A 144,179-nucleotide genomic window follows, 5' to 3' on the forward strand; every position below is an offset into this window, starting at 1 on the left:
AGTGCAGATAAAACTATATATAAAACAAACTTGAATGTAATTAAATCATAATTATCTAATATACACATCTGCCATGTGTGAGCGTGTAAGTGCGTATTCGACGCCATGGGAGAGAATCCCTCTCCTTAAAAGATTCAATGATTATTGAATAATGCTTATCTTAAAAGAAAGCCAGGAGCGAAGATAAGCACACACATATAATTGAATTATTTTTCTCACGAAATCCTCAAACCGGAAGCAGGTGCGAGCTCAGATATGTCTTTAAGAGAGCGAGCCTGTCAGAGAATCTTTATATTTGAACCTGTCTGTTTGGTATTGAAGGAACAAATACAAGAGAATTTAAGCAATAGCTAAATGAACCTGCATGTTGCCGATACAGAAGATGGTTTAAACAAGAGACAGAAGAGAAAAAGAACACTAAGCGTTGCTGTCTAATTGGTCAGATAAAGCCGAGTGTCTAGACATTGTGAGAGTGAAATCATAAAAAGAAAAAAGAAGGGAGAGATTGCTGTTAAAATATCTCCCAAATTAAGGCTATGGTACTGAAAACTAAATATGCCATCTTCTATTTTATAGTATTTCATTTAATATAAACCCTCATGTAGAGTAGTTGTGGTGATTAGTTCATATGTATTTTGAGACGGACCAACGCCGGAAAGATATTAACTTAAATATATATTTCTTTGTTCATTTGCCTTAAACTTTGTTTTCCATTTAATACTTTCTGTGTCGTGTGGAAAGAGGGTGCAAAAAATCGATGGCTGTGTGTTACGACTGCTCTTAGTTCGAAACAATAATAATGAAAAAATATTTCGCATAAAGGTACGAATTCTACATTTTTAACCAATGAAAATTATTCCCGTTTGATCGAAACGATTTTTTGGCAAGCCAATGTAATTCTTTTGCAATCCGGTGTAATTTTTTGAAAGCCGGTGTAATTTTTTTTTTAGCAGGCCAGCCGGTGTAAAGTACCATTTCTAATGAAACCAACTCAGAGAAGAGAAAAGAGTAAAACAGAGACAAAAACAAGACAGAAATTGCTAAATGGTGAACCATTCCAATCATTCATAACATGTATTTTTGCCGAACCTTTATTGTTGCCAGCATGGGTTTTGGTACATCTACAAAGACCCGACTATACACATGCTAGGATCCATGTTACATTGTCATAATTATGACTTTCGTTATACTTAAAGTTGAAACTACGTCAGTTCGGCTGGATTATGCTGTAAGACCGTCTTAGAAGATATCAATAATAATGTTGACTTTGTTAAAATTTCTATTTATGAGAAGTTGTCCCACGAATATTTGAGTAATATTTGAACAAGTTCAGAAAGCGTGTAAAGGCAGCTATTGAGTAAAACTGAATTAACATAAGATAAAAAACAAACATTTTCTATCATTATTCTATTATTAGGTACATTTTCTTGGGATAAACAGCGTCACATGCCTTACAATAAACTTAATAGGTCACACATTGTCTCTGTTCCAAAATATTGTACATTTGGCTTCCTCACGCTATATATATATCTCTTCTCTTCTCTATTCTATCTTTTCTTTCTATCTATTCTTCTTCTTCTTCTATTCTTTCTATATAAATAAAATGAACTCATTTTTTCCAGTCTGATTTTGATATTAATAGGATTAAAAATCAAGATATTTCATGCAAATATAATATGCACAAACGGCAGAACAATATCTGAGGTGTGTTATAGGCTTATTATTTCTCAAATTCCTCGATAATCTTAGATTTCTATATTTTTTCTGCTGAGAAGTCACGGCCAAAATCGGTTAAGATCATTGGAAGTGGTAAAATATTTTCTCTCTAATAAATCCCCCCCCCTGCCACCACTTAACACCGTTTGGGGATCGTTCACAAGGAACAGTTGAGAAGAGAACACTGGTTTGGCTTCGTAGTTCTTTCATGTGAAGTTATTTAAAATCACTAAACTAAGCTGCAGTGCTCTGTGGCGTAGTGGTAAGTGTGCTGGACAATTCGCATTATATTTTCACGTTCGCGCCGACCTACCGTAGTCGTTTTTTTTTTTTTTTCCTAAACAACTGGAATGGACTTTTCTTGGTGGCCGAACTGTTAACGTTGCAGATGTTTTTTTTTGTTTTTTTTTCACACTTTATTTTCCTACTTTTACTCATGACTCCGGGTTTGATCCTTCCATAACATTTTTTAAAACTCCCCCCCGTCCCGGAAACAAACACTCGGGCAACGCCGGGTACCCCCGCTAGTATATATATATATATATGATTTTCAGAATGTGAGAGATTATATATAATAAATTCGACAGCCAAACAACGTCGCAGCCCACAAGAGCATGACAGTTAACGAACCGGAAGTCTAAGACTCGAGTTTCGTTCTCATTTGAGCTCATCAGTTAGACATAAGAACTCAAGATTCGAAACCCAGGATGCATGTTTTTTTTTTCACTTAGAACGAAGATAACAATATTAGACTTAAAATATACAAAATTCTATTAAAAACTCAGCCGATAAATGTTCCTGTGGTATTTATTGTGTGGTTTCTAACAGTATTTTCGTATAATTTTTAACAATTATTAAATCATTATCGAGACTACAAATATATAAGAGATAACACGCAGTTTGTAACGCTCGACACTACTTGTTTTTCATTCAGAATAAACACTTTACATTGAATAAAACCACTAAAACATCTAGCTAAGTAGAGGAGTAACTTATTTTGCCCAACATTTATTTCTTATATGTTAGTTTTTAACCATTTTTTTGAAAATCTATGTAGATTGTAAAGCAAACCCAATTTTTATAATGTTTTAATACGTAATGTTCAAATATTTCTGCACTAGTAACTTTGCTTGTTTTTCTATATTAAAATTAATTGTTTGAATTCAATTTTTTTTGTTAACTTATTGTCAGTTTTTTCAGATAAACTATCGTTGGTTTTTGTTTTAAAAATTATTTATCATTGATTTAAATTAAAAAATATCACTCGTTTTAATTTTGAAAAAAATATTGTTGATTGTTTTGATTAAAAATATTGTTCGCCTTGATTTTTAGAAAGTATTGCTCGGTTGGAATTTAAACTATTATTTTTTATTTTCATTTTAAAAACTATTTATTGCTGTTCGTTTTAATAAAAATATTCTTTAATTTTAACTTGAGTGTTTAATACTTGTTTATTGCCTCAATTCATATTTCATGTTTTGCAACATGTGATTGTTTTCTGCTTCAAACATACATAATTTTACATACAATTTTTTTATATATTAAATAAAGTCCAGTTTTACCATAAATCAAATCGTTCTCTTTTTTATTTTTTTTAATGTAATTTATTAGTAAATAATGAACGTATCTAATTTTTTAATTACTTTTTTTAGCATAAACACACCACTTTTCCGTTTTGAATTCTTTTTTTAAATATTGAATAAATTTTAGTACAAACCACGGTGTTACTTATGTTTATCTTTTTAAATGCAATTTTAAAGTTTTCTAATTTGTAAAAATGTTTGATTCATTATCGACAGATCTTGCTTACTTGTACATCAGCAATGACGCAATTCTTCAGCTCATGACATTTATTACGAAGGTCATGATTTAATCACCTGTGAGTATTTGCCAGGCTATTGCATGGAATCGATATTGCTTTGTGTTTTATACATTATCGTGGTACTGGGTTTGCTAGTCAACCATTAAGATTCTTTGTTATAATTTACTTTGGGATATATCGGTATATATCTCAGTAAACTCCAGGGCAGTGTTGAAAAATTGAATATCGACGGATAGAAATCCACGATGTCAAATTGTAAAAAGGGGCTTTGTTTTCGATACTTTTAAACCAAACGAGTTCTTCGGCAATATTCTTTTCTTACTTACTTGTGAATTCTATATGAAATTGTTTTATTAATTCTATCTATTTTGAATTTGGTTGGATTAATTGAGTGCTAGGTTTGTTGTTAAATCATGAGCCCTGATATTTAAATAAAATGTAAGTTTCCCTGGGTTTTAGTTTACTCATTTTGTCGCTAATTTTTTTTTGTTTACTTTCGGTATTTATAATATCCATGTTGTTGCCTTTATATGTATATAGTTTTATATAGATTTTTGTGATGTTTTCTGTGGTATTTTCTGTTATTAGTTTGCTAAATTTTGTTTATCTCTTTTAAAAAAATTCTTGCTTTATCCGCTTTTATAAAGGTTTTGTCAGAGTTGTCTATGTTTTTAACGATGCTGTGTAAATATCTGATAAACGCGCGCCCATTGGCTACTTTAAATGTATGTGTCAAGAACAAAGAATCTGATTGGATGACTAGTAACTTAGTACAACAGGAATATATAAAAACACGAAACAACAGCGATTCCATGCAATTCCATGCAATAGCCTGACAAACATACTCACGAGGATTAAGCGCGAGGAATTCTGAAATATTTTCCTAACTTTCTGCACAGTATGGTGCGCAAAAGTACAATCCGACGTGTGTGGTTTCAGAAGGATGGAGCGACAGCACATACCGCCAGGAAGGGATCGTTTTGAAATTGCAGAAATAGACAGAGACCTTCTGTAGAGAGTGGATGCAAACTTTCATAAACGCAGTCATACCTGCACCATCGAAAATGGACATCACATAAAATGTATCATATTCCACGCTTAATTTTAGAAAATGTCAAACCTTTAAATAAATCGACGAAAAAATGATCTCATTTCAACGAAATCTTACATTCCATGATTTCTTTTTAAACTGTTGTTATGCCGCTCTCTCTCTCCTTCTGTCTGTCTGTCTGTCTGTTTCTCTCTCTCTCTCTCTCTCTATATATATATATATATATGATGAAAATAATGGAAATAGTATTCCGACAAAATAGAGAAATAAAAAGGAACAAACCGTATTATGTGTTCATCAACGTTTCGTCTTTATTTCGAGACTTCCTCTGTCTGAATGAGACTAAGAAACAAAAAATATTTGTTTCTTAATCTCATTCATCCAGAGGAAATCTCGAAATAAAGACGAAACGTTGATGAACACATAATACGGTTTGTTCCTTTTTATTTCTCCCTCTCTCTCTCTCTCTCTTTCTCTCTCTCTCTCTCTCTCTCTCTATATATATATATATATATATATTAGTGGCCTGGCAAGGACACAGGCGAGATAACCAAGCAAAAAATCCGAAGCAACATTCACCCCAAAGCAGCAAAACTAAAGCTAGCTTGCTAGGACACTATGTAAATAAATGTATACTAATTTGGCCATATTTTATTGGTTTGGAAATATATGTTTTTTTTTTACCAATTGTTATAAAATGTTAACCATAGAACAGTATTATAATGTTCTAAGAGTTAACAAATTTTCATGTAGTTTCGCTCAATAGAACCAAAGATATGAGCATTTGAATATTCAATTTGACGACGAGGATAGATATATCCATACATGGATATATCACGTTTTTGGGCAATTTTATAAGTTCGAAATCTCGGCAACTACTGATCAGAAATTAACAAATGAAGGCTCGTTAGAAAGCTAATTTCCTGTATGGTGTAGTAGGCTATGTGACATTTGTCATTAAGGTTGCACATTTCAAAAAGTGGAGAATCACTTTTTTTATATTAATTTGACGTAAAATGAGCACTTACTTTATGGCCACCTTGACTTTAACGTAGATGCTTATTTTACAAAAAACTGATATAGAAAAGTGATAGAAAAGTGAATTTCGTCAGATTACGGAAACTTATTTCCTGCGATTTTTACTGTTGTTTTCGTTTTCAGCACCCCCAAACCCTACAATAGTGGTAATTTTAAATCGCACCAGAATTCATACGATACTTTCATTAATTTAGAAGATTACCCATAAAACACAGGCACATATACATACACACATACTTTACTTAATATCTAGAGATATACCATCGTAAGTCGTAACAAATTGATTGTAAGTACTATTTATTCAAGTTTCATAAGCTTTAATATATATCTTCTTGCATAACTAAAATAAGTAACGTTACCTTACATTATCTTTATATTACATACTAGCATTTCAGTTCGGCGTTGCCCGGGTGTTTGGAGGTGTAAGTTGTGCAAAAAATTTTTTTTTAAAACTTTCACCCCTATTATGACCCATTAAAATTTATTGGTTTGGGCTCAAATGAAGGCACCTAAAAAAGTCTGTAGAGTTATTGCGTAGGGAAATGCACACACACACACACACACACACACACACACACACACACACACACACACACACACACACACACACACACACACACGTTCACATTTATAGATATACTAGCATGGGTATGGGTGCCTGGCGTTGCCTGGGTGTTTGGAGGTGTATGCTAAGCCCTCCCCCCCAAAAAAAAGCACACAAAAGCGGTCAATTTTTTAAAAACTTTGACCCCTATTATGACCCCTTAAAATTTATGGTTTTGGGCCCAAACTAAGTTATTAAGTTAAATCCATGTTCAAGGCACCTATATCTAAAATTTCAAGTGTTTAGACCCAAAATTGTCGAAGGAGTTTGATAGAGTTTTCAAAGGCCAAATCGTTGAACTTTGACCACTTAGCAGCCACATTTCTGGCCCATAACCAATCACATATATTTTCCCAAATCTCAGTACCCTATATATCAAATTGTGAATCTTTAGACTTAAAATTTACAGAGTTATTGCGTAGGGAAATATACACAGACAGACACACAGACAGACCACTCTTATAGATATACTAGTATTTCAGCCCGGGATTGCTCGGGTGTTTGGATGTGTATGTTGTGCAAAAAAAAAAATGCGGTCAATTTTTTAAACTTTGACCCCTATGATGACCTCTTAAAATTTATTGTTTTGGGCTCACATCAAGTTATTAAGTTAGATCCATGTCCAAGGAACCTATATCTAAAATTTTAAGTGTTTAGACCACAAAAATATCGGAGGAGTTTGGTAGAGTTCTCAAAAGTCAAATCGTTGACCTTTGACCCCTTCACTGCAAAATTTCTGGCCGAAAACAGATCACAAAGATTTTCCCAAATCTCAATATCCTGCATATCAAACTGTGAATCTGTGGACTTAAAATTGACAGAGTTATTGCATATGGAAATGTACACACTTACACACAGACACACAGATACACGGACACATTCACTTTTATAGATATACTAGTATTTCAGGCCGGCGTTGGCCGGGTGTTTGGAGGTGTATACTGAGCAAAAAAAAAAAAAAGGGGGCAATTTTTTTTATTTTGACCCCTATTATGACCCCTTAAAATTTATGGTTTGGGGCTCAAGTCAAGTTATTAAGTTAGATCCATGTCCAATGGACCTATATCTAAAATTTCAAGTGTTTAGACTGAAAATTGTCGGAGGAGTTTGGTAAAGTTCTCAAAGGTCAAATCGTTGAACTTTGACCCCATAATCGCCGAATTTCTGGCCACAACCGATCACATATATTTTCCCAAATCTCAGTAACCTGTATATCAAATTTCGAGTCTGTAGACTAAAAATTAACACAGTTATTGCGCAGGGAAATGTACACAGACACACAGACACACAGACACACAGACACGTTCACTTTTATAGATATATAGACTAGCGGTCCCCCCCCCCCCCGGCTTTGCTTGGGCCTTATGTACTGTTCATAAGGCTATGTGCATATGTGTATATTAAACAGTGTGAATATGTAAAGTAATGCCTTTCTGTATAATAGTACTCCTTAACTACCATAGAAAAAAGACAGACAAACATTTTCACTTTTATAGATATATATATAGGTAGATAGATAGATAGATAGATTGGATGCAATATATAGTAATGATTTAAAAAATATAAAAAAAGAGAATCGAAACCAAAATGTTCAGCTCGCGATTAATTTTGCCTCTGCCGTCGATGACTGGGCTATGAAAACCTGTTTACCGCTAGGCTAAAAATTAAAACATGAACCAATAGCTACTACGTCATGCATTAGTAATGCCGGCGTTCGACCATCACCTATCAAATTTCACTTTTTTTAATTTTCACACTTTTGAACCGATCTTTCCGGGCTAAAACCCAAAATATAAAGTTTTGCATGGATTCAAATACCTTATATATGAAGTTTCATGTCTGTAGACCAGAAAATCTAGGAGGAGTTTGGTAGGCAAAATTTATTAAACAAAAATATATACGCATACATAAATATATATGGAAACAATTTTCTGTTTACTATAAACATTTTACGCAAATAGTATGCAAGTATAAATCATGTAGAATATCTGCATGAATATAATTACACGTAATAGTTAACAAAAAATGATTATCCCATTAGAAAACCGAAACAACTTATAGGGGATTAATTAAAATGAATGTTTAAAAGAATATGCAAATTAGCTAGATCTTTTGCAGATGAATGCAATTGCACGATCCATATATAACAAAATTGTATTTTCTTTTTTAACTAAGTTGAAAGGGTGTTGTTAATATGAATATCAATACACACAAAAGAAAAACAAATTTATAGGAGTATAGATAGATAGATATATGTATACAGGGTGACCAAAAACAAAAGCTAAATGGAGGCCATCTAGAACATATGCTGTAGAACGGAGAGAAAAGGCCAAAAACCCTAGTGTTTTGATGTGATGTTTTGGACATAATAAACTAGTTATGACCAAAGTTTCATTTCATTCGGACAAAACACTAAGAAACGGTGCCTAATTAGAGTTGGGACCCGTTTATATATATACGCTTATAGAAATAAAGAGAAAGGGAGAGAGAGAGAGCGAAAGAGAGAGAGAGAGAGAGAGACAGACAGACAGACAGACAGACAGACAGAGAGAGTCAGTCTTTCACCAAATACCCCGAGACATATTAAAAGAATCTAAATGAAATGAGAAACGATGAGAGAAACGCACAGATAGTTAATAACGAGATTGGTGATCTGTTCCGTTAATTTAAATTACGGTTAATTTGAATAATTAACCCATAATTTTTTTTTCAAGCGTACCTTAATCCCAGAACTGTAGTATATTTTAGAATGCATTTTGTGCAGTGTGATAAAAAATTGATATAAAAAAATTATTTCAAAATGTTTTATAGCAGTAAAGTGTAACGAATAGTTGCTTCTATGTACAAATGATTGATTAGACAGCCGAAGACAATGGCCGACTGTAAATCACCGGGATAATGGAAGAGCTTGACCTGAATTGTGATGATTCGCGTGGGATAAAATTAATTTGGAAATCTTAGATTCTGCTCAGTGTTTTTTGAACACTTTGAAAGTTGGGAGATGTGAGCTGGAGAATTACGACGGATATGTAGAAACGTTGTTGTTAGGAAAGATATTAGCAGGTGTTCTGACTGTGTTTGCCTAACGAAGTTTATCGAGAAGCCGCAAAACAGTGCGATAAGATTCAAACAAGGCAATGCGAACTTTGAAGATAAAGTTTGGCGTCAATGTGGTGAATATAAAAAAAAAAGTCCTGAACAAAGATCTTCGCTAATCCTCATTCAAGAGTCGCAATCCATCATCGCCAAACAAGGTAAAATATTCAGTCGAACCGTGCTGCTCTGGTTCTTCTCAGGAGTAGTTGTACAGCACACGAAACAACAGGTGCCTAGTACACAGTCCGCAAGAATTTTCGTGTGCTTTGAAGAGCATGTCCTGTTAAACTATAATGTGCTTTTGGTGTGTTTTTACCGAAAACTAAGTCACGTTGACTTACATTTTCGAAAAAGAAACCAAGGCAATTTCGGTGGCTTTATTGAGTTGCTGTCAACTGGTATCAATAGCTGGTTGGAGAGAGTGACTTCCGAAAGGCTGTACGCATTAGCCACATGACCCTGGGTCCGTACACCTATCCCCCAAAACTTTGGACTAACATCTAGACCTCCAACGCACCTGATTGTAACACCATGCGATACTGTGTGTGGGAGATATTTTATAAAAACATCAACCGTAGCGCTTGCAACACCAAGGATGCCCTGATGTTAAGGAGTCTTTTGAAGGGCAATGTACTCCAGATTCAGACACCGCCTGCCTGTCGTTGTAGAAGCATATAACAGTTTATCCGAGTGAGCTGTATTCGATAGATTTACTTTAAAAATATGCATTTTTATTATTGAGAATACGCCAATTATTAGCCTAGATATGACTTTTTTACTTTCCTTGCTAAATTGGAACACCTTATGTATAGGAACAATCTCACGTAAACAAACATGAATTAACTTAAATTTAGTATTATATGTGAGTGTGTGTGTGTGTGTAAGTGTGTCTGTATGGCTGTGTTTATATATCGAGTACATACACAAACCATCACGTGCGCGTGCGCGCACACACACACACACACACACACACACACACACACACATATATATATATATATATATATATATATATATATATATATATATATATATATACGTAATGTTTAAAATAACATGAAAAGTTTGATGGCTCCTCACTTTAGCAGATGCGTGCCAGAACTCGGAGAGAGAAAGAAATAGAAAAAAAAATGATAAACTTGGTAGAAAAAAGAATACCTTTCCAAAAAATAAAGAACGCATATTAAAGTCTTTACAAAGATTGCGCTAAAAGGCAAGAAAAGGCAAAAAAAGAATAAATTAATAAAAAAGTATTTAAAAGGTAGTCGTTTTGTCACTCTTGAATATTCTATAGTCAAAGGCTGACACATTCAGAGCTGTTCAAATCGCCCAGAGACACCAGCAAACGATTTACAATAATTGCTTTGAGTGACCGTATCTCATGCAATAATTAGTTCATATTGTGCAGGCTAGGCGATCCACAGACGTTACGGCAACCGACAGAATGCAGCACAATTCAAATCAAATCAGTTAAAGTTTGTTCGATGCTCGTTGTTTAAAACATAAAATAAATCTCAGATCGATTAGATACTACTTATTTAAAACATAAAATATAATTAAAAATCGCTAAATAACGTTTACATATAACAGTGTCTAACTTATCTGATAAAAGATGCACGTTGTATTTCTTCTGTTTCAAGGCATGTACAAAATACATCCCTTGATTTATAACAGCTAATGCCAGGACTAACTCTTAGACGAAGGAAGCCATGATGAAGAGCCCCGTCAATTACAAGCGTACGTGGCAGTTGACGGTAGGCCAGATGTAATGTTCCTTGTTAAAGGTTGCTTCGTAGCTGGGTCCGATTTTATCGACGCGTGACAATCGTGACTTCTTGCATTGATAATTGAGAAAGCATGGAACACTAATATCATAACTTGGATCGATAGAAAGCATGAGTTATACAGCGTCGCATCTCCGATATCGGTCGTTGAACATTGTATTATGTCTTATTAGTTTCATCCACTCCAGGACTCTTCAGGCTTATGCGCCTAAGCCTGAAAAGTCCTAGAGTGGATGAAACGCGGAATATTCAGTGTAGCTTAATCGCCATATATATTTTATAAATTACTAACTAGCTCTACCTACGTATTGAGCACTTTTGAAGTAAATACTTAAAGTTTACGCATAAATCTATACTTTCGTATATTAAATTTATGTGCGTAAATGAAGTACTTATATATATATATATATATATATATATATATATATATATATATATATATATATATATATATATATCCTACTCCAAAACCCTCCTCCTTTTTTTCCGTATTTCTCCTAAAAACAATTCTCCCTAATACTAACCAACCATTTCTGTAAGGCCTGACGAGGCTGTTAGATCGTAAACACGGTCCAACATCCGAAACATATGTAACCAAATAGATAAAACGGTAATAAAAATATAAAACATATATATATATATATGTATATAACATCATGTAAACCTTAGTTATTCAAGGATTATTGATCACGTATTTTCATCAAAAGCTCTCGTTTTGCACTTTTCAAGAATATATATTTTCATGATATACAAAATATCACCGGTAAATACTTACCTTCTATTGTGCAACTACTTAAAATGAAGGGGTGATTTTGTCCTCACACTATATATTAAAATACTTAAATATTTCTGAGTAAATCTGGATAGTAAAATATAATTGGCTGACGATAACGATTGCTAATGTTCTCATAGGTTCTCATAGTTTCACTACGCTTAAATGCAAACTTATTTAATGTCAACAAAATTATCAATAAAACAACCAGAATATATTCTAAATTCCGCAGACAATGACACGCGAGAAAACTTATTTTTCAGTTGTTTCCTGTAAATTGATAATGAATAGAAATAAGACAATGAAAAGGTTTTTCGTTTCGCAGAAAGACACTGAGAGAAATCATTCGCGTGTCTCGTGGCACACATTTAATTAGGCTAGGCACGCATACACAAACTATACCCGTTATATAGTAGCAATTAAAAAAAAACTCACACACACACACACACACACACACACACACACACATATATATATATAGAGAGAGATTTGATTTTGGAAGTTTGAAAGTTTGAAAGTTACTATATATATATATATTACATTATTCTGAACTATATATATATATATATATATAATATATAATATATAATATATATATATATATATATATATATATATATATATATATATATGTATATATTATACACATTTATCTTTCATCCATTTTTTTAAAGATGGGATCGCTCGATAATCGAAGATAAAATTCAAGGAAGGGTGCTCGTTCCACCGAGTTTTATAATTATATAGATATATAGGTATATGTAAGAAAAATAAGTATCATTTGAATCATTCAAGCTACTGTTTTATCTTGTATTCTAACAATGTTTCGGCTGATACAATGTTCGACCATTTTTTGACACATCTTGTCGATCTCAGGAATCTTCGTGTCGAACTAGGAAATATGTAGAAAACGTTGGGAGGCAAGAAGAACAGCCCAAAAAACTAAAATAAAATAGATTATCAATCCTAATCCTAACATTTTTGCAAAACAAATATAAATATACACATGAAATATTTATTAATAGTATAACACATTGCCTTTGTACATCATAAAAGTTAAACAAATAAAATGAAATAAAACCGAAATATTAATGCCTTACTGTGTTTGCCTTACGATTATAAAAAACCGACTCGAAAAACTAAATGTTCATTTTCCCGGAAAAAGTGGGTGTTCTAACGCTTAGAACACCCACTTTTCTAAGCAAGTGCTCCATTAGAGAACAGAAAATCTAACCAGCACACAGGTGAAATATACTATAACGAGAATTGTTTTTCAATACACACAGTTTATTTGAGGTCTTACATACAAAGTATATACTTGTCATAATTAATATGTATGATATATACGCGAGTTGTGTACACACAAACGCTAATGCGTGTCTTTAAATGTATGCATAAAATAAATAACTGTCCATGTAAGATTTTGCATGTTAGCATGTTAACATGTGTGCGGGGGTGTTTTATACATATACATGAACAGTTTGATGACAGGAGTATATTTGAGTATTGACACTTCGCCAATCTACAAACGTACATATAATTAAATAGTAAACAGTTAAACCGTAAACATTTAGAGTATAACTTTTAACAACAAAAAACACATAACTTTTTTACGTTTGAAATGTCTTTATTTTCGGATGCATCTTGGTTTGAATAGTAATGCCAGATTGTCTCTTATTTGCGACTACATGGAATTACTGCCGGCTTTGGTTCCCAGAACTGGCTCTCTGGCTCTCTGCTAACTACATGATCCAATCTCGTGTCGCGTTCACTTCCTGACTATCACTTTTCCTTGTTATCTATAGCCAACTGTTTTCTTTGTTCCCAGAATCTGATTGCGTCATTTTTTTTGCGTTTGCAAATAAGGCCAACTTCTTAAATTATTTTCAAAGTGTTAATATATAATCTTATTGGCTCATTTCACGCAGTCACATGTAGCACAAGACATTTAAACCAACCGTGATTAACACTTGCACGGACTACTATCTACGAGCGATTTTATAGCTTTGACGGAAGAATGATTTATACAAACGCGAAAAAATATTAGAATCTGATAAAGACTTATTTAAGTCGAAAGCGTGGTAAATCGTTATGATGAATAAATAATTTGTTTTAGAGAAAAAACAAACTAAAAGCCTTTAGCTTTCTAATTTCTATATTGTAATTCAAATACAGCACCATGTTTTCAAAGTGCCAATACTTTATTTTATATATATATATATATATATATATATATATATATATATATATTTATATATATAAATAAATATATATATATATATATATATATATATATATATTTAAGATGTGGATGACTATAATGCTCCCTATCTTAGGTTTAGCATATTGGGAAGTGATATACAAATTACCATTAGCATACGCTAATGCTCTTTGTGTAAACAAATTGGACAAGTCAAAACATTGTTAATTCACTGCCAGCATAACAGCAACCAAATATTGCAACGGTTAGAAGCTCCGCCTGTCATTTGAGTGGTCGGGTTTTGATCCTGGCTTGAGGTAGTTGATTGTCTAGCCGCACTGATGAGCTGTGAAACAGCGAAACAGTACTGTATGTGGATGACTATATATACATACAAACATATCGATGACTATATGATTTTCTGTCTGAGAAACGGCATCTACCAAACCTATGAAAATATTTAGTTTACAGACTTGAAACTTGAAATATAGGGGCTTTGGATTTGTGAAACAAATTCGATTTGGTCTTTAGCCGGTAAAAATTAAAAAAAAATTAATTGAAACTTGCCCTTCTATGTATGCACAAATATAAATTTATACGCTAAAGTCGGTTCATTTTTAACTATTTCTTATCTATCTTACGATAGTTCAAATTCTAACGACTAAACCTGAAACGCTAAATGTTTTGGTTTCGATTCTAGATGATAGCACTCATGTCAGATTTATTTTAGTTTTGAAATCACTACTATATATTATTTACAATATCGGTTCCAATAATAAATACGAAGTCTACATGAATTAATATATCATACTCAGTGTAATTAACAAGCGGATAACGCAAGCAGCCTGCAAGCATATATATATATGTATATATATATATATATATATATATATATATATATATATATATATATATATATTGTGTATGTTTAGGCAGCATATTCTCCTTTAAGCATATGTTGTTAAACAGCACAGCATTTTCTTGTTTGACAATTTTCCGTTTTATTTTTTCCAGTTTTCGAATAATCCTTCTTGTGTTATATGTAAAATGGTGTAAAAGTGTTCCGTAGTCTGCGAGCGCTTTCGGCGTTTCCGCCACCGTCAGGTTGGTTATATAAAAAGTCGTTTTAAAATTACGTCGAATGATAAGGTCGTGTTTTAAAATTACATCGTACTATAAGATCGTTTTTGGCTTATGTGGGCTATTTATATACAAGTTTATTGGACAGTTTTTTTTTATATATACATTAACAGAGGCATTTTAAAATATTTTTGCTGGATTCATAATTTATATTGTTTATTTTGGGTTGTCTCATTTTTATATACAATGCCTCCAACACCTTCAGTCTCCTAACGTTAGAGTCTGTTTGTAAAATTTTGGTATTTTCTACCATGATGTTTCTAAATTGAGAATGCTGGCAGCCATGTTTCTTTAAATGTCGTGTGATAGAGCTAGTATCGGAAAGAGGAAGCGTTAGTCTACGGGACAACGTGTTTGTAGTATGACCAATGTAAGAGGAACAGTTAGAGATACACTCTCCTATTGGGCAATTAAATTGATAAATTACATTGTTCTTTTCCAACACTTTGTCCGCTTGCGAAATATTGTTATTAATTACGAGATAAGTCGTTTTCCGTTTTTTATAATAGATAATGAACTTCAACCCTCTACCATATATATATATATATATATATATATATATATATATATATATATATATATATATATATATATGTAGTCATCGACATACAGCCCTGTTTCGTTGTATCACAACTCATCAGCGCCGCTAGACTAGCACCTCTCCCAACCCTAGGATTGAACATAAAACCATCGCGTTGATAGTTAGCAGTTCTACTAATCGACCCACGGTGCCCGCAAATGACCTCGTTAAATTTCTATTTAAAACTAACATTCGTCCACCACTTTTATAATGCTCAAACCGCTTATATATATGTAGTTCTTAAAATATAATTATCTACTGACACGTGTTTCGGCTGAATCTAGCGAGATCCGAAATCGGGACCCAATCTCAAGACCATCTCGCGCGACTGCTGATTCAATATCGCGATTTACGTATATGTTATTTATTTATTTATTTTTTTTTGTTTTGTGATACTTTTCGGACGAATTCATTTATTTATACGAAAGTGCATTTTTACCTAAATGAGAGTTAAGAATAATTTTCCCTTTGATCAATATGACATATATATATAATGAAAATAAATCAAGACTAAATAAAAATTTACAAGGAATTATATTGTTAAACAGAATACTCCAAAAAACAAAAAACAAAAACAAAACAAAAAAAAGCCAAACAATATTTAAAGGATATCTTAAATATTGTTTTTAGAGTATTCTGTAGAACAATAAATTTCCTTGTAAATTTTTATTTACAGTCTTGATTTATTTTCATTATGACAAGCTCTATTTCCTTTTGTGTCTATATTGAGCTTTTTTATTTGGTTGAGATTATTATATAAATATTAATACTTATCTTTGTTTTAAGTTTACACTTGCTTTAATTGGGTAAACTTTTCGTTTCTATTGCTTTCACAGACACACACACACACACACACACACACACACATATATATATAATTCAATATATACACATATATATATATATCAATATATATAATTCAATATATATATTTAAAAATATATAATTTAATTTAATATATATATATATATATATATATATATATATATATATATATATATATACATAAATCAATAATACCGAGCACTTATATCGCCTGTTATGTTTCATTTTGTCTATTATAGAACTCAGATGCAGCTGAGCTGTGACCTTGAAGAAGTCAAGGTTATTTAAAAAGGTCTGGTGCGCCTCTCAACACAAAGAATTTCTTTCTACTACTTATAAGACTCCGCACCTCTTAACGTCGCCATAATCCTCTCCCCAAGCGAATATTGTCTTTGCTTACGCCACTACAGACATAGCAAGTGTCTATTAATATTATTCGTAGTTGTGCCATCAATGCTAAAAATGGTCCGCATTCAACACTCCCCAAAATAAGCCATCCAAGATTTAACCTTTACGAATAAGTTCGCCATTTTAATAATGTTTTTCTTATTTTCTTTATCATCTTTATGCATTAACTTTCTTCGTTTTCTCTGTACTTTTCTCTCTTCTTAATTCTATTTATGAATTTGTTTCTTTTCGGATTTTCTGTTTTGATGCTGTTTTTCAATTTGCTGTATTTCTCACCGTTTTATATTTATCTATTTAAATCATTGTCTTTTTGTTTTTTCTATCTCTTTAATTAATCTTACCTTCATCCTTTTCAATATTTATCCCCCTTTTTTGATTTTGAAATCCTCTTCATCATGTTCCTCATTTAACTCATTTCTTTCTTCTTTCTATTTTACTTTGCAAATAGAGATTTCATTCTCTTTTTGCCTTCCTAGAATCGCAATGCATTGTACTTCTGCTTGTTCTGTTTGACAAAATTATTTATTGCTTTCTTTCTAAATTTATATTTTATCCCATCGGGAATAGCAAAATAGATTAATGCCATTACATTTACTTACATTTACTTTAATAACACTTCTCCTTTTCTTCGCCTTTTAAAAGTAAATTACGTTAAAATGTCTACAGCTACATCCACAAACACCCGGCCACAAGACTAATTCATAGTTTAAAAGTAATCAAGTGTTCGTTTAGAACTCTTCCCGCGCAGATTATTAAAATAAGTCTAGAAACAGCTCTCGAAACCAAATTTCCGGTGAGTGAAAAGCAAACGACAAAAGGATCAAGGTATGAGATACACAACCACATCTCGGATAGATACACTTCCATTGAAGCCACTATTCGCACATTCACATTTGAGCTGGTACATCTAACGCTGGTTTCCTCCTGTTAGACAGGATCTAAAAATTAAAATCTAATAGGTTCCACACTGTCAGCGAAGCTCCAACTTCTCTCCATAGCCGCAATGTGTCATTTGTGTCCCTGTTTTACTAGTAATTTAATGAAATGTGGCCTGATGAACTCATATCACTCAACGCAATGCACATACTCCTGACAAACCCGACAAGCAGTAAACTCCTTACCCTTCACTGTCGAGGTCCCTAGATGCCGGAAATTCTTTCTATTTTAATAGTTTATCCCATCGGACTGCTATACTTTGGAATTCCCTCATTGTTTCCTGGCCCTTTGATTGTACTTACATGCAGCAGTTTAAATGTAATGTAAATAAACATCCTGCTGCTAAACTGTACACAATCCCCTGTTAGACAGGATCCCAAATAGTAGCCTCTTACGTCTAACTGCTAATATGCCTTGCTAACCGTGAAATGGAGTAAGAACACACACTCACATATATACTGTTACACCATCAGCGCAATTTTACAGTTGCAAAAGAATGCACACATTCACACACGTCTGAACAACACAGAATAGTTGACCTTAACAGAAAATAGATCTCTGCCAATAATAAAACGTAAAAAATGTGAATCTCAATTCATGTTTATTCGTTCTTCTTTCGCTAATACTTCATTTTTCATACGCACTCCCTTTTACTCTGGTGCTATTCATCACTGAATCTTTCCTGACCTAAAACGCACTAAACATTGATATTATCGTTTTTTCTTTCCATTTGCAAAACTGAATCAGTTTCCGTAAAGACAAAAAAAATCCCAATAATATTCCTCTACAAAACAGCCAAACTAAACACCACAAATAAATAATAAAGATATAAAGAACCTGAAGAATAAAACTTTTTTTCCTAAATAACTGTATTCGGTATTAAATAGCCCGAAAAAAAGTTGATATGCCGTAAAACCAACCACTTCTTTAGATTATTTTTTTTTTAGTTTTTCTTTAGTTTTCTAATTGTGTCGTTTCCTTTCTCTTTTTTCTGTGCATCTTTATATTCTTTGATTGTAATTATTTCTGCCATTTTGCGTTTTTCTCTCTAATAAATTTATAAATTTTCTTTTGTGTTTATCTATTTAATCTATTTTTCCATTTTTTAAAATTATTTATTGGTTCGCCTTCTACTTTTTTATTGGTGCTTATCTTCCCCCATTTTTACTTCCCCCCACCACATTTTTTATTCTGATTTATTTTTTCTTTTCACCTCTTCTTTCTGTACTTCTCTTAATTCCCTACACCATTCCTTTTTTTATTATTTTCTTTCTTTCTTCCACTTTTCCTTCTTTCAAATTACCTATTCCTTTATTCATAACTTTCCCTTCTCCCATTGTTCATCACACATTCATTCCTTCCGCCATTTTTTATTCTTTTTACTCATCCTCATACCTTCTACATTTCTTTAGTTCCACTCTGATTTGATCATATCTCTCCTCGTTATTACTTCTATTCAATATCTAATATTATTTATTTGCTTCATCCACTCTTCTTTATTTATAACTCTCACTCTCATCTCTAATTAACCTGTCATGTTTCGGCATTATCCCGTCTTTATTTCTATATTTTTCCTATCCATTTTCTCTCTAAATCTACATTATCACATTTTCTTGTAATTTTAGAGCAGGCGAAATCGCCAAGCGAAGTAACTCAGCGGAACCAAACTAATAAAAAAAAATCAAGCCATATGATGCATAACGAGATAATGAAAATTTACACTACATAGTTTTTGCTTCAAAAACTGTGATGGAAATATGACTTCAGATCATAATGAGTCCTCTTCACAGAAAACCTGTGTCATTCGGACAGTACCTATGAAAGTTACACACTGACACACAAGACGGAGATAATTGATGAAGGGGCACACTAGGACATCTAGTGTTTTGTAAGTTTCATATGTTCTTTCTTTCCTTTACGAAATCTTATTCTCGTCAAATCTATTTTTTATGTCAATGGTGACACAGCAAGGAATTTTGTGTCTAAAAAGGTAACGAAGTAATTAGCGTAAATTAGCAATTAAGATTGTGCATCGAACAATCTGTTTTTCCTCATCCTAATTACAAATCAAATTGTGAAATGACTAAATTTGTCATTAAAAGTAATAAAAATATACAATAACAATAGTAAATGTATGTAAAGAAAATTGTAATTCTTTAAACACATAATGTTCTATTTAATACATCGAAAATCTGTATATGTTTTTATAGACGAGGTGCTTCCAATAAGTTTCCAGACCTTTTCCGTATAGATACTTTTATTGATAGTACACATATGAAACTCTAGTCCCCTTTGAAGTAATCTTCTCTTGCCGCAAAGCATTTGTTGTACCGTTCCGACAACTTCTGCCGTGGAAGTCCTCTTTTGTGAGCGTGTCAATGACCCTGGTCACAGCCACTTTCATCTCCTCAATTGTCTTACAACAACAGCCTTTAAGGTTTTCCCTGAGGTTAGAGAATAGCCCGAAGTCACAGGGAGCAAGATCTTAACTATAAGGAGGGTGAGGAACTGCCTTGATGTCCATGACATCATCTTTCTTTCTGATCTTCTCTTTCTCACCTTTGGAATAACTTGGCGCAAATCTTCCACATCTTCAGTACCTCGCGAATAATTGTGTTAAGTTCCTGCACTGACATCAAACTGTGGACTCATTGTCTTTATAGACACACGACTGTCCTTATCCATGAAATTCTTTATTTAGTGAATCAACTCTAGTGTTTTGACTTAATTACTCCTCTCACAGCATCCCTCACAGACTCCCTGCTTTCCTTGAATCTCTTATGCCACCCAAAAACTGATGCTCGGTTCATATAAGATGGTCTAAAAGCATTCTGAATCATTCCATTCGTTTCTGTGGCATTTTCTAATTTTTAAACAGAATATTATTCCAGATCTTCTAATGTGTCTCACGTCCAGATTTCATTTTTGAAATTTACCAGCTGTGACAATCAGGCGTTTATAAGATATATTGCAATCCATGCTGTAGCTATTCAATTTTAACCTGAAATACTAAAAATACGTCAGTTATCTCATAAAATGTGTAAAAATAACATACTGAATTTTCAAGAGTCTACGACAATTTCAAATGCAGATACAAGAAATCTGGAAACTTACTTAAGGCACCTCGTATATATAACGTATATATAACGCATATATAACGTATATATAACGCATATATAACGTATATATAACGCATATATAACGTATATATAACGCATATATAACGTATATATAACGTATGCATATAAATGCACTACACTTGTTAAAAATAAGTTACTTGTATTTTGAAATAAAAATAGAATGGTACTTATCGCACTGCCCAAATTAGTAAACAGGAAAATAATTGCAAAAAAGCGTCTTTAATTTCAGTGCTAGAAGAATCATAGTTGGGATTGTAAAACAATGTTCAGAAGTTCGTGAATACCTGGGATAATAAGAGAATATGTTAAATTAACGTTTAAAAAGCCAGTTTCTATCGTCTTCAGTTTTACATATAATAAAAACAAACTGTATTAATAATACTGTTGCGCCGGGTTTGCATGAATAACTTCATTTTGATTTAGCGCATGCGCATGAAGAGTGCTAGCATAGTATTAACATAGGCTACGAGAAGAGAATATTGTTTTCATCATTTTGGGGTCGCAAAACAATGATAAGAATATTCTATTGTCATAGGCCTCGTAATAACAAATGGTGTAAGATAATTATTATGTAGTGTTATATAGACTTTTGTTTAAATAAGTGTAAAACATACAACACAATTTGATATTTTGCGATCTAATTAAAACGGGATGCAAGTAAATAAAATATTTACACAAACTTTTAGAATAAAGACGAAATTATTCTATAATTTTATAATAAAAACAAAATCATTCTACAGTCTGAAATTAGTCAATTAATGAGCAAACGCTGAACAATTCATAGATATCAGATATTTTCTAGGCAACTACTAAATGTTGACAAATTGTGGGTATTGTTTCTACGTTGTTTTTTTTTCTCCAGGGAATACATGCACTTTGGCAGTTCAAATAGAAAGTAAATGACGTGTTATAATTGATGATCTAATAATTTATATAACGAATTGTACTGTGTTTCCACAAAATACAAATTGGGGAATTTCCAAGTTCACATCGATTTATGATGTCATTGCGAGGAAGATCGAAATCCAAGGTCGAATAAAGAATTCTTCGTTTTCTTCTGATTACAAAGTACTTGATTGGCAACACACCTCTTTAGAAGGTGTTATATCATTGATTCCATTAACACCTACGGTTAGTGGTAATAATTGCTTCTGCAGATGCTTAAGTTTCTCAATTATTTACCAAATATTGCACACACAAATGGAAATACGTAATTGACTTAATGGATACAGTCGCAACCTGTGGTATCAGCTATGCCGGGTTCAAATTCTATCGAATCGACTGTGGTCATTTATTTTTTAGTGTGCGAGTAGACACGCCCCAGGGTTCGAGCAACAAGTCAACCCAATACCTAAAGAGTGGTAATGCCTAGGAAGGTACCCCTTCTAGTTCTGAATAAAATAATAACTCATTCTGACAAAAGAAACATAGTCTCACCAACAGGACAGACATACAGAATAATGGAGGAGTACTTATTTAGCTATTAAAATTTGTATGGGAAACGGTATCACGTTAATAGGAATTAAGGGCCAAAAGGAGAAATAGTCATGTTTCTGGCCTTTAATTGCCATTGTCTTCTTTGGAAAGACTAGTTTGAGAAAATGACATCACACGAGATAAGACCGGCCTGAATTGGATGTTTGACGCGATCATTTATGATAAAGAATGACTTAAAAATCAGTGACAAACGAAGGAGCGAGACCTAAAAAATATTCTTCACACTGCCGCTAGAAAAGGAGACAACGTATATGATCATTATTATGATTTTTGCATTAAATACTAATCCTTATTAATCTGAAACTGTACATCGAACGTATATCATAATACTTAGTTCGCTGCATCGTATCACGCCAAAGGTTCATACAAAATTTCCCCAAACAAGCTTAGTAGTTTCCGAGGAAACTATTAGAATAAATACGTATTGTGGTGACCAATACCCCTTAATCCATAAGAATGCCTAAATGTGCATCGAACGTACACCGTAATAAGCGCAAAGATCAGCCAGATCGACCCCATAGCTTTCGAGAAAAAGTTGAACGGACAGACAGACACACAGACAGACAGACAGACAGACAGACAGACAGACAGACAGACAGACAGTCTAAAATAAATGTGTAAAAAAGCAAAAATGTGTAAAAAAGCAAAAAGGTGGAAAAAAAGCCTCTTCGAAGGAGCACAACTAGGTTTAGTCAGCATTCTAGTAGGTGAGTCTCAGTCGACAAGCAATCCCCTTACGAAAGCAGGAGGTTATGCTTGGGAAGGTGCCCTTTCTAGTTTTGTGTAGAGTCATAACTAATTGTAATAAAAGATTTAGGCTCACCTACGGGCCAGACATGCAGAATAATTAATATACACGCACCGACGCAAACACCAACACAGACAATGAGCCACACATAAGATTATTTTATTTCAGTAAATCTTCTCCGTTGTATTTATTTATAATTGTTTATTTGATACGACAAAATGCCTAATTGCACTCAATGAGGTATTTTAAACAAATATTTTGATTTCAAGGAAACTTGTTTAAAACAAAGAAAACGAATAAAAAACAAACTTTTGAAACTTAAGACCAATCATTGTAGTAAATAGCATTTAAGTAATAATTTACAATTAATAGTTTATAATTCGTAATTTATATATGCCAGTAATATACTAGTAATATACTAGTAATATGCTAGCAATATTAATACATTTTGCCTGAAGTATTTATTAATTTTTTTATAAAATCAGTTGTCTGATATTAAATAACAAGAAATATTCGGTCTGATTGACTTAATGTTAGTTCTAGCAAGACACCCATTCGTACCAATGCAAATAATTTTATTGTAAAATATTAAATGGATAAGTTTACCGATGATTATATTAGATAGTATATCTACTGACAGCTAGGCCGAGTGCACCATAAATATGAAGCCCAGTTGTGTTTTTTGACACTATTGTAATAAGCTACAACCCTGGAAAAATGAACTCATAATTTTGTCAGACTTGACGTCCGACATTATGAAAGATGTATAGATAGATAGAAAGATATATAGATAGATAGATAGATAGAGAGAGAGAGAGAGAGAGAGAGAGAGAGAAAGAGAGAAAGAGAGCAACTAATTTTGCATTTGTCTTTTTACTTTTTTATATTTAAATGGATTTGCAAAATCAGCTTACCCTAATCCAAACAATCAAGCTCAATGGATGACTAAATGAGTCACGTTTATTTTATTCTATATGTACATATATTTGGTGTAAAGAAACCATTTATTGAACACACGGGTTTTGTACCATATATATTTTCGGTAATAATATAAAGTGTGCCATGAGAATATAAACGAGGGGCGCGCAATAAGTAATGCCCCTGACCCACTTCCAATAGCAGTAGAGCAACGAAACTTGGCACAGTTATTAGTCTTTCTCTATATAGGAACCACCCAGAGTTATGCAATTCTACCATCGTTTGATGCAGCTCTGGAGACCGTTTTTGTAGAACACCCCAGGTTGGTCCCCCAACCACGACGTGACTTCAGAAATCAAGGCTGCATCATATGGGAAACGAATCCCTTTAAAAAACAACTTCATGGCTGGGAACGGTGAAAGTCAGAGGGTGCAAGGTCAGGAGAGTAGGGAGGATGAGGAAGGATTTCATAACCATACGCCCGTGCTTCTGATCTGGCGACATGCGAGTTGTGGACTGGAGCGTTGTCCTGAAGGAGGAGGGTTCATTTGCTGATCTTGCCCCGCCTCTTGATTTTGATAGCTTCCCTTAATTTCTTCAAAAGTGAAGCATAATAGGCTTCTATAATTGTGGTAGCCTTTGCCAGGAAATCTGTCATCACTGCTCCATCCTCGTTCCAGAATACTGTGAGCATGACCTTTCCAGCGGAGGGCTGCACCTTTGCCTTCTTTGGAGGTGGTGAGTCCAAGTGCTTCCACTGCATTGACTGGGCTTTGGTCTCTGTATCATAGTGATGGACCCAGGTTTCATCCTGTGTAATCAGTCTTTTGAAAAACTTTGACTCATTTTCTTGTCACATCTCCAAATTCATCCTCGAGCACTCGACGCGTTCTCACTTCTGGAATGTTGTGAGCAACCTGGGAATCCATCTGGCAGGCACCTTATGCATATGCAAATGGTCATGAATGATAGTTTCCACAGACCCTGTACTAATCTTGACATCTTGGGCTATTTGGCGAATAGTAATGCGCCGATCTTCCAAAATGGCAGCCTCAACTTGACGGACAGATGCCTCATCAATGACAGAAGGGGGGAGGCGACCAGGTCTGGGAGCTGTTTCCACAGACTTCCAGCCATGTTTGAATTCACGATGCCAGCGTTTTACAAGGTCATTTGATGGGGCATTATCACCATGCCAGCGTTTTACAAGGTCATATGATGGGGCATTATCCCCATAAGTTTCTTTCACTTCATTACAAGTCTCCTGTGGTATGCGTGCTTTCAAATACAAAAACCGGATCACTGCTCGTCATTCAACAGGCTGCATTTCACACCTGACTCAGTTCAAACAAGTGTAAAACAGAAACCTCAATTAGTTCAGAGCTATAATTTGCCACATAACCCGTGGAGATATAAATTATTGCACATGCAAAATTTCAGGTAGATCAGACAACTGGAAATGGGTCAGGGGCATTACTTATTGCACGGCTCTCGTAGAAATCCTAAAATATGGAGGATTATCAAATTAATTCAATTTAATTTTTATGTAGCTGTTTATACTTATTCGTTATAAAATGTGAAACTAATATGTAAAGTGATAGATTACTGCTGTGATTGTAATTTGGAAGGTGTTATATGATTGAAAGCAGTAACAAATTCAATGTCAATAGTTTATTGAAAAGTACAGTTTTTATACAATCATTTTTACTTATTTTTGATTTTCTAAGAATAAGTAAACAGGAAACGAAAATAAATAACAAAAGGCACAAGTTTATTGTAGTTTTAAATGCATTTATTTTGCACTTAAATGAATTAACTATGTTAAGAAGAACGAATTGGCTAGAAGAGAGAGTTGATTTTTTAACAGCAAAAGAAACTAACCGAATCTAAAAACTCGTGCGAATGTAGTCAAATTCTTCTTTTCTTAATTAGATCTTATTAGATTACAAGCTATTTTCGCATGAAGAAAAGTAAAGTTGACGCGACTGAGACGAGAATTGCATTTTTTACAGTTGGCATTCGCATATCATGGAAAATTTTGAATAAGCATTCGGGAGCCAGACTTTTTGAAAATCGTCCTCAAATTATGGTGAAGGGTAAATTACAATTCGTATCAGATTTTTGAGTAATGGCGTCACCAATTATGGAAAAAATTTAAATGCGCATTTGAATGTCAGATTTTGGAAAATTGTCGTTGTTGTGAAATGCAAAAATTAAATTACTATTCGAGTAGGACTTTCGAGACGTAGGGTCGTCAAGTTAAGAAACGGAATAAAGTTACCATCAGAGCTGGACTTTTACAATTTTTTATAAGAGCAAAGATCAGGCATATCAATTCAATAGTTTTCGAGAAAAATTTGAACGGACAGACAGACAGGCAGTCAGACAGACTCTAAAGAAAAATGTGTAAAAAGGTAAGAAAGTGGGGAAAACAGCCTCTTGAAAGAGCACTACTCGGTATACTCAGCATTCTAGTAGACGAGTCTCAGGAGACAAGCAACCCCATACGCTTTGTTTATAGAGATCTGGGTATGTCTAGCCGTATACGGGGGCAAGCTGTGTTTAGAATCGTCTATTGAGAGTCAGTTGTGTCTGGTGTCATATATTGAAGGTTAACTATGTCTTGTGTCATGTATTGAGGGCCAGCTGTCTCTGATGTCGTATACTGAGATCCAACAGGCTATCGTGTATCAAGAGCCAGTTTTTTTTCCGATTTCATATATTGAAAGCTATGTCTGGTGTCGTTTAAGAAGCCCTAAATATCTGTATGTGAAATGATTTTTAAGGCTCATAGACGCGTGTGGTTTGAAATGCAATAATTTGTATATGAATGAATTAGCTGAGTGAATATGAGAAAATATAAAAGCGGGTGAATTCGCAGAGGAGGGGGTCGAGTGTTTTGTTAACAAAAGAAACAAGCTGAATGTAAGAAATCGTGCGAATGGTGTCACTTTCTTTTTTATTATGTCAAATTAGATTACAGTTATATAGAAAAAAATCTAACAAAATTTAGATTGAACAAAAACAGAAGACAGATTAAGGGAAATACAAAGGAAATTGTTGCATAATTTACTGCACTAATGCCATTTTCTTTTCAATAACTTTTAACAGTCTGCTTTTGACAGCTTATGCTAGATATGCTATCCAAGTAATCGATAACTTGCAGCAATTTGTAATACCTGCCAGAATAGTACTATTATTGTCTACCATTGCAATACATTACTGCGTTAGGATACTTCAAAGGTTCTTAACTAGATTTACGTCAGAGTTATTGAAGTGGCCAATCAATGTACAAATCGACTATAAATCTTTTTTGTTTTGTTTTTGTAAACTTTGAAGCGTTACCTGATGCGTAGTCTCGCATAAATATAGGCTATAGCTTGGTTATCTAGCTATTCAAAGAGATTTACCTCTAGAAAATCGCAGTAACTTTTAAAGTTTTTTTTCACTTCATCATCGACTTCAGAAAAACACAAGCTCCTTGCTAACAATATCAACCCATATGATGACCCCACCTCAACCCGTAGCCATTTAAAAACTCATTTTGAATGATGTTGCTCAATCCTTCAGGAATATCAAGAGTGAACATCGACACATTTGTGTACAAAAATTTCTTAAAATCAATTTTCATACATTTCTTAGCTTAATGAAGTACATTTTTCTTTTTAGTTAATACGAGCCTGGACACTCGGCGTTCCCAGATGTTTGGGGGTGTATTTTGAGCCAAAAAAGTAGTAGTAGGCAGACAGGCTCAAACCTGTACGCCGAAGGAGGAAAAATGTGATGTCTTTGCTGTTGCGTCCATCGCCAAACCGGAAGTTGCGAAGGTTTAAATTTAGGCTAGTCAACCGAAAAGAGGGGAATACTTTCGAAAAGATCTGTGAAAATAGCGACCCCTCCTTGTAGAAAAGTGCCCAGTTGAGGATGAATGAATTAATGATTTCGACAATTTTTCAATATTTGTCAAGCTTTAAAACGATACCAATCTCGTGTAAATCCGTCGCCTCTGTCGAAAGTTTTAGACATACATACATACATACATACATTGCAACAGACGTGAGGTTTATATAATAGATGGGTTTTAAATTTGATTCTTTACATAAGGAAACTTTTTTTAATGTTTACATCTTATTCATATTTGAATCAATAGAAATTCTAGTGACCCGAAATATGAACGACTTACCGGCATGTGCGTTTCTAATGATTTATCTTCAGATATGTTACAGATGTTTATTTGCTACAATCTGAGGATACTTTGTTTTGGTTGAATTCTATTGTAAGATACTTCCCCTGGTTTTTCGATGATTCTTTTTAGATAATATGAAATTTGAAACGAAAACTTTTCTACACTCATTTGCTTTGTTATATAGTTCTTTCGGTCGCTTGTTAGTTCTTTGTTGCGAACTATTAACATTTTATTTTAGTAATTGTTAATTATTTATAGAAAGCGAAAAATGTGACATTAACAAAAGTTTTTTAAAACTATGGGTTACTGTTTTACAGTTCAAACAAAATGAATACTAAAGCATACTACATCATTATATGTTTTCATTTAACAGTATAATCTCTATAATTAATAAGACAAAGTCAATTTTCCCCTATGGCAAAAAAAACATTATAGAAATAGCAACACAGATACCGTATATAAATTCGATATAGTCAGACTACTTGCCAACATCTGTTTTTCGGAAATTTCTTTCAATATTGTAAATTCCTATAATAGTTCCGAGAAAAGTCACTCTCCCAAACAAGTTATACTTACACGTGATAGGAAGATACTGACTTATTATTTTCTCCTAGTACGATCCCATAATTCACGTCGCAAATATTTTATAGTATAAAATTATCGCTCACGACCGCTATTATTTCATTTTCAACTTTAGTGTCTTCATTTCATCTTTACACCTTATTCTCCATAAAAATAACATCCGTTCTCTTCAACTTAAACTCCTGACTTTTCCGGCTACCTCATTGGTTGTTTTCTTACATTCCACTATTACTTTGCCGAACGGTTGTCTAAATGCTTCATGCTATTTATACACGGCGTCCTTACAAATCATCCGTGCCACATTTGCAACAAAAGTAAACTCAATATTTTATTTACAATAATTTTTGTCATTACATGCAGGTTATTAGCTAACATTTTCCTAGATATCGTCGTCTTTTCCATAGAAACAAACACTTTAACAGTTATTCCTTACTAACGTTATTATTTCAGCATGGTACCATTTCTGCATAGGTACCAAAAGTTTAATAGAAGGCGTTAAGTTTCCTCGAAATATTAGGATTTATAATGAAATATTTTAAACATTAATTAAATACATTTACTTAAAAGGTGACAGGATTTTAACTCTTTTTTGGAGGGAGGAGAAAAATCGTTTCTTCGATGATTTTCTTTTATACATATAGATATGTAAATAATTACTTTCAAATATCCATTAGAAAGTCAATGAAAAATGACGCGCTTATACAAATAGTATTTTCTGAGTTTACTTCAAATTCTACGGTATCTTTTTATTACATTTTTAAATGAGGTGCAGAATAGTTACAAGACACCCGCTCCTCCCCATATAAAGAATAGGTTTTAAAATAATATTATTATTTCAGTACGGTACCTTCGATGCATAACTACTTGACGTTTTTATCTTTTCTATTGTTTCACCACTCACAGAACTTAATGTTTACCCTTTTATAATTGAAAACTATTTGCATACTTAATGGCTAACGGAGAGAGTGATTATGAATAAAATGACATAGTACATGCGATCAATTTACAAATGATTAATGAAATTCCAGCTAAGAAACAAACTTTCGCCTCTCCAGATTACTCTCTCAATGGTGACCATGCCGTACAATACTCTGCAGAATTTTAAACTCATTTGAATTACTTGGTATGCTTCAACCACATAAATTAAAGATGAAAGCTAGATGCCCAATTATGTTATTCCGGAATATTGATGTTCCGTGATGAGATTGTGTGTTGAACGCATGCGACCTCGTGTAATAAAACCTGTCATACAGCTGATGTGGCTAAGAGCGGACTGACATTTCTTCCCAAAAATACACATTATTCTATCAGATTCTGTAATTCAATTTAAAAAGATTCAATTCCCTGTTAAATTATGTTTTGCCATAAGAATAAACAAACCCCAAAGACGATCGGTAACAGTGGTTGACGTGAACTTAGCTTCAACGTGCAGTAGCCATACACAGTTTTATTAAGGATATTCACGGATAGGCTCCCCACAATCTCTCTCTCTCCCCCTCTCTCTCTTTATATATATATATATATATATATATATATATATATATATATATATATATATATATGTATGTATTAGCACCAGAAGGTACCTCAAATGTTGTCTAATCAAGAGATTTATACAAATAAACAAATAAATAAATACATTTACTTACAAAAATCATTTTACTTGTCATTTCATATTCATCTCTACTTATTTACTGAATATAGATACGCCTCAAACGCACACCAAACAACCGCCATGAATAAGCAACTTCTATATTGATATACTTTTTTCAATTTTAATAATCAGATCAACTATTCCAGAATATATTCTATAAAAACACAAAACAACTTCTGCTACTTCTAATAAAATCAAATTTTCAGATTCATGATTATTAACCAAACATTATTCATTAATGATAATTGTAAGGTAGTTTAAAATGTTTAAAAAGTCTATTACGGTGACCGAAAGTAATAAATAGTTAACAAACCATTCATATTTTCCACTTTCAATTATTCCATAAATAACATCTCTCCGTGTTAATGTTTTGGCAGTTTATCCACAGTCACTATTTTATGTGACTCACATATGAGGCTGCACAAGATAATCATAGTTTTTTGGTGGAATGAAGATTCTCTTACCGAGTCTACTCTTGGCTTGTGCGATATTTTTATCGGAGAACGCCAGTACACAGGTACTTAACACCTCAAAAAGAATATTTAAAAAGAATGTTCTTACTTAACATTCTTTTATGTATCTCGGGCAACACCGAGAAACGGGTCTTGCTAGTGTTAAATAAATGCAAAAATAGTAATTACATATACTTTATATATACACTTTATATAGGCACAACTCTCAACAATTTGGAAATAGCGATTGAACTAAGAACGCATGTTTAACACTCGTCTAAACAATTACTATCTTTGAGCGATGCGCTTAAAACATGAATACTTTTTCCTTTTTTTCTATCTACTCTTTTTGATCTTTCAACAGCGACATTTGCTTCAACTAAACAATTATCCAGAGACCACACCAAAAGTTCAATCCTACTTCAATGTAGAAAGGTGGTTGCGTGAAAGCTATGCTGTCTAAAACTGAAATTCTTGCCAAGACCACCCATGGTGTACAAGTTTGACACTAAGAAATATTAGTACTACAACACACTCATAAGACTCTCTTGACAATCCAGGGAAGTCGGTATTATAATCTGTCATTCTATGGTGTTTTTGCATCTATCTATGGCAAGCATAGATTTGTAAGACGCAGAACCGCAAATCAATGGAGGCTAACAACATTGTTTATGCGAAACTTCTTTTTGTCTTCTCCGTCAAATTTCTCTCTTGCTACCCTACGTAAAAAGTATAATATTGCAGATTAACGAATAGTTGCGATTTAACGAGGAGAACTTCATGCAGACCGGACAATTCTTGTGAGCTCAATACAGAAGTCTAACTCGCTTAAAAAGACAAACAAGCAGCAGAAAATTGGTAAGGATCATGTCGTCAGCGAAATCAACGGAGCCATGAATTCAAAGTTGAATAAAAAAATAAAAGAACTAAATAATTACAGAGGATCATCTTGATGTCACTTTTACGCTTATATTCCCTCATGATAACAAGTCTATTGAATGAACAGTGTATAACTCGAAACTGATGGTGCAATTATTTCCGATTCGAACAATGGGAAACTAATATTCAAATCCGGTTTGATCAATTTCCTTAACTTGTTCCCTTTATTAAATTGTACCGTTTTACTCATCTCATAGCAGTTCAGGTTAAATGCAAAACAATTTATGCTATTAACATAAATACTTTAACGTCAAGCGTGTGAGTTCCATTATAGAAACGTTGATTTAATTTGAATAAAATAAAATACGCATCAAGTGCGCTTGAAAACCAAATCACAACGTAATATTAGGAAAATAAACAAATATTACGTTGTGATTTGGCTTTCAAGCGCACTTGATGCGTATTTTATTTAATATATATTTTATTATTCAAAGTCATTTTAGGTTTGTGATAGTGTTTTAATAAATTTCTATTCAATCAGTTCAATCGAATAAAATACGTTGGTGTAGATGTTTACAATAAACTGTTGGCATAAAAATATTGCATTTGATATTTAATAAGAAAGAAGGATGCATATCTCATCCTGCATATATTAATCATGAATGCTGTTAGAAAAAAAATACCATTTCATAATTCCTTAATAAGAATATAAGTTAATTGTGAAGCTTAATACTCTGCTTGAAAACGTATGGTCGAAGTCTTATCTGTATATCTATAATATCTGCAACATACGAAGTATTCCTGAAGTTATTCTATGGAAATATTTATGACTCAAAATCTATTTATTTAATCAGATCGTAATTTTGCATGGCAGTTATTGTCATCAAAGATTCATACACTAAATTAGATTCTAAGTTGACAACTTTTTTCGAGGTTGAAGTTTCAATTTTCAGTACAAGTGATACTAAAAATATACAAATTAGTTACTACTTCTAATTGGCCGAGCAAACGAGAACAATACAACACCCGTAGATTAGATTAGAAATTTCATACGGATTCCGAAGTTCAATATAAAGATTTTTGGGTTCAACAAAACAGATCTGAAGAAAGGTCGGAGCTTACATGGACTGAAACATGAGAATAACATCCAAAATAAGAACAGTAGTCAGCATAATGCAAATAATATAAAAAAAAGTCCAATTTCCTCAAATAAATTCTTGTAGTTCTTAAATATTACAGCTTATTCTAATCCTACATTTACTATTTCTTCTACATATCAGTTTTGCGGTACTGTAATTGACTAAAACTATGTTTACTAATAAGGAGCCTGTTTTTTTTTTTAAATATTCATTCTATATTTTCAATGTATCGATTTTTTAACGAGGGAAGATTAGTTAAAATGAGACAAATCCAAATAATCGCTTCTATGTTTCACTTTTTCTAAAATTCTGATTTTTTTTTTAGTTTTTATTACTTGTTATTGCATTCAAAATTCAGGACAGTAAAATTGATCAATTTTCCAAACGAGCTCGAATTGGAACGAGAAAACGTATAGTTTATATTGTTAAAAATCGATGATTAACTATGATTTTCATACTTTTTTTCTTAATGTCGTAGATTTTTATACTGTTTTTTTTCTTTTTAATTCAAAAGCTGACCATACTTAGCGTTATCCGGGAATTTATTATTTTCATTTTTGTTGCATTTTTTCTAAGCTATGAATGTTGCGTTTCTTGATAAATCATTATATCAAAATTATGATACTTTTACAGAACTCGAAAAACGCAAAAAATTATACAAACAACAACAAAACCAAAAAAACAAGACAAACATTTGTCGAAACAGATTACTTAAATAAGACAGAAACCAACAAACCGTTTTATCGTATCGAAAGCCAGGAAATAAAATCGGCCGATGACAAATAAAAACTTTAGATTATCAAACTGAACATGGTTGATTTATTTTTAATCCTACACCTAACACACGCCAATCTGATCCTTAACTAAACCTAACTAACCCTTACTAACTCCAATCTGAATTTAGCATACACCGAACTAATCATTACCCAACATTACCTTAACTAACCCAACCTGACCCTAATCTAACTCTATCTACAAACTACTAACATTAATATATCCCTAACTTGACTCTAACCTAAATCTAACTAAGCCGAACCTAATCCTAACTAAACTTAATCTGGCTCTACTCTAAACCTAATTAATCCTAACTTAACTCAAACAAACCATAAAATAATCCTAACTTATGTAGTAATTACTGATTTGGCAGAAAAGACGATTTTTTAAATGAATAAACAAAGCATAACGTAAACATTTGTTCGATATAAATACTTATGTATTCTGATGAGCATTTTTTAATTTTCACGACGGTTTAGTTTTATTCGGCCCTTTCTGTAAATCTCATTCGGCAAACTTTGGTTCAAATTGTAGCTAGTTAGTAGTTAGTTGTGTAAGTTAAATTTTATAACTATGACTTCGTTTGATGATTATATTGTTAATTATTAAGAAAAAAGATGTAACTAGCGGTGGAAATAATTATTTTGGACCAAAACATCATAAAAATGCGGTACCATCAAAACATATGAGTGTTCATACTTTTTTGTTTTAAAAATGGGTAAGTGCCAATAATGATATATCTCGGGAATTATTTTGTTCTTTTAAGCCTATGCTACTTTTACTGTCAGTTTCGTTTGAGAAAATGTTTTCGAAAATGTAAAAATCTTGCTCTAAGGCCTCTGACTCCTGGGAGTATTCCCATTGCTAATTTGAGACACCAAAAGAGATAAAGGTGTCTGCCTTTTGGAGAAAGTCAGAAGAGAAATAATAGTTTTAACATAAGTAATTATATAAGTTTTGCCCTTAGGAAAATATAGGAAATGAAAAAAAAGTAAAATAATGGCAAGGGAGGAAAGAAAAAGTATAGAAAATTCTTACTGCAATAAAGAAAAGAACATTTACTATCAGTTTAGAAAAAATCCAAGTTATGGAAAGTTGTTTAATAATGGGAATACTATACCATTTTAAGTTAAAAATGATAATAATAAACTTCAAAATGGACGTATTTCCAAGTGAAAAAATTAATCAACTTCAAAATGGATCAATCAACTTCAAAATGGAACAATCAATTTAAAAATGGATTAATCAATTGCAACTTGGGAAACGACCTCAAAATGAGAAATAATCAACTTCTAAATGAAACAATCAATTCAAAATGGATTAATCAAATTCAAATTGAGATACTATTTAGTGAATTGATAATTCTTGTTTCAATTAACTTACATCATGAGTAAGTAAAATGACTGATCGTTTTCATAATGTATATATATATATATATATATATATATATATAATATAAAGCTGAACGTCTGTGTATGTGTCTGATAACGAATAGGCTCCTATATGGTTGACTATTTAAAAAACTGATTACATATAATGATAGAGGATGTATCTAGGATCAGGAATGGGTATGTTTGATATGGCAGAACGGTGGTTCATAAAAATTATGGTGTCTGTGCTCGCGCCTTGCCCCCAAAGTATGGAAATAAAAAATGAAAGAAAAAAAAACAACAAAAAACGTTTACAAGGGTTTTTGATATAGATGTACGTAAGAATACTTTGATACGTATGTTTCAACTTAAATAGGGATGGTATAATAAAATTGTGGGGTCTGCGTTCGCGCCTGTACTCCATGAAAATATGGCACAAACTTTAACAAAGACTTTTCATATCTGTTTGCGTAAGTATACTTTGATAATTATGTTTCAGTTTGAAGAAATATGGTATAATAAAATTATTGGGTGTTCGTTCGCACCTGACCTTCATAGAATGTAAATATGTCACAAAGTTTAACAAGGTTTTTTAAAAGGGGTGAGGGTCCACAATGACACCTTAACTTTAATCTTATTTCAAGTTTGCTTTTATTTATTTTTTGAGTTGAATCATATTGTGTCGAATAAATTCCCCTCATAAATTCACGTTCTTATTAAAATGAAAGCAAAAAAGTCGGAACTTTAGACAATACTCGACACAAATTTTGCATAATTCTGTTTGTTTCCTTCTCAACTTGCACGTGGCACTCTTTCGAAAATAGATTAATAGATAAATAATAAAAATAAAGCCGTTACTTGTTATCGTGTCAAAAGAAGGAAAAAATCCTGCTCTCGTGATTACATGTATTTAAAAAAAAATTTACATAACATTTTTATTTTTATTTATATATCTGTTTAAGCTATTTTGTCAGTGTGCTAGAAGGAATTCAGTTAATTACAACCCGTTCTGCGCGTTCTTTACATTACAATAGTACAGCCCTAGATCCGACGGCGCAATACTACACCGTTCAATACTGTAAAACTGAAACTAAGCTGTTCTGCTTGTAAAGGGTGGCATTTTCTTCTTATTCATATTTATATAGATTCTTTGCTTTAAAAACTAAAGTAATTACGTGTTTACTTTTTTAATATTCCATTTTGCTGTTTCGGATTATTTTACTAAAGTAAGTAAAGCTTTATTATTTTTCCAAACTGTTTTTGTTTCTTTGTTTTTCAATATTTCGTCGATATTATTGTGTAAGGGGTTTTAGCAGAAAAGCCAACAAACGACTACCAGAAAAAATAAATATACAAGAAATAAATGTTACCATAGTCAATAAAAGTTGAGTTCATGTTTTTTTTTGTTTTGAAATTGTTTTTAATGCTCTTTACTTGAAATAATTTCAGCGAACCGAAATTAAGACGAAATTTGAGGCGATAACTACTTAAATGAATTTTTATATAAACTACACATGCCATAATCGAATATTCCTCAAGCACAAAATAACGGAAAACATTAAAATATGTTCATAAATATTCCTTACGTTGACGGAACTCTCTTAAATTGATAACACAAAATGCTCAGGTGCCCTCTTTCAAATTGAAAACGGGGCTCTCTATTTCAAAGTCGCTACCATTTTGATTTGTTTAAACCGGTTCGTGAATTAAAATTTTTTTTTACAAACTACTTAAAAATACAAACCAATGAACTTTTCTACTATAAAAGTAATTTTATTGACTATGGTAACATTTATTTATTGTATATTTATATTATTATATATATATATATAACATTTTCTCTTTGTAAGGAAACATCATTTTGTTGGTCACTCTTGGCTACGAATGGAAACAAAGTTGATATAAAAATATATATTTTCGCGAAAATTATCTTTACTTTCATCAGGTAAAATTTTTGAGTATCAAAACCTATCTCTTTATAACCCCCTTCTTTTCATAACCTATCATACTTTCATCAATCACAGTCCATTTCCTGTAGGCTGTTTTTGAACCCAGTCAACGACGGGTACTTCTGCTTATATATATATATATATATATATATATATATATATATATATATATATATATATATATATATATATATAATTATAAAACTCAAATGACATTGTAACGGATGTTATAAACCAATATCCGGTGTCGACTTTCGGTTGCGTACATAAATATAAACCCATAACAGCGTAAACAAATAAACAGATACCGCTGGACCGGTTTCGTCTGAACAAACGAACGTTCTTAGAAAAGCGAATATCTTAAATTTATTGAATAAAAAACTTCAAGATATGGGAAGCAAACGCAAAACGTGATTACAAATAATACGCATAATCATCGATCTGTTTCATATATACCATATATATTATACTAAATAATCAACGCGAAAATTAAATGTATTGTTTTACCGTGTACGTTTTCGACGCCCTATTTTTTGTTTTTATCGTTAAAATTAAAATATATATCAAAATTTGAATTTAACTTTAAGTATTATGGTATCTGTTCAGTGCACATTTACCTATAAGTATAGCAAACCACTTATAATTCAATGATTGTAAGTTTGCATTTTTTCCCCCAAAATAAACAATTATAAACTGAACGACTCATAGAAATCTATATTCTTTATTCATTTTAATATACTTTCATAGAAATGTTTTTGTTATGTCACAAAAAACTATTTTCTTTACGTCACAAGTGTCACGCTCATACATTAATTCCATAGCCAATATAACATACTGACCCAACGGGTCACGGGTAGTCTAGTATATTTATATATATGTATATTTATATATATTTTATATATATGTATATATGTATGTGTATATATACATATATACTTACATATATATATATATATATATATATATATATATATATATATAGGTAATAAAAAACAAAATACAAGCAATAAAAAGCATTGTGATTGGGTGAACCTACAGTAAAAGTAAGAGAAGAAAGTCTGTCAAAAATAATATTTCAGATGTGCTCGAAAAACCTCTATAAAAGAAGCTGTAGAAGCAAAGCTCCAAAGAGCACTTATCTCACGAACACCGGCTGCCGAAAGCTGCACATGCCGCAGCAGAAAATTAGAAAGATCTGGGAAGAAAAATGGATGCTCATCTGCCAACAGCGTACCTTTGGATACATCAAGGTGTATATAAGACTGACTCTAGGGAAGGAGCAAAAAAATATAAAAATGCGCAAGAGCATAAGAATTTTATCGCCGAATTAATTAGAGACTCTCTTGGGGTCACAATTTTAGACATCGCACATAAGTAAACCGAAAATTATGAGATTCGTGTTATAAAAGCGTGTTAACGATGCACTTGGACTCGATTGCCTTTACTTTAAAATGGGTTCATCATTAACCAGAAGCTGTCAATAATAACATCAATAAGGCGAAACAAATGGATTTATTAGAATTTCAATTCTAGAGTCTGCAAATTATTTATATGGGTGAAACAAATATTAATCTCCATATTTCCAGAAGAGAAGGTCGCTCTCAAAAGGCACAAGGTGCACTACAATCGCAGCCGGACCCAGGGAAATAAAATCTAAGTTAATAAGTGTATTAGTAACAATGGATTAATTCATCATAAAATTAGAAAAGTCTTTTTAAAAAAGTGGATGCAAAAGAATGGACCAGCGAGTGTCTTATAAAGGTGAATGAAATGTATGAAAGTGGTCTTATCTTAGTTTTTGATAACGACCCTTTTCATACTTCAATTGAAGAAGTGGGTGAGGATGAATTTTCGCAACAGTAAAAGTTTAGAACTTGTCCTCTATAGTCCAATGTTAAATCCTATTGAAAAGGTTTGATCAGTAATAAAAGTTGATGTAAAAAGAAGTATGGTAGACTAAATTGTTGGGATTTTAAGGGGTGATGATCAGAAATTTCGCTTCAGCAAGTTAGAAACTATGATCTCCGAGACTATTAAAAATATTTCTCCTGAGATTTGCACTTCATATCTGAGAATACATAGGTTACTTCCATCTGTAATTAATTTAGATAATAATGTTTATATTATTTTGAATCCCTTTGAAATAAAAATAAAAGAATAATTATTCAATTTATTCGTATTATATTAATTCTCAATTTGAAATTGATTATTTCTGATGTTGAAGTTCATTAATCCATTTTGAAGTTGATTAATCTATTTTGAAGTTGATTAATTTTTTTTTACTTAAAAATAAGTCCATTTTGAAGTTGATTATTATCATTTTGAGCTTGAAATTGTATAGTTAAGGCTTACTAAAACTTTCGATAAATCTCAACTAAATAAATTGTGTGTTTAATGTAAGGTAAATGTTTATTAAACTGGCTGGATTTGTGAAACTGGAAAATTCTAGACCCCCCGCCTCAAAAACTCCTCCAGCCGATGAATCCTATATAATTAATGGTAATCGACTTTTTGCTGCTATTGTGAATTGGTTTGCTAATTGCAAATAATAATGCACATTTAAACGTTTGTCTTATTTTGTAAATAAGAAAGAACACCAGTAGGATTTTACATGTGTGGAAGTACGGGCCTCTTTTGTTAAAATTTTGAGGTTGTGGAAGTTTTGTGTAATTGTTGTTCGAAAACCGTGTACATTATTTTGTATTAATTAAAAAACAACAACTAATATTCGGAACAATATATGCATGTAATTTAAAATGTAAATGGTTCATATAAAAACAGACTCCGGATTTGTTTAATAAATAATATATGGCTTTTCTATTCTCTTTGTTGTTGTTTCTTTTCGTCTTCGTCGCACTTCATGTGTAGTCATTAACGTCTGATGGTCAGCGTTCGTCTGTTTAACAAAAACGAATAAAACTTCTCATGCGCGAAGGACACAAAAAGACTTTTGCTGAGTTTTATTCAAGGTTTTATTGGAGAGAATGGACTCAAGGAGAGAGAGACTAATAGCTAATAATTATTTTGTAGACTAACTTAAGAAATGAGCGACGCTGACGACAGAGGCAACGAAACATTTTCTACTTAGATTAACTCTACATGATTTGGACATGTCTTGTTCGTATGCTTCTAACTGAGAGACTCTCTTTTAGTTTTTTTATTCGAAAACGTGACGTTATGTCATATCCTTATATTGTTCAACGCCTGTTTTGTCTAGGGAATTTGACCTTTTGTCCACCCCGCGCCTCAACTCACGTCATCCGTCTCTGGGTACAATTCTGTTTTAAGATTGATTATCGTGACATACAGTACATATGCTCTTTATCAACATTCATACTAGCTAGGTCCTGGATATGACCTTAAACTATATCCAGTGGTGAGGCTCCAGCTTGCGGGCTTTGGGGAGTGTGGAACCAGCTTTTAATTGCCATTGCTCCCAGGTCCACTCTGACCCGGAGTGGTAGTGCCTGTAAGGGTTCCAACTATGGGTTAAATAGAAACTGACTTGAAAACAACAAATATATTCTATTAAAATATTTTGTCTGAAATCTTTGGATTCGGCATTAAATAACCTGAAAAGGGATGATATGCCGTAAAACAAAAACAACCAGCCATCATACTCGCTAATAAAATCGCTAAGTGTAATAGGGTCCCTACTCTGTATCAATTAAACCAAACATTTATTTGTTCTGTATATTGTAAATCAAAATATCACAGTGTTCTTTACAAGGCATATCTTTTAATCAGTTGGGTAACATTGTGTTACGTTTTATTTTTAAATATCTAACATGGCCTTACAAAATAGTTAACTTTTGAAATAGAAAAAGTAGATCTGCTTTTCGGACATACGATCCAAGTGTAGTATCTGTTCTGATGCTACACAAAAGTTTATTTATCCTTAATTAATGTAGAAAATCCTTCTATACTAAGGCAATTTATATTTGGGGGCGTAAAATAGTTCATATTATATTTTTAAAAATATCTAACATAGCCTTATAAATTAGTTAATTCATTTAATAACTATTTAAAGCAGTTATAAATAGCTGAACGTTCGTATTAATAGAAATTAAATGTATAAGAATCATTTAATGTGAAAATTACACACGTGCCTACGGTTTCTCTAGTCGACCTTTTACTGTTACCGTGAATTGGTTTATTAATTGCAAATAATAATACACATTTAAACGCGTCTTATTCTATTAATAAGAAAGAACACACTAGTAGCATTTTATATGCTCTCTATCAAATGGCGACCTCCGTTTGATCTGGTAGTTTCTATTTCGTCGGTCAACCGTGAACTTTTTCATTGTTTAACGTACACTGAATAGTGAATCACGTATTTTTATCAATAAAACTGAAAAAAGCAATAATCTATAATAATATTTAGTTAAAAAAAACACACGTAGCATCTGTTTTTATATGTGTATCGTATAAGTGTCGTCACGAAGAAATGTTTTTGTTGTGTTGCATATTTTGTAATCAGAAAACGAAATTTCAATTCTGAAGAATTAAAAAAACAACAAAGTGAATGTGCGGCCAATGAAAAAAAAAATGATTTTAATGCATAAGTTACGACCATTAAGGATGTTCAATCGTTTTTATATGTTACATCATATAAATAATTTCTTTGAAAAATTTAAACAGAAAATAATAAAATAAAACTATTATATCTATCATTAATTTTCTTTAGTTAAAAAATTAAATTCAATAAAATAAATGAAAGAGAAATCAATTTAAGTACCAGCGACTCTGTTCTTTTACCAATTACCCGTGAATAACGTAAATTACCTATAATTAATTTCATTGGTCAAGTGACACACAATCTGTTTTGTTCCGTAAACCTCTAATGTTCGTGATTTTGGTAAAGACTCGCTACATATTGTAGTCCCGCATCTTATCCCACCTTGACCATGAGATTTCATCTTGATATTAAAAAGTTCAAGTAATGTCGAAACTTAAAAAAAAAAAAAAAAAAATTAACTTCCAAATTTTCAAACATTTATATACGATGGGCGTTCCAAAAGTAATGGCTCTTATTTTTTATTCCCCCCGAATGACTCAGAGGAGATTGCAAATTGTTTTGCTATGATGACTAAACTTATGCATACATGACCTGAAAGTTTAATCTCTCTGTTGCAGATATTGACGGTGTGAGACTCTAAGAAAGCAACCGCTGGCATGGACGTGCGTCAGAAATAGGAGTGCGTTATTGAATTCTTGGGAAAGTGCATTAACAATTGTGATGACTATGAGAAAATTATATTCTGGAGCACAAAATGTCGATTGTTTTAATGGTATCACTCCTGTCTCGTTGCTCTATAACTTTTGAGTTAAAATAAAACGTTTTACTTTTGAAACGACCATCGTGTGATATTTTTAATATTTATGATTTGAGATATATAAATCTGTTATTTTTTGATAGCAGCGGGTGTCCTCTTCTCCTCATAACTACCTCTTTCTCACAAAATGTATCTATCTCCGCTCTATCGTTGTGTTAATAACAAATGATGAGGTGAGCTTCGATCTATGGTCGCCCCCTCCCTTGTAGAACATTCTCGGCAAACACTTGCCTAGCTACGACAACTGCCAGCAATTTCCCTTTACTCTATATCTGTACCAATAACTAAACAAAAACTCCATGAGCAGAGCTTCTTTATAGAACTGCCGATCGATGGAACACAATATCACAGGACTACTTTCCAGCTGACTATAACATGACCGTTTTCAACCCCAACATAAATACATTCTTGTTAAGGTATCCTTGTAAATAATCAATTTCTACTCAATTTCCACTATTACCGTTTTTCATAGTAATTTAATCATTAACCCTTATGCTCGAGTGGCTTCTGGGCCTTGGTAAGCGGTGAGCTCCCTTGTAAAAAAAATTAGTAACCGCTATGCAAAATGTCAGCTGAATCAGATAATTGGCTTTTGAATTATCACTATTTCCATGACATAACTCCGAGAATAATTCATATAATAAAGGGAAGTATGGCTCATATAAGAATTTAGCTTATCGTTTCTTATTTTTATCCCATTTTTAGTTTTTATGTTCAACTTTAACATTTCCTTTCGCTTTTGTGTTTGTTTTTCGTTCCTGACTTTATATTTCATTCTTTCTTAAGGTTTTTCTTTCAGTCTTTCTTTCGTTTTATTCCACAATGTTTTCGTCTGTCTTCCACCTTTTCTTTCCAAAATTATTTACTCTCCCTCCATTTTGACATTATGTTCTTCTTACCTCATTGCTATTAGCCAGTGTTGAAAGTAGAGAATATGTGACCCAGTCTAACCGAATATTCTCGCAATCTAATACGTCGGATTTTCTACATCCTCACCAATGTCGATTTGAAAGTGTTTCACTCCATGGCCCCGGGATGCGCACTGATATTAAATCAAACCTCCACACGCCAACAGGGAGACGGTCTAAATATAACCAAAGTTCATACAATTTGCGAAAGGTTGATGCTTTCCGTATTGGTATTCGGATACAGCTATATCATACTCAAATCGGACTGTTCAAGTAATAACAAAAGAAACGTTCTAGCGGTAAAATATAGTCCATGTTCTATACTTGCTAGGTACTTGTCATACGGCTAGCGTTATTTTATTTAGTAATGTTTAAATTCGTAAATGTTATCATCATGTTGGAAAAAAAGTTATATCATTGTTTTCTTCATCACTTTGCTTTAATATTTTCAATGTCATTGTGATCACTTAGAGAAAATATGATTCTTTTTGTTTGTGTCGTCATATAATTTACATACGTGCGTCTGTACACACCACAAGCGCATATGTAAATTAAATACCACAATAATAAGTATCTTTACGTTCTATCAGGTTGGAAAGAAAATAATGTCGTTTTTTACTTCATCACTTTGCCTATACCCTTAGTTGTACGCAGTTCTATTTTTTTTTTTTTGATGAATTGGTGTCTTAATATCTTGCTTTGCCTTTCAGGTAAAGTAATTACAGGGAAAATAGTAAGTTTAACTGTCGTAACTGTCCAGAGATCGATATTAGTAGATGGCATCGGAGATATTACATGCCATATGAATTCAAAATAGAAAACTCAGCTGCAGAAGCTACAAGGAATATTGGAACTATCTACATGATGAATGTTCGTAATGATCGGAAATATCAACGATGAGAGAACGTAAACCATACTGCATGCCACTGAGCAGGTTATTTTTACCGAGGTGGTTGACCACTTCTCTGTTTATTACAGTTTCCAGCAACTCACTCATGATGCAAAGGAGACTGATTGGTCTGTACTGAGAGGGAAATGATCGATCATCGGAATTTTTAAATACAGGGCAGGCTGATGAAGTTTTCCAAGGTGTTGGGAAGCATCTCTCTTTAAGGCAGCGTTTAAACAGCTTTGTAAGTATGGGAGCTAGATCTGGTTGAAGATTTCTGATTGCTATGACTGAAATGTCGCCGAGGCCAGTTGCTTTGCTAGAATCAAGGTTTTTGATAAGCTTGGCAACATCACGTGCATAAATTTGTATGTTGCTTAGTCTGCTTTCAGTCACAGGAGGTAATACAGGGTAGGCGGCCCTGATCGCAAATGGTAGAATTTGCTGAAAAGTTCTTGGCAAAAGTTTTTCTTTGTCAGATGGTGACGAGATTACCTCATGGTAATTGATTATAGTAGGGATAAAGAACACGCTTCTGCTCAGGATTCTGTTTGTTATTTGTCAAAACTGGGGGGACTAAGCCGCTTCTCCGTTACTTTCAAACTTATGAATCTCTTTAATTTTTTATTACTTTTTTACAATGGTTGCTGGCAGTCCTTAAGCTGGCTTTAGTTTCACATATATTACCCTAGAAGCAATGGAAATAGTGATTTCTGTGCGCAATGGCGGCGGTGCATTTTGGAGTGAACGACGGCTGGCTGTTGGGCTTTACACAAAACAAAATGATTTTGAAAAATACATTACTCAGAACACAGAAAGGCTGATCATCGCAGCAAGAGACACCATCAAAACGGACAATACAGGAAGTAGCGATACCAGAAACAAAAAAGATGAAAAATAGAAAGATAACACTACATGGACAATTCATAAGACAAGAGAATCATGAAAAAGTTTGTTCATGGCTAAGAAAAAGACGCTTGGATAGAGAAAGGAGATTGCTATTGACAGTTGCACAGGACACAACGATTAGAACTAAATATCTTAGATCTAAAATAGATAAACCCCAGAAAAACAGTAAATGTGAACAAAAAGGCAAAACGATAAAACAAATAATAAACTAATCTCCAAAATGCACAAAAACAGATATGATTGCACCGGGAAAGCAATACACTTGGAACACGCCTAGTAATTGTATTTCGAACATGCAAACAAATGGTACAGGCATAAAACAGAGAGGTCTGGAACCGAAAACAGCACAATCTTGTGACATATGAAGATACAGAAACAGGAGACCGTATATCATTACAATTAACAAGAAGAAAAGAAACTGCCACACCATAGGATGGACATGAAAGAGACGGGAAACGAAGAAAATACATGGAATTTGTAAGAGAACTGAAAGTAATATGAAACATCAAGAAATGCAATATAATATGAACAATAGGAAGAGCACTAGGAAAAGTCCCGAAAAAATGATTAAAAAAAAAAGCTAGGAGAAATTGGAATCACGTTGAAGCTGAGAATATACATCGGGCGGTAATGATGAAAGAGCAAATCTTAGGGAAATCCTCAAATACAAAAAAAACTATACTACATTTATTACAACCTCATTACTAGTCATATGTAAACTGCAACATAAGTAGGACAAAAAAGTAAGAACCAACGATACATTAACTCAAAAGAAGTGAAACTTCAATAAAAGTTTTAAATTGTGTCCCCTCTTCAAAAAAAAACAAACAAACAAACAAAAAAAAACACCCAAATCGAATCAGTTGCGGCTGCTACCACACAAAATAGTCGTGAAGGATCAAGGAGTATGTGAGGACCGAGGAATAAAGGAACTAACTAGAACATCACTGGATGAGTACGGAGAGTAACAGGATAGTGGGAAGGCTTGTCGCCACTCAAATCTCAGTGAGTATCAATGGTCATTATCAGCGCGAAATCAATAGAAAGCAGCTGTTACGATAAGTCATGTGCAAAGATTATCGAAAGGAGTGGATAACACTGGAAATCCATAGAGAATTGTTGTTACCCAGACTCCAGAGAATACTATAGGTTATAATCAATGAATGATCTCTGATAATGATCTGTGTAGGAACCCCTAATGAGCAGAAATAATAATAATACTACTACTACTACTAATAATAATAATAATAATAATAATAATAATAATATAGGAAACTCTTAGAAACAAAATTTTATAGTAGAAGTCTAATTAAAAAAATAAACACCAGAGCAGTATCGTTTATTAGATATCCTGGACCATTCATAGGCTGAACCAAAGACCAAATTTGACCAGAAAAACGAGGAAACTAATGGCAATTCACATCACACTACACTCAAACAATGATACTGGTCGACTCTATTCTATTCTGATTTTACTTTTATTTGTTACTTTTAAGCAAGTATCTATCTATGTATGCATGTATCTATCTATACTTATATCTATTTACTATTATATAAAATGGACTTTATCTGTCAATGTATCTGTGTTTGTGTATCTGTGAGTTCGTTCGCTATGGCTGGGCCAATGTTTATAGAAATTCACGCGGAAGTAGTTTATGTGCCTGGCAAAATTTTAAGATAGATTTTGAATCGAAGTGTCTTCGATAAGTTTCGATAAGCGATTATCGAAATAATCCGATGAAATAAGGAGCATTTAATTTTGAGCAAATTTAACACCTAACACAGTGTAACATCATAAGTGCTTTTGAGAAGTATTATTACCACAGAAGCCGAAAGACTTGGCATATAAAATCAAAAGTTTAACAGTGTAACAGGAGGGCGTTCGAAATAAATGTTTCTCTTTAAAGCAAAATTGTAGTTGGCTTCTTCATTATAAATTTCAATTAAAACCATTATAACAACACAAGCAGTAAAACCAGGAATATAAAACGAACAGTAGGTTCTTTGATTTGACAGGGGTGCGTTCGAAATGAGTGTTTCTGTTAAGAATACGATTTAATCATACTTGACTTTTGAACTTTAAACTTCAATTCAAGCCATTATATACAAAAATTATTTTATAAAATGAACAGTAAGTTCTTTACAGTGCAATGTAGACTACAATGTATTATGAACTAACTCACTGCGAGAGGCATGTGAAGCTTCGTCTCGGTTCGCCGTGACGGGTCCCAAACTAGAGAAACTAATCGATTTGATTGAAAAAAAAAAAGGACGATTTCACCGATTTGGATGACAATAAAAATATGGGAGTGTGAAACATTCATTAATCATCATTCGACTCCGAGCAACGTTGCGTTTCCGCTCTTGACTGTCGTCCGGGTGGTCAGGTTTCGATCCTGGCTTGAGGTAATTGCCTGTCTAGCCGCACTGATGAGCTGTGATACAGCGAAACAGTACTGTATGTATATATATACACACACAATTTATCTTGTCTATTTATTGAATCACATATGCATGCACACTGTAAAAAACAAGTATTAGATGCCATCCTTGTTCTGTATGAGTGCAGATCTATGTACACACCGTAATATTTATAATATACCCTTGGAATAGATTTTATCTGATGTTATTACTTCTGTCTAGTTTTGAAATTAAAAATATATATACAAACAACCTAAGAATAAAATTTAATTTAGAAAACATAAATGAAAAATTACAGTGCTCATATTCAGAATGTTCACTGTTTAAATCAAGCAAAAATACAAAAATAAAACAATAAAATGAAAATGTTCCAAATTAAAATCCCAATAAAAATCACGAATTAATAAAAAATTCTTTAACAGAATCAGATCAAATAAAAGAAGAATACAATGAAAGTAAAAAGGAACAAGTTATGAACGGCGCTGTTATCTTAGGCACACAGTTCGCCTAGTGTAATGTTCTCTAAGAATTTGCAATTATATGCTGTCTTCTATAAAAAATCAAACCATTTGTTTCTATATTTCTTCTCATTAAGATACAAAAATCAAGGCGAGTTAACGTATCCAACTAAACCGATGAGAAAATTCGCAATTTAATTTGAAGAAGATAAATAAAGATGCAATAAAATATGATCTTAAGTAACAACTTTACACAATAACACCAAACGATTTGTTGACAACAACTATAGACGAAAAGAGATTGTAAAGGTGGAATAAAATTATTACAAGAAAAGAAAAACTCGATGCTTTCAAATGAAAAGATTTTCACTGTAGATTATTGATGCTTTTCTGTACCGCAGATTTGACAGATTTATCGCAAACGGCGATTAAGGGAACATTCAGAACAAAACATTTTATAATATTATGTCTTTCGATTTCATGAAAAGAAAATGCATATACAATTTTATGAAGCTGATTAACAGATTAATCTTAATACCTGTGAGAAGACCTTGAGGTACGAGGAATTGCATAGCTTAAAGCAAACTACTCAGATGATAATTAGAAACCCACACAACTAGAAAAATATAAGATTTCTGCAAATCCAACTTGAGCAATTTTGGTGAATCATATAGCCCTGCTCCAAACACTCTGGATTATGTTATTTAAAGTGTCTTAGAACATGTTATTAACACCACATCACACAACAAAGGAGAGTGAGAAAAGTTGAAAAATACTTGTGAAAGCGTATGTAAGAAAATTATTGAGAATGGAGACACAAAACATTTTATTTATGTAAATTCCTATTAGTTAAAAAAAACTAATTGCTTATACACAGCCTTTCAATTTCTGCCTCAAAATATTTAAAATTTTGCTTCCCTCACTCTCTGTCCCCCATCCCTCTCTCTCTTTCTTTCTCTCTCTCTCTCTCTCTCTCTCTCTCTCTCTCTCTCTATATATATATATATATATATATATATATATATATATATAAAAGAAATAAAAAAATATTTAATTGTAATGCAGTTGATGAATATATAAATAAATTTGTATTTTTCTTTTTAACATTGCATCATGTTGTATTATTATTGAAAAACAAAACAACGTGTGTTCTTTTTATATATTACTAGTCTGGGTGCCCGGCGTTGCCCGGGTGTTTGGAGGAGTGTATTGATAAAAAAAAAAGAAAAAAGTGGTAATAGGCAGGCAGACAGGCTCGAACCCGTATTGGGAAGGAGGAAAAGAACATAACTCCCCCCAAAATGTGACGTCTTTACTGTTGCGCCCATTATCACCGGAAGTGACAAATGTTTAAATTATGGTTAGTAAATCGAAAGGAGGGGATGACTTTCGAAAATATCGGCGAAAAAAGCAACCCCACTCTGTACAAAAGTGCCTAATTGACGATGAATTTAAATAGACAGGTGAGATTTTTATTATAGATTATTTATTTTAAATTTCTAATATCTTTCAATCGTTTGTGACGAAATTGCCTACGAAATATACGATACATAAATATCGTTCACACTCTGCTAGTAAAATTAGCGTAATATATATTTAAAAAAATAATATTACTTCGTGTTATAACTCTGTTAACGGTAACAAAGAAAAACAGAATGCCAAGATAAAGTAACATGTATTGCAAAGCATACAACAGGTGGGCCGTTCGTCGTGGTCGACGAACAACCTAGATAAGACCACCGGATATCAACTGGTTATTTATTTGTTCCTCACGAAACAAAATGTGACAAAACGTCGGTTTAATGTGGGAGATAACGAGCTCCCCTCAAAAGGGATTTCTGCAAAAATAAAATTGCCTTAGTATAAAAGGGGTTCCCCCACCATTGACTAAGGACAGTTAATTATAATGCAGCATCTGCGCTTCAGTGACATGGCCAGTACAAATATCAGGTATCGTCTAACACCTTACTGCTTAGTCTCCCGGAATTTATTGAGATTGGAATAGTCTATTAGTAGGTAACATAGGTTAGTTTCACAACAACACTTAGATTAGTGAATTTAATTACTGCAGCAGCTGCTGCTATCGGTAATAAAAAAGCAGCAGCAAGAATTTAACTTAATAATTAACCGATAAATACTACACATATTTTCAAGCAAGACATCTTTATATAGAGTCATCGCAAAATTATTAAAATATATCTATTAAAAATAAAAATGATTCCCGTCAAATTAACGAAGCATAACTTTTGTGTACGTAAACACACACACACACACACGCGCACGCGCACGCGCTGGTGTGTGCAAAGATAGATAAAAAGATAGATAGAGAAATACACTTTGAGACCGATGGAAATAGTTTTGCCAAAGCAAAGACGATCTAATGCAGGTATTTGCCTACAAAAGAACAAAATGTTATTCCATTACAATACAAAGGAAGCGTTCCCACGCTGCTACCATTGCTAATACAAAAATCAACAATATAAACCGTAAGCAATAAAAAGCAATATTTAACACATGTTGAGGAAAAACTTCGTAGACTAGTAGTATATCGCCAGACTACATACAATGTATAGATATTGATTCGATTCTTGGCAAAACAAGAACATAAATTAAAACTGTTAATTAGAATTGAAAAAGGTTATTATTCGACACAGTGCCCATTTAGAAATGTATATATATATACATACATATATACATATATATATATATATATTTATATATATATATATATATATATATATATATATATATAAACTCTCTATCACTTAAAAACTGAATTGAAATTAATAGGAAAACATCACCGTGCTTACAATTATTTTATTACTTGGCGACATATCGCATAAAATTATAAATATATTTTAAAATAGTCTCGAAATATTTTTATACAATCAACATCAAATACTAAATCTTCTGTAAAAATTAGAACATTTTATTCTTGTTTTTTTTTTTTTTAACGAAGGTGGCGTTTGATCAACACTGCTTATGAGCCATGATATAAAATACTGTTTTGTTTTCAATTCCTGAAACAGACTTTTTATGTTAAACAACCAATAATTCCTATATGAGGATTAGTATGAATTCTTGGAAGCAAACTAATACATCGAGTGCAAGAAATCAAGTGACTTACAAGCAAAATAGTTTGGCAACGACGAACTTGGAATTCAAAGTGTTTTTCTAATATAGTTTTTAATGTTAAGAAACTTCCAAGGCAATATATATATATATATATATATATATATATATATATATATATATATATATATATATATTAGGTTCAGCTCCCTTAAAGCCAACCATGTGGCTAAGATAGGTTGATGACACCTTCATACTCTGGCCCCATCAGGAAGACATCCAGGCTCTCCTAGACCATGTGAACTCAATAAGATCATCGATACATTTCACAATGGAGAAAGAAAAAGATAACCAACTGGCCTTCCTTGATATACTCATATCACGCACAGAGCATGGGTTTAAGACATCCGTATATCGCAAGCCTACCTTCACCGGACAATACCTTAACTTCAACTCTCATCACACATACAGTATCAAACATGGAATCGCACGCTGCTTACAACATCAAGCAGAGACAATAAGACACCATTACATACCACCAAGAAATGGTCAGGTTGAAGGATACCCTCCGTCGTAACAACTACCCCGATAGCATACTATCCACCAGACGTGTAAATAGTATAAGTGAGGAGAATGAAACCCAAAAATCTCCAACGGTCTGCCTACCATACATACGAAGCATCTCCGAAAAGATTCAGAGAATATGTGCCCCCTACAACATCAGGACGGTATTCAAGAGCGAGTCATCACATGACCAAAAACATGACCAAAAAAACATGACCAAAAACTGCATATACTCCATCCCATGCAGTTGCAGAAAGGTTTACAAGAGTGAAACATGCCGCCCCCTTAAAGTAAGGGTGGAAGAACACCGAAAAGCGGTAACTAAAGGGGAGACGGAAAAATCGGGTATAGCCAACCATGTCTGGATGGAGAGGGGGGGACCATCGCCCCTTATGGGATGAAGTAAAAATAATAAACAGAGAGACCCACTGGAAAGTGAGAAAACTTAAGGAAACAGCTCACATACTCGGACATAACAACCTACTGAGCAAACCAAGCATAGAATGCAATTTGGACACCTAAAAAAACTGAAACGAAACTATATATATATATATGTATGTATATATATATATATATATATATATATATATATATATATATATATATATATATATATATATATATTCTCGCTAGATTACCGAAGTTAAGCAAAGTTAAGCTTGGCCAGTACTAGATGGGTGACCATTTGGGAGGATAGGCGCTGTATACCGCGCCGAGTCGTAGAAATTTTCAGGTTGTATCTAAGGGCGCATTAATTGATTGAGAGAGATGCACCTCCAGTCTTCATTAACACATTCATCTAGGAGAAGGAAACTGATGTAATAACTTGCGGTCTACTGTATACTCTGTCCTTTGGCAGTTATTTGCACCAATAATGGTGAGCAGTAATACTAAAAATGATTTTGGTTGTACACAAAGCCTTCACCACTATAAACAAATTATTTGTGTGAATTTCTGAGCAACTCAGTTGTTGTGGCGGAAGCTCATACGTCGAAATTGACGGGAGAGTCAATCATACATATATGCACAAACTTGCACATATATACATATACAAATTTATTCATACAAGCACACATACACACACACACACACACACACACACACACACATATATATATATATATATACATATATATATATTTCTCAATTTATCTATTAGCGAGAATAAATGATAATTAACTTCTCTCTTTCCCTTATCCAATTGTATGGAGTTTTCAATCATTTTATTTACCCATCCAACTAGATCATCTTTTTGTCGGTCTGTTGTGCGAAGGAGATGCCAGCCTTTAGATATACCCAACTTGAATTGCCAACAATCATTACACCTACGTCCGCCCATGCTTTATTTATCAAAACGGTTTTTCTCCCTCCGCCACGATTTTTCCATTTTGCAGCGCCAGTCGGTTAATTTAGCAAATCATAGATTTCCTCTTAGAATAAAACGACCAAGAAAAAATGTAAGGAAGCCAAATCGTTTAGTACGTTTGTCCTTCTTCCCTCCCGTTGAATAGTACCATCTGCTAACCTCTTTTCTGATTAATTTACCTGAGTAATTCCCCTTGAGGAGTTCCTCTTTTTTCTGCATCTCCATCTTATTCTTTATTCAATAATTGTATTCAGTATGAACTGTGAATAGAATAAGGAAAGGATAGAGCCAGCCATCTTCACTCTCTCATAGATACATGCACACCTAGAAAGCAATCGCATCGAACATAAATATATATATGTATACATATATATATATGCATATATATATATATGCATAAATATATATAATCATTGCTAAATACTTGCTTACGTACAGCAAAACCTCTGCACCCGTCTCTAATTCTTTCACGTTTTCTTTTTTCTTAATTTCTCACTAGCGTTCTCCCCATATATAACTTAGTATTTCGTGTATCTACACATATATGATTACTATTACAGATATATAATTGAATATTTCGTGTACATATACATATATTAAAAACACTATAATATATTACGCATATATATGTTCAGTGTTTACTTTAACAGTTTTTAACACGTGAGTAGAGTTTAGTAATAGTATGAAAATATATTTATAGCACGTATGCTTTATTCCCAGGGAAATCATCAGGCTTATTACGGGCTATGTCTCTCCTAGTAATCTTGATTTTCACCTTAAAAAATCAATCTCAACGGGAAAATAATTGGGTACTTTCTATTATAATCTGTTCTGCTAATCAATGTACGTCGGCATGCGTGCTTTTAGAAATTACCAATCAATTTTACATCGTTTCAAGTATTATTTCATTTTATCTGGGAAATCTGACTCTCACAAATACGTCTCCCACAAAGAAAGTAGCAAAGCTTTTTCAATCACTCCATTTAACCTTCTCCCTCGTAACTCAAAAATACTGAGTTACCTCTTCAATAGGCTATGCACGGTTTAGTGACTCTTAATGTTCTAGCTTTCTACATTTATAATTTTGCATATATTACTCTACATATAATATATAAATAATAACCGCTCCCTCATTTTACTTTCATTTCTACTATTCGTACAGGTGTATTCAAAGAATATAAGAATATTGGAATGAAAATCAGATTCACAAATCGACGTTACGGTTGAACTTAAAGATTAATTATTATCATCGTTGAATTACTGTTTCTATTATTACACACATCGCAGTATACGCTCCGTCAAGTTTTATTACTGTATAAAACTGTTTCCGACGTAAACTCTTTGTGTAAGTACCATGTAAACTTTTTGTTAAGTTATTTTATTACTTTCAATCCACACAAAATTAGATACTTAAAATCATTTTCAATCAAATTTCGTTTCTTTCATACTTTAGAAAATGAACGTTTCAGTTTTTAAAACGAGCGTTTATAGTCTGCTTTTTTTTCTTCGTCAATTTTCTTGTGAACGTCAAATTATAGGCCTTTTCGTGACTTAAAACCAGACACTTTTATTTAGTTTAAGAACCTCATACCGCGTTTCATTCTTTGTCGATAATCTCCAGACAAAGGCAAAAATGAATAAATAAATAAAGTAAAAATAAAAATAAAAATAAATAGAGAAAAAAATAATATAACTTCCTTTTTTTCTTTTTTTCATCTTTTCCTTTTCGGCTCTATTTTAGGAAAATTTTATTTTTAACTACGAGATCTATATGAAAATGTCAGAACGTTTATCAATCCACGTAGACTCATAATATATATGCACACACACAAACGCACATACATACATACATACATACATATATACATACATACATACATACATACATACATATATATGCATGTATATCTATTAAAATATATGTATACATGTAGAGAATGGGAGAAATAGAAAGTAGTGTAGAGAGAATAAAATATATTTTTTAATAGAAAAATCAAAAATTGAAAATGAAGAAAGAAATACTATGATTTAACCTTTTCGTTCTTTTTTTTGTCGTTTCAGCTGTATTCTGGGAAATTTTATTTTTAATTTATTTTCTCATTGCGAGATTCATTTAAGAGTTCTGATAAAGACATGAATATATCGAAATGTTGATGAATCCTCGAAGGCTCCTTCCAATGTTTATATATATATATATATATATATATATATATATATATATATATTTATTTATATATATATACATGTAGTGTGTGTGTGTGTGTGAGAGAGAGAGAGAGAGAGAGAAAGCGAGAGAGAAAATCAGGTATAGAATTTCCAATAGAGCAATTAAAAGATTTACTGTTTTCTCGTCATATTTATTTGAAGAAAAATCCAAACATGCACATTATTAGAATCATCTAATTATTATTTAAAATTTTTAGTTTAATTGAATTTTACTTTTAAGCTTTTTATTAGAAAAATAGTTTTCAATGAAAAATTAATCATACTTTTAAACGGAAGCAGGTGTTTTCTATCTGTAAACGACAAAAATGATTTTAATAGATTATTCGCTTATTATTTCCGTCCCTGAATGCATTTTGAAAAATGGCGGCAAACCATAATAAAATTTACGTGCATTTGAGTTGCTTAATTAAAATACGAAATAATCTGTATTGTCGTATATATATATATATATATATATATATATATATATATATATATATATATAACTACTTAATTTACTCAGATAAAATTGATATACGAAAGTATAGATTTATGTGTAAATAAGTAAGTATTTACTTCAAAAGTGCTCAATACTACGTAGAGCTAGTTAGTAAGTTATAAAATGTATATGGCGATTAAGCTACACGCGGAATATTCAGTGTAGCTTAATCGCCGTATACATTTTATAACTTACTATATATATATATATATATATATATATGTGTGTGTGTGTGTGTGTGTGTATAATGTGTGTGTGTATATGTGAATATATATATGCACGTATCATATATATACATGCATAAAAAGTGTAATCCTGACTATATTAATATACTGACTTATTTAAATTGCTAAAAATAATATTGGTGTATGTATCCTTGTGTACATATATGAGTGCATGTGTATTTATATGTGTGTATTTCTATGCATGTATACGTTGCAGCTATTTGCCTTCAAAGTGTTCAATGTAACACATACCTTATTTAATTTTCAAATTTCACTCAACGCCTTTTAATGGATAACCTACCCAAATTTTATATATATATATATATATATATATATATATATATATATATATATATATATATATATATATATATATATATATATATATATATATGTTGTTTTTTGTATATATGTGTACGTATAAAGATGTGTGATATATATATATGTGTATATATGTATATATACATGTATATTTTGTGTCTAATCTGATTTTATAAAACTCACTATGCCTGTCTCTTTGTTTTTAAAAGTACATCCCCGAAATGCAAGGCAGCAAAGCGGCGCAGTGTCGATCAAACGTTTGTATTTTTTGTGGATCGTTCTTTTATAAGTTTTAATCGGTAAAAATAGCTCCTAAGAGGATAAAATAAAAAAATTAGAAACTCGGCGTAAGTCGACTAAGAGTACTTATGCACGCATACGTTTATACGTTAAAGACGGTTCAGTTTTAACTACTTCTAACTCATCTAAAGATAACTCAAACGGTAACTATTAAGTTTTAAGCTCTCATTGTTTTTGGCTACAATCTTAGTTGATGCCACCTAAGTCAAGTTTTGAAATCGTAACGTTTGGTAAAATATAATAACCCATAGAATATTGCCTATGTAATAACAAATTCGAAATATGCATATATTGAAATATACAGGGCGGACCGATAAAAATTTTACCCTAGAAAAGACGACATGATTTCATTTCGGTTTGATGAAAACCAATATGCTTTTTTGTTGCGGACCATCCAGTAGTTTGCCAGTGGTGTACAGATCCCAAGAAGTCTTCTATCATGTCTGAAAGTGACACAATATTTTACGAGTAAGATAACAGCCATTGCCAGTGCCCTCAAACTGCGAAGCCGGACAGTACAACGCTTGAGGGCACAGCTCAACGAAGTTTCAGGTCTTTGATGTGGTTTCAATTGAAGACCACATCATACTACATCAAGCCACCTCACATCTTCAAAGTCAGCTTGAAAGTGAACAACAAAGTGTACCTGGATATGCTGCAGAGTTGATGATATCCTGGTGCCATGAGGTGGCCGCTGGAAGACCCTGGGTATGGCAGCAGGACTCGGCACTGGCCCACAAGTCTAAAGAGACTCAGGTTTGGCTTCAGAAGGACAGCTACGATTTTGTACCCTTCTCTCACGAACCACTCTTCCTCCGACCTGAACTCGTTGGACTACTTCGTTCGGTCATACGTCAAGAACATTACCAACATGACCTCCCACAACACAAAAGCCAGCCTTATCGCTAGCATCCGGCGTGCTCCCGCCGAGCTCATACCGGCGCTTGTGGAAAAAGCATGCTTCCAGTTCCGGACTCATATTGAGACGGTGATTGAGGCTGAAGGCGGCTATATTGAATAAATGTCAGCTCTACTACATAGTCAAGTTACCTGAATTGATTTTTAAATAAAGTTTTAAAATAAAAGCTTTAGTGTTGTTTTATCCAGGGAGACACATTTTTTGTTCCACCCAGTATTAAAGTGCATTTTATGATCGCCTGCTAGTATGTTTTATACGCTAATATTTATGTGATTGTATATTTACAGGTATATACTATTTTATGAGTTTACTATATATATAGGTTTACATAAAGTTCTTGAAGAATTTTAAATTTTGCTTTTAAATGATATATTTTCAAAAAAGTTTTCGTTATACTTTACTTTAGATATCATTTAAAAGAGCGTTTTTCCGCTCTGTCTAATCGTTTGAATTACAATTGTTTTAAAACAGTTATGTAATTTTATCACAATGTTGAATACAAAATTGAAAAAAACAAATTCACATAATTATCTTATTTCAATTCAAGCTAGGCCGAAAAGCTGCTAAAACAGCGATATTAACGAAGCGTTATGTCCAGAAACTATTACTGAACGCACAGCACAATGATGGTTTCAGAATTTTCGTGGTGGCGAAGAGAGTCTTGAAGAGGATAACCGTAATGGTCGTCAATCTGAATAAGACGTACCGTATACGACGATTTCCAACCACTTGAGAGAGATTGGAAAAATTATAAAAAACAAAAGAAACGCCGTTATGATGTGTCTCATCCATTACAGTTTTGTGAATGCGGGCAAAATCATTATGGCGAAGAAGCACTGTGAACAAATTGATGAAATGCTTAAACAACAACACCCCGTATTAGTCAATACAAAAGGCCCAATTCTGCCCCACGATAATAACCGACCCGGCGTTGCTAAATCGACCCTGCAGAAGTTGAACGAATTGGACTAAGAAACTCTGCCTCATTCGCCATACTCTCAAGACCACACCTATCGACTATCACTTTTTCAAGCCTCTCAACAACTGTCTGCGTGAGAAAGGCTTCAATATATATATATATATATATATATATATATATATATATATATATATATATATATATATATATAAGAGAAAGAAAATTGAAACTGTAAGTTAAAACTTACAATCAAAATTTATTGTTCGACTGAATACTCAAAAAACAATTTACAAAGTCCTTATTCAACGGGGTTTCAAAGAATTCTATTCTTGTTATTCTTCTCATCAAACATAAAGAACCCAACACATTATATTTGTAGCAATGCTAGAATTTGCTAGTTAAGGCATTAAGTGAAACCGTAATTTATTGTAGTTATAAATTGCCAAATAAAAAAGTGAAAAAATGTTGGATATGTAAAAATATATATGTAAAAACAAACCGCGCATAATATTTCAGCTTGCATGAAAATCCTCTCAAGTTGATCCGAAATGCAAAATAGTCCTTTAGAGACAATGTCTTCCAAAAATAAGTCCAGCGTGACGATGCATATAATCCGATTAGAAAGCTTTCAAAACAGCTGAAATAATGAAAATTGTTTTTTTTCCGGGCAGTGCAGTAACCCAAAGAGAAATCTGTCCCCAGTCAAATGGGACCTAATAGTAAAAAGAGAGAAAGCCAGTATGAGAACCTTCATCATCGTCTTAATCAGAAAAAGTGATTTCAAATGAAATTTTAGAGTAATTAAGCTCAGGCTATACAGGGGAAAAATCAGTCTGTGAAAGCTCGTATTACTCTGACAGGAAATTTTCTAGACAGAACTAAACAGATCTTTCTATAAAGTGTTAAATTCGATGTCATTATTAAAATTTTTTAGGAGTGATGATTCTAAAGTTTTAAGTGTTGCAGAATCATAGCTTATTAAGGCTGTCAAAAAGTCATGATGATGATAGAATGACAAAATAATAATAATAAATGCAAAATAATTCTAATAATAGTATAGTCAATGATCATGGGTAATAATAATAATAATAATAATAATAATAATAATAATAATAATAGTAACTTAGTAATTATAGTAACAAATTTAGTAATAAGTATAACAAATATAGTTATAATGATGAAAAAACCCGTAATAAAGATGGCGATAATAATAATATTTATAATAGCAGCAACAGTGATAGTGACACGAATGATTATGTCAATCATATACCAATATTGATAAAAGTAAATATATACATACACACACACATATATATATATATATACATATATACGTATATACATACATATACACATACATACACATACACACACATAAACACATACTTACACATATACACAAAAGATACATACACGTACTCACAGTTATACATACATAAGTACACCCATAAACACACAAGTATACACCGCCCATATATATATATATATATATATATATATATAACGCGCAAAACACATCGACATAGACATATGAAAAAAGAAATACATAAATAAATAAAATAAAAACCTTTACATATATATATATATATATAAATATAGATACACACACATAGACACACATAAGGACAATTATATACACATACACAAATTATAACAGATGCTAAAACCGCTATCACCACCACCACCATCACTACTACTACTACTACTACTACTACTACTACTACTACTACTACTACTACTACTAATAATAATAATAATAATAATAATAATAAATAAAAAAATACCTAGTGAGAGAATAGTAATGCGCATAAAGAAAATCAATAATTGAAAATGTATTGGTTATATATATATATATATATTTATATAAATACATGCATACATAAATATATAAATATAAAAATATACACATAGAGAAATATGTATAATTTAGGAGTACTATTTATCTTAATATGTAAAAAATAAAATAATATAATAATAGCCGATAGTAGTATTTATTATTTCTATAATTCTCAAGAAAAAAGCAAGATGATAAAGTTTGGTAGAGTGGGTTGAAAAACTACAATAATAAAAATGTATAGTAATAATAAAAAAAATCTAACGTATTTTAATTTTAAATTTTAACAGAGGGACTACGTAATTTCAAAATTGCAATACTTGTATTTTGCCCTATGTTTGCATTGGAAAATCAGCTCACTCTTTGCTTTGATTACATTTTTGGATTGAGGAGTCGTTATTATCCTAACTACCCCAGAAAGGTAGAGGTTATAATATTTAGATCCAGGGGTATAAGATTTCGATTTACACATAATACTCTAATTAACTGAGAAGCGAATATTCTTAGATTTAAGTTTTTTAGTTAAAGTAGCCAGAGAAGTTCCCTCGTTACTATTTGTTTTTTTATTGCTAAAAGGTGATGTGTGGTTAGAGATTCTCTGCTTTATTAAAGTAGAAGTGGATCCGATGCATGTGTATGTGTTGGGTGCATTGTGAATACTGTTGTTGGTATTTAATATTAGATTGTTATTAAGGTAAGTACAGGATGTGAGGGAATGGATGGGGATAGTATTAGTGAGATGGTTTCCAAAGTTATTATCATGGGAGTTGTTCTGTGAAGAACTATCAGTATTTATATTATTAGTACTGCTATTAATCAAGCGTATTAGAGGAGGAGGATGTTCAAGTGCATTGACCACAGATTGTTAGTGTTGTTTCTTTGGAGGGAATTAGATAGTTTCTTAGTTACAGTTCATGAATAAATCACATTTTTATGGATTCAGTTATTATCGAGGGGGCATTCTTCTTTTTTTTGCAATTATATTTTGTTTTCTTGGCCAAGGGAAAAGGAATTGCTTGGATATCTTTAATTTTCTTGTTATTAGAAGCTATGGTTGTCTGGGCTAAATTAGGCATTGTAGCGTATGATATCTTGATAGAATTTTTGTTTAACAAAGTGCTATACCTATGCGGGTACCTAAAAAATTTTTCAACAATATTGAAGAATTCCTTGGGGATATTAGTTTTTACATTGAAGCTAAAAGGGAGTTAAACCAAAGATAATTCTTTCTCCTCGTCCTTTTCTAGAGGAAGATCTGTTAGTGCTCTTGTGGTTAGTATGGTTTACATTAATATAGCTATCACTTGGAAATTTATGATTTCTTTTAGTTTTGGACATGTTATGCGTAATTAATGAGGGTAATCAGCGACTTTCTTGGTTTTTATGGTTATATTTTATCTTTTCCGTATAACTCTAATTTCTAAGGGTGTTATTATAAAACATGGATTTTTGATCCAAAGTCTTTTTGTCAGCCGAAAGCCTAGAAATTCTGGTAGAGATTGAAGGTATTATGGATTTAATTATTGAATTAAGGTGATTTGAAAACCTATGCACATATAATAGTGTGAGGTTTGGCTTATGGTATGGGCTGTATGTTTCAGAGTTAAGTTTAAGTGAGATATCTAAGAAGTTAGGTGTTTTCTTGTTAGTGTTCAACAATATATATACATATATATATGTATATATATACATATATATATATATATATATATATATATATATATATATATATATATATATAGCGTATCAGAAGATGATGAAAAGAATCCAATAAAGTGCTCGATCGCGGATGTAAGAGCTAAAGATACAATATTTATTTCAAACTATATATACATATTTCAAAGGTGTACCAGTGGTTTCATTGCGTTGAATCAACCATAAGAGGTTGGATAGAGTCAGCGCAACTTTTTCAGCGGTTTTGCAAAGTCGCTGAAGAATTTGCGTTGACTCTATCCAACCTCTTATGGTTGATTCAACACAAGTAAATCACTGGTACCCCTTTGAAACGTGTATATATAGTTTGAAATAAATATTGTGTACACACACACATACAAACACACACACATATATATATATGTATATATAAATTTAATGAGGTAGATGTTTAAACATCATTCGACACCTTAACTACCATCAGAAATACCTACCAGATGCAAAGAGGTAAGGTTTCTATGAATTATTATGACGTAATATGAATGATTTGTAGTCCGACATTGATCCAAATTTTAGTCGCATATGTGCTTTGTGTTTGTAGAATCACATGCCTGAAAAGTCATTTTTCTAATACCACTGGGAAAAGTATGAATTAATCTTTCCCCCTCTTTACTATGAGTGAGATAGTAGGGTAGATTTAACTGCCAAACAACTAGTTTTAGGCGAAGAAAAACTCTGAAATAACAACGTATTAATTTGTTTCTTACTTTCCAGATTTATCATATGTGTTTCATTTTTCTTTTCTATTTTTTACGGATTATCCTGAAAATATTAATAAGTGATTTTGACTTTTGATGATTTGCTGGTTTTATTTTGCAAATAATTCTAATATAAACCCCAAGTGCGGATGGCAATAAATTATATTTGTAAAAAGGAATTAATCTTCATTTGCAAAATAATCCGCAAAAATCTGGTAACAAATTCATATTTGTCCCCCTTAAAAAGAAAACAGAAATTCGTCAGAATTATACAACAAATTAGTATGGTGGTTAATTTGCCTTGTCACCGGTCGAAAAATCACGCAAAATGAATGGTTAAAATTTGGCAGCAATTTTGTAGGCAAATATAACTCCTTAGTTCACATTTATTGTTTTCATAAAGCTATACATGTCCTTTACGTATGCAATATATGTTATCTTGCTTCTGTTCTTTTCTTATTTTTACAATACCAAAAGAAAACCATGTTATAAAACAGGTCTAAATATGTATTTTTTACCCAAGAAAAACATGGACGAACGAAACTAATAATATAAAAGAGAGTTTTATTGAACTCTCGAAAAATAATACAACAGATCAAACCAAATCGAGAGCAGACGTTGTAGAAATAGATTAGTGATGATACTAAGTTAGATATAATTTCTTCTGATCTTGTTATTATTCACTATTCTTTGTTGCGTGTCATTTTAAGTTAGCTTTTGATTCAGTTGTTAGACTTAGATAGAATTTTGCAGCGGTTCTTTATTGAAAAATGCAGGAAATCTTATTTCATATATGGTTACACAAAATAGGACAATGTTTGAGAACAAGTTACATGTAATACATCGGAGCAATCCCTCTGGAGACTCACAGTAAGATTGAACGTCTCCTGGTTGAAGATCACTGTCTCCATGCGCAAGGCCACAGAGCTTCACCGCTGCATAGAAGTAATTTAAAAGAAAGGCCATATTTACGATGTACCCAAAACAGAAATGACGGGCATAGCCTATGATGATTCAGAGGAGTCAGCCTCTGAGAGTTTTGAAATCTAATTAGAGAGGCATTATAGTTCGTCATGGAATAAGTATAAATGAAGCTAAATGGCCCATTTGGAAATCATTCAAGGCAGAGAAGACTTTAGTAGGTTTTAGGCAAAAGTAAGAGAAATTGACAGTGGTCTTCGTAGATAGAACGTGACAGTTAAAAAATATCTTACTCTAGCCCTATAAAAAGAAGTATCTCCATGGTGCAAATCTAGCTTCACTGAATACTTCACTGGCGTGCTGATAAGGAATGACCTGAGTCGAACATATCTCGGAACGTTGCACGGTGTGTTTGTTTCGGACAAAAGAAGCGAGACATTAAACACGAGATAAATTATTGTAATTGGAAGAAAAAAATAGAAATGAAGACATCGAAAGTATGTTACGAATGTGGAAGGCAGATATACAGAAGAAGTAACTATCATGAGACTTGGTCCGTGTGGTAAGAACTACGTATACCCTACGCAGCAGTTGATGCAATGGTGTGTTTAGTTGATAGCAGATTGGAACAACAAGCGAAGAAGTGTCAGTAATAAAGATTTAACGTCAACGGATTGGACACACTGGCATTTCCGATTAAAAAACAACGGATATTAGGCGAATTGTCTGCATTTATGGTTTTGAACCTAGTAAACTTTTAAGGCAGACATACATAATGTAAAAATGTATAAAAACACGTCATGATCTATCCGCTAAAAAGAAATTGACCCAAACTCAAAATTGTCTTTTCTTATTTGTGACTAAAAAGTATAAAAGAGGCGAGTTTTAGTTAAGTGGGAGTTAAAGTTTGTGGATAGTGAATAAAAGATACTCAGTTCAGAAAGAGACAGAGAAAGAAACCAAGAGAGAGAGAGAGAGAGAAAGAGGGAGAGAGAGAGAGAGAGAGAGAGAGAGAGAGAGAGAGAGAGAGAGAGAGAGAGAGAGAGTTTTTCTTTGAATAATTGTTGTGGTGTTAGTAGTTGAATAAATGACGAGAAAAACACATTAACAATTAAATAAATATTAACAAAAACACATAAAAGAGGGAATTGAACAATATCTTTGTTTATGGCAGGACTAGTTGTGAACGATCATCCGCTTTGCGTGTCTCTCTGACTCTCTCGTAAACCATTTCTAGCGATGAAATAAAACAAAATGTTTGAAGTATTTTTTAAACAAAGAAGGTTAAGGCAGGTAAGCATGCACTTAGATCTTTGGTTGGTGCAATATCAATGTAGTCTGTATTAAACTTGGTGAATTGCAATTTATACTCAGTTTAAATATAATGAAAAAGCTTTGGTTAAGCTAAAATATTGGGAAGAGTGAACTTTTCAGTTCGAATATGCAACTTAAAAAACGATGAAAAGTTTTTATGTGTTTGTCTCGAGAGAAATTTACTTTAACCAATTCACATTAAGAATGGCAAGGAAAAACCCCGCTTTATGACATATGGACGGAGTAAATGTGCGCGAGGTTTGAAGAATGTATAAAGTTACACCTACGCACGGCCGTTGCGAATTTTGGTCGCTTAGGAGGCTCGAATAATAAAAAAAGGTGTGAGTAGACTCATTAATATATAAAATAGTTGAGATAAACAAAAAATGAAAGGTTATCTGGGGTCTTATTGGGATGACGACAAAGAAATAAAGAGAAGAGAGACTAGGCGAGGTTAATAGACTGTAAAATGTAATAGCAACGGATATGACGTCACACACACACACGCACACGCACGCACACACACACACACACACACACACACACACACACACACATATATATATATATATATATATATATATATATATATATATATAAATATATAAATATAGGAAGCTGATTGGCTAAATAGAAAATTCAAGACCATGTGCGTATATATAAACGCACTATAACCATAACTTTTCGCCTGCATATTCTGACAAATTCTCACAAGAATGAAACGCGGAATATTCCGTGTAGCTTAATTGCCATATATATTTTCCTAACTTACTACTATATATTTATATATATATATATATATATAGATAGATAGATAGATAGATAGATAGAGAGAGAGAGAGAGAGAGAGAGAGAGAGAGAGAGAGAGAGAGGAGTACACTTCCTGTGAGAGCACGTAGTGCGTAAACCTGAAAAAAGAGATGGGCTGACGAAATATAATTAGCCAGTTATCATTGATCTCTCTCTCTCTGTTTCCCTCACCTCACAGGCCTGTTATTTAGAGCGAAGATCAAGTTTTATAAACGATGTTTTCCATCAGTTTTGTCTCGACTAATTCCTTTTGAAAGTATAAATAAGGGATAACCTCTAGAAGGATTACACAGGAGCACATACATGGATAATATGCAGCTATCAAGGTGTGAATACACTTGATTAACTTTAATGTTTCGGAAACGATTATGATAACTTGTCTTTTTGCATGCATGAACCCAAAAGGTGTGTGGTACCAAGTAACTTCATCACCAAAGTTAGCTGAGAAACGTGACCAATTAATGATAATTCAAATGTTGAAGAACATTTAGCTAGTAGCTTTCTTATAGTGGTTTAGAACATTGGTTTTAAGGCAATATAAATACGGCCCGAAACGAAAGTGGAAGGGACAGTGACACTGAAGTGTACAAGCCATGTAAAAATATCAAAGGAAGATTAAAGAAGTGGGCAACTATGTAAATTCTAAGGAAAATAGCGATTAAGACTCCTGATGAATGTAAAGAACGAATGATTTGACTGTTGGAATCTAATAAGCGAGTAAAAGATCGTAGTGAAAGAGATCGGACTCAAACGTTGAAAAGAATAATAGTTGTTAAAGACACTTTTCACTGAATTTGAAGCTTTATTAAAACCAATGCATCACATGCAGTAAAAAATAAAGTCACTAAAGTGATAGGCGTTGTTATAAATATGGGTATAATGGTGACTAGGTATGAAAAGGTAAATTTATGGAATGTTATGGACGTAGAGTAAAAACCATGTAACCAGAGCATGTCACCGAAAAATGATGGAAACGTAAATAACAAAATAATCATAATTTCCGTAACGTTATTCATTAGGTATAGTTGTAAAGAAGAACAGTAGTTTTTTGTTCTGTGTGGACTTCGGAATTTTGAATAAAATAAGAAATTGATTGCTCACTAACTTCCACATATAGGCTGTCCAAATAAAATGTATACACTCTTTAAATTATCTCAATTTGCTACATGAATACGCTATGCCACGTTCCCAAGAGATGTTTAGGAATAAAGAATGGCACTTCCAGCAGGATAGAACACTTCCCCACTACTATCCTGGCGTGAGAGCATATCTTGATAATCACCTGCGAACAGATAGTTAGGACGAAGAGGAAGTATCAAGTACTGTCCACGCTCACCAGATTTGACCCCGTCCATAGATTTTTCTCTTTTTTGGGGGGCGGAGGTGAGGGCATGTAAAACACAGGGTTCCCACCACAAAACGAGCTACAATGAATGAGTAGAAATCAACCATTGAAAGAACACACTAATTGAACTGATTAGAAACGTTTTTGATTCGATCAGTAAGCGTTGTCAGCTGTTCATGGACCACAATGGCCAATAATTTGAACACTTTCGATAATTAAATGGTTTCTATATTTGTTCACAATATTTCGATGGATGAAACTTTTCTTTCTTATAAATAAATGTTGGTTTTATAGTCATTTAAAGAGTGTATACATATTATTGGGGCACCCTATGTAGTGTTTGACTCTTCTGAGACTTTTCACGCTCAATCTTAGGGCTCGATATTGGCAGATTGTTTTGGAATAAGGTAACATACAGAAAGAGATGCCATTTATGGTTGTATAAGTTGTTATTCTTGATATATGAAGTCCTGAGGACTGGAGGAATTGACAATGACATCTATATATTTTCAGACATTTTCGTCATTTACAACAAGTGTTGATCGATTATAACCGCTTGATATAGGACGTACATTGAATAAACACCAATTATTGCCATAAATACTCGGGATTTTGTGATAATTAAGAAAAGAGTTAAAACTCTATATTGCCAAAATAAAACCTATAATAAGGTCAATGTCTGAGCCTAAATGAGTGAACGTCCTCATTTGATTAATTCAGACGTTATGAAAGTTTTTTTTAATGTATTGTAACAGATTAGGATACTAGTGATGTATCTGATCACAAAAACGAGAGATGTTACTTGATAGAGGACTCTCAGTGCTACATTTGATATCCTGAAGAAGCAATCAACGACGGTTCCGTTGTTAATGTGTCCAGATATGAATAACATATGGCCTTATATACGAATACCAGATACACTTGTATTGGCATTTGCAAGAAACCTAATTTTGTTGTATAAGTGAAAAATATTCCGGTTTAAATCTTATCCTACAGATTGTATAAAACAACAAGCAGAGGTGGACAGCGATTGCGAAGAATACATACGTCATCATAAAAAATGTAAAATTTGTAAATTATTAATCACTTATTATTATTCACTAATATATTCCCATGGTCATGGACAATAGCCGAATTGGTTACTGAAAATTATTTCAAATTTAGGAATGCTTTTATATGAACGGCATATATTTTCATATCCCAGCATGCCATGTGTATCGCTTTCATAAACCCAGGATTTGACTTACTAACCTTCAATTAACCACACGGGCTTAAAAATAATAAAACACAAGGTAAGAAACATGATATAATTCTGATTATTTCTTAAGAAGAAATTATTTAGTTTTCTGTGGAATGGAACATGTAAGGATGTATTTGTTTTCATGTTCGTATTTAGATGTTTGTTTTGATTTTTTTTTAAAATGGAATATTGCGTTTTGGGTACGTAGGTACCAACGTAAATATATCAGATATCGTTATAGACTGGTGCTGGTCTTAGCATTTCACAGCGTATTTTGGAAGTGAACACTTTTTTTTAATTTAACTCTCCGAGTACCTCACTTATGGTATGTTGTTTGTATGGTTGAATGAGAGAATATATGTATCTTTTGGTAATATTTTGTTGCATTTTGCATGTAGACAAATTTTGTTTGTAGTCATGTTATTTTTTAATGGCCAATTATTTGGTTTCAACAATTGCACATTGTTTATTTGGTAATATTTTCTTGCACTAACACGGTATTGTTGTTGCATTTTGCATGTAGACAAATTTTGTTTGTAGGCATGTTATTTTTTAATGGCCAATTATTTGGTTTCAACAATTGCACATTGTTTCCTGTTTCGCTGTTCCTTGATGTTTTATGTTATTATCTGTAGTATACTTTGTGTGCATGAGTAACTCATTTACAGTTTATTTATTATTTTCCTTTTAAATGTTTATTTGACTTGGGAAAGTGTTTCTCCATGAAAGTGTTAGTGATCATGTTACAAGTTGGTTAAACAAGAGGTTTTTGTATTGTATTTAAGTATTGATAAATACTCGCTATTTTCGGGATGTTGCTTGTTTATGCTAAATATATGTGTAGTATATATCATTCTAAAATCAAATCAAAATAGCAAACCTATCTTTTCAGAGAGATCAATAAAACAAGAATACATGCACCCGAAATATATTTGTATTTTTTTATGTTTGTAATTTTTTTATGTTTGCAGTTCTTTAATTGCTATATAGTTCAAATTATTATTATTATTATTATTATTATTATTATTATTATTATTATTATTATTATTATTATTGGCTCACATGGAGCTTTCACACAAGTCAGCAAACGATCTGATTGGAACCTGTGGTGTTCTCTGGAAGCTGAGTGACAACAAATCTCTCCAAACGTCCAGCTCTCTCCACCTCCTTCAATAGTATTTGAAAATAAATTTGTGTCATCGCAACAACCTCTTACCATTGATTTCTTGCTGGCAGTGACCATTGGTTTATACTGGAATTTGAGTGGCACTAAGCCTCCCCAAGGTCCCAGAACTCTTCGCGCTTATCCAGTGGAGGTCTGGCCAGCGCCCTCTCCTCGGTCTTTCCATCCTCCTTGACCCTCCTTGGTCCCTTTGGTATCGCTTTTCTATTGGGGGGAACGGTGATGAGACAATGGGAGGGGTACATGATGGGGGTGTAGAACTTGTAGATATGCAGATTCGGTGTTCTTCATTCCCTGTAACGCTTCTTCATTATATTGTCTTCTTGTGTTATTCTCCGCATTCACATGTTTTCCTTAACATTTCAGCAGTTTTCATTATCGTTAGTCGTTGTATTTTTGCATCTATTCCTCTGATTCCAATTTCTGCCATTCTTTTTTCAAAGTTTTTCGGAATTGTTCCAGGTGATCCTACTATTATCGGTACTATTTTGATTTTCTTCATCATTCAAATCCTTTTAACTCTCTGGCTAGCTCTGTGTATTTGCTTCGTTTCTCTTTTTCTTTTATTATTATCAATATATTATTACGCTTATCACTCCGTCCGTTAATATGCTGTGTGCATCCCTGAAAAAGGAAAGTGGAAATTCCAAATAAACGTTGTCAAACTTGAAATATTAAAAAAAAAATTGGTGTCGCTATTGAGGCAAAGTTAATAAAAATGATTTGTCTTTCTTGGCCTTTTAGCTAAGATCAAAGTGTAGTATCGGTTCTTGAGGTGCTACATTTCAATTTCTTCTGTCTCAGTGAAAGAGAAATCCTTTATGACTAAGACAATTTTTTCTACACGTTAAAAACAACCCTGGTATCTAAATCTGTCCCGTGGAGAGGCATTGTGAATATGTGCTATATTTAATGTAACAAAGTTTTAATATTAAAAAAGTAACTGGAAAAAGTTATTTCTGATTTAATTACAAAATGCCCTGGAAATATGACTTCTGATTAATTATAAAATGCCCTGGAAAATGTCCGTTCTGATTATTTTTTGTTTACTTGCCTCCCCATGAGGGCGGAATTGGACATGAGGTCCGTTAAAAATTTAGGGGGAAACCAGCTCCCCAAAAGCGGCACGCTGGTCAATAACAAAAATAAAATTGTATCAGTGATGAAGGATTTCTCCTCCATTAACCAAGACCAAGGGGGGATTTAAGTCACTCGAATGCTGAAGCTGATACTACACTCAGAAATTTATGTTGAAGCAATGGTTGCCTAATCTCTAACCGTGTTAATGTTTTTATATATTACTTTATACATTTATTATTAGACAGTTTATGATTTAAACATTACTTTATTTCAAGTATATTTTAACTTGGGGGGGGGATAAGAAGTCGGTCCCGGAAATGGCTGAAAAAGTTTATGATTTATACATTACTTTATTTCATGTATATTTTCAACGGTGGGGTGGGGATTACAAATCAGTTCCAGAAATGGTTGAAACAGTTTACTATTTAGACATTACATTATTTCATGTATATTTTTAGCACTGAGTTGGGCATATAAAGTCAGTCCCGGAAATGGCTGAAACAGTTTACGATTAAAACATTACATTATTTAATATATATTTTCAACAACTGGGTCTCGGGATTGAATGAGATGTACAAATATATACTATTAGAAAGCGTCGCCCAGTATTGAATGAGATAGGTGGAAAACATATAGTAGCAAAATACCCAGCGTCGCCGGGATCGAATGAGATAGGTGAACGACATATATTAGCAGAATATGCTGCGTCACTCGGGATTGGATAAGATAGGTGAAACATATATACTATGAGAATACTCCGAATTGATTGATTTGTTTGTAATGAAATAATCAGCCTAGGCAATATATCTAAGTTATTATTTAAGTAAGGGGGAGCGACATAGTGGGTTAAAGTTATGAAAGTTATTGTCGAAATTAGTAACATAACCAAGAATTATGAAAAGTGATGAAATGTGAGTTATTTGATTGGTGTGTTTGTAATGATATAATATGCCCAGACAATATATCAAATATATCATATAAGTAGGAGGGAGAGGTATAATGTGGGGTTTTAATGATAAAAATTATTGTTAAAATTAGTAACATATCCAAGAATTATGAAAAAAGATTAAATGTGAGTTAATCGATTGTGTGTTTATAATAAAATAATCAGCCCAGGAAATATATCAAAGTAATTATGTTAGTAAGAGAGGGTGATAAGGATGGTTTAAATTATGAAAAATAATTGTCGAAATTAGTAACATATCCCCAAATTATGAAAAATGATATGTTATTTAATGCATTAGTGTGTTTGCAATGAAATAATCAGGCCAGACAATATATCAAAGTTATTATTTTTGTAAGTGGGGCGATGATGCAAGTTAAAATGATGAAAAATTATTGTCGACATTAGTAACATATCCAAGAATTATGAAAAATTACGAAATGTGAGTTAATTGATTGGTGAAATAATAATCCCAGATTGATTGCAATGAAATACTAATCCCAGATAATACACCAAAGTTATTATTTTAGTAGTGGGGAGGGTTTATAATGTGGGTTTAAAATGTTAAAAATAATTGTCGAAATGAGTAACATATCCAAGAATTAAGGAAAATGATGAAGTGTGAGTTAATTGAAAGTTGTGTTTTTATGAAATAATCAGCCCAGACAATATATCAAAGTAATTTTTTAGTAAGAGACGGCGACGAGGATGGTTTAAATTATAAAACAATTATTGTCGAAATTAGTAACATATCCAAGAATTACGAAAAATGACGAAATGTGATTTAATTTATTGGTGTGTTTATAATACAATAATCAGCCTAGAACAATATATCAAAGTAAAGTAAAGGGGAAGGAGATAAGGAGGGCTTAAATTATGAAAGAATATTGTCAAAATTAGAAACATATCCAATAATGACGAAAAATGATAAATATTAGTTAATTCATTGGTGTGTTTGTCAGAAAATAATCAGCCTAGAAAATATATCAAAGTTATTATTTAGTAAAGAGGGAAAGGCGAAAATGTGGGTTAAAATTTTGAAAAATGATTGCCTAAATAAGTAACATATCCAAGAATTATGAAAAATGATTAAATGTGATTTCATGCATTAGTGTGTTTGTAATAGAATAATAAGCCCAGACAATATTTCAAAGTTATTATTTTATTAAGGAGGGGGCGATAATGTGGGTATAAATTATGAAAACTGATTGTCGAAATTAGTAGCATACCCAAGAATTATGAAAAATGATGAAATAGATGTTAATTGATTAGTGTGTTTGTAATGAAATAATTAGCCCAGCAAATGTATCAAAATTATTATTTTAGTAAGGTTGGGCGACAACGTTAATTTAAATTATAAAAAAAAATTGTCGAAATTAGTAACATATCCAAGAATTACGAAAAATGATGAAATGTGAGTTGATTGATGTGCATGTTTGTAGTGAAATAATCCGCCTAAACAATATATCAAAGTTATTATTTTAGTAAGGTATATATTAGTATTATATGGTGAGTTTAAATGATGAAAAATTATTGTCAAAATTAGTACTATATCCAAGAATCATTAAAAATGATGAAATGTGAGCTAATTGATAGTTGTGTTTTTATAAAATAAACAGCCGATACAATATATCAAATTTAATATTTTAGTAAAGGGAAATTATGAAAAATTATTGTCGAACATAGTAACATATTTAATAATTATGAAAAAATTATAAAATGTGAGTTACTTGACCGGTGTGTTTGTAATGAAATAATCAGCCCAGGAAATATATCAAAGTTATCATTTTAGTAAGGGGGCGATACAGTTTTAATAAAAAAGTAGAATAATATGATTGTGCCTTCATTCATGCTGAACATAACGCTCACAGCATGCCCAGCAACAATATATTACATATGAAAAATGCTGCTGTGGAATTTCCACAGGTCCTGCTAGCTATTATTATTATCATTATTATTATTATTATTATTATTATTATTATTATTATTATTATTATTATTATAATTATATAACCCTAACCTACGCAAACGATTGTATCCAGCAAAAAGAAGCGTAGTGCTTAAAACAGTTGTCGAAATTATACTCGATTGTTTACTTTAGCCTAGAATATATATATATATATATATATATATATATATACACTAGGTTTATGGTCTTTGAGGGTGACTCTAGGGGTTTTATTAACTACTTGTTCTTATATATATATATATATATATATATGAGTTCATGTTATATTAATTGAATAAAGAAAACTTTATTTTACGCCATATTTTTATTCTAAAGATGTTCAGTTGAATGCAGACACAACAATATTACTATATCATCAGAAATAAATACTACAATTTGATCCCTGCATAAATTATCAGAAAGTGTATTTTTGTTCGACGTTCTACACAACAGTGACAGATACGTTTTGTATTGGATTTGCTTCGATCGAAAGATTTTATTTTAATAATAAGGTGTAAAGTAATAACGTACATACAAATATTTAATAGCCTGAACGTATCATTATATAGTTTTGCATTCGGAAAGTAAACTTTTATGCAATTCAAATAAAGTAATGTAAAATAAATATTAATAAAATAATTGAACACTGTAGCCAAAGAAATACGCACAGTGTGATAAAATATTGATATTGTCTCAAATCTATAAGTTGAAGACTTTTCTCCTGGGCAACACCGCCTTTCCTAGTGCCTCTGAAAGCTAAACTAGATATAAGTTATAAGTGATTCTCATAAAAGGAAGACCTAATTGAGAGTGATCTTGGGTATTCCGTTAAACGAATAGTTGCCCGCCATCATTTTTTGCGCCAATGTAATTACGTTCATTGAAATGAAAAAGAAAGGAAACTGACGGCGAATCGATGGAATAGGAACAAGGAAAACGCAGAAAATTTGGCGACCGGGAAAGATTGCTTATTGCATTCACTATTGTTGTCAGATTCAGTAACGGTAAGCCTCAAGATATCGGGCGAACAGACGACCGAGCGGTGACAAATCGCGACCAGATTTGTAAATATCTTAGTAGTCATCCTGACACACTTAGCATGACACAAATATATATATATATATATATATATATATATATATATATATATACGTATCGTTTAGGTAAAACACACACACACAAGGCGTGGAGCTTTTTGAAATTTTGTATGAAATTCGTTCTAGACAAAGCATACCACGATATCAAAGTGCATAAGCATCGTTTTTTTTTCTATTTTTTCCTAGTTTGTAAACACGGAAGTAGAACTTTTCGGGTGTGCTGAAAACGAATATCAGTTTTTGCAAATTCATTAACGCCTCGCAGCCTAAACGTACGTTTTAAAATCATTATTTTGAACGCCTGTAATGTCGTAAGTGCGACATGGGCAAGAGCGTTACAGGTTCCAGCCTGGCTACTACGGCTAAGTTCTCTTTTCGCTCGCACGGGTACTCGCTGCTATTTTCATTTTTTGAGGGAGTTGGTTGTTTTATTTTATTTTTTTTTGTGCTCGCACAGGAACTCACTCGATCGAAACATTTTTTTAGGGATGGGTTGCTCAATAGCCTTATTATACCACCTCTTCACACCCGGGCAACGCCGGGTACCCCCACTAGTTATTAATATGTGAAAGTGTATCAGTCTAGAAAGCATGTGTGCTGCTGCTGCTGCCACTACTACTACTACTACTACTACTACTACTAATATTAATAATAATAATAATAATAATAATAATAATAATAATACCGTCAATTCATTTAATAAAGTTATCAGAAGAGGTGGAGAATATGTGAAAGCTGGGATTATTTTTCACACAGATTCTACGTAACACCATCGGTTATTATTAGGGAGTAATTTCTGATGTTGACATGCGTGAGTATTCCTAGTAATAAGAAGAATAACTTGTTGTCACTCAGCTTCCAGGGATCATCGAAGATTGGTTTCAAGGAGAGATCTTTGATGATCTGTGTGAAAGTTCCTGGGGAGCCACCGCCGCCACCGCCGCCGCCACGGCCGCCACGGCCGCCTCCGCCTCCGCCTCCGCCGCCGCCTCCGCCGCCGCCGCCTCCGCCGCCACCGCCGCCGCCGCCGCCGCCGCCGACGACGACGACGACGACGACGACGACGACGACGACGACGACAACAACAACAACAACAACAACAACAACAACAACAACAACAACAACAACAACAACAATTAACAAGAAAGAAAAGTCCTTCCAAATCGTAGACTTACCTATAATAGTAGGAGCACTGGGAACAATTCCGAAAAACTTTGAGAAAAGAATGGGAGAAATTAGAATCAGAGGAATGGCTGGAAAGATTCAACGAATAACAATAATGAAAACAGCTGAAATATTAAGGAAAATCCTTGAATACATGAGCCTCATGCTCGGGCCAGATGAACTGCTGCAGAGACAAAACACGAAACGTTAAACGAAACAAAGAACATTGAAGCTGCATATCTTCAAGTTCTCCATCCCTATTCCCATAACCCAATCACCCCCCCCGCAAATGATGCCAAATAGCCGAGAAGTCTCAAGGAGGACAGAAAGACCGAGGAGAGAGCGCTGAATAGACCTTTGCTAGTAAATACCAAAAGAACTGGTACCTTGGGGAGGCTTATTACCACTCAAACTCCAGTGGAGACCTATGGCCGCTGCTAACGAGAAAACAATGATAAGCGGCTGTTGCGATAATGCAAATTCATTTGAAAATATAATCGAAAGAGGTGAAAAGTACTGGAAATCTGAGGAGAATTATTGTCATTCAGCTTCTAGGGAACACCACAGGAGAAATCCTTTATGAGCCGTGTGAAAGCTCCTTGTGAGCCAATAATAATAACCACGCATGTATTCACACTGAATTCAACAGTAAAATAAGACTGCGTTTTATATTTATAATATTTTCTCTCCGATATAATTTCTTTTTAACCTAATAAGTTACAGTCAAGATATTTTTCTAACATAAATTCCTAACACAATGTAAATTCCTCATTTTGAAACGTATTGCCAGTTATGAAAAGTATAAATTTTATACGGTTATTTTTCTAGAAGAAACCATCATTTTAAAACATTTAACACTAACATAATATTTAAATGTATCTTTCGATTTTTAAATATTTTTCTTCAATAAGATTAAATTGTTGATTTGAAAATAAAAAAGAATTAAGTGAAACTATTTTAATTGACAAATCAATTTCTAACAATTAAATTCAGTGCAAACACATTATGGTTTTTCAAAACAAATGCGTAGTTATATCTAACCATACGCGTAGATATTATTATTATTATTATTATTATTATTATTATTATTATTATTAATTTTATTTTTTACACGGAGGTCACCACTTATCAAGGCCCGGAAGCCACTCAGGGATAAGGGTTATTGCAAGTACAGTACGTTAGTGTGGAGATTTGATGAAGTGTTTACTTAAGGGGCGGTTCATTAGGAATTTGTTAACGTTGGACTTGAAGACACCCAAGTTGTAGTCAGGTGGGAAGCAGGCAAACGGAACAGAGTTCCACAGGCGTGCAGTTCTAAGAAAGAAGCTTTGTTCATGGAATCCACGTTTTGATTTAGGCACAGATAAAGAGTGGGGGAAATTTTTCACAGTGGATTAAGCTAGACGGGTGTTTTTCGTGAAAGGTTGGCGAAGGGGGAACCAGAGATTGGAGTTCAGACGAGCACCTGCCATGGGAATAACGATAAAACAAGGATAGGCTCGCAACGTCTCTTCTGTGGGAGAGAGGTTGCAGGGTAGACAAAAGGGCATCCCTCACTAAGCCACGAAACATTCGGATTTCACTGAATATTTTAAACATTTCATTGTATTATTATTATTGGCTCAAAAGGAGCTTTCCCATAAGTCATCAAAGATCTTTCCTTGAAAACAGCCTGTGGTGTTCCCATATGTTGTAAACACACGTGAGGTTATCATCATCGTCATCATCATCGTCATCATCATTGTCATCATCTAGACATCCTTTATACTTTCAAAATTCCAACGCAATATTATAAACTTCTTCTTTGATCGAAGTTAATAAAACATTCGGATTTCACTGAATATTTTAAACGTTTCATTGTAAATAAATGCATTGTTTATTGAAAATTATTTAAACGTTTATTTTTATTTTTTTATTTTCATGGATAATATGGAAGGTTGAAACCTCGTAATATTTCCGATGACGTTACAATTTCGTAGATTTATCGGGTATAAAAAATCAAATCAAATATAAGGCTTATCGTGTTTTGGAATAACACTGATTTTCGAAAGTAAAATAAATAAGTAAAATATTAAACACTGTAAGACATGATTATGGTATGTGGTAGGGTATTGAAATGTAAACAGCTTATTGGTATTAACTCTAAACATGAAAATGGCGTTTATCGCGTTTTGCATTCGAACTCTTTGCACACGCACGCACGCACACACACACACATATATATATATATATATATATATATATATATATATATATATATATATATATATATATAAACCCAAATTTAAAGGAGTATAGGTATACTAAATGAATATCCGAACAGATAAAGTTAATTCTTGAACAACGTACATTACAATCAAGATATAATTATACTAAAGCTCAATTTTGAATCCTTATTCATGAATATGGATCAAATCAAATACAAATACATTCGAATTTTCGAATTGAAGGTTGTATTCATATTAGATCCACTAAAACCCTAAAAAAACCTGGAATTTTGGGAATATTGTATAAATTGATCCCTAATAGCTATTCTTAAATACTGCTGAAAATCGGAGATATCTCGAAATTTCCGAAAGTCCACTCCCTTTATCCCCTTTTGTACAACACTAAATTAAACTAAATATACCTCACATTTGGACCTATTACATATAGAAAGTGTGTTCTAAATACGATTAAATAGTTTAGGAGTGGATCCTTTAATTCAGATACACATATACACATACCTAACTTTATGTGCATAGAGATAGTTAGAAAGTATTAGGCGGACTCAGAAAAAGTAAGGCATACAGACAAGCAGAAACGTTTCCATATATTAGAATAGATTAGATAAGGATTTCGGCATTCGCAGTATGGTCTTAATTAGAGTGGAAGCCTGGTTTCTATGAGGTGAACAAACAGCCATATTTCTATGAGAATCTTTCAATTCCTGGCTTAGTAGTTAATTTATTATAGGCTTTGCGGCTCTTATTATTGCCGACACACAGTTGCAGATAATGACTTCTCGTCTAAGTGATTGGATTGTACTTTTCATTTCTTATCAGGCAAGCAGTAAGGTAGTTAGTATCATGGGAAAGCGGACGTCGGCGTAGACTCCTGGGTGTTGAGATAAGAACGGGGTAAGAAGTTCTCTGCAAATCTGCGGCGCAGTAAAGTCTGGAATTGCCTTTAACATTGATGAAGATGTAAATATGCTCGATGCTAAATTACTTTCGTGAATGGAACCGGTACTTCTCCAATAACTGGACTGGATAAATATTTTATATTAGACAGAACCTAGAACATACTGAAATAAATGTAGTAAACTGAAGTAACTATTTAAAAGACTTTCTTAAATATTCATACACATTAGATGCTTACAAATCAGCAAAGGCAGATATTGATAAAAAAGAGATAAATTACTTTTTATGTTTTGCATTTTTAGATGAACATTGACATTTTGTATGATCTATATATTAGTACGATAGCGTGTGTGATATTTTCTGTGTCACGATTACATCTGGGTCGTTTAATTGTTATGTACTTCCATCTCTTGTAATAAATAATTTTACCAAGAATTCGTCATAAGTTTTGGTTTCAGTTTCGATTATAGCTAAGGGCACTTAAGTCATCTATTTTTTGTATACATAATTTTATCAAGAATTCGTCATAAGTTTTGGTTTCGGTTTCGATGCTAACTGATGTTCATTCTTTTAATATATAATGAGCATTGTCATTCGTCCACAACAGCAGTTATATTTGCTAGAATTGTTTTGTATGAAACTTTAAAACACACTAAACTTTCTAATTGGCGTCACTCCCATTACTTTAAAACATTATTAAGATTATAAAAATTCCATTCTTATTTTTTTTTAGAATAAAAGTCATCAGTACTGACCGGATTAAAAGTAATATAAATAATTGATGAAACTGTCAAATTTTATTATTTAATGTCATATTTACATTTTCCATTCTCTGCATTAAATAAAACAGTCTACAATACATAGCAATACACGCTATAACACTCTGTTTAAAACTATGGAAAATCTCATCCTAATCCGATTAAGTTTGGTATTATTTGGATTATTCGAACTATTGTTCTAATCTCGGATGTTTTAACGAAAGCGTAGATATGGCGGAGACAATAATGGATGGATTAGAGCTTAAAAATAACGCCAACCACTAAACAGAAATGAGTTCTGGAGAAAAGGGAATAGATTAAAATGGAGGACAATATCACGGAGAAATGGGATCACAATTTCGGCGATAGCTGTTCTGCTCATCATAAAGACACACTACTGGGCCCATATTGCAGCCAATAATGACCCACGTTTGATATGACGTTAGTTTTTACCTATGAAATTTTGATTGTATTTCAACTTTCGACGCTTTTCAAACTTCATGTATGGATATGATGCTTTATGATAATCCTGATCAGATGAATAGTTTTTTAGTTATCATTGTGTCCTTTGTAAAACTTCAAGAATGCTTCATTAAATATGCAGAAGTAAAGTCCAGTTGGCTAATCCTCACATTGTCAAGCGGATATATGCAATCTTATGGCTAACTTATATGCTTGTTCATATCATCTTTTATCTTTGCTAATATTTCTTAGCTCACCTGTTTTAGTGTGTTTCATAGTATACGTATTGTGTAGAATAAAGTGATCGATGTGGTCTTTTAATATTCTTAAAGTATGTCTTTTTAAAAGAGTTTATGATATTAATAAGATTCGTTTTAGTTGCAATTTATTGTGCTTTTAAGTTTACTCCGAGCTCTGCATGTTGCGGTGGCTTTCTCTGTGTTTTTGTTATATTTTTCTTTAGTAGCTGGTTTTCGTATTTGGATTTGTAGTTCATGTATATTTCTAGTTATCTCAACTGAAATAAATACTTCGGTAATGCTTTTTATATATTGTTTACATCATCCTTTATTTGATGTTGGGACGCCACTAATTTATTTATAAATTATAAGACGAAATTATCTAATTCAATTAATTTCCTGTTTCAGTTATTTGTCCGAATAGTCTATCTTTGATGCTTTCCAGTCTCGTCAAATCTCGTTTTGTGCAGCAAATTTGTTTTTCTTTTCAAGTGTCATTTTCGTAGCAATGTCCATGTTTTTCTGATAGTTATTTAAGTGATTTGCCTTAAAAATAGTCCAAGTAGGAACTCTTGACCCCTATTTTTAATTTTTGGCATTTTTTCACGTTTCCTTGTTCTCTTAAATATTAACCTTGTCTACGATTTTGCTTTGCCTGCGTTAATCAGCCTTTTTATAATTTGTGTTATGCAACTTTCTAGTAGTATCATTTAATTACAAACGCCATCTTGAATACTCACCAATTCTCTTCGTGCTTTTCTTTTTACATATATTCGGTTAATGCTATTCCTCGGATTCAGTGCGCGTTGTATACTAATTAGTTCTCTTTTTTAAATCGAGACTTACGCTGTTATAAGTGTAATGCTCCAATCAGTTTGCTATACTATTTCAAATAAATGTATAATCTTTCAAATTAATCAATTCACGAGGATAGTGCAGTTTCTCTTCTCTTGTCATGATACCATTCTTCCAGGCATTACTTGAATCTTTTTGAGAGGTTTAGTACTTCTATGTCAGCGGACGACCCTCTCAAGCAGTTTGTATTCCTTTAAAGACAGTGTAGTATATTTATGTTTGTCATGATGCCATCCTTCCAGATATTATATCCTTTTTTTTAGAGGGGGCGAGGGAGGCTCTGTTCTGTGATTATAATATCATCATCCGAAGGATTACGTCATCATTTTCTTTGGGGTTGTAAAGTACCTGATCTCTCCTGATGCCATGATACTATCTTTCCATAGATCACTTCTATCTCGTTTTTTTTTGTGGAATGAGTAGTGTAGTATCTGTGCTTTTGTCAGGATACAATCTTCTACGGTAATATATCTCACTTTTTGGAGAAGGTAGTGCAGTATCTGCTCTGGTAGTATCAGCTCGTCATGTATACTAAGAAAAATATACTATTTTTGCTAATATATAAAAACATTCTCTTACGTCGTTTATCTCATTAAACGATTTTCCCGCGAATCCATTCTATATGTTACATCCGTTAAAATATTCGGCGCACTTCAGCGTATTTCCACATCTTTTCAACATTCATTTTTCTTAGTTATTGCACATTCTGTATAAATAACACTTCATAGATTTCACTGTTTGAAGGCTTTTCCATGGGAATAATAACTAGTTATTTTGCAACTTTCTCATAATGTGATTGTAAGACAGTTTCACGAATACTTTAAGACAACTAAAGAAGATTGGATTTGTTTTCTTATTGCATCCGATTTCTTAATGATTTCTGACGTTAACCATTTTTGTAGTTTGCTTTGTCTACACATTACATAGTTACGTTTTATTTGTCTCCATTTACAGGTTGTAACAATAGAATGATTACTGAATACAACCCTCCGAAAGACTGTTTATCTTTGCTATTAAAGAAGTGTAACTTCAAATAAGGCAAGTAATTGTCGTTTAGAACTAAAATATTCCACATAATTTTATGTTAATCATCATCTTTCATTTTATTCTCGAACGGTTTTTATCGTATCTCTAATTCTTTTTTCTTCTTCTTAAATATCGCACAATTCTTCGCTTCGTCTCTTTACTTTTATTTTATACTCTTTCCCTCCTATATTATAATTTCTTACTTCTAATCTAGAATATTCATAAAAATTTCTACCACATATAAGTAAGATTCCATGTGAATATCTTTCCTTTATATCACACGTTCTTCTGAATCTAAAGCTAATTTCACATGACAGAGTATAGCTTTCAGAAAGATGAATGGCGCCATCTGTATTTTTTAAATTCTTATCGTATCACTTCTTCGTTTTCCGTGGTTTAACCAGTCTCAAATTCCAAAAATGCCAGACTGTCTCGTAAGCTGTCACTATCCTTCTATAGATTTCAGCTATTTATCTTTTTATTTTCCCAATTAGAATAGCAACTGACTCTTTAACATTCTTACCCACTGGAACACAACTGTATAACAATAATATATATATATGGTCAACTGTACCTTTGTCCTGTAAGTGGTCGCTCATTGGTTGATTAGGATAGGCGCAGTTGGTCAACTAAAAATTCAATAGCACGGTAACCACAATTCTTTGCATTACCCTGACGAATTCTTACGAGAATGAAACACGGAATATTCTGTGTAGCTTAATTGCCATATATATTTTTATAACTTACTATATATATATATATATATATATATATATATATATATATATATATATATATATATATATAAAGAATACGTGGCTCTGGTTTGGGGAGAGCAACAGGTTGCTGAATTTGACTGATGAGATGATTTTATATACCATCCTTTTTTCTCAAACAACTCACCAAAGACAGTTTATACAGAGTGGAATGATAACATTGTTGCTCTAGAAAAGACGGCATGATTTCATTTCCGTTTCATGAAAACCAGTTTTCTGTTTTTGTTTCAAACCATCTAATATTTGGTCAGTAATGTACAAATCCTAAGAGCAACAAGAGCTTTCTATCATGTCTAAAAGTGACAAATTGTTCAACGAGCGAGACTGGACATGCGTCGCTGTATAACACATAATCTATAGCGATCTAAGTTATGACAACAAGAACATTGTCAGCACTTTCAAAATACAAATCGGACGATTCAACGCTTGAGGACACAGCTCAAGAAAATTTCCGGCCAGAGCTATGATCTTTGGTGTGGTTTCAAGTGAGGGCTACATCATGCCACCTCACATCTTCGAAGTCGGCTTTAAAGTCAACACCAAAGTGTATATATAGTTTTTAAATATATATATATATATGATGATTGATACGTCTTGTCAGACGAGTGCCACTCCCTCAGACATTTAAAATCCATGAGCCCAAATGTCTGAGGGAGTATCTATACAAATATGATGTTATAGAGTCTTAGCTTTGTACGACAGCTAAGTCTCTCTTTCGGTTCAAAATGTTGAGATCCAGCAACAAGCAAGAGCAAGATAGCCAGCAGCAAATTAAACTGCAGACCACCTTAATGCGGGTACTGGTCTTCCGCTTTAGGGTTTTTTAAATCAGAGATTTGCTTCTCCTAGAAAGGTTGCCTTTACCACGGCTTACGGCTAGTATATATATATATATATATATATATATATATATATATATATATATATATATATATATATATATATATACTAGCAGGATGATCTGACGTTGACCGAGATTGAATGCTAATCAACAAATATTTCACACTTTCATACTTTTATTGTCATCGAAATTGGTGAAATCGCCCATTTTTTAATCAAATCGATTGCTCTAGTTGGGGACACATCACAATGCACTGGGGCAAACTTACATGCTTCTCGCAGTGACTTAGTTCATAATAAATTTTAGTCTACATTGCACTGTGGAGAACCTACTGCTGATTTTATAAAATTATTTCTTATATATAATGGCTTGAATTGAAGTTTTAAATGCAAAAGTCAATTATTATGCTTCAATGGTGTTCTAAACAGAAACATACATTTCGAACGCGCCCCTGTCATCAAAAGAACCTACTGTTGATTTTATATGTCTGGCCTTACTGGCTGTGCGGGTATAATGGCTTAAATTTTAGTTTAAAACGAAAAAATCAAGTATCAAGGTGCAAGTGTTTACTAAACAGAAATATTAATTTCTAACTCGCCTCTCTCATATCAAAGAATCTAATGTTGACTTTTCATATCGAGCCTTTTGGTTAGTGTGGTAATAAAACCTCAAATGCACTTGTGATGTTAGGCTGTGTAAAATGTTAACCTTGTTAAATATCGTCTATTTCCTGTTTCATCGGGTTATATCAATTATCGATACTTATCGAAGACATTATGATACAAAACCTATCTAAGAAATTTCGTGTGAAATTTCATAAAGGTCGACAAGAGCCGTTTTCCAGTCTATAGGAAACGAACTCACACACCTACCTGCACATACAGAGTTCACTTTACATAATAGTATATATACTCCTTACCATCATTTCTTAACCGTTATATCACGACCACACACAGAGACAAACACACACACGCACATATACATATATATATATATATATATATATATATATATATATATATATATATATATATATACGAGTGCTATTCCAAAATAAATCTTTCTATTTCTTTAAACTTAAAACTTTAAATTCATTTTTATGCATAGTCACCATTGTCCTCAATACACCGTTGCCAGGAATTCAATGACGAATTAAGGAGCAATAAGGAAAGAAAAAGGCTCGTAAAAGGCGTTCAACAGTCACACAAGAGACAATGGACAAACAGGAAAGAAGCTCTGCAAAGATCCATTACGTGGAATAACATTTCGCATATGTTGTCGCTAAGATTGAGTGCTTATGTCAATTACTAACCTTACCAGATGGCAGAAGGGGAGGGGGGACAATTCACCACGTCCCTTATACAAAGAAAAAACACAGACTATGGAAGATGTTCTTAGTTCCTGCAAAGTGGTCCTTGATAATGGCTGATATATGTGGTGGTACAATAGAGTACTGGAGGAACTGACCACAACAATAAGTAACTCCATAAAGCCCGAAGCACCTAACACAAGCCACGAGTTTCTTGCAGAGCGAGGAAAAATGTGGATCGGTTCAAAACGTATAACTGGCCCATTACTAGTACATAGCCAAAATATTATTGGAATCGATGATGGTTGGATAGCTGCAGATCTTCCTGGCTTGCAAAGTAATTACCCCAAAATTATAAGAGAAAAATATCCCCAAATTCAACCCAAATTTACAACCCTTCGTTTTCATAACCTATCATACTTTCCTAAATCAGAGTCCATTTTCTGTAGGCTCTTTTTGAACCCAGTAAACGACGGGTACTTTTTCTAGTATATATATATATATATATATATATATATATATATATATATATATATATATGTGTGTGTGTGTGTGTGTGTGTGTGTATGTGTGGACGGTAACTGATTATATTTTTAATCGTTACTAATACCAGGATTTCGTCTGACTTAGCGACGAGTTATATCAATATGTGCTAGGGAGCTAATTTGTCATAGCATTGGTATCTATAGATGATCAAACTCATGCATACTGCTATTTTATATATCTATATCAACACACAAACACACACACACATGCATACATACACACACATATATATACGCACGCACTGAATGCTATCGATTGAGAGTAACTAAATAAGAATGAAAATAAATTATATTTCAGTCTTTCTGCGAATGTGCTGGCGTTGAGTTCTCATTTATGATATGTGACGTTGCAGCGATGACATCCATTAAACATGAGGTGAATGTGACACCTTTTCTCTGAGCCAGACGCGCGACGAAGTTATTTAATAAATGATGTATAACATATCCAACCTTATCCGATATGACGATTATTCTATCTTCTCGCGTACTAGAACAGTTGGCATATTTATCGACAAATATCTGACGCACATTATAAATCTTTTATATATCGCATTCTTTATTTAACTGGCTCAGTGGCGTCATATAGGATGCACTGTATTTCCCCTAACTCCACAAAAAGTTGTCAAAATATTTGAAACTAGTTTGATTCGTGTATCTGGTGAAAGAATCAGTATTCCAGATTATAGGACTGGTACTTTTTATTGCGCCCTGAGATCTATATTCTATGATCTTACGTCCGCTTTCAGGCAACAACAAAGGGGCACCCGGAGTCTTCTTGTCTAGCTCCTATCAAGAGAATTTACAGAATTTCTTTAAACATTTTAATTATATATTTTACTAGTTATTAATATCCGGTGTGGCCCGGGATGCAATGAAGAAATTTTGCTTTTTCATTTTTTGCTAGCGCATATCTAAACTTATACAGAATATGAAATAAAATTTCCCATGTAACGTAGACATATCCTATAATGTTGTTCAATTTAAAACATGATACATTTTCCTTACATTTAAGCTTAGTTTTATTTTAACGTGTCTAATGAAAAATGTTTCGTATAATTAGTTATCGGCGTCGAATTACATACAAAAAATAACGATGTAAATTATTATATTGACAATAATAGTTACCTGAAACTACCGTATAAGTAATTGAACATACCATTGATTAATCCTAAAATTTCGACTGACAATCATTTTATTTCGTTAATCCTTATCATCGAGTGGCTGTTTACCTTGATAAATAGTGATATATTAGCATATAAAACAATAAAATCTTTAAATATTCGTCATATGATTAAAACCCTAATAGTTGCTGTGGAAACTTCTCACACAACCTTTGTTCGTAAGCCAGTTAACCTTTCGACTATTTTCTTTTCCTGTTCAATCGTTAACGCACGCAATTGTTGGCCAATTAATATTAGTTGAACAAATCCAAACTCATTCTGCATAATTCTTTATTTTCAATAGAAGTAAGGAGCTGATGATACGTCATAATTGCTTATTTATTTGAAATCGAATTATTTCATTTATCATATTATCTGTACTGTTGTAGCTACTGAATTTCACTTTCTCGGCAGGAAAAGATCCGTGAATAATTTCCGTGCAGGATTCAAACAGTTACTTAAAATACTTTACACTAATAAGGGAGACGAATTATCTCTCCTTGGTAAAAGAAGAAACATTAACACTTAAGGAATGCAAGTCATCAAAACACTGAGAAAAGCATGTTTCTGAGTTTACTTTCATTCCGCTTAGTCGCAAAACTACTTTACTTTGCGCGTCATAATCATTCGTGGTAGGAAACAAAGCACATATTTTCAGCGAATACGCAGGAAACTGACTCGTACACGCACCTTAGTCTGCGCGTTATATCTTTTCGTCCGTATATATGGAAAAAACAATACATTCAGACAGATGTTGATTTACATGGTAAAGTAATTCGTCCACTAAACAAGCGAATACAACCGCTGCTTCTTTTTGACATAGTTGGACAAAAGGTTGATTTTTGGTGTGAGAAAAAATTAGCCACCCCAAAAGGAGGCATTTTCGATTAAGACCAAAATTGACCCAATCGAGAATGATATCTCATTCACTGATCGAAGACAAAAAATATGAAGTGTAGCGTCATATCTACTACTTTCTCCTAGTCAAAATGCAAACAGAGGACACTATCGTATATAGCAAACAATATTACACTAGAAGTTTTTCTCGTCTATATACGATAAGGCAATTTATGTTCGTACGTACGTTATCACCTTTAAAGCACATTTAAAACATTAGATAGAATAAACGAGTAAACTTTTAAATACATGCATTGATAAAAAAAACTTTCGTTTTTTTTATTTATGAAATCACTGGAGACAATGCACGAAGTCATTTAATATAAGAATCTAAAAATACTACTTTTAGGTAAAATAACAGCCAACGATATATGTGAGATGGATAGATTCAACCCGGAAAACATCAATTCTTCCCCCTTCGTCCCAAACATCGCTCATGAAAGGAAAGGATTAAAGGGAATAATATTTTACTGGAAAACACGTTCACGATAAAAAGAACTATAATATTCGTTGCTAAAAAATTAGGTTGCTACAATTTGAAATAAATAAAGAAACCATAATATTCGTTGCTAATAAAAATTAAGTTGCTACAATTTGAAATAAATAAAGAAGACACCATAATATTCGTTGCTAAAAAAATTAAGTTGCTACAATTTTAAATAAATAAAGAAGACACACAACATAATATTCGTTGCTAATAAAATTAATTTGCTACAATTTGAAATAAATAAAGATGACACCATAATATTCGTTGCTAAAAAAGTAAGTTGCTACAAGTTAAAATAAATAAAGACACCATAATATTCTTTGCTAAAAAAAAAAAATTAAGTTGCTACAATTTGAAATAAATAAAGAAGACACCATAATATTCGTTGCTAATAAATAAAAATAAATAAAGAAAATTTTTTATTTTATATTTTTAACGAATATTTAAGTTGATAATGACAATTATTCTTAGGGAAAAAAGAGTTATTTTTTCTTACCGTGATTGGCAGTTTTAATTAAAAAAAAACCCAATGAATTATACAGACTGATTTAGAAAGCATCATGGAATTTCTTCGTGATTTTATTCGTAATAAACATTCTTATTGTTTGTCGAGATATGCTTGCCTAATTTCTACAACACCTATTTATCTCCCCTTACTGTACGATTAAATAGTCACATCATCATACACGTGCACACCCGCATTTTACACTTTTAGAAAAATGTAATTGATAAACTCAAGCTTTTAAGTGTCACTAGTAAATTGTACTCTACTGAAACCTTCAGAAATAAACTATTTTGACGGCTACTTTATTAAAATTAAACCCGCACGAATCAACTAGATTGAACTTACTGGCAACATCTTTAACTAGAAACTGTCCAGGGCAATAAAGGCAAATCAATCTTTTCGTATATCATAACGAAACCTGAACGGAAACTCGTAAGAAAGTAAACCGAAAGCCCTGCACACGACCAGCGCCATTATTATTATTATCGATTACATGACAGAGATCATCGCAAGTAGCTAATCTTATAGATCTCGGCTGCCATGGCAACGCATCGTCACCCGGATGGACACTGTTGGTGTATTAACTGTAATAGACCCATGAACTATGGAATTTCCCCGATCGCCCGATCAAAATGGCGAGCATTACCGATTTTTATCTCAAACGCCGCGTAGGCTATTGTTTCGAGCGAAAGATCAGTAGCTACTTCAATACCAATAACCGTCTGCTTGGCGAACCAATCACATAAGTTTACGTCACGCATGGAAATACTTTCTTTAGCATTAGCTTTCACGTCAGAATGAATAACGTATCAAAGGAATATTCAAATTCTGCCACCTCCCATCCCTTTTGTGTCCGGTGTTCAAACCATTGATATATACGGCGTTGCTATGGCGGTACACCCCGTTCCAAAATGCTTAGCTGACCCTATATGCCAGGTATTTTTTCCAAAAATAGTAAATGTAGCAATAAAACAATAATATTCGGTTTCCGGCTATCATTCTGGCCCACGTTCAGACGATTAATAGTATTCGTTGTGCTACAGAGCGAGTTCGGTTTGTTGGTTGTGGCGAATGAGGTGTAGCAAAATAAGAATTAAAGAAGGATTTTTTAATTAATTTATGCATCCATGCGAATCTCAGTAAAAATGTATATCTCATTTAAACATCAAAACAAAGAAATGTTTCATTTGTGGTTCTGTTTTCTTCCTTAAATACCTCTTTAATACAAATGGAGATTTGATATATGTCTTTCTAAATCTAAAATTATACTATTACTTTTATTAATTGTACTACTGTACTTTCTTTAGCGTTCAATTCAGTTTACTGTAGAATATAGCTTAATTAAGGAGATAGTCATGTAATGTTACGTTGCAAGTTTTTGTTATACACCTAAGTTCATAAACATAAATAGTTAGATCCTTGTTTCTGAACTGGTTCCATTGTAATCTTACCCGGTTGAGGAGACACTAGCTGCAAACAAGTTCGATACTACGAAAAAGGACAAACGGGAAAACAAACGACTGAAAAGGTTTATCCACCATGTTGTCATTCTAGATGATGAACCAGTGCGGCGGGAAGTAGACACAGAGAGTTTGATATGTACTATTTCTTATCCGAATATTTCTAAAACCACAACAAAACACATATTGAGCACTTTGAAAAATATTGCTTTATTTTAATAGATGAAACCTTATTTAATGCAAACACACATTTCTCTCTCTCTCTCTCTATATATATATAATTCAATTCATGCAGATTTCGTATTTATTATTATGAGCTCAATTCTCTATCATTTATTATATTGTATAGTAGTAATTTCGAAAAGTTTAAAAAACATGACTTAGTCGATGAGCAACGCCCATACGTATACAAATACGAGGGGCGTGCAATAGGTAATGCCACTGTCCCACTTCCCATAGCAGTAGAGCAACGAAACATGGCACAGTTATTAGTCTTTCTCTACATAGGAACCACCCAGAGTTATGCATTTCTCCCATCGTTTGATGCAGCTCTTGAGACCGTTTTTGTAGAACACCCCAGATTGGTCCTCCAACCACAACGTGACTTCAGAAATCAAGACTGCATCATCTCGGAAACGCATTCCTTTAAAAAACAACTTCATGGCTGGGAAGAGGTTAAAGTCAAAGGGTGCAAGATCAGGAGAGTAGGGAGGATGAGGTAGGATTTCATAACCACACGCCCGTGCTTCTGATCTGGCGACATGCGAGTTGTGGACTGGAGCGTTGTCCTGCAGGAGGAGGGTACCTTTGCTGATCTTGCCCCGCCTCTTGATTTTGATAGCTTCCCTTAATTTCCTCAAAAGTGAAGTATAATAGGCTCCTGTAATTGTGGTACCCTTTGTCAGGAAATCTGTCATCACTACTCCGTCCTGGTCACAGAAGACTGTAAACATGACCTTGTAAGCGGAGGGCTGCACCCTTACCTTCTTTGGAGGTGGTGAGTCCAAGTGCTCCCACTGCATTGACTGGGCTTTGGTCTCTGGATCATAGTGATGGACCCAGGTTTCATCCTGTGCAATCAGTCTTTTGAAAAACTTTGACTCATCTTCTTGGCACATCTCCAAATTCATCCTCGAGCACTCGACGCGTTCTCGCTTCTGGAATGGTGTGAGGAACCTGGGAATCCATCTGGCAGACACCTTATTCATATGCAAATGGTCATGAATGATAGTTTCCACAGACCCTGTACTAATCTTTACATCTTGGGCTATTTGGCAAATAGTAATGCGCCGATATTCCAAAATAGCAGATTCAACTTGACCGAGAGATGCCTCATCAATGGCAGAATGGGGGAGCGACCAGGCCTGGGAGCTGTTTCCACAGACTTTCGACCATGTTTGAATTCACGATGCCAGCGTTTTACAAGGTCATATGATGGGGCATTATCACCATAAGTTTCTTTCATTTCGTCGTGTGCGTTCTTTCAAATACAAAAACAAGATCACTGCTCGACATTCAACAGGCTCCATTTCACACCTGACTCAGTTCAAACACCTGTTAAACAGAAACCACAATCAGTTCAGAGTTGTAATTTGCCACATAACGCGTAGAGATATAAATAATTGAACATGCAAAATTTCAGCTAGATCAGACAACGAGCAGTGGGTAAGAGGTATTACTTATTGCACGTCCCTCGTAGTAAAAAAATAACGTTGTTTGTTGAGTCGACTACTCCTGCCAAAGTTAATTGCTTTGTTTTCAATTTGACCCCTTTAGCAGCAATTTCGAAAGTGTGCTACAAGTTCAAATACCCTATATATTAAATTTAAACTATGTAGACTAAACATTCAGAGAGAACTTTGGTATATCCTTTTTACTATACACTGACATCGTAAATAGATTCACTGATCTTGTACAATATTACTGTCAGCACATCAGTCGTTGATCTCTCAGAACGGAAACCATATTGCTTACCGTTTAATATGTTTTTTTATTACATTTTCATCCCAAACAAGGCACATTGCCACTTTGATGTAGGCGGCTACTATTAGGGACACCTGCTACAGGGGTACTAGGTGGGGAGTTGGGCAGCAAGATGTCGGTTCACGTTACATTTGAACTTCTGCATATCAATACAGTTGGGGAAGCAGGAACCTGGTAGAGAGTTCCAAAGTCTAGCGGTTCTGGGGAATAAACTACTGGAGTAGAAGGCTCTCTTGCATCTAGGGATCTCTACTGTGAAGGGGTGGGATGATTGTACTGCTTGTCGGGTTTGTCGGGGGTATTTAAGTAGAGAGGGTTACAAGTGCTTACAACTCATCGGAACATAAACCGTTAAAGTACTTGTAGAACAGGCAGAGGGATGCTACATTGCGTCGATGGGACAGAGGCTGCAGCTTGGATGATAGTTCAGGACCTATTAGGTTGGCGACTCTCTTTTGAACCTTGTCTAGAAGTGAGAGGCTAGTAGCAGATGCACCATACATGGGCGAATGGTGGCCTTATAGAGGTACAGGATAATTTCAGGAGTCAGTAGCTTTCTAGCACGGTAGAGAGAACCTACTTTTTTCGCAGCGGTCCTTGCAATGCTTCCAATGTAATTGTTTTAACTCATGTCTCCTGTGAACGTTAGACCGAGGAGTTTAAAACATGTGTTTTCGGATAAAGAGTATTTTGGCCATTGCTATTGGTGATAGAGAAGGTTTCTTGTAGTCATTGAAGGAAACAAGTTAAGTCTTGGCAGCATTGAATGTGACCATCCATTTTTGTCCCCATTCCACTACAGATTGGAAGTCATTCTCTAGTGTTTCTGCCATTTCTTTAGATAAGTTCAGTTGTTCTCCTGTCGTGTCTGTTATAAAGCGTGGTGTCATCAGCATATATGCCCATCTCACAGACAATTTTGTCAGGGAGGTAATTTATGAATATTAGGAATAATAGAGATCCAAGGAAAGACCCCTGAGGCACTCCCGCATTTATATCATATTGTTTAGATGTACGGCCGTCGAGGACAACCTGGATTTTTCTCTTATCTAAGAAGGATTTAATTATATTAAGTATTCTTCCAGTGATACCGTATCATCTGATTTTTCTGAGAAGACCTTCGTGCCATACCCTGTCAAAAGCCGTAGATATATCTAGAGCTACCGCTCTACCCTCCCCTGCTTTGTCAAGTGAATGGTATATACACTCAGAGATTACAGTTAGAATATCTGCTGTGGAACGGGCTTGCCTAAATCCATATTGTTGGTCGGTAAGAAGTTTAGCATCTGTAAGGCAATGAACTAGAGCTTGGTTAATTATGGTCTCAAATATTTTGTCAAAAAGTGGGAGGAGTCTAATAGGGCGGTAATTTGATGGGTCATTTCTTTCGCCAGAATTCTTGAAAACTGGTACCACAGAAGCAGTTTTCTAGCAGGCAGGAAAGCAAGATTCATTAAGGCAGTTGTTGTAAAGTTTGGAGAGGATTGGAACTACTTCGACGGAGCACGTTATTAATAGCACAGCCAGGATGAGATCAGGTTCACATGCTTTTGTAGTGTCAAGATTTTTTATAATGGCATGCACATGAGAAGGGGTAATTTTCCGATCGTCAAGTGTGGCGTCTGTCCGCAAAGGAAAATCAGGGAGAGGGTGGTTAGCAGGGTCTAGCGTGGAGTTGGAGGCAAACCGACTGGCAAGCATGTTAGCCTTCTCGGTTGCTGAGCAAACAACTTCATGATTGTTGGATAGTGGGGGAATTGTTGATTGCCCATTATTTACTACACTGTTGTAGATTTTCCAGAAGTCAGGGGTTCCTAATTTCTGAGCTTCGATGCGGTTTTGGGTGGTTTCAGTAAATTATCTCTTAGCTGTCGCTATTTCTTTCTTACAGTTACTTCTGGCTTCTATATTCTTCTGTCTGTTTGAACTGGATTTATGTCGGTTAAATATGTGGTACGCATGCTGCCTTTGCGCGATGGCAGCTGCACATATGGAAGTAAACCATTGGGGAGAGCGGGTCTTGCTATAAAATTTCCGCGTGGGGACATGTGCTTCAATTGCTGTTTTGAACCATTCAATGGTCTCATTTTCGCACTGTTCAGCAGGAAGTGAAAAGATATTTCGCCATGGGGCATCTCTAATGTGATCCCTGATGGCTTCTAAGTTAGCCTTTTTATAATATCACGTTGTTTTGAGCAATGGCTCTTCAGTTTTTGCTCTAGAGTTTAGGGTGATTTTAACTATTATCACTACATGATCAGCATTCCCAAGTGGGCTGTGGGCGTTCGTAACACAATCACCAGGAACTGTGGCCAGAAACAGATCTAAAAGTGATGCGTGTTGCTCTTGCTGGTCAGGGAAACGGGTTGGAAACGTAACCGTCTGTGATAGGGAATGAGATATAGAGAAGCTGCATCTGTGTAATTAGAGAATCCAAGCCAGTTACTGTGGTGGACATTGAAGTCACCAAATGCATGAAGTTATGCGCTAGTGTTGAGGGAAAGTGCTGTATCTATGCTGTCAGAGACTTAGTTTATTAGGGTATAGTCCTGGGTCGAGGGAGAGCGATAGAGAAAATAATAAATGTTGTTTGTGCTGAGGTGTTTGACGACTCCTTTTTCACAGACTCAAGCAACTTACTCATGACCAAGAGGAGGCTGATTCGTCTATACCCCACCCTCGCATTTAAAAATATTAGACAGACTGTCGAGGTTTTCCAAAGAGCTGGAAAGCATACTTCCTCAAGGCAACCTTTAAACAACTTTGTAAGTATGTAAGCTAGTTTCAATTGCAGGCTTTTTAACACTATGATAGGAATGGTATCAGTGCCAGTTGCTTTGATGGAATCAAAGATTTTGATAAATCTGGAAAAATCTAGGATAGATGTCGTCGCGAGTATTATCAGTCGTGAGAGAAAATTCAGTGAGTAGCCATCCAGTATCACCCAAGGTGGAGTTTGATGCGAAGTTTTTAACAAAGGGTTGTGCTTCGTTGGATACTGACGCAAACACTTCAAGTCGGTTAATGGTAGTAAAGATGGAAGATACGCATCTGTTCAGAACCCTGTTTGTTATGCGTTAACATTCGTTGGAATATAGCCTCCTCTCAGCTACTTTAGACTTGACATTTAGCGCAAAAGACGTGTTTTCTATAACTTTTTGCAATGGTTGCTTGTAGTCTTAAAGACGGCCTTAGTTTTTGAACATCTGTTTCGTTTAAAGATATTAACATAGTGATTTTTATGTGCAATTCGAATGGCACATACAGAGGTGTACCCCCGTTGGCTATTTGATTTCAGTTAGTAATTTTTAGAGGATATACAGCTGTCTATGCCGAAAGTTAGCGAATCTGTTAAGTAAAATGCATCCTTCATGAACATGGAGCATATATATATATATATATATATATATATATATATATATATATACATATATATATAAAAACAAATAAAACATGTTAAAAACACTTCGAAAAAGAGTTAAAAACATATTTAATCTGAAAAGAAAACACTTAATAAGTGGATAGTCCTTAATCCGCAGAGTTTCGAAGAAATACTTTCCTTCTCATCAGAGGGTAGGAATTAGCAAAATGCGGAATCGGATTTTGCATACAAAAATATTTGATGAAACTGCAATTAAGTCAAAGATCTTACTTGATAACAAAAAGTGGAGCAGAGGAAATATGGCGAAAAAAGGTGATTTCACGTGAATGGATAGTCTGGTGAAACGTAAAGTATCCAATGATGGTAAAATCCAAAAATGTAAATCCAAGAAAGTTAATTAAATTCCATTCGCACAAGTAAAATCCAAGGAAATCGCGTAATTGGAAGATGGTCCAAAATAATCCAAAAGGCCGAAATCTGTGGAATAATTCACAAATATGTACAAGGAAAAGGTGGAAAAATGCCAATAATATTGATGAAAGAAAAATAATCATAAAAATATAAGATATGCGTTTAACACGACTGCCGAGACAAAGTCGCTACTTTCACCAATAAAACTTCGTAAAATTCACACATGTTTCATAACTGGAAAAGCAGGCATGCTAATACACGAACTCATCTATAATACCTATTATATTTAAACAAACTACCACACGTAAACGCACGCAATGCCACCCGAAAAGAACACATGTACTCAATTACTCTATACAAAACACCTTCTTTCACCTAGAACGTTCTAAGACATTTTGATGTCTTATTCAGAAATCCTTAACACTTTGTCTAAACAAGATGCCAAAAATAATTGTTTCATTTCAATAGACATTGCCATTATTTCCGTTCTTTTCTTTTTAAAGTACAATTGGGTATATGACGACGTTTATCAAAAAATAAAATAACGATTGGCTAATTGCCTCTTTTAAATTGCTACTATAAAATAAAAAGAAATTCAATGGTTATGAGTATACTTTAGCTTAACGAAGAGATTTTGTAAAGTTATATATTTTAATATATATATATATATTTATATATATATACATATATTTTAATATATATATATTTATATATATATTTTAATATATATATTTTAATATATATATATATATATTTTAATATATATATATATATTTTAATATATATATATTTTAATATATATATATATTTATATATATATTTTAATATATATATGTATATATATATATATATATATATTCTAGATTTTCTTTCCTTATTGAAACTAATTTCGTATTCAAACCCGCAGCAAATAACTTTTTACAAAAATGACTGCATTTAACTCTTTTAACGATGAGATACAGTTTTCTATTAATATGTATTTTGCCTAAAGAGATGCGCAATGTCGTTGAATAAAATTCTAATAAGCTTTTAAACTAGACATAACCGACTTTTCTTTGTTTTGTTTTTACCGTTTATGTAAACAACCGGGAAATACTGGAGCGTTTATGCAATCAGAAGGCGGGAAACAAGCAAAGTTAAAGTGTAAGTTGATTAAATTGTAAATGAATTAGCGGAATTTTACCATGTTGAAAAGGTTTCTTCCAATTCCGATATTCTTCTTCCACTTCTTTTTTTTTTATTATTCTGCTCATTCTTATTTAACTTCTTCTTTCTCCTCTTTTTATTCTTCTTCTTCTTCTTCTTTTTCTTCTTCTTCTTTTTCTTCTTTTTCTTCTTTTTTCTTCTACTTATTCCACTTCTTTTTTTACCTCTTTTTTCTTCTTCTTCTTCTTCTTCTTCTTCTTCTTCTTCTTCTTCTTCTTCTTCTTCTTCTTCTTCTCTTCCCCTTCGTTTACTTTTTCTTCTTTTTCTTCTTCTCAAGCTACAAATTCAAGTAGTTTTGCCATGGAAGGAAGTCCAAAGTCACATGTAATGAGAGTGGAGGAATGTCTTTGTCTTTGACAGATAAACTAATTGGAGACTTTTTAAAGCCTCTGTATTCGTTCAATGGAGAGAAAGATGGAAAGCAATTGCATAAAAGTATAAAACATCGATGAACGTTATTTAGAAAAAAAAGATGATATTGTCGATTTAATCACCTCTAATAAATAGGTGATGTCTTTCGTCGATTTTTTAACTATGTTTGTTTTATTTTGCCATCCTATTGTCTCCATAGTTTGATTCATAGTCACCGATCTTGTTTAAATACCGAGCATACTCTAAGAACTAATTTACTTTTAGGATATAAATTAAAGCTGAATATCAAGGTAACAGAAAAACTTCGATTCTGTTCATTTTAGAGACTAACTACTTTGTCTATATTTTAGCCAATAAACCGTCGCATGTTATGTGACACATATTATTAACATTGAAAATTTCAATCACATCTTTTATTTCTATGACATTTCACCTCGACACTTTACCCAGGGCGAAATTTTAACATAATTTTAACTTAAGAATTTTCTAAATTTGATGCTAATGTCTTAATGTTCTTTTATAACAATAACTTCCATGCAAAATTTCAACATAACCAGATTATTATTTTTTTGAGTTATAATCCCAAAATGAAATACGTATATTATCACTGATATTATATAAGTAAAAGTGTGTGTGGGGGGTGCATGTGTGAGTGTGTGTGTGGGTGTGTGAGAGTTGGTTTCTATCGACTCCGAAACGGATGGACCGATTTTTACGGAATTTCACACAATTGCACTTTATGTATTTGGAAGTGTTCTTAGATAGGTTTTGTATCGCAATGCAATAAGTATCGAAAATCGATAATCGAAAAAATATGATACTTGACTTTTTCATTTTAACATTAAATTCACACCATTATCACCGCACAAGCAGAAAGGTCCGGCTTACAAAATTAATCGAAGATAAGACAGCAACGTATTCAAATTTAATGTTTTTGTTTAGAGAACAATTAAACCATGATACTTGACTTTTGCATTTTAATCTTAAATTCAAGCCGTTATATATAAAATAACTTTATAAAATCAACAGTAGGTTCACTACAGTGCAAGCTAGGCTACAATGTATTGTAGACTAAGTCACTGTCGGAAGGCATCCGAAGCTCTCTCATAGTGTACCGCGATGTGTCCCCAACCAGAGCAGACAATCAATCGATTTGATTGAAAAATTAGGGAATTTCACCGATCTCGCTGTCAATAAAAATATGAAATTGTGAAACGTTTTTTGATCATCATTCAATCTCGAGCAACGTCGGGTCTCCCTGCTAGTAAGTTTAGAAGCCTGATACAAAGATTTTATAAAGCAAACAAACAATTATTTGTTTAAAATCAATATTTCGACGTGATATAGGTTTTTTTTCGTGCCATGATGTTAAGACGAATAGAATTCAGAAGTAAAAAATTTTCTTCAACGGTGATATATTTTAAATATACGAGAAAGAACGTGTGGCACGTGCGAGGTGAAACAGTTTAAGTTTTTTTTTCTCCATAATATAAACGTGGTTAAATCTATACTATGAGACACGTATGTTATACGTTTATAAGCAAAATACCACGTGAAGATTTGATAAAATATACAAACACTAGCGCCTAAATATGATATTTTAATTTGTCCAAATTTCGGATATATTATTATAGAGTCGTGATTTAAAAAAAATAACTATTTGGGTGCCATCAGCTGGAATCGAAACCGAACATTCAAGGATGGTGACAATATTACTGTACAAAGATGACACGCAAAGGAACTGATTAAATATTAAAAATTAAATATTAACTAAGATGAATGTACAAAATATATAAGGATTTTTTTCCCAATGTTTACTTATTTTAACCGGTTAAAGACTCATAAAAGAACAGTCCATAAAAATCCAATCATTTGAGACTCCTAACGCCCCTCTCTGACTTTTAGCTTCTGATAAGATAGAGCTTGAAGATATGGAGACAAACAGACTGACACATAACCTTTTATGTATTAGACTAGCAAGGCCACCCGGCGTTGCTCGGGACGTATAAGACAATGAGAAAATGAGAAAAATGTTGAACATAGCTGTTATTCTTAGAAGAAAAGAAATTTTTATGTCTGTGTATCATTTAGTATCTTGAGCAAAAGAATATATGAAATAATTGTACTTTCCCTAGGACAGGAAATTTACAGCACATATATGAAAAAATGCCCTTACCTAGGACGGGTAATGTAAAACACATATTTAAAATAATTTACATAATTTTCTGTTGTGCAAAATTTTCTGCATGTCACAGGTAAGAGCTTTTGTTTTTACATCAGAGTGCTATAGTGAAGAAGAACCTTATTCCTCATTTAAAAGTCATACTTCTCGAATATATTACATGATTTTCGGTGTTAACAACTTTTATGCACGTCACAGGTAGGATTTTCTTTGTTTTTTCACGTGAGTACTGTACTGTACAAGTACCTTATTTCTTGTGTAGGATAATGTACAAGTACGTCATTTCTAAGATATAGATGAAACTACTCGATAATTTTACATAATTTTCTGTTGTGCTAACTTTTCCGTGTATCACAGGTGAGATTATTGTTGTTTTTACATCAGAGTGCTATTGTAAGGAAGCACCTTATTTCTTATATAAATGTCATACAACTCAAGCATATAGCATTATTTTTGGTTTTGATTACTTTCATGTACGTCGCAAGTAAAATTTCCTTTGTTTTTCATGTGGGTACTATACTGTACAAGTACCTTATTTCTTGTGTAAGATACAATACCAGTACCTTTTTTCTTATTAAAAATGAAAGAACTCTATACTTTATGAAATTTTCTGTTGTGCTAAATTTTCTGTATGTCAGGGGTAAGACTTTTTTTTATCTGAGTGCTATAGTGAAGAAGCACATTATTTTTCATATGTAAGTCATACTACTCGAATATTTAACGGGATTTACTTAATAACTTATGTACGTCACACGTAAGATATTCTTTGTTTTTTCATGTGAGTACTATACTGCACAAATACCTTATTTCTTGGGTAGGATACTGTGCAAGAATCTTATTTCTAATATAAAGATGAAAGTACTCGATGATTTTGCGTAAGTTTTTATATGAGTACTATACTCTATAGGTACGTTATTACTTGGATAGAATTCCTTGTATACATAAATATATCAACAAAGTAAGTGATCATTGTATGTGATTTTTGGAATATGACATCTATAGACAAAAATCACATACAATGATCACTTACTTTGTTTATATAGTAAATAATTATGTTAGCCCCTTTAAACAAATCGTTTCTTATTGTTGAGCACTTCCAGTTGATATAAACAGGTCAATTTGGCTCTTATGCGCAGATCATCATATAATGATTAGCTCACTCTGACAGACGTTAAAAAGCATTTAAAAATACATGTTTAAATTTCAACAATATTTCTCGCGTTAACGGCAGCCGAGTGGATTGGGTCCTTGCAAATGAAGCCAGAGGTGGCTTCTGTTGCCGAGTTCGAATCTATCGACTGGTGTTTATCGTGATACTCTGCACTGATGATTGCCGAAATGATGAAACACTAGTGTTTTCAGGTTTTTAATAATTATTATAGTAAATAATTATATACATACTAGCATGGGTACCCAGCGTTGCCTGGGTTAACATGAAGTTCTGTTTGAAACACACCGGTATACTAATCATTTTCATCATGGGCAACGTGGATACCCCCCCCCACAACAAAAATTATAGAACGGATGAAAACATGTAAATATAATCGCCCCCAAAAAGAAGTATGTGATACCCTCTCCACCAGATATTTCGGCAGAAGGGCTACAAAGAGAAGAAACTATTCTTCGGATATTGAGTACTGGAAAGACCCCCCCAAAGAAAAGATAACTAAAAATAAAACATTATAACTTTTGTTTCAATAAAAATAGCAGCGAATGGCCGTGCGATCGCAAAAAAAAAAGAAAAAAAATCTACCAAAAAGTAATTCCCAAACCAATTAAATGACGTTTTTCGTCATTTTATATTTCTAATATAATCCCCCCCACCCCCTGAAAAATTGAATTTGTCATATTTTGGGGTTTGTTCTGCTTATAAAATTGTTAGGTGAAAGTACAGAATGGTTTCATAGAAATTAATAAAATTTATCGTTATTTTATGTTTCAAATGTAATTCCCGCCCCCCCACCACAAAAACCTATCAAATTTTGTATTAGTCATGTTTTGTAGCCCCCTCGCCAAACTTGAAAAAACATGCTAGAGATGATATGTCTAGTTGAACGCTTTGTGGACAAACAGTGGGTGCTCATTTTACTTAAATTTATATAGAAAAGTTATCCCCTACGCTAAAATGTTAAATTTGTTTTTCAAAAATTCTTTTTTCATATTATTTATAAAGACTGCTTAAACGTATTAGGCCACAAAAAAAAAAAACAGGTCTTAATTTTTGGGGTCAATGTCAAGTTTCTTTCCAACTCCCCCCAAAACTTTAAAATGACGACTTTTAATGGTTTTCGGTGGTGCTGAAAACGAATATTTGGGGCAGATAAGTAGTTTTCATGATATGAAGAAATTCATTTTTCAAAAAGTGGGGGATCACTTTCTTATATAAATTTAACGTAAAATGAGAACCCACTTTCTGGTCACCTAGTAATTTCTTCATATAAAACAAATTTAACTGTGATATTTGTTTTCAGCACCCCCGAAAATTGGCGGTTGTTTTTATATGCGTTAATTTTTTTCATCTCATAATTTAGGACGCTAATTATGCTGTTAGTAAGTTTACAAAATCATACTTTTGTTTTTCCTTCTTTTTTTCATTATACAACTTGTATAGTTGTGAACAGGTGCCTCTGCAGTTTAACATTCAACAAAAATTCTTTTTATATTAGGAGGCGGTTAAGTAAACTACAGAAGCACTTGGTAAAAACTATACAAATTCTATAATTGAATATCCACCTAAAAAAAAAAAAATGAAAAACAAAAATATATTTTTGTAAACCGACCTCTCGTGTAAGCTTACTGACAGCATTATTTACGTCCTAAATTATGAAAAAATAAACGAATCTCTTTGTAAAAAACAGCGCCGGTTTCGGTGGTGCTGAAAACGAATATCACAGTTAATTCTTTTTTATAATATGAAGAAATTATTAAAAGTCGTCATTTCCAAGTTTTTTGAGGAGTTGGAAAGAAACTTTACATTGACCATTTTTTTTAGGGGTTAGACGACGCTGGGTCACGTCGTAAAAATTAACCATTTTTAATTTAAGATATTAAATAAATTATAAAGAAAATCTGTTTCGCAGGCAATTAAACACACTTGCTATGGTATAATTATTATAATAAATCAACACCGATTAAATTTTTATAAACAACAAAAAAAAAGAGCAGGGGATGATGAATTTTGTTCACATGTGTCTCTGACTAACTCTGCCTTCGTGAGGATGCAAGTAAATGAGGACATTAGTTTTATTTTTCTCTAACAAATAAAAAAAATACTTAAAAATTAAGAATAAGCGAAAAAAAATTTCATCCGAATTAAAAATAAAAATAATAATTCAGCTTAGAATAATATTTCGAAATTAAAACAAAAACAGGAAATATTTAATAACGTAATTTTTCAATTAAACTATCACAGTTATATCCCTTTTGGCTTTCTGGTTTTTGGCTTGAGAAAAAACAGTTTCAGATTTCAGATATAATAAGTTAAATCAAATATAACTTTAAATTTAAATAAACTAAATAATGAAAATGTTTTAATTAGTACAGTTGAAACAAAGCTATTATGTCGAATAAGTAATGTCGTCGAGGTAATTATTTAAATAGATTTCATTTAATGTGATATGTTAATGACCGTAACTCAATAATGTAAAAGTGGTTTGAAGAATCCTATATATTGAAAGTACATATAGAATATAATGTGTCCGCGACAGAAGTATCCTAACATGGGCATTAATATTTCATCACAAGGAGAGGCGTACACACACATGGCCTTTATATTTCTTTGGTCATTTGTAGTTGTACACACAGACACACGAACGCTACTACTTTATATATATATATATATATATATATATATATATATATATACATACAATAAATTCTGAAATATATATTTAAAATACTTAACTGTGATATATATATATACTAGCGGGGAGACGCCCGGCTTTGCCCGGTTGTAAAATACGCTTAAATATGACATTTTAATTTATATAGATTTTGGTATATCTATCTTCTATTGCATAAACTTTACTTTGAGTGTTTGTGTGCAAGTTCCTTCCTTATATGTTTTGAAACGGCAAAGCCTATTTTTTCATATCTCACACAAAGATAATTCAAATGTCTGGCACTGTTCTTAGATATTGTTTGTACCAAAATTCATCCGATAAGCATTGAAATTCGAAAAATCCGGTCCTAAAAATAGACTTTCTTTCTTATATATAAAAATAATTTTTACAGGAGAATATTTTTCAGTTACACCGGTCAAGGAAGACAATTCTCAGCAAATCAAGGAGGATTATATTCTCAGCCAATCATTTCTTCTAAAAAATTGGTACATATTATCATCTGGAGATATAGCTCAGTGGTTGAATATTCGACTACAGATCGATTGTTTAAGCCTGGATGAAACTCACCTTTTAATTTTAATTTTTTCTTATTAATGAATTCAATTATCATTTAAAATCGCCGCAAATCATTTCTTCGTTTATATATTTTAAAACTAAACAATCATCAGAAGTGACTTTTCCAGAGCATTCATTGTCAAGCCCAAATTTGCAGCTGACATGATATTATAAACAAACACAGACGGAATTTGATAAACGACATTATCATTGTTATTGTTATATTTTTTAATTTTAGTCCACTGGGCAAATTATTCCTCGGAATATATAATAATCAATAGAGGTTTGAATTTATAATAATACTTACGCAATCTGCATAAATTAAAATATCATATTTAAGCGGATTGTACGACTGGGCAACGCCGGATGGCCAGCTAATATTATCATAAAGTCGTGATTTCAAAAGTAAAACAAAAAATATTTGGTGCTATCAGCTAGAATCGAAACTGAAGCAAAGCTATAGCATTCAAAGCTGATGAAGTTACTACTGTACAAATGTACAGATCTGATTTAAAATAAACTACATTATAATATATGTAACGATTTTTTAAATTTTTACTCCCTTTTAACCCCTTAAAAACTTTTGTAACCATCTAAAGACCCATGAAAGAACGGTTAATAAAAATCCAATCATTTGAGGCCCCTAGCACCACTCGGTGACTTTTAGTTTCAGCAGTGATAGAGTTTGAAAATTTAGAGACAGATAGATATAGTGAGTTATATAAATTAGATATATACTGGTGGGGTGTCGCCCGGTTTTGCCCGAGCATAAAATACACTTACATATGATATTTAATTTGCCCAGATTTCGTATATTTTATTATAGATTCGTAATTTCAAAAGTAAAAAAAGTATCTCAATGTCATCATTTACAATCGAAATCGAAACTGTAGCATTCAAAGACATTACAACTGTACCCACGTGACACATATATGAATTAATTAAAAATTAAAAATAAAAAATAAACTAAGATGAATGTAAAAAATGTATAATGCTTTTTTCTCATTTTAACCCCTTTTTAACATCTTAAAAACTATTTTAACCAGCTAATAACCTATAAAAGAACTGCTCGTAAAAATCCAATCATTTAGTTTCGGAGGAAGAAAGAATTTGAAAATATGGAGACAAACCGACAGACATATACCCTTATATATTAGACTAGCGAGGTGGGGGTGGGGTACGGCTTTGCCCGGTTGTAAAATACGCTTAAATATGATATTTTTCGTATATATTATTATAGAGTCATTATTTCAAAAGTAAAAAAAAAATATTTGGGTACCATCAGCTAGAATCAAAACCGAATGCTAAGCTGTAGCATTCAAAGATGGTGACGTTACCACTGTACCAACGTGACAAATTATTAAATTGAGGAAAAATTAAAAATTAAAAGCTGGTGACGTTACCACTGTACCAAGGTGACACGCACTTGAACTGGTTTAAAATAAACTGAGATGAATGTACAAAATGTATAACGATTTTTAAAATCTTTACCCTTTTTTTTACCACTTAAAACTATTTTAACTGACTAAAGACCCATAGAAAGGACGGCCCACAAAATAAATCCAATCACTTGAGATCCCTAGCACCGCTCTGCAACTTTCAGCTTCGGCAGAAATAGAGTTTGAAAATATGGAAACAGATAGAAAGACATATATACTCTTATATCTATATGTATAAATTCGTATACCTGTCTGTTTATTTGTTTGTTTGTTCACAATCTCATTAATATATAAAGGGTCCATTACTTTATTATTTCATTCATTCTTATATATAGTATGAGTTTTGCAAAATATACGATTAAGAGGTGATCTAATTTGCATATTACATTAAGGAAAATCAAATTTATTAAATTGCGGTATGCTAGTTATTGTTTATAGTGAGAGAATTGTTTTAAGTGTTATATTTAAGTTTGTTATTTAAATTTGATTTTTATTGATAACATATTTAATTTAATTTATTTTTACCGGCATCGATCTTGTTTATAAACCGGTTTGAGTTATTTCCTCTGGGCGCCAACTTCATTCTTTTTGTTTTTGTTTTATTTTTCGGCGGGATATCAAAACTAAAAACTTTCAAGCATTATTTTTGGAATTTGTTTAAATAAAATATTCCCGTGATTTCGGAATTAACGTTGTGGTCCAGTGGATTTTTATTTTAAAATAATACAATTCAACTACGAATCTTTATTGAAAACAAAAACAAAAAAAAAAACCCTTCTCATTTACATGTTTTTCCAATTTTTTTTCTTCACAATTTTTTCATCGTAACTGCTATTATTTTTTCTTTTAATAACACAATAAGTTTTAACTCATCATTTTTATAACATAAAAAGGTTAACGCAAATACTACTTGGATATTTTTGAAACCGAATTATTTACAGTTCGTTTTCATTGCAGCAGACCGTATAACAAATCTTTCTAGACTGAGGTAGCACAAAAGAAATTCGCTTAAACTGGTATATGGTCATAAAAAGGTGCTCAATATCCGGAGAATAGCTTCTCTTCGTATCCCTTCTGCTGAAATATCTGGTGGGGAGTTTGTCACGTACTTCTTTTTTCGGAGGGGGTTTAGATTTTCGTGTTTTCATTCGTTCTTCTATTTTTGAAATGTTTGTTGGGAAAACAATTGAGTTAACATATAATAATGAAAAACTACTCAATATTCTTAGTATAGCAGGTGTGGCCAACCCGAACTTTATGTCGACCCTGGCAACGCTGGGTATCCATGCTAGTATTAGATATATATGTTTGTATGTGTTTTGTGTGAGTATAAATGAATAAGCATGCAGTCATTCAGATTCAGAAATAATTATTTTATCGATTTCATAGTCGTATAAACGATACAATTCTTGGATAAATTGTGAATAGAATGTACTTTTTAAATATAGGAACGAGACGCGTCCTCGAAATAGGCCATTGTCATATCGACTTTGTCTTACGAAACTTCTAGAAAATAGGAGTAAAAGAAAAATGGGTGTTATCGTTTTGGTTATTTCGAACATCTATAATAACCACTCACGCCCTAAAAGAACCATACTCGCTCTATGCACACGCAGACCTACACACATGTTTAGTACGTCGTTCATAGAAGTGTATATTTTTGAATCACACGCGGCTCTTCTTTAGAATAATGTTTCTCCTGCAGCAATCCATTATTTCTATTTTCCCACAAGACTGTTCTTAATGCAAAGATTGATTCAGATAATTTCACACACATATTCTGTGTATATGTATTTTTCGTAAGTGGTATTTACCACTGGAGAGTCATGTATATAACAGGTCTTCTTTTTATATAACTGCTGAACAGATACATGGTTAACAACTAACAGTAATCGTTTTCTGCTTAGTTTAAATTAAAGCTTTTTTGCCACCTTTAATAGTTAAATTCTCTTTTGTAATTGCGCATTTTCTATAGGAACGTCAGCGTAAGCAAGTGCTAACTTTGCTATTTGTTAAATTCATTTGCCATTCCGTAGAATTTAAACTGCATTTTAAAATATTTTTCTCTAGACAATATATATATATATATATATATATATATATATATATATATATATATATATATATATATATATATATATATATATATATATTCTTTTAACAAAAACTAAGACATGAAAGAATGGTTGAATAGCACCAAATAATGCGTTTCATCATTAGTAACAATTGTTTCAAGACTATTCGGACAAATCCAAACATGATATCGTTTGAAAATTTATACTTATAAGGAAAAGAAAACAAACCAAAGCATTTTACCTATATCGCCTCTTTGCAAAGTATGTTTTTAAAGATTTATATATTTCCCTATTTTCGTATCTCCATTAAAAAAAAAATTCAAACAAAATATCATACAATGTTACCACTTATTACGTATGTTCATTTAATATGTTTTAATAATACTATTCATTGATTTCGTAAATGGTTTCCTTATAAGGGAAATGGTTTCCATAATGTTTTATTGTTAAAGCGTTTTTATTCAATAAGTCTGAAGAAAGGATGTTCTTGTGAAAATTTTCAAACGACATGTTTGAATTTGTCCGAAAAGTCTTGAAACAATTGTAACTAGCGATGAAATACATTACTTGTTGCTATCAACCCATTCTTTAAAGTATTGATTTTTGTTAAAACAATATATGAATTCTCAATTATGAAATATGATAATTTTGTAGCTTACAGAATAAGTCATCTCTTCTTGGCTTAAAATTTATTGATATAGGAACGATTACTGAACTATATAAACCCAGTAAAATTCGCAATACTACAAATAAGACTATATATATATATATATATATATATATATATATATATATATATATATATATATATATATATAGTCATCCAAATACAGTATTGTTTTCGTGTATCACAGCTCATCGGTGCGGATAGACAGGCAGCTGCTACTACCTCAAGCCACGATCGAAACTCGACCACCCAAACGAAAATCAAGGCTTCTCATCATTACACTATACGACTGCTGCTGTGCGGGAAGTGAATTAACGATGTTTTGAAATCGTCCAAATGCCTAAGCTCAATTTGTTTTACGCATAGATCATCGCTTAATACACTAATGGTAGTTTATATATCACTTCCCAGTATACTCAACCCAAGATAGCGAGAATTATAGTCATCCACAAACAGTACTGTTTCGCTGTATATATATATATATATATATATATATATATATATATATATATATATATATATATATATATATATATGTGTGTGTATTTTTTTTTGTTTTGCGAAAAAATTAATTTTCCCAAAACAAAAGATTTATGGACTGTCAATTGAGAAAAGTGAAGCAAAATGCGCCTAGCTTGGGTTGGGGAAGAATTGCCCTCCTCCGTGATGTGACAGTCAGATAACATTGTGTCTCACCAGGCAAGGAAGTAGTAGATCGAGAACTTTCCGGCGAGCAGAAAACATTACAAGTATCCAAGAAAAAACCTAAAGGGTGGGTGAATACCTCCTCTTATAGAATTGAAGGGTCATGTTATTAACTGTAAAATGATCTAGAATTTTTTTTTTTAAAACAGCTGATAAGGCAAGAATATCTCTCTTCTTGTTAGTAAACAAGGTAAGTGTACACAGATCACACGCTCTTTTGATCAATCATTAAATCATTTTATTCACAATATTTATAGTAGGAAAATCTCTGGTACTATTATATATGGAAATGTTCATGTTTAAATTCAATATTCTTATTAGCTTTCGCACATGTTATGAAAGATCTCATTGAATACAGCTTGTGGTATTCCATGGAAGCGTAGTGACAAGTCTCCCCATAGTTTCCAGTACTCTCCACCTCTTTCGATACCATTTGCAAATAAATTTGCATTATCGCAACAGCTGCTTGCCATTGATTTCTTGTTGGCAGTGGCCGTTAGTCTTTACTGGAATTTGAGTGGCAATAAGCCTCCTCTTCGCACTTATACAGTGGAAGTCTGGTCAGTGCTCAATCCCCGGTCTTTCCTTGACTACTTTTTTACTTGGTTTCACTCTTTTTTGAGGAGGACAGTGATGTGGTAATGGGGGTATGGGGTTTTTGGGGGGCAGTGATATCGTAATGGGGGTGGGGTTAGAGAACTTATAAGTATGCAGCATCAATGTTCTTGGTTCCATGTAACGCTTCAGGCTTCGCCTCTGTGGTAGTTTGTCTAGTCTACGCTTGTGGTACGTGTGTGTTAGTCTCCACATTCAAGGGGTTTCCTTAACATTTCAGCTGTTTTCATCATTGTTGTTCGTTGTATTTTTCCAGTCATTCCTCTGGTTCCAATTTCTCCCATTCTTTTTATTATTATTATTGGCTCACCTGGAGCTTTCACACGAGTCAGCAAACGATCTGATTGGAGACCTGTGGTGTTCTCTGGAAGCTGAGTGACAACAAGTCTCCCCAGACGTCCAGCTCTCTCCTCCTCCTTCGATGGCATTTGCAAATACATTTGCATCATCGCAACAGCCGCTTACCATTGATTTCTCGCTGGCAGTGGCCATTGGTTTATATTATTATTATTATTATTATTATTATTATTATTATTATTATTACTTACTATCGAGTTAATGCGTGAACCTTTTGTTAACGGTTGATTTTATATCTAACACTTTAGCTAAATAACCCATCAGATTCTTATATATTATATCACACACACACACACACACACACACACACACACACACACACACACACACATATATATATATATATATATATATATATTAGACTTTCTGTAATTCGTTGGATTATATCATTAGGTTATATTTTTGTTGCCACACGTATTCATTTCCGGCAGTCACTGTCTTAATCCAACATTTGACAACAGCAGATAACAATTCAACATAACCATCTGAATTGATTCAAAGGCTCCTTTTAAAGATGCGAGTGGCATTATGTAGTCTTTGCTGAAGCTTATCCAAAAACCATTAGTGTGTTGTTCATGTCGGACTTCATGCGGACCGTACGCAAACCATCTGTTATTATATCTTTGTACAACTATTTCTGAGATAACCCAAAGCATCACTAGCTCGACTGGATGCTTTGCCATGTCGAGAAGTTTCTTCGTAAGATGGTGTTGTTATGTACCGCGACTTGTATGAAGAGTAGCGAAAATTCTTGTTCAGCGCTTTCCTCATAGTCTCAACTTCGATGACCATATTTCTCAGGTCCTGCTCTAAGTAAATCTGACGACCTAGTCCACAAATTCCAAAAATTCATCATGACAAGTTTCAAGAAAAAATACACGATTAAACCCGGTTCTCCAACTTCCAACGTAGACCCCTACTACCATGTCTCCTTCTCCAACATCAGGGGTCTACGTTCTAACATTCCAGAGGTTGAAACCCAATTACAGGAGACTAAACCAGACCTTTTATTTTTAAGTGAAACTGGCATTGGACAGGCTATTTCCCTAGAAGAGTTCGCAATTAAAGGATACTCTAACTTAACTTCTAAATCTGACCCCCAAGATCGCCATGGGCATGGAATATGTGCCTATATTAGGGATAACTTTCCATGTGGTAAGGACATCTCCCGGGAAGATCCTAACTTACCCTATATGTGCTTCCAGGTTGCTTTAGCTCACACTACGGCATTTATATTTACTCTCTATCGCCCTCATAACAGCGGAGTTACTATCTTTCAAAGCATATCTAAGAAAATTGACCAAGTCTTATCTGCTTATCCTTCAGCTAACATTCACGTATGTGGTGACTTCAATGTTCACAACGTCGAATGGTTGACCCACTCTAACAAGACCGATGATGAGGGAAGGTTCTGTCATGATTTCTCCATTGCCTATGACCTCACTCAGATTGTTCAGGAACCCACCCGTGTGCCCGACAATGATGGCCAGTATGCGAGCCTACTAGACCTTTTTCTCACAACTTGCCCTGAACTATGTTCAGTTTCTGTTCTGTCGCCTCTTGGCTCTTCCGACCACTCTGTTGTATCAATTAAGATAAAAATGAAATGTAATAAGTCCCCAGACGTACCTCTCCATCGTACAGTATAGCGATACACTAAGGCTGACTGGGATAGCTTCCGTACATTTATATCTGATCTACCTCTGCGTTCCATGTTTAAAAAGGATGTGTCCTATATAGTATTAGACCTGACGGAATGGTTAATTGTAGGTATTGACCGTTTCATACCCTCGAAAAAGTTTCAGCAAAAACCTAACAGCCAGCCATGGTTCCCTCCAGAATGTGCTGCTGCCATTGCGCACAGAAATCACTTTTTCCACTGTTTCCAACGTAATAGATGTATGAAAACTAAAGCCGCTTTCAGGACTGCCAGCAACCATTGTAAGAAAGTAATAAAGAATGCAAGAGAGTTGTATGCTCAATCTGTTAAGTCCAAAGTAGCTGAGCAGCGGCTTGGTTCCCACCAGTTTTGGCAAATAGCAAACAGAATCATGAACAGAAGCGTGTGCTCCATTCCAACTATTATCAATGGACCTGAGGTAATCTCGTCAGCATCAGACAAAGTCAAACTCTTTGTCAAGAACTTCGCAGCTAATTCTACCCTTTGCGATCAAGGCTGCCAACCCCCAATATTTCCTCCTGTATCAGAAAACACGCTATGTGATATACGTATATCTGTACGTGATGTTGCCAAGCTAATCAAAAACCTTGATTCCAGTAAAGCAACTGGCCCTGATGGTATTCCAATTATAGTACTCAAAAAACTTCAACCTGAACTAGCGCCCATACTTACAAAACTGTTTAAACGTTGTCTTAAGGAGAATAGTTTCCCATCTCCCTGGAAAATTTCATCAGTATGCCCTGTATTTAAGAATTCAGGTGATCGCTCATCCCCCTCTCAGTACAGGCCAATAAGTCTCCTGTGCGTCATGAGTAAGTTGCTGGAATCTGTGTTAATACAGAAGTAATCAACCATCTCAACAAAAATAACATTCTTAGTGACACTCAATATGGTTTCCGTTCTGCAAGATCTACAGCAGATGTGCTTACAGTAATATCTCATAGGATTAGCACATCTCTCGACGGAGGCAACCTTTCTAGGGCAATTGCTCTTGACATATCTAAGGCCTTTGATAGGGTATGGCATAAAGGTTTACTTCATAAGATCTCTAGCTATGGTATTGCTGGAAATGTCTTCTCAATTATTAAATCATTTCTTTCTGATAGGTTCATAAGAGTAGTAGTTGAGGGGCAAAAATCTGAAGCTCACAGTATTAATGCCGGTGTCCCTCAGGGGTCCATCCTGGGCCCAACTCTTTTCCTGATCTACATTAATGATCTTCCAAATCACATCCTTACATCATTTGTAGACATCTATGCTGACGACACTACCATTTATGGTAGCACATCTAAGACAGTAAACGACCAAGTTCTCTCCAATTCTCTCTCCTCTGATCTTGAGCACGTAGTACAATGGGGTAAAGAATGGCTGGTTACTTTTAATGCATCTAAAACCAAGCTTCTCTCTTTACATCATCAACATTCTGATCCACATCTGACATCAATTGAAATGAATGGCTCTCGTCTTCAGGAGGCCTCAAGTTTTGACAAACTTCTTGGCTTGACCATTACTCCTGATCTTAAATGGAACACGTACATCAAATCTGTTGCCAAGGCCGCTGGAAAAATGGTGGGATCTTTCTATCGATCCAGTAGATATCTCACTGCTGATGCTATTCTCTATCTATATAAGAGCCAGGTACGTCCAAGGATGGAATATTGTTGCCACATCTGGGCAGGAGCTGCTAGAAAGGACTTGGCCTGCCTTGATAGAGTTCAAAATAGACTTCATAGCCTCGTAGGAGATGTCCTGTTCTCTTCCTTGCAACCTTTATCTCACAGAAGAGATGTTGCGAGTTTGTCTCTGATGTATCGTTATTTTCAAGGACAGTGTTCGAATGAGCTTCAATCTATGGTCCCCCCATCGCCAAACTTTCACAAGAAACACTCGTCTAGCTGTAAACACTATCAATAATTCCCCCCACTCTTTATCTGTGCCTAAACCTAAACGTAGATTCCATGAACAAAGCTTTTTTCTTAGAAATGCACGCCTGTGGAATTGTCTTCCGTTTTCCTGCTTTCCGGCTGACTACAATATGGTTGTGTTCAAGTCTAAAGTTAATAAGTTCTTGATGAGCCGTTCCATATAAGTTATCAACTTTACCAAATTTTCATTACTAATGATTACTATAATGTCCAATTTCTACTGTACACTCTTTAACCCTTATCCTTGAGTGGCCTCTTGGCCTTGATAATGTGGTGATGCCTATGTAAAAAAAAAGTACTAACTGGCTTGCATAGATCTGACCGCATAATTTTTTTTTTGCAGTTTCTCTATGATATTCGTTGTGCAGACACGTTAAGATCACATGCTGTGTTTCTTCCTGCTGACCACTACTTTCACATCTCGGTTACAATTGCTTTCATGATATTCAAGAAGTACCAAACTTCAGCTTTTCGATTCGTACGTACGGCGCTAATCACCAGGATGTAGGTTACTATCATCATCATAGCTTCCAGCTCTCAAATCTATTAATGATACATAAAAATAGCTATCCGATGCATGTCACCGCTATTAAATACTTCAAATAGTTCTGAAATGAAAGTATGTCAAAATATATGAAAATTCCTTCGCATACCCTTCACTCTCTAACTCACTTTATATTATTACGCTTATCACTTCGACCGTCATCATCATATTCATAAACATACTTATATACATACATAAAAATGGAATATTTCAAATCACACCAATCGTTATTATACTGAATTCTCTTATCAAAATGAAATATTGCCAGCGAGTGTAGAGTGGGTACAGATCAGAATAATCATACATTATTTATCGCCAGCCAATGTCTGGTGGATACAGATAACAATATTCATAACTTATTTATCGCCAGCCAGTGTATGTTGGGTCCATACCACAATACTAATAAGTTAGTTATCGTTAGCCAGTTTATGCTAGGTACAGATCAAAATACGTATAAGTTATTTATTTATTTATTTATTTATTTATTATTATTATTATTATTATTATTATTATTATTATTATTATTATTATTATTTAAATACAATTTGGAAGAAACATAGTTAAAATAATAATAATAATAATAATAATAATAATAATAATAATAATTTATTATTATTATTATTATTTTAACTATGTTTCTTCCAAATTGTATTTATCTTAGGACACAAGCCACTCCTAAAACTCTGTCTCTGTCACATTTTTGATGTGCTTAAATCTCACTCCCATTTAGAGATTAACGTGCTTGTTTTCGGTTCTGAACAAACCGGAAAACAATAGGCGGTTTATTTAGAAAGGGTTTGAAGGGTATTACGAACTCCTATTTGTATTGTTCCACTCCCTGCTGCCAATAAATTTCTATATAAATGTATTTATGAAGAATGAAATTTTGAATTAAAATTTCAAACACTTTATTGATATTTTAAAGTAAGATGACCTTCTAGAGTAAATATGGTATTATGGCGACTGCAATGATTCTAGCCAAGAATTATACAAGTTATAATAGACAAAGAATAACAAAACATTTTTTGCACACTTTTGATGGCTCTGTGTTTAATTTGTTACATTGTATATTTTCCACCATAACAGATCCCACACTTTAGAATTACTTGAACAGCACATAAGAGTAAATGTGGTATTTTGGTTACTGCCGAAGTGTAAGGATGAAAGTGACGGTGCTTGGACGAATGCGTCTAGTAATAATAATTTAAGGAAAGCAGAACACAAGAACGATTGAGTAAGAACTACTCACATTGGCTGGTGACGACAGACGTGTTTCTATAAGAAGAGTCGATCGGGCCACATACAAGCAACATTTTGCAATGTCAATATGTATAACGCAGCGATCAAGGAGGCGGCTACTGAGCCAATATGATGAAGAATGCGAGATCGAGTCAATGCATCAACAAAAAACATCCTTGATGCATTTGCAAAATAGATTTTACAATCATATAGATGGTGCTGCAGCAAAATCGTACTCTAGAACAAACAAAATGAAATAGGCAGCACAAAAACGTTGTAAACGCAGAAACTCAACAGTTTATTTAGAAATAGTTAGAGATATATAAATATTATTTTTCAATGTAACTGACGCCGACAAAGACAATCATTTGAAAGTGGACGCGAAATGAGTCACACGTTTTAGTGATTATGCCTTTTTCTACAACGGCGAACACACACACGATAGCAGCCTTTAGAGAGTTGATGGTGTTAAGGGCGTGCATGTTGGTCTTAGTCTTGACCACGCCCCAGAAAAGTATGATGGGAGTTCAAGTCGAACATACGTCCGATGGCCAGTGATGAGCACATTGCTAATCAGTCACATTTAGCCATCTGTGCAGGGGCAGAGCCATGTTGGGGGATGTAGGGACGTCCGGTTGCGACCTCGTTCATTCAGGACTGCACCACACTCCTCAACACTTCCTGGCATTTTCGCTCATCTTTTATCACGTGTTAGAGTTTGTCATAACATCATATATATATATATATATATATATATATATATATATATATATATACTTTTGAAAATCAAATTCGATGGTCGGGGATTATTTTTTAGAAAATGATAAAAAACATAAATCAAATATTTCAATCAACCCTGATCTTCTTCAGTGAGTTACAGGCTTCTTTTCTCCATTGTCGATCTATTATATAATGGCGAACAGCATTATAGCCGATCTCCCTTTGTGTTAAGTAGTGACAGTTAATTATACTATAAGTGTAAGAGTAACAGATCCAATATTTCTACATTGAAAAGCGCCGTATTATGAAAACATAAGAAAGCATATCATTATATATATATATATATATATATATATATATATATATATATATAGTACGATTATTTAATATTTATATTTGCTAGCCATTATTACTCGAGAACATTTTTTAGTCATTAAATACATTTTTCATTATTCTAAAGTTTTAGTTATATTAGATAAGACTTTAAGTCACCATCCGCATGGGCATGTTTTAAAGATCGCACACAGCGCGCCTTTAAAGTTTTTAATATATTATGGCAAATTATCTCTAGCTATCGTTTTCTTTCGCCCTTGGCCAATGAAGGAGAACCAACATGTGGGCTGGAACTCCGCGAAATATCTAGAAAATATTTTATACAACAGAAAGGCTGCAAATATTCTTACAACAGCAAACTAACTGAAATGATTTGAGCCAAAAAACGAAAATGGAAAAATCAATGAATAATTGAATAGCCACGGAAGTGTAGAGTACATTTGGAAAGGAAGATCGGACGGAAAGTCTGACCTGAGTTGCTCACATTTGGCCGAAATGATAGTTTCAATATAAATAACAGAAGATCGATTATATTGCCATATAGCGAGACTTGAAAATAGGCTTTCTTTATCATAAGGAATAATAGGTTTTGCTACCCCTTCCCTTTCTCATATTCTCTTTCTATCTCTCCTCAGTTTTATTTCTGTCTATCCGACACACCGTAGACTTGCGCGTGCCCACACACAACACGGGAGTTATATAAACGTCTTTAAAAGATTTATGTATAAAAGGAGTTGCATACAGTGTATCATGCATAAATAATTTATATTCATTTTACCACAAACATACGCATCTTTGAAGATATATCCAACACACATAAGTATCGCACAAGTAATAAAAATAATGAGAATATATTTGCGCTATTAAATACGTTTGAATAAATCTAAAAGCGAAATATAGACGTGAACGTGACTATTATCTCGTAAATATAATATAGCTGATGTGATTTACTTTTTATTATGGTTTAAAGTGCCCCGTGGAAATTCCACGGTCAATTAAAGAAATAGGTTTTAATTTTATTATTTTATCGTGGAAAATGTGGCGACATTGCGTAAATTTAATATAATTGCCAAATAAAAATATGTTACATAGGTGATTGTCTAAATGCGAATATTTGATCTTATTTTTCTCCCTCTCTCCCATATATGATGTTCTTCATCTCTCTCGTTGTCTCTCTCTTATGTTCCATTCGTGTGCTGCTGTCTATTAATTTCAACTAATATAACACGTTTACCTACATTTTTCCCGCATATATGCAGCTGTAAACTACTCTCTCTCTCTCTTTTGTCTCAAGTCATTCTTTGTTTTAACGTTAACTGTTGTTTCTTCTTCTTCTTTTCTTCTTTTCTTCTTCTTCTTATTTTCTTCTTCTTCTTCTCTCTATCTTCACTATTTACTTGCTTCCTCACGAGCGCAGTATTTGACACAAGTCTGTTTTCAATATGAAAAAAAAATGACGTTCCCCAAAAGGGGCACGCTGGACTGGAACAAAATTAAAAATTGTATCCGTCTAGAATGATTCGCCTTCATTGATCGAGAGAAGAAAAGTTGAAGTGTCGTATAAACACAACAGAAACTCTAACCCTAACCGCCATTTCTCTTACTGTAAATTTACGTTTCACTCGCTCTTTGAACACTTAGAAGCAAACGAAATAAATGCTTTTCCTCTTAGAGAAGCACCCTGACCTTCACTCGTAACATGAAAATCAAGACTTACATCAAATATGTTGCCAAGGTCGTTGGAAAAATAGTTGCATCATTCTACTGCTTCAGAAGGTATCTCACCCCGGTTGTAATCGTTTACACGAATAAGAGCTAAATATGTCATGAAATGGAGTATTGTTGTCAAATTTAGGGGAAGAAAACTGCTCGGAGCACACTTTCTTGCCTTAACAGGGTTCAAAACTGACTTCGAAATCTAGCAAATGATACCCTTTTCTCCTCTTTGCAACATCTTTCTCATAGTAAATACATGGCTTGTCTATACCTGTCCTAATGTTATTTTCATGGCATTTTCTCGTTAATCTGTCATTGCAAACATGAATAACCCTCGCTAAACAACAGTCACCGCCGACAATTTCCTCCACTTTCTGTCTTTACCTAAATCTTAACGCAAATTCCATAAACAAAGTTTCTTTCTGAGCACTGTCTGCCTATGGAACACTGTACCGCAGGCCTACTTTCCAGCTGACTACAACATGACCGTCTTCAAGTCCAATGTGGACAAGTTCTTATTGAGCCGCCCCCTTAAATAATCAAATTTAAGTTATGAATCACGTGGTAAGTTATGAATCACTTGTAAAAAATATCTCTTTTCACTCTCTCCCACACATTAATATATTTGAGTTTCTCTATTTCCTCTCTAAATTCTGTTTTAATACTCTGAACATATCTACTGATCGCTGCTAATAAACTTTATTGTTATGGAAATTAACAAACTAATGCACAACGTACAAACGTAAAGAAAACACATGCACTCTACCCTTCTCTCTCTCTCTCTGTATATATATATATATATATATATATATATATATATATATATATATATCTCTCTCTCTCTCTCTCTATATATATATATATATATATATATATATATATATATATATATATATATATATATATATATACATACAAGGTGTCCAAAAAGTAACTACAGGGTTTTGAACTTAAATAGATTCTTTATTTTTGAAAATATCTTTCTGTAATTTTAACACAATCTGACTAAGACATTGGGCAAGGTTTTTAAAATAAATGAAAAATTAAAGCAATCTTTATTTATAAAAATAATGTCTTTTATATGTAGCCCATTTTCAGCTTCGCATGTTTATTTTCATACTCTTTCCAAAACATTATTCATGACAGATTGGAGAATCTCTGGATTCCGTTTTAAGTCCTTTATTTCGTTCCTGATATTTTCCTACAATTCTTGCAGGGTTTGGGGTTTGTTAACATAAACTTTTTCTTGGTATATCTCCACAAAAAAAAGTCGGGGCTACTCAGAACGTGGTGGTCATATGATATTGCCATAGCGAGAGATAATGTTGTCACCAAAGCGTTGCCTGATTTTGGTAAAACAATTTCACAGCTTGTGTACGTTGTTCAGCGCTGTACTCATCCATAATTAATATCCAAAATATTATCTGTGAAATATCTGAAATAGAGAAAAAACAAAACAATCATTAATGGTAAAATGACAAAGATTTTCAACCCTTCAGTGACTTTTTTCGATATTGTGTCTATATATATATATATATATATATATATATATATATATATATATATATATATATACATACACACACTCACACACACACACACACACATATATATATATATTTCTTCAATAATGGTAATTTTATTGAATTTGCGTCATTCGTTAGCTATATTTTAGGTTGACAAGAAGGTTTATGCCGAATCTTAATTTCGATCTCAAATAAGTTTTCCTTATAATGCCTTTACTTTATATATAATTTTAAAGAGTATCTTTCCCTCTATCTAATCCTTAAAATTACAATCGTTTTAAAACATTTATGTTTTCTTTTCAGAACTTGAACAGAGGATAGAAAAAAGCAATTTCGCACAATTTTTTTATTTTGATTCAAAGTAGGCCGAAAATCTGCTGAAACAGCTGGCGATATAAACGAAACCACTATGAATGCACAGGACAATGGTAGTTGAAATTTTGAGAGTCTTGGAGATGATGAGCGTAGTTGTCGACCACCGGATGTTGATACCGATCAATTAAGAGTCTTAGTTGAGGCCAACCCAAGCACAACTGTTTGAGAACTTACTAATTAATTAGACTAACGTATACGAAGATTTCCAACTACTTGATAGGTTTTGGAATGGCAAATTGAACGATAACCAAAAGAAACGCCGTTATGAAGCGTCATCTTCCCTTCTTTTACGCAACAAGAACAACCAGTTTCTCGACCAAGTTCTTTACGACAACCGGTGTCGCTCAGCTCAGTGGTTAGAAACTGACGAAGCTCCACGCTACTTTCCGAAGCCAGAGTTGGACCAAAAGAAGGCTGGCTGTTTGGTGGTCTGCGACCGGTCTGAGAATTACAGCTTTTTAAATACAGGCAAAAACGGAGAAGTACTGTCAACAAATTGATGTAATGCATTAGAAACTTCGACAACATCCAGCATTATTTAATAGAAAATGCCCAATTCTCCTTCATGACAATGCTTAACCGCACGTTGTTAAACTGGCCCTGCAGAAGTTGAACGAATTGGGCTACGAAACACTACCCCATCCGCCATACTCTCCAGACATGTCACCTACTGACTACCACTTTTCCAAGCATCTCGACAACTTTCTACGTGAGAAATGCTTAAAAAACCTAAGCGATATCCAACATTTCTTCAGCAACTTCATCGCCACCAGAACGCAAGATTTTTACGTCACTGGCATCAATACATTTGTTTTACATTAGCAAAATTGTGTTGATTCTGATGGTGCTTCTTTCGATCAATAAATTGTTGTTTGAGTTAAGATAAATTCTTCTGAGTTTAAAAGTAAAAACCGTATGAACTTTCTTTATAAATGTTACATGTATCTTCCTCCCACTCTGTTTCACGCATATTTTATCAGTTATTTTTCGGAAGGCAACTATGTTCTCTAAGAAGACCCACAAGAGACGTTCTCTTCACCGTCATCTATTCGATAGTCTGACTGACAACGAGGGCATCACAAATAATCTGATAAACGTTTCTCCTAATTCATCTTTACGATCTTACTGCGCCATTAAAGTGCCTATTTTGAAAGATTATCCGTCTATCTCACTTGCTGTCCCACTATCATTTTTATCAAGATTATCACTTGTGGAATTATTTTGATATCGTGTGATATGCATGTACAATTTTCGTTTGCTCATTTTTGTAATCAAAATTGATTGACATGAACCAATCTTTTGCTGTATCTAGTCCTGCACTTGCTTCGTGGTGGCATGATTTTCGTAAGATATCCTGATGAGTTTATATAAAAACATTAATGTGGACTATATTCGTCTCTCTCGGAATTTGTTGTAAGGGTACATGATTCCCAAGTAAAAAATTTTACGAAGATGACACAAACCACGCCCCATATCTCCGGACATAAATTATGACATTCCGATTCTCATTAAAACTGATAGAAATTTTCATAAATTTCATTTTCTTTTCTTTTACTATATATTTTAGCTAATCTTGTTGATTATTGTGTAAGCATGTTTGCTAATGAGCCAGGAAACCTTGCTACATCATTGCTCAAGTCATGCCAAAGACTAAAAATGGCAATAGGTATTATAATGTGCGGATAAAGAGTAAATAGCGCAATCCAGGAAAAGAAATAGTGCTATCCCATACATCTTGGTGTAGTAGTAAACAGCAAAGAATATTCAAGTCACACTCGACTAAGGTTGATCCATTTTAGTTTTATAGTGTTCCATCTACCACAACTAACCCATGTTAATGATATCATTTCACAGGGTATTTAACCTCATGCTTAACCTCCAAAGCATACAACGCATCATAGGCAAACTTTTACACGTAAAGAACATATTATTTATTTTGAGATTTCTCTGATGTTTAACGTAATTGCTGCTTTCAATTCACTAATTGTTTGAGGATTATTTTGGTACACATTATCCTTGAAGTGCCCCCCCCATATTTTTTGATGGCTTATAATGACATTAAAACTTTCCCCGAAATTTACCTTGCACTACAGTGTATAATTCATTGGTAAAATACGTCCCCAAACAAAACTTTTTTTTCTTTTGATGATATGTTCGGGAAAAATATTAAATATTATATTCTTAAAGAGAAAATAAAAAATATAAAAATTTACAGTTTTTCTTTTTTTTGGTCATCATGCACCTTCGCTAATGACATGAGGTACCTCTTTTTGAAATCCAAATAAAAAGTTGTAGAAATAAATAAAAGCAGGAATTAATCAAATTATAAGCCACTTGAATCAATAACAATTTCTTAATGATCAAACAATGACAAGATCTCTTATGGAAATTGACATAGAATGAAACTAATTAATCAGAAATCCAGTTATTTAATTGCTGCTATTTTCTATCTTTTTAAAGATTTTGTTGCAATTGAAAAGCTCACAGTGCTTTCGTCAATGCTAATCTGTAAACTGCCAAATATGCCAATTCTGTAAAAAACTTATGTCACAAACGTTGAAGTAAAGCTACGATAACCAAAGAGGTTTATTGTTATGTATATAAATTTACGTATGTGTGTATGTTGATATGCTTTTAAAATTCACTTCTAAACGAATTACCTGGTCAATTTTTAAGTTTTTTTTTCTGTTGGGCGTTAGGTTAGGTAATATGAAGTGTATATATATTAATTTAGTTTATTTTTATAAAAGACAATTTAGATACCTCTGAGTTTTTGAAATGTTAAAAATAAGTATTATACATCAACTAGTAGATATTACAATATTTCAATTTCTTTGCGATATTTTAAGGAACATACACGTGAATAGACCGTCATATTTAAAATTTTAGATATTTCATATTTACATCATATTGATGGGACATCATGTTGGCTAAGCGGTTAACACTGCAGACTGGAGATCTGGGTATGCAACGTTCAATTTTAGTTTTTTTCACATAAACGCTTATATTTATAAATAGCGGAGGAGAGGGGCTTTGGCCGGGCGTAAAATACGCTTAAATATGATATTTTAATTTATCCATATTTCGTATATATTATTATTGAGTCGTGATTTCAAACAAAGTTATTTAGGTGCCATCAGCTAGAATCGAAACAGAAACTCTAGTATTCAAAGCTGGTGACTTTACCACTGCACAAACGTGACACGCACATAAATCGATTAAAAATTCAAAAATTCAAAATAAACTTAGATGAATGTGCAAAATGTATATAGATTCTTTCAATTTTTACCCATTTTTAACCCCTTGAAAATAATTTTAATCGGCTAAAGACCCATAAAAGAACGATCCGTAAAAAATCCAGTTATTATAGGCTCCTACCGCAGCTCTGCTACTTTTAGTTTTGGAAGAGATAGAGTTTGAAAATATGGAGACAGACGGACAGACAGACAGACAGACTGACCGATAAGCATATATATTAGATAACTGATCGATAAGCTATATATTAGATTTTTGCAACCTCCACGCGGTCCTCTCTGTAGTTACTTAATTTCTTTTTTTATTATGACTAGAAAACTACTGAGAAAAACTAATACCAACAGTATAATCATCTAGTTGATATACGAATGAATTAAATTTGATCAATACTTGTTGGACACTAATGACACAAGATTGCATGGATTTTATTTTTTATGGCGCTTAATTTGTAGCTTTTAAGTTAAGAACTTTTCAAGAATCATAATAATGTTATGGCTATTGATCAAACTTGGAATACAGATTCTATACATGCGATTAGGTATCGTAATATCTTGATTTTAATCTTCATGGGGAACCATAAAATTGGCGCAGAATTGTTCTCTTCGGTAAATTAATTTGATCCGCCCTGAAAAATGTATTCTTTTAGTGCTGGATAATCTTAAAGATGGCGCAATTTAAGGATTCATAAATTTCATGTTAGATCCATGTCTCTGTTTTATTACCTTTATTTTTCTTTTTAGATGTTACAGAAGAATAGAATAATATTCGCTACCGAAACAGTAGCAGAAACTCGTAATGAAGCCAGCGATCAACAGAAGATATTGTTTGGGAAAAAACAGCTTACCTTGCAGGCATATATATAATCAACTTTATTACTTTTTTGTAACTTGTCGAGTATTTCATTCCGATCTCCAGATAATATCGGGTAATCAGGAGAGAAAACATACCATTTTGAGGCTTAAAACTATCTTTAGACTTGTCTATAATAAAGTTTTTCATTTTTTTTGTTATGCGGTAATCCAATCCGGTATACAGATAATGTCGGGTCGTTAGGAGAGAATACGTACTGTTTCGGGACCTACCGCTCTTTAAATGCTACAATATGGTTTCTATTTAAACAGATTTTTAACAAGTTCTCAATCAGATGTTTAGTCACCATAAAATTGGAGTCTTCAGCTATGTTCATTATTAGTATCCGGTTATCATCTTAACCCATTAACTCCCATGATGCGTTTTAGAGATAAAAGGATAATCAAGCATATTTCAGCAACATCTGTATTTTCAAAGATTTCTGACCATAGACATTGAAATATTACATCTACTAATGCATATTAGACACACTGATGCTTCGATTTTCAATATAAAGTAACATCTAGAATGGAAGGATCCAATCAGTTTTATCTATTAGTCAATAAAAACATCTTTTTGTGAGTAATATTTATAATCCATCCCTATTATTACTGCTGGTATAAATGAATGTTCTATAAGATCAAGTAAATATTCGAAAGTCATTTTAAGATACAAGGAAGGTGTATTTAACATAAGTGTTCGTAATAAATAATTTGGACCGCACATTAGTAAACGAACACTAAAGAATTTATATTCTATATTTGCTCCCCGATGTTTTGTTAGTATTATTGATAACTAGATTACCGCCGGAACTTTGGAGAGTTCGTTAAGATTTTCAAAAAGAAATGAGTAATAAATAAAGTGTCGAAAAATATTTTAATCGTAAATTAATAAAAGAAAGAATATGTGAAATGTAATAAATACAGTTGTTGAGTGAAAATGAGAGAGAACAGGATAATCGTAGCTTTCAAGTAGACGAAAAACCTGTAATGGTGGCCGCGTCTTTGCTGGAGACTAAAACACCAATCGAAGAAACAGAGAAACGGCGGAAATCCTTCCAACTGTCTAAGACCAAAAAGCCGCTAAAACTTACTCAATAATAAACCGACACACGCACCAAGGTATCTGCTTGCCTTTGGCACTTCCGGTCACTTCGGTCTGAAAGCACTGTCACCTCTTTTTCAGCAATACCTAACAGGGAAAGCAGAAAAACATTCTATCTAACTACACACAAAAACACACAATATATATTTTCGACCCTATGATAATGATCAATGTTTAGTTATTTGCATAAATTTAATATATATTTTTTCATTATGTCGCGCAAAATCAGAAATAAAAGCAATTGTCTTTCCCTAAACCGCCACTATCTTCGGACAAAGCATTTGCAAGTTACGAGGAGAAGCGAGAAAACAAGTGAGATAACCACCTCAGAATTATAGCAACGTCTGAAATGAATCCAAGATATTCAACTCTATGATTAAAAGTCAACGGTGAGTGTTTTATTTTTTTTTTAGTCAATGAGTAATAATAATTTTTATCTGAAAAATAAAATGACTGACGTAATTTTATGATTTCATTTTATATTTTGAGTAAATCGAATACATAGAAATATAAAAACAGAAATTATATATCACTAGTAGGTCCTGTGTACCGTCGTTGCCCGGTACAAGTATGCCCTTCTCGTCTTTACAAAAAAACAAAAACAAAACAAAACAAACAAACAAAGAAAAAAAACAAAGCAAAAAACAAAACAAGAACAAAACAAAAACAATTTAACTACGTTTGTTAGTGGGAGCCACCGCCGGCCAAGTAAAATAGCGGGCACTAGCGCCCCTGGCCAAAATAGAATGTACCGTGGCGATGGACCGGCGCATTTCATATATATATTCATATATTGAAGTGTATAGCTTCCAAATAATAATGTTTTTTTTAATATGATTTTTCCGAAAAAACAAAAACGGAATTTTACAAAAAGAAATATCTTACGTAAATAAGATTGATGACAAAATTAAGTTTATTTTATTTCGTTCAATAAACTTCTGTATTTGTTTCTTTTTCGGCATAATAATTGAAAGAAAATGCAACTATTTTGGAGATAATCTCTTCAGTTTAGTTACGAGTTATTATCTTCAATATAGCCATATTAAACTTCCGTATTTTTTTTTTACTTTTCCGGCATAAATTATATATCACAAGTGGGTCACGTGTACTGTATAAAAACGCAAATATTTGTGAGATAACCTCTTCAATTTAGTCACGGATTAACATCTCCAATACAGCCATCATATCGTTGAGATGTAACTTTATTTGTTGTCTTTGGACAAGTTCATTATTCCTGAAATGATTAGGTCAGCTAATCCCAAAATAACATTGAATTGTTGAACCATGGTTAGACGCATTAAATAATGAAAGAAATATTTAAATATATATAAAGTCAAATATTATATAGACGTTTGTTTGGTAAGAGAAATGAAAGCTAAGAAAATAAATAATAAATATTGAGTAAATATAAGATGATCAATAGAAAAAATAATCATCAAAAGAAAAGACAAATGGAACTAATGTGATGATCACGTGTGCATGAAACACTAGTATGTGTGGGTATAAAAATATATTAATATTTATTGAGAAAATATTATATATTTTTATAATTATAAAACTCTGTGGACCTTGCTTGCTTTCTTGCATCTTGCCTCTGACGATCAGGAGATTCCATCTGTTACAAAAGTATGTAAGGCGAATTTATACACATACACTCACGTATATATGCGTCTGGGCATGGCTCAGAGGCTAAGAAATAAGGATGGAGAGTTGTGTGCTTTGGGTTCGATTCTAGTTGCTGGCACCCAAGTCATATACATATATATTTATAGTTTTGATCTCACTACTATATATTAAGTTTAATATAAAAATCGATAGAGAATTGTCTCTATAATAATTAATACGTAATCTGCATCAATTAAAATACAATATTTAAGCGTATCTTACGACCGAGAAACAAAGGGTGACCTGCTAGTATATATATATATATATATATATATATATATATATATATATATATATATATATATATATATATATATATATATATACTGACTGGGAGACCTATAGAAACATTATTAAGTAGGAAGTAACCCCCCACCCCATAATTCTTCGCCTATTTAATCCGATGAACTGAATTTTAACAAATGAGCGCTCATCATCTACACAACGAAGTATAGTAACTCCATTTATGGAATATAAAAATCGTAATTGCAAACATGAAAATTGAAACCTATTGTCATTCTTTTATGCGCCGTAATAAAAGAATCAAATTTCACTAACAAAACACATCTTCGGATTTCTTAGCGATCCATTACAAGAGTCATAAAAGCAGGTATGTGAATTGAATATTTTTAGATCGGAATTCGCGATGTTGCAGTTCATTACAAAAAAGCTATCTTGAAAAGATATAGATCGAATTGACGTAAATACAAAAATCAAGCGAATAAATAAAAATCTAAAGTAAATTAAATCAAGTACCAAACAATTTAACTCACAAACAATCAAATTTATTCTTTATTTAAATATAGGAATACATAAATGAATTATCGTGCATTGTACCAACAAAACTAGTCTGGCAATTTATTTTAGAAAAAGTCAAATGTAATCTTGTAGCGGCCATTTTTATTCGTGTGTGTTTCAACTGTGTTAAAATATTTGGTTCCATTTGAGCGAGTGATGTACATTTCATAATATGTTCGACTAACGCAATCCTTTAACTGTATAACGATCAGATACGCGGATTACTGCTGTCTCATATAAGGAGGTGTCGCTTGGAACGCTCTTTCTTGTCTTTATAAAGTACAAAACCGACTTCGTAATCTTGTAAGATATGATTTTTTCTCTTTAGTAGAACATTTTTTTACAGAAATTACATATGTTATTAGCCTCTATCATGTTTTCATGATCATGGTTGATATTCGACAGAGCTCCAATCCCTGATCCCCACGAAAAAACATCCACAGTAAGAACTCGCATAGCTATAACGATAGCATTGAACTTTTATTTTGCCTTTCTCTGCTAAAAACAAAACGGAATCCCAAAGTTTTTTTTCTAGAACATCCTACATGTGGATCCACGAAACTAGTTCATAATCAACAGCACCATGTTTGTCTTCGAGTTTAATGCAAGCAAACACTTGTTAAGCCGTCCTCTCAAGAAATCTTTTGCCCATTCTATTCACTAATTCCAATCCTTTTGTGGTGGCTTTCAACGTTCAACCAAAAATCTTTTTACTCTTTATCCTCGATTCGACATATGCCTTTATAAGTGGTGACAAATTAATATTAGAAAAAAAAGAAAAAACTGTGTAATCTATTCCATAATTATATTCCAGTGTGATTTTACAGTTACATAATAACATATTTCGTTCTACTTCAGCGAATAGTTTGCATTTTATACGTTTTATCAAACTGTGTAATCTAAACTATAATAATTCATCAGTGTGCTATAGCTGCTATATAGCTTCACTTTGGTCTCAACTCAATCGTGTGATCTGCATTTAAAATTTATTCGAATAAACTGTGCAATCTATATTTTAATAATCACTGTACCTTATTTTGCTGTTGCATAATATATTTGCATTTACTTCAAAATGTCTACATTTTATATGTTTTAATGTACTGTGTTATATACCCTATAATAGTCTACATTATTATTTAATCATATGTTTATATATATATATATGTATATATATGTATATATACGTATATATTATATAATACGATTATGACAGATGACGTATTATATATATGTATGTATATGTATATGCATATGTATACATATATATCTAGCAAGATTATGATATGTAAGAATTGTCTGATCTACTATCTGCCCCATTCGTTCGTGCTCGTTCGATTCATTTGTCTACTGTTCTTCATCCATTTACTGTTTTTGTACTTCATTTGACTAAATCTTCCTATTCAGTAGTTTCTTTAAGAAATTAAAAGCCCATGGAACTCTCTTCTGTTTCTTCCTTTCCATATACTTAGTCTTTTCATATTTGCTGTCTTTGTGATAATCATTTCTCACATTGTTGCATGAAGTGGCCTTGTATCTTGTTTGAAGCTATTTTTTTTTAAAAAAGAAACATATGCCTGAAAAATAAAAAAATCCCAAAGGTGTAGAGTTAATATTCTTTTATAAAAAAACAACAAAAAATACTTGTTTGCCTTACGAATTCAATATTATTTCATCTTGTGTATTGACTTTTAAAAATATATAAACGAATAAACATTATAAATTGAAATGTTCTCACATTTCCTGGACAGCGCCGGGTAGCTACAGTTAGTGAATAATTAAAAATATTTCTATTCTTATGAATATTAAACGTTGTGTACTTTCTCAGATCACATTCAGTATTTCATTGGTTCATAATTTCATACAGCCTTTCTACAGCCGTAAAAAAAGCTCTAAATCGGAACCGCATCTATAAAAAAATGTGATAATTTTTAGATGGTCTGCTCAACTTGATAGAACACGCTTGCCCCTCGCAAAGTTAACCAATTTGCTTGTGCCACATTGCACCATTTTCTCATATAGGTAGTATCTCGTCACTACCTGGTACCGGCAATATGGAAACTAATCCTCTTTAATACGTTCTCACTGCGACACTGACTTCACTTAATTAGGAAGAGTGTGAAAGTGGTTGTTAAAGTGAGCGTTCGGAACTGTCGACAATTACATGTTCTTTTACGTCCAATAATTGCATCTCTCTATACAAGCACATAATCGTAGCGGTTATCGCCAGTTCTAGAAGCAAGTTGCGGCAAACCAACGTAAATCTCGAAAGCGAAAACGCATCTGAGTACAAAACTGTTGGCTTCATTGGTCAGCTATTCATTTTATTTTTATTTTTGTTCACCTTCAATAAGGCATAATGTCACTAAGATGTAAAGCATTATTGTCACTAGTGACCATATTTAGAGGGAGCATCTTGATTGGGGAACAATGTAGCAAGATGTTTGTTCACATTACATTTCAATTCCTGCATGTTGATATAATCGCGGAAAAAGGGAGCAGAGAGAGAGAGAGAGAGAGAGGGAAGGAGGGAGAGAGAGTTTCAAAACTGCTAGTCGGGTTGATTATGATTTTCTATATTAGGGAGTACGTGCAGTAAGTTTACCGAAGCACATTCAGTAGAAATAGTTGTATAACAATCTCAAAGGTGCCACATTGCAGCGTTGGGAAGGGGGTAGGGTTAGTAGATCGTATAGGGCCTATTATTAGGTCAGCAACTCTTCGTTTGCCCTGTCTAAGACTAGTGGTTAATATATCAGCTCTATTGTGGCAACAATATTTCACACATGGGCAAATAATGTCTCTTTAGAGATATAGAATATTGGTAGGCGCGAAAAGATTTCTTGCCCGGTAGACGAAGCTTACCCTCTTTGGAGGAGATTGGGAATATATTCTATATTTTTATTCTAATTCAATTTCCTGTAAATTCTAATTGAAAGCGTTTAAACGCCATAGTGTCAGGAATGGTGCTTTCAACAATGGCAATTAGTGATTGGAATGGTTCTTTATAATTGTAAAAGAAAAGGAGTTTTGTTTTAGTAGCATTGAATATGGTCATCCATGTCGACAATGAGGACATTCCTAATAAATACAAAATAAATAAATTTTACTGGAAAATATGATTTCTAATAATTTTCCCATTAAAAGCAATACGTAAACACATTTATTCTAGTTACTTCTCTCTTATACGAATACTAAGAATTTTTTCCATGAAAAATTTTCAATAGTTTGCTTTCTTTTAGCTAAGAAGCAATACCAGCTAGATAAAGATGGAAACTAACATATCTAGGTAGTGTATCGATATATCCCAACAAGCCGGTATAAACTAATAAAATCTATTAAAAGAAAACAGTTTTGCTCAAAAATACAGATTGAAACATGATGCAACAAATATGAAGTGTACATTCCATTTAATTTCCAAATCAATGAACCTGTTCATACACTCACGCATACGTCCTCAAAGATTTCCACGTCTAGTATTATATTCAAGCTTGATGACGTCATTACACAAACACGAAAAACGTACATAAACACGCTTTTAATCTCTAATTCTCTCATCCGAAAAGCTGAAGAGAGATTATGATTAAAAAAGAATTTGAAAAATGATGTTTGCACTGGCGAAAGTTTAAATCATGTACATTATAACGACGCGGCTTCGAAAGCCACATAGACGGCGCCATGGTTAATAGCTTTTGAACTTGTTTCGATTGAAGTGAATACTTATCGTTGTAAGTAGAAAATGAATGAAAACGTATTAATTAAATGAAGTGTACAAGTGCATTTCATGAACAGATGAAAATCTTGTGTTGCAAAGAAAGAGCATCTTACACAAATATTCAGACAGTGGATTGCGATCTATTCTATAAAATAGAAGCAGAAAAGAAATCATTTATTTTACATCAAATATAGAAAAAACTCGTACTTAAACTAAAAATCAACAGTTTCAAAAGTGCCCAGTACATATATAGAGATTTTATAATGAAAATCATATATATATATATATATATATATATATATATATATATATATATATATATATATATATATATATATATATATATATCAATATATATATATATCAAAAAGGTAATTGTCTAGTTTAGATGCTTGAAAATACCATAAGGTTGAAATAAATTATTGCATCGACAATTATGTAATTTCCGTGTTATATATATATATATATATATATATATATATAAATATATATATATATATATATATAGTAGAGATTTAGAAGGCTATCACAATGCGAGGAATGAAATATACTCGTTGTTGGTGAAAGGAGACAAAACAAGTTGCGATTTACAAATCAATAAGTACATACATATATGTCTATATATACATATATTTATTCAGTTGTATTGGATACAAATGTCTTACTTGTTATGTCTGCGACAATATCCATCATTAATTTCGGAAAAACTTCCCTTTTCAAATGGTAAACGTGACAGATCGATTCAAAGCATGCTAGATGATGGAGCGGAAGTTGGATAGCTGTGTGTAGCCTCGGAGCAAATGTAAGGAGGGGATTTATGTATGGTCTGATTAGGTGATTAACATGAGTTTGTTCCTTTTTTTATAATTTTTTTATTGTATATATATATATTTATTTATTTTTATTTATCTATTTTTTATAACTTGTTGCTTTAGCGTCATCTCTTTTTAATTTTGTATATTCTCTGTCTATTTAGTTGTCTATTATTATTATTATTATTATTATTATTATTATTATTATTATTTATTTTTTGCTGATATGTATTAGGTGGGATGACTTGGTGTATCTAGGTCACAAAGTCGCTAGTAGGCTGGAGCCTGTTAGCTTATGAAGGATAGAAGTAGGAGTGGGATGTGAAAGAGGAGGGGGTGCGTGATTGTACGTGATTGTGCGTGATTGTGCGCTCCCAGTCGGCTGTTGGGGTGTTTAGGTTAGTGTTGCGGTTGTAAGGAATAGTAAGATATGTGGAAAGAAAGGCACTATGTTGACCTTCTTTGGAGTTGTTAATTTATTTATTTTCATAAAACTATAAGTGGTAATAGATGGGACATTTTTTTCTTTAATTGTTTATTTTTATTGTTTATTAATTTATTTGTGTTTGTTATTAGTTTTTTTCGGTTTTAATAGTTGTGTTAGCTTGAATCAAAAGTTTATTAAAAAAATTTTCTTTTAAATTGGTTTATGTTACTTTAGTTAACTATCTTTATTATTATTTTATATATATATTGCTGTTTTTTACTTATTTATTAAATTTCTTTTATTTTTATTTATCTATTTTTTTAATATATAATTTATATGAGAGGGGGCTTGTAGTAAGGTCCTGTCTGGACTGTGAGTTGTGTATGAGTGGTGTGTGGTTGTGTACCTGTTCCTGTGGGTAAGGGTTTTAATGGTAAGTCTTTGGTGGGAGCCGTATGTAAAGTTATATAATGAATGAAGATCCGAGCTCCAGTCTGTTGTTGAGTTCTGGCCGTAATTTGGATATTAGTAATGATTCCTTTATGCGAAGATTCCCAATATTGCGTTCTGTGGTTAAAATATCGACTTTAAAAGATATATTAGTGTTTCTAAAGATGTTGAGGTGTTTGTGGAATGATGATGCTTGTGTTTGTGTGTGTTCCGTGATTCTTATGTGTAGGGGTCTCGTGGTGCTGTCCACTACGTGTGTGCGGTGGCAGATGGTTGCGGGGTATACGGGTCAATTCGTCAGTGTGCATGGTGGTGGGTCCTCGTTGTGTTTGCGTTTAGAAAGCTTCTGTCTAAGGGATGGTCCAGAGTGGGCTAGTTACATATTGAGGCCCTCTCTTCTGATAGCACTGCGGATAGCCGTTGTGATATTGTCGCTGAAATGGGTAATTTTAAGGAAGCAAGTATTGGTGAGAAAGCTTCTTACACGTTTTCTCGTGTTCCAGAGGTGTTTAATGACAGTGCTGGGGTATCCGTTTGTCTCTAGGACCTGGTGGAACTGTTTTGTGCATTCTGTCTTGTCTTTTGGCTTGCTGCGGATGATCTCATTCTTAGCATATCTGATAATGGCCTTAGTAGGGAGGGCCGACTTGTAGTGTACAAATATACTTCGGCTAGCTGCTTTTCGGTAGACTTTAGTAATGACGGTCCCTTCGTCTGATATTTTTAGGTTGAAATCTAGGAGTTATAGGGATAGGGATCCGTCATCGCTGGGATGTTCGATGGTGAATTCTATGTGTGGGTCGGTATAGGAGAATATGGCGTAGAGGTTCTCAGCATCGCCGCGCGATTATGTGAGGATCAGGACATCATCGACATATCTCGAGAGGAATACGACCGAATTGCACGTGTTGAGGGCTCGGCGTTCAAGTCTGTCCATGCATGAGATGGCCAGTGTTCCTGAGAGGCTGGAATCCATGGGCAGTCCTGTAATTTGTCTGTATGTTTGGCGTTGGTAGGTGAAGTATGTTTTGTCTACTATTATAAGTAAGATCTTGTGGATGTCAACCCAGTGCCTCTCTTCCCACCTATCTTACTATTCTTGACAACCTCAACACTAACCTAAACACCTCAAGAGCCGACTGGGAGCGCACCATCCGTCACTCCCTCCTCTTTCACATCCCACTCCTACATCTATCCTTCATAATTTAACCGGCTCCAGCCTACTAACGACTTTGTGACCTAGATACACCAAGTCATGCCCCCTAATACATATCAGAAAGAAAATAATAATAATAATAATAATAATAATAAAGACAACTAAATAGACAGAGAATATACAAAATTAAAAAGAGATGACGCTAAAGCAACAAGTTATAAAAAATAGATAAATAAAAATAAATAAAAAAAATATATACAAAAAAATAATAAAAAAGAACAAAAGCATGTTAATCACATAATCAGACCATACATAAATCCCCTCCTTACATTTACTCCGAGGCTCCACACAGTAATCCAACTTCCGCTCCATCATCTAGCATGCTTTGAATCGATCTGTCACGTCTACCATTTGAAAAGGGAAGTTTTTCCGAAATTAATGATGAATATTGTTGCAGACATAACAAGTAAGACATTTGTATCCAATACAACTGAATAAATATATGTATATATTGACATATATGTATGTACTTATTGATTTGTAAATCGCAACTTGTTTTCGTATCGGCGAAAAAAGCGATCCCTCATTGTGGGAAAGTGCCCAGTTGAGGGTGAAAAAAATTAATATTTTTGGACAATTTTTAGATATTTGTCATTTGTGAGCTTCAAACCGATATCAGTTTGGTGATAATCCAACGCCTCTGTCGAAAGGTTTAGGCATACATACATACATACATACATTTTAACAGACAGGTGAGATGTATATTTTCAGCCTTTCCCAATATTATATGCGAATTCTAACTGAAGTATCTGTGTATACCGAGATTTTAAATCTTTCTACAAATTTGTAGTGGAGATTAGAAGTTAAATCAGTAATTAAATATCTTCATACATTATTAAAAAGAAAATATTCAGATGTGTAGCGATAATCGTTATCGGCTAGGAAATAACTGGAATCCTACAGCAAACATTAAAAACGTAAAACATAGTGTGATATACGAACGAAAGATAGAACTGGAACTGAAGACGAACGCTTATTATCAAGGCCACCGATCTTTTCTTTTTTAATCCTCTGAAATGAGAGCGGAGTAGGTGTTCTGTCTTTCTACATAGATCTACAATAGTTCCATTGTATCAAACAAAGAGAAATACAACATTAAAAACAAATCTTATTAAAATAAAAATATGTTGATAATCATTTACCAACTTTTTCTATCCATTTCGATTAACAAAACTTATACCACATTTCATTAACATCTAGGACCTGGGATGCTGAGACGATGCGGCCATATTGTTCAGCTATGTGGGGTGATCTCTGATGTTAGGTGCGCTCACTACAATAGGATCTTCAACCTCCTAGGTAAGTTTCTTCACCAGAAAGGATTCGAGGTTCATGCTGTGATTCGGTCTCGGTTACTGGGAGCTTCCTTAAGCCAGATGTGTTTGCTATTAGTGGAAGGTACATATACGTCCTGGACATGATGGCCATTGGGTACGACAGACCTTTATTTACAAGTAGGTTATCACCCAGGACGCTACATATCGAGAACTGTGTGACATGGTTGTTTTATTAAAGCAACAAAATGGAAAGACGAAGATATTTTAATTCTATCCCCTTCACATGTCTCCTCTTCAAGGAAAACAAGATGACAGATGGTGTGAAAAATTAGTTATTGCTAAAAGAGAACGTTAAAATGTCGGAACATTTGTTTGCAATGTTATTTTTACGTATTTTAATTTTGAATAATTATTTTTAACATGGTTCAAACATTTCTGATTTCCACCCGGAAATCGGATTGAAGGTGCTAATTCAAAAACTATGATATATATATATATATATATATATATATATATATATATATAATTGTAAATATTTATAAAATTATCGTCATAAAAAGTACCTACAGAAAAGTAAATGTGAACCTTATTTATTACTAAATTAATACATTTATATGCATTTAACTTTCTCCCATGTTAATTGCTGGTGGTCTAAAGCCAGACTTTTAGCCTACGAAGCCAATATTTACTTTGTTATTGGGTTTATATCGCCTGACTGGCAGCAATTGTCACTTTTTATAATAATGATTAAATAATGATAAAAGTAATTAATATTCATTTATAAAAAATACCGTTGTATATATATATATATATATATATATATGTATGTATGTATGTATATATATATAGTCATCCACATACAGTATATATGTATATATATCTCTCTCTATATATATATATATGTGTGTGTGTGTCTGTGTGTGTGCGTGTATGAGTGTGTATGTATCGATATGTCTATATATTAAGTGTTGTTGCGTATCCAGTTTACTTTAGTAGTTTAGTAAGTGTCTTTCCTCAAACAGTTACTCCGATCTGTGAACATGCCCGTGCGTGCGCTTCATTTCTAGCGACATTCATATTCAATTGGCTGGAGTACGGCGTTCGCATTCTCCATCGCGTACACAATAACGCACTTATTGGCTCAATTACCAAGTCTAGCAGAAGCTGTGCCAATATATGAATGACCGTTTCGCCAGACAATAAGCACACCGTGCAGTATCACGCGCAGCATATTGACAGCTTTGGCCTCTATCCATATCTTTGCTGGGAAATGCCGGCCGATAGAGGTCAAGCGAGGTTTGGGCAGGAACGTGGCAACTATGGCAAAATGTTCAGGTCGCTCTGCTAACACGTCGGCGAAATATACTTAAATCTGCTATTACGAGAAGGTTGCGATTTTAAGTGCAGTCATTTTCCTAAGCTTATCGCGGGATGACACACAAAGTCATAGAGCGTCGTCAATATTTAAGTAAAGATCGAACATAGGAGAGATTTTCTTTATGGCATTGCTCTACGGCAAGCGACCACATCTATTACTAATTGGAATTTGGTATCTATTAGAACCACTGTTACTTCTATTAATAATGAATATTTGATATCGGCTGCTCTGAAGCCGAAATTATTACTATCTTCAATGATAAATTCAGCGATACAGACGTACACACACAGAGACACACACACAGACACACACACATTGTTGTCGTCTCAATGTGGTTTACAGAGGCTTACTTGGCCAAAAATGTGATGAGACGACAACAATTACGGATATATATATATATATATATATATATATATATATATATATATATATATATATTCAAATAGTCAACATATAAAAATTTGGACTTTACAGCTGTAAAAGTGCCTCTGTACGAATGCACAAATATGCATTTGTATGTTTAAGTCGGTTAATTTTTAAAGTTCTGATATGCTCAGATGGTAGCAAATAACGCTGGAGAGCTAAATGTTTTGGTTTCGATTCTAGTTGATGGCAAACAAGTCATATTTTTACTTTTAAAATCGTTACTATATATTGGAAACAATATGATAATCAATAGAGAATTGGCTCTATAATATAATATACGGAATCGACATAAATCATGGCGTATTTTACGTCGGTGCAATGCTGTGAAATATTCGCATTCGATGATTCTTATTAATATCAACGAAGCGAGCGGATGGGCACAGACATGACAAAAATAATAGCCACCCATATTTCAATAAATATATAATTTATAGAGTAAAATAAAAAAATAAATGGTCACAAATACAAGTTCAGGCTTAGAAGACGGTTTCCTGATCTTTTTGCGAAGGTTCCGGTCTATATGCCCCAAAGGTTTTCAGTTGGGTTCATATCTGGGGACTGACTTAGTCATGGAAGTTTATTAATTCCATTTTGTCTCAACTCATTTTGTGTCGTCCAAGCAGAGTGAAAAGAGCTCCGTCTTCTATAAATAGGGAATTAATTGTGTTCATTTTACCATTTGAGAATATTGGTAGGAATCCTTCATGTAATATTGAAATATATTTAGCAGAATTGTTATTTCCTTCGCACTCCACCAGGACTGAGCAACCATCACTCCAAATTGCACTCCATAACGTAACTGAGTAACTCCCATGTTTCAGCGTTAGTTGCAGTATTTTATAGTGAAACTTTTGCTGGGGGAGCCTCCATACCTATACCCGATGCACTGTCAAGAAATAATGAAAATCGTGACTTATCATAGAAAATGACATTGGTCCGAAAGATCATAAGTCTCTCCACCATTTCACGAGCCATATCTTTTCTGCACTTGATATTGGCAAGATAAAGAAAATATTTCCTTCTTGCAGCTCAATCCAGACCAGTAGCACAGTTTGTGAAGATATATGACAGCTGTTCTGGGACTGACACCAGCTAGTGTTGCAATATCAGAGGCTTTGCATCAAGGACCCTCTTTAACATTTCTTTTCACAAGACGCAAGGTTCTTTCGTGGGCGACGTATGATGAGGTTGTAGGCACTCTTTGTCGTCTCTTGTGAATTATACGATCATTCTATTTACAGTAGTAAGAGGTAATGGAAGATTCCTTCCGTTTTTAGTTGACTAAGACCAGATTCATGTTGACCCATGATTCATCCTCGCAGAAATTCTGATAAATCTGATGCTCCTTTGGTTCGTAGCATGCTTCAATGTTGTTAGATGCAATTTTAATGAGATACTTAAAGTTATTTCAGTATTATTCTTATTTGTAAATAAAAATAAGTATACGCTGCGATTAGTTAATCTACAATGCTTTATAAGGACTAATTGAAAATAACCTCACATCTATCTTAGATTAGCATAATGTTTATCTCACATCCAAGCAGTTTAGCGTTTTAGTTTCAATGCAAATGCTTTTAAAATACTGATCTCGTATCCCGTTAAAAGTATGATTGAAAAGAAATGTGATGAATAATATCTAGAACTCGATAACCAATAAACCGACTATGATGGATACAAGAACCTTAAATATCTGGAAACCTTTCTATACTTATATTAGGTGTAAAACTAGAATTAATATGTTAAAGAAAGTTATTTATCTTACTGCTTATTATCAAAGTAGGAATTGTTTCTGTGTTTACAATATCCTCCATGAATAATTTTATTTATGTTAAAAATTTTTCATGAAATTTCATAATGTCGTACATTTCCTTTATAAAATAAGATGTGGAAAAAGATATTATTAGTTGGGGATTATCCATAAGTGATGCCATAACTATTTATATTCGGTATATTTCACCTCTGACCAACACAGGGTATCCCTGCTTGTATGTATATATTAGGATAATGATAAAACGAACATGGAAAGACAAGAAGACATTTTTAGTTAAATTACCACTTACATTTCTCCTCTACTAATGTGCTGTATTTCTTACTATATATATACATATACATATATTGAGTAAGATGATTGATAATTTATAATTAAAAATTAAAATTAAAAATTAAAACAGTTTCATACGGAAGAACAAACAAATCAATAAATTGTACGATCGTTTCGGAAACGATGTTTTTATTGAGATAGACAATAAGTCTTGGGCAATAATTTTATCCTATAGTTTTTGAAACAAAGTTTCCTCATCAGCAAAAATATTGGGTGACTTTTTTTAAATACAACAAAAATAAAACTAGCATTTTTAGGTAAGGCAGATGTATCTGGAAAATATTTCAAATATAAAGGAAAATAGTTACTTTTTTAATGTTGAAAAACAAAGTACGATAAAATGAAAATAAAATTAAAAATAAAATAAAATAAAATGAGGTTGAAGGGTTAGGTTAAGAGATGATATTTTTATAAAGATTTTTAATAAAAATATAAATACCTTTTAATGGTTCGCCTTCTAAAAGTCATAAGTATCATCGTCAAAGCATTCATTTGGACGGTAAATGTAATTTATGAATGCTTAAAAATGTTGATATATATAAACTTTCAAATGAAACGCCAATGGAATAATAGTACCAGTTTGAACTCGTTAGTAACGCTAAATTTGAAATCCATTGAAATATTTGAATTACAAAGGGAGATAATTATATTCAGCTAGAAAAAATAAAGAATTTAACTTTTCTAAGGGAGATAACTACTAATTAGTTCAAAGTTTTAATTTTTTTATATTATAATTGAATCTTATTGGTAGTAATTAAATAAAAATAATATTTTTAATAGCAATTATAATATCTATAGAACTTACATTGATAAAAATAGTAACTTATAAATTTAAAGTGAAATAAATAATAAAATAAAATAGAAAATAATGGTAAAAATATTAGATAAGATAATGATAATAATAATGAAAGAAAACTATAATAATAATAGTTATTAATTTATAAATTATAAATTTTAAGATGGATAAATAAAAAAATATGATTTATGGTGGTTTAAATTTGTCGAAAGTAAATCAACGCTTATGAATGCATCCAGAAAGAATTTCATCTTTTTGATTTAAGAGAATGGTTTTATTTTTAGTATATTTTAAAATCTTAAGGGGTTCATATCTACAAAGTGCACAGAATCTGTCCTCCGGCATATATGATTTATATGATCCTATTATATCTCATTTTAAGTTGAAAGGAGTATTTCTAACATTGAGTCGCCAAATATGTTTAGATAAAGCAGTCTGGTTTCTCAAGGAAGGATTTTTAAAGGAGTGCTTATGCGTTGAAATCCTATGTTTAATAAGCCCAGATGTGGAACCGAAGTAGATTACATTTTGTTTAATATATTTGTTGTCAGGTAGATTAGGAGTGGTATTGGTATGTAATAGGTTTGGTTGTATTTGATTGGTAGATTGGTTAATGGTGGTGCAGTTATTTAATAATTGTGTGGTCGCATCAGAATGTGAAAAGGAATGTGTATGGTTGCTATTAACATAATTTATATTTGAGGTTTGTGATAATGTGCAGCTATAAATCACATTTTTATCTTGTAGAGGGCATTTATTTTTTCTTCTACAGGTACAGCCTGCTATAGTTTCTATATTTGCATTTTGTATCTTACTAATTTTATTTTTACTGTTAGACCTAATTATCTTTTGATGAAGGTTTGGAATAGTTGAGTAAGACACTTTGACAGTGTTCTTATTAAATATTTTATTGTATCTATGAGGGCTTTTATAGTTTTTTCTAATATTTTAAAGAATTCCCTGGCTATGTTTGTCTCAAGACTTTTAGAATATGGAGGGCTGAACCATAGGATTTGCCTATGTCTGTTTTTACGCTTACGGATTTGGGTTTGTTGTTTATTTGTGTTAGTGGCTAATGCCTGCGTTTTAATTTTAATTGTCATTATGGGTGTCTATGCATGTATATGTATATATATATATTTATTTATATATATGTGTAGGTTTATATTTATATATGTGTCTATGCATATGTGAATGTATTTGTTTGGCGTTGTATATATATATATGGATTTGTGTATTTATGGGTGTATTTATGTATGTATACATGTGGGTAAGTATGTGTATGTATGTTTGTATATATATATAATATATATATATATATATATATATATACCTTTTATCAATTATTGAAACAGGGAAAATATAACTTCACTAAATGTCTCAAAAATGTACTTGTATCCACATTCCGATTGACAATAAAATGTTTATTTGTGAACATAGAGTGAAATTAAAATCTGTAATCACCCACAATATGACTTGAATTAAATCCAATATAACAAATTCTCTAATTCAATAAAAAATAAACCCTCATTCAAAACAATATAATTTTAATTCTAAGGCTAAACGGAATCAACGAAAAACAAGACGAAAGAAATGCATCTGATTTAACCGCCTTTTGCTCTGATGTTAAAACTAACAAACCTACGGATTTTTTGAAGATCCTGGAAAATTCTTTCAATTGTCCACTTAGGTATAGCACAATCATAAATAAAATTTGATTAAGATATCCTATTCAACCATGCCTAATTTGACACAAACAATTATTATATCAAATAATAAGAAAATTAAAACGGCTCAAAAGCTCCCGTCCATTTATCTCCTAAAAGAAGTTACAACTGCCCAAAATATAATTGCATCCATAATTAATAATAGATTCCTGTACAGTAATTGAGAAACCAGTCGATACTTCTCTTTTAAAGCAAGCTTCCCGGCCATACCAAATAATTCCCAATAATCATAATATTCTTAATACTAGTAATCTATTCAATAACCTTAATAATGACACTCTCCATGACATCCCTTCGACCATTAACTATGTAACTTCAAGCACTACAACATTCGAAGAGACCAATTAAAATAACTCTAACCCAAGTATCCACCTCACCCATAGTCTCAATACTATTTCTCACAATAGTAATAAGGCTCGGGCGCATTTTAAACACCACACTTATATTTTGCTCCACATCTCCATTAATCAAGGTAGGAATCTCTAACCATATGTGTGCCCTTAATAATGAAAACACCAATAATATCAACATTACTTCTTTAACAACCTTAATCAGGTAACTGAAATTTAGAAACGCTCTTTTCTCAATAAAAATACTGAAAAATCTAAATCATACAACTACAATTCTCTACATCTTGCAATCTTTGAATTTCGGAGTCAGTTAAGAAAATTAGATCCCCTCAAAGTGCAAATATAATTTACTTTAAATATGGACTGATTTAGCAATGCAGACGTATGAACAAATTTAAACACATCCGATTTTAAATTACTTAGCTTAATTTATTAGCACCTAAAATATTTTTTACTGAAGTTTTTACAGTAAAATTCTTCATATATTTACTCATTGGTGTTATCTAAATTTAAATAATATTATTCCCATTTACGAACTTTATAAGGTCTTAAATTTTGCATTTAACTTGTAATTCGTTGCTTAGATTTCTTCCTTCTATTTGACATATTTATTTTAGCAGCTATTACAGCTGAGTTTTACATTTGAAGAATTATCGTATACTTTCTCACATATTCTAACGTTTGATTTGTTACGGCCTCAATACTGCAATACTAACTACATCCTGAATGCCTTCTACGCTTTCTCGCTATGCTGTTTAATCTCTTAAATATCGTAGAATCTCCTCTTTAATCAAGTAATTAGTGTGGTCTACAATAACTTCTATATTACATTTATAATTTTAAGACGAGATATGTAAAAATAATTTGAAAAAATAATTTGATTAATTTTCGCTCTTATTAGCATTTTATACCAATCTTGCATTATAATATTATCATAGAATATATCACGTTTAAAATCTATTTTAGTTATATATTAAATTAAATTTTATTTTAAATCATCAATTTTAATTTAATCTACTAATACTCGTTGGTTATTTACATTTGTGGCTGCTAAGTTAAAGAAAGCAGCGAAGCAAATTAAAGTATATGTATTGGCATTTTATTAAATTGTTGAATATGCCTAGATATATAATGGACACGTTTACACATATATGTTTATGAACGTCTGGGCATATATGTGTATTTGTTTTGTTTTAGACGGGAATGCACTGCCCCCACCATTTCTCTCCCCTTTTCTCCCTCCCTTCCTCATTTTTAGCTCGTGTAAAATAATATTTCAAACTTAAAACACTGTGTTAGAGAGTCTTTACTCTACTCCTCTGTCTTTGTCTTTATATGCCTTTCTCCCTTTTAAAGATTAATGATTTTAATATAATATTACATTAATTTAAAATATATTAAGTTAAAATATATTAATTATATAAGAAAATTCGCAGTAAATAATATCTTAAAAGATTTTAAGTTAGTGGCTAATACCTAATGTCTTATATTATGCTTGCGAAAATATTAAATTTTTCCAAAGAATTTTCAAACGATTTTACTATACTGAACTTAATAGATTACGCCATATGAATGATTTGGAACTGGAAACAACTCACCTTTCAGCCTGAAATGTACGTGAAAGAAACTCACAATTCACTTTGAGATATACCAATTTTCATTGCTTTGGATTTTACAGCTG

The sequence above is a fragment of the Euprymna scolopes genome, chromosome 12, assembly GCF_053919585.1.
Source record: "Euprymna scolopes isolate OS-2025 chromosome 12, ASM5391958v1, whole genome shotgun sequence".
In the NCBI taxonomy this organism is placed as follows: Eukaryota; Metazoa; Mollusca; class Cephalopoda; order Sepiida; family Sepiolidae; genus Euprymna; species Euprymna scolopes.